The following is a 144,179-nucleotide window of genomic DNA, read 5'->3' on the forward strand; positions in this document are numbered from 1 at the left end:
TAAAATGACAAAGTGGGTCTCATTTAAAGAAAGAACAAGATCCTTAGACCCAATTCTTAAGTGAAAATTTCCTCCTTAGTCAAGAGATTTGACCAAAGAAGACCTTGAGGATAAAGGCTTAATTTAGACCTAAGTATCTAGTTGATCTAAATATATATTAGTCATAGAGTATGCTAGAAATTTATAATCCCTTATGGTGACCTAACAATGGTTTAGACTTTAGAAATAAGGGATGCAAAGACCTTATAAGGTTTAATCTAGTATTAACCTTAATCTCAACTCTTAAGGAAGCTAGAAAAGTTATAAGAAATCTTTGTAAATTCAAGCAATCTCTAAGAATTCGATATTGTTCATGGAATGGTAGAAACCTCGCATGGACCTTGCAACTGGAGGACCTGAGAGATCGGAGTTGTGACTTGATGACTATGGAAGTCTCATCGGACTTGCAATGGTTTACAAAATTATGGATACATGAGTGATGCATGACTGCTTGATCATGTTTTACTTGTTTATCCTTGTATTCATTATGAAATTGTTATTGTGGATGCTTATGAAGGTGCTGCATAGGTGCATGGTTTGCGATCAGATGTTGCCCGAGTGGCGAGTTTGGTCATGAAGATGGTTTCCCAAGACCTTGACCCATCTCGGATGGATGTGGGTCTGCTTCGAACACGGCCGGTGTGATGGGGCGGCTTTGATTGTACTAGGTAGGGTAGGTATAGAGTTCATATGGCTCCTCGTTTGGTTGGTTAGATTTCTTACCTTAAGAGTGGTATAACTATCAGAAGAAACTCTGTGGATTTTGGCATGACAGTTGGATTCAGCCTGCGAGACTTGTGGGCTCCTTTAGTCTGCATAGTGGTCTGGGAGTATTTGGGCTTAGTAGTGCATACCCTCCTAGTCTAAGGACTATGTCATCGTGTGTAGAGATATTGATGGATTTTGTAGTGATCTGCAATGTTGTACGATGATACATTCAGAGTATTTTTATGATGATGTATTGAACATGTTTGTCAGTTTAATGTTGAGATTTTCTAGTATTTTTACATTGAAAAGAAATGTTTGTTGTGGAGTGTGGATGTGAGCTCTATTTTTTGCTTAGTGTGTGTGCATAATAAAAAAGAAAATTTTAATTATGGGTGTGTGAGTTCACACACCGGCTCCATAAGCCAATGGAGGGCGACAGGCTAATGCATGGGCTTGGATGGGGTTAGGCTGCGTCTATGGAATTGGTCAAAGTTGATAAAGGATTTAAACACTCGAAAATGGATGTTGGGTGGACCCAAATTTTTGGTTCTTTCTAAACCTAAAGACCAAACCTGATTGTAAACTTAGAAACTTGGAAAAATTTGGGAATTAGATTTAGATCGTAGAGTATTTAGTGGAATTAAGGTAAAATTATTCCCTTCACAATCAAGGAACAAGACATCGTGTTGTGAGCCCAAACAAGGTCTCTTGTTAAGTTCAAAGTGCTTCCATCCGTTTTGTGGCTTTAATCTTAGCAGTTAAAGTTTGGAGTGCTAGGGCATGGTTTTTATTACTTATCTCCCTTTACTTTCATAAGCTCTTCTTTCATCCAATGTATCAAAGTGGTCATAGACATGGTGGTAGAATCTTTTGGATCTACCCTTTGTTTTAAGATTGGTTCTTGTGATTCTACCATCTTCTCTTTTCCCTCAAGTGAGCAAGCTTTCAAAGATGGCTTTCAAAGATATTACCTATTTTACTCCAGTGATTAGTGCTCCTAGGACCATTGGTATTGAGAGGCTTGCGAGGAACAACAACAAAACATCGACATTTCTCATATCCTTCACAAATTCAATAGTATCATTAAACATAGTGAGCCACGTCGGCCTAGTTCAAGAACCTTGCAAGCAAAGACTTCTCATGCACAGTGTCTTCCTCCTATAATTCCTAATTGTGCTTCTTTCAAGACAATTATGAATTCATCTTCTTGCATAATCCACCAACTGTCCCATCGTAAGGCCCTTACCTTCATTCTTTTTCTTCAATGCGAGGAAAAAACCGTCTTTTAGTGTAATTTTCACAACTCAAATTGAGAAAAACTGGTTGTAATCTTGCCTAGCCTTAAATTTAAAGATTGGAAATTCAAATTGTTGAAGTTTGTTATAAAACCAATTGATCTATGTCAAGATAAAAACCGGCTAGGCTTGAAGGTGCCCAATTCGTCCACATTCTTTTCCAACTTGGAAAGCTTTAGCATCTTCAACAATTGGGATTGCTCGTCACATGGGACATGCGAGAAGAGTTTGAGATCCTTGTAGCACCTCTGCAACCAAATGGAATGAAGCAACAACTGTGTAAACCAGTGAAAAAAGGGACGAGTGGATAAAGCAATGAGAGTAGTACCCTAGTCCAAGGTTGCACAAGGATAATATTTCTAGCCATGCATGTGGGGAGGAATCTTCAACACCAATAGAGGTGTTTGGTGGAGTCTTCCATGTCCTTACTAGTTCCTTTTGCAACAACTGTGGCACCACACAAGGACATGTCAACTGATACAAGTTTCTTAGACACTAGTAAGCCAATGGCTTGAGTTTCTTCTTCGGTGTATCGCAAATTTTTTCCCTTGTGTTCCACCACAAGGTGTCCATCGAGAGAATCGAGCATCAAAGCCCAGATGGCATTGGTGGATGTTTGCATGTGCATACATGGCCAAGATAATATAAGCAGATACAACTTTGTGCCATGTCTGTTTTGATTCTTACATCCATAGGAGAGCTTTGGACTTGGCAAAGACAAGTTCAGTGATCCACCTGCACAAGTGCAGTAATGGGTGATGTTTTTGGGGGCTGTGATTTCTCAAGTGAACTCTATCAGGAGCATGATTCTCATCAAGAGAACCATTAGCATGGACTTCATCAAGAGGTGCTGTCTTGACGAGATGAGGACACAATGCTAGCTCATAATAGACACAAAGTGATCTTCCACTGCTCCGTACCTCTATCGCATGGTCACACTAAGCGTTGATAGCCAGTCTGACAGGCCACGACCAACAAGCCGATCATCCACATGGCAAGGTCGTGGCAGGATAGAAAGCAAAAAAGCAAGTTGAGCGGGTCGAAGTAGTCACACAACTGCAAGCTGACCCTTTATGAGACTAATGGCACTATAAATAGGCATGCACTCCTCCCTGCCTTATCTGAAAGGACCGAGTGTGCATCTTAAGGCAAGCATCAACAGCTGGCAATCAACGATTGAGCAACAGCAGAGTCCTCCATCAACTTGGGCTTATCTTCCTACGAGCTGAACAGTTTTATATCTGAAACAGCGTTGCACATATTTTATAGTATAATTAAACAGCGTTGCACATAATTAAGCTTGGGCGTTTTACAACAGAATTAGACTAGATACTTTTGTGTGGTTTTGTTTGTGTGAGTCTTCCATTGTTCAATCTTCTCTATAAAACACCTTCACAGCACTAGTAGTGTTACAAGTGGAAACATCTAAATGATTGCAACAATGGAGATGAAAACATCAAAAATTTGCAAGAGAAGAAACCATGAAGTGTATTGCAGGGAAAAGCCATGATGCATCTCTCAAGGTATGCTGACTTGAGTTCATACACGACCTTTCTACCTAACGAGTAAATTGAAAACATCCACACTTAAAACAAAGCAATTTATTATTAGCAACTGAATGTCACTCCCTAGATTACATAAGGTTTGGCATCTGCATGCAAAACTCCATCAGCCTCTTGTAGAGTAAGAGTGTACCAGGAAACTCAAATAAAAGAGAGAAACTGCTTACTGCTGATTTGCCAACATGCAAACACTTCAACAAATTAAAAAGAGAGTTCAGATAATCTCCAAAAAGATCGCAGGCATCAATTACACTACAAAAACATTACATGTGGTTTCTGCAAAACATTGTGTGTGGAAAGCTTGTCCATAAACCTGCTCTGACCTTACAACTGCAAGGAAATTTTACATACATTAGAGCTCCAAGGCTGCTCATAAAAATCAAAGGTTTCTAGGCCAGAATACATGTGAGACCAATAATTTTGCGCAATGTCACCATGGCAGGAATCCTTTTATTGCTTACCAATTCAAGCAAGCACATCATTGTCAAATCAGATCATTCGTAGCTCATATTCACCAGCTGTTGTGATATATCGTACCCATGGTAGTGCCTGGTAACCACTCTTCTCAATAATTTTTAGATATCGAACCTGCACCATTGGCATAATTGTTCAGCTTGATGTAACACCTCTTAAATCGGCTGAATGCCTTCTATTGCTAACTTGACACATTAATTGCACATCTAACCATGTCTAGGCCTTGGGATTAGGGGAACCTTTGGCTAATAGTTAACGAAGGTTATTACAAGGTGGAGCTCGTGTTTTGATTGAGCAGATAATTAATCAAGGGTCGCTACAAGTATAAGGGATGAAGGGAATCTAAATCTTTCTAAATTGAATAGGTAAAATCACTCTAGAAAGCTATGTGAAGCCAAGGGGTAAGGCACTGCTAAGAATAACCTAGAGTCACAAATACCGCCTCTTACCCCTGTGGTTACCCTTTGCCATAGTTGCATGAAACGAAAATAGAAATTGAAACTAGGAAACAACAGTTCTTCATTAATATATAGAATAAAAGACTCAGACAGAATATCTCGCTAGCCATAATCTTGATAAGGCTAGGAGTTATTCATTATGTCCAACTCTATAATCATTCACCCCGGAATTTTAGAATTTCTTGCCAAATTTTGAGACTTCTTAGCTGCTTTATTCCTAGGAGAAGAATTACAGCACCATTATCAATAATAAATCGTGTATATCATAGCATGTCTCCATCGCAGTATCGCCTTTTTATGCCTACGCGATTGAGACAGTGAATTTTGGAGCCGAGATGCTGTATGTATATATCAAAAACTTTTGATAATAAATGATGTTTTGCAAAAGATTCCAAATTGTTTTCATGGTTGTGAATACTGGTTAACAGTAAAATTATAAAATCGAAAGAAATGAGGAAAAAAGTTGAGATAAATCAAAGGAAAACATAGGGTTGATCATAATTTGGAGATCATGGGAAAATTTGGGAAAAACCAAAACTTAAAAAGGAAAAATTTGTGGGCCAAATCTTGAGAGAAAATTAAGAAATGGAAACAAAAATTTGCAGAAACGGTGTTCCATATTTTTGGCTAAGAAAGGCCATTTCTTGTTATTATGGACTCAGCATCACTACCCACCAGACTATCACCTGCTGGAGGATCATTGCCTGGGCCATGGAGCTAGGTCCGGCACTCCTTTATGAGGAGAATGGCGGGAATATAGCACTTCAGCTCACCCGATTCCGGCCACCCCTGCCTCCTCCACCCCAGTGACCCCCTGGACCCCAAAGACTTGTGCAGACTAGAGAAGGGATGTTCGTCCCAAGGCTAATCAGGGTTAAGACCTTCAAGTTAGGTTAACCATAACCTAAGATTAGGCATCTTAAGTGGGGGTTAGTAGCTTTTATGAGACGTGTAATATATTTGCCTCCTAGTTTATAGGAAGCCCATATAAGTTGAGTCAGTTTGAGAGAGAGCTCCTCAGATCTTGACTCAAGGCCTTGAGACTACTCCGTGCTTACATCCGATGGGTGTGTCTAGTGCTATGGGATCCCAAGGACTTTGCACTGGAGCCATGTCGGATGTTACTTCCCCCATGCTTTCAGGTGAGCCTGAACGGCTCTATGGTTGGGTCTTAATTGCAAGGTCAATCAACCCTGGGGACTTTACATTGATATCAGAGCCAGACCTGCTGGTATTAAGCTAGGAACACTTTGTGGATCTTCTGGGTTCTAATCTATGGGCTTCTTTTTGCCTTCTAAGGCCCAGTGGTATAGGGCGGAAGACGAAGCAAAATTAGAGGTGAGAACGGAGAAGACGCTATGGTTAGGTATGCTTTGGCGTTTTTTGAAATCGTTGCATATCGATGGAAAAAGCAAGAGTTTTTTGTTATTCCGTGTGCGTTTTTGTGTGGTCTCTGACAATCCTTGTATGTCTATGAGTTGTACTTTTGCAAAAGCTGAAGATTATGATATCTACCCACTATTAGGTGACCATCTTTAACCCTTATACACTCCTTAATTCCCTGCACGTTTGCTCATTTTCTGCATCCTCTACTCCATGGTGGAACAAGAAGCAATTTTGGGGTGCATGTAGCTGCTTTTGGTGACCAGCCGACAACCTTGTCATCTATATACGAGCTTGTGAGCGATAATACCATGCAGTTTACAAAGGTACCACTCGGCATTCAAGTTCTACACCTCAAGTACCATCTCAGCATATGGGACAACCATTCATGGAGCAGTATCGGGTAATGATCCTAACTCTTCTTTTACTGCATATCCTCAGCCATATCAACGATATATCAGCTATGTGCAACCTGTTACCAGCCTTCACCTGCTCCTCAATCTCCTGCATCTCCTTTTGCGGATTCTCTTTACTCCAGTGTTCTTGATTTGCAAAGACAGTTAGCAAAGCTACGCTGCCAAGCACCCAGCAGCTAGTAATCCTCCTCTACGAGTCTCTTTCCGTCTGGAACCTTTTCCATGTGAGAAGAAAGAGAGTGAGGAGCTTTACTTGGATAGTTGGCTTGGGAAGTGGACCACATTTTTTAATCTTTATAAGTACACTGATGCTCAACATATTAGTCAGATTCAAATTATGCTTCAGCATAAGGTTGGTCGCCTCGTGAAAGGACCTCCCTGTGAAGCCAACAACATGGGCTGATTTCAGCTCGTGTTTAAGACACAATTCGTAAAACCGGTCTATGAACACATAAAGCGGTAATTCATTCACAAATAACCCGGACTTACTCAGACACACAATCACAGAATCCTCGCTCCCTCGCTCAACAACACATTGGCCCCGAAGTCCGGCGTCCCTTGCGGTATTTCTTTATTGTTAAAAAGTTGGAAAATGCAAAGCACGAGTGCAACAGAGCACTCTACTTGCACCAGCTGAGTTTTACAAATTCTCGGAGAAATTTGCCAGCATAACTGCACTAAAACTATTCCATAACATCTCAGAATGAGTCCCAATTGACACGCTCACTTCCATAGGCATCAGACTACCCAATGGAGTCCAAAACATCACAATTCAGCTTGCTGTAATTTTCTGCACAGACCGCTGTTTTCAGCTCTGTTTTCAGCCCAAATTAACCCTTGTACTGTCCTGGAGGACTTTAGCAAAGTCCTACTGCATTTTGGCATCAACCGGGCAACATAACAGCCCAAAAACAGCACCTAAACAGTGCTGAAACAACGTTGTATTGAAGAGGTTATTACCCTCTTCCGTCCCTGCTTTGGTGTAGGAACTGACTACACCGGTTCCTGTTCAAGGAGGCAACTAGCCTCTGCATATAAGCATGAAATTCACACAACTGTACCTGATTTTATCTGATGAGAGCATTACCATAGTCTGCAAGAGAGAGAAAGAGAGAGAGAGGCTGTGGGGAGCAAGCTCAACCCTCAATACATAAGTTGTAGGGCAAGGGAGTGCACCACAATAGCTCTTAACCTGCAACAATCCACCATAATGCTGCAAATGAGCCTCATTCAGCCCAAAATCCCACGCTTCCCTCTTCCCAGAGTGGAAAATGCACATAAATTTGACACTTGGCACATTTTTAAGCCTTTTCCACATGCAATCTTCCAAGCTAAAAATCTCCTTACTGGTTCACATTCTCACAACAGTCCTTTGCCAGCTTTTGGTCCCCTTGACGTTCTGCACAAACTGACGCGAACACTTTTCAATTCCGACATTGGTACATTTTTAAGCCTTTTCCACATGCAATCTTCCAAGCTAAAAATCTCCTTATTGGTTCACATTCTCACAACAGTCCTTTGCCAGCTTTTGGTCCCCTTGACGTTCTGCACAAACTGACGCGAACACTTTTCAATTCCGACATTGCCCAAAATAGCAGTTCCCTAGATTTTAGGGATGATGTCATCTACATTCCTTCTGGTCTCCTGACCATCTTTGACCACTATGGTCACTTCAGAATTTGCTTAGAATTCAAGATACATTCACATTTTGGTGGCGGCCACTTACTAGTGTAAACCGGCCTATGCCCTCATTCAGTGGCCATGTCCTGGACACTGTCATTCATCTTTCAGTGCAGTTCTCAAGCTTAGCCAACCACTAGTCCAAAGTCCCACTGGCTGACCCATTCTGACATTGCAATGGCCCAAGCCCTTCCAAGAGATCTCGGGAGAAAAGGCCAAAGAGAAAGAAAAGAAAAATATATATATTTATAAAGAAATGTAAATAAGGAAAACAACTGCAAAAAGTTTCACCTCCTGGTGACATACCCTCCTCTTGAAAGAAGCAAGCGACCTCGATTGCAAGTCCACATGCAAACGGATGACACAGGACGATCACAAGATTCCCCAGGTGATTAGTGTCATCGCATGTATCTCCTGCCAACGGATGACACGGGGCGATGATAGGAATTCCCCACTACCATTTGTGCCATCGCAGGTTCAAGCCTTTCAAATACATGTTTCCAAATGCAACACAGGGCGATAGCATATATCTTGTACTATTAGTGTCACAACATGTAAATCATTCATTTGAAGCGTAACAGATACAACTTCAAAGCACTGAAAGTTGATTCATTGATTAAGTCATTGACAACAAATGTCAAAACTGTACATTGCCAAACATATGATACAAGTATGCAGGTCATTCAAAATTCAGGTTTGAAAAGCAGAAATAACTGGGACAGACTCTCCTTTCAGTTTCACATCCAGAACGTGAGTCTTGTCCCTATGTACAATTGTGATTTTCCTGTTGAAAGCATCCAACACTGCATGTTTCCTATGACACCATGGAATTCCTAACAAGACATCACATGCTTCCAAGGGCATGATAAGAAACTCCTCTATGTTGACATAATTCTGTATATGCATGGGAAGTTTGCCAAGTATAAGAGTGACAGGAACTGAATGCCCACGGCATGCCAAATCAGCCTGTCCAATTGGTCCCATCTCTTCAGCACGAATTCCCAACTTGGCTGCCAATGTTGGTGAAATAAAGTTGGCTCGAGCACCAGGGTCAAAGAAAATCAGCACTGTAGCATCTCTGATTTTACCCCATGCTCTGCACAATTCTGTCGCATCATCACATGGCTGGTCACCAACCATGTCAGGTATCAATCCTGCACTCGGCATTGTCTTCTTCTTGGGTGGCCCTTGTTTATCCTCCGCATCTTTTGCTGGCTGTTGTGGACATTTTGCAGCCATATGCCCTTTCTGTTCACAGATGAAACATTTCCCAGCTTGCATCAATGCCTTTCTCTCTTCAAATGACTTGCCATACAATGGCCTCTTCTGTCCTTTGTCTTGAGGTTCCTTCTTCACTGTGCTCTTAAAGCCACGTGAACCTCCCTGTAGCAATGCATTAGCCATGTTTGCATTCTCAATGAGCTGAGTCATATTAGAAACATTGGTCTTAATGCAATAATCCTTGATTTCTTTGGGCAAACCACAGCAATACTTCTCTATTTGCTCTGACAATGGCACTGTCCTGTAGGAAGTTACTGGCAAGAGTGCATCCCAAAACTTCTTATTATACTCTTCCAAATTTACACAGTTGGCTGCATCAAGTTTGTGCCAATTGTCATAACATCCACTTCAAAAGTATTTGTAAGCCCGGCAAAAGAGAACTGCTGCTTAAATTGAACCCATGTAGCAGGTGCTTGTCCTTGCATCAACAGTGAGGTCCACCACTGCAATGCATTACCTTGCAAGAAAGTAGCAGCCTTCCGCACCTTAGAAGACTCTGTAAAGTTACCCCCATTGTATGTTGCATCAAACTGCTGAATAAAAGTCAGCGCTTTCAATTTGTCCTGCATCCCACTGAAAGTCTCAAACTTTACTGCTTGACCTCCTTCTTTGTAATCCTTTTGCACCTTTTCTGCATCAGTCCTTACTGCTCTTTGTCCACTAGGTTGAGAAAATTCAGCCACACTGACAGGTGCTGCGGGCCCCAAAGCTGGAATAAAATAAGTTTGAAATCCGGGTTGCACACCTATATTGGCATAAAGAGGGTTCACAGCTTCCATAGGCATCATTCCTGGTGACCCTCTTGACATCAGTCCTGGCGAAACTGTGGGCGGCCTAGCCATGGCCTGGAAAACAGACCCACCACCAAAATAGCCAGGCTAGGAAGCAATGAATGGAGGAATGGTCGAGATGACCCTTTGCACATTACTGCCCTGGCCATTAAATGCCTGTACCTGTGCCTGGGTAACATGTTGCACTAGATCAGCTAGTATCACAGGTGCGTGCTCAACATACTCTACCCTCATTTGCAACTGTTCTTGTGCCCTCTCTACTGCATGCTGGGATGCTTCAACCTGGGAATCCCTTGTACGTGATTGCAAAAATTTCTTCATTCTGGGATTCTTAACTAGCTGCTGAAAAGTTCCAAGCATGCTAAGAAGCTGTGCTTGAAACAAATCCTCCTGTTCCTGTTCTTCCTCTAACAAGGCTGGCTGTACTACTCGCTCCGTCCGAGCAGAGGCTGACACCTGGGCACCTGTCACCTCTATACGCTGTCTGCGACGAGTAGAAGAGGAACTCTCTTCGGCAGGGAGCTTGCCTTTCCCTTTGTCTGTCATACTGTCAACTGAAAGTTTAAGGGACCTGTATCCAAAGAAAGAGACCGTACTCTTTCTCACCTGTAATCAGTTGTGCCTCACTATGTGTCTCTTGTTCACCCAATCCAATCCGTGTCCAGGCTCTTGCAAAAAAGAGAACCCTGTCCCGGCAACGGAACCATAAAACCGGTCTATGAACACATAAAGCGGTAATTCATTCACAAATAACCTGGACTTACTCAAACACACAATCATAGAATCCTCGCTCCCTCGCTCAACAACACATTGGCCCCGAAGTCCGGCGTCCCTTGCGGTATTTCTTTATTGTTAAAAAGTTGGAAAATACAAAGCACGAGTGCAACAGAGCACTCTACTTGCACCAGCTGAGTTTTACAAATTCTGGGAGAAATTTGCCAACATAACTGCACTAAAACTGTTCCATAACATCTCAGAATGAGTCCCAATTGACACGCTCACTTCCATAGGCATCAGACTACCCAATGGAGTCCAAAACATCACAATTCAGCTTGCTGTAATTTTCTGCACAGACCTGTTTTCAGCTCTGTTTTCAGCCCAAATTAACCCTTGTACTGTCCTGGAGGACTTTAGCAAAGTCCTACTGCATTTTGGCATCAACCGGGCAACATAACAGCCCAAAAACAGCACCTAAACAGTGCTGAAACAGCGTTGTATTGAAGAGGTTATTACCCTCTTCCGTCCCAGCTTTGGTATAGGAACTAACTACACCGGTTCCTGTTCAAGGAGGCAACTAGCCTCTGCATATAAGCATGAAATTCACACAACTGTACCTGATTTTATTTGATGAGAGCATTACCATAGTCTGCAAGAGAGAGAAAGAGAGAGAGAGGCTGTGGGGAGCAAGCTCAACCCTCAATACATAAGTTGTAGGGCAAGGGAGTGCACCACAATAGCTCTTAACCTGCAACAATCCACCATAATGCTGCAAATGAGCCTCATTCAGCCCAAAATCCCACGCTTCCCTCTTCCCAGAGTGGAAAATGCACATAAATTTGACACTTGGCACATTTTTAAGCCTTTTCCACATGCAATCTTCCAAGCTAAAAATCTCCTGACTGGTTCACATTCTCACAAGTCCTTTGCCAGCTTTTGGTCCCCTTGATGTTCTGCACAAACTGACGCGAACACTTCTCAATTCCGACATTGCCCAAAATAGCAGTTCCCTAGATTTTAGGGATGATGTCATCTGCATTCCTTCTGGTCTCCTGACCATCTTTGACCACTAAGGTCACTTCAGAATTTGCTTAGAATTCAAGATACATTCACATTTCGGTGGCGGCCACTTACTAGTGTAAACCGGCCTATGCCCTCATTCAGTGGCCATGTCCTGGACACTGTCATTCATCTTTCAGTGCAGTTCTCAGGCTTAGCCAACCACTGGTCCAAAGTCCCACTGGCTGACCCATTCTAACATTGCAATGGCCCAAGCCCTTCCAAGAGATCTCGGGGGAAAAACAACAGCAACCAAAGAGAAAGAAAAGAAAAATATATATATTTATAAAGAAATGTAAATAAGGAAAACAACTGCAAAAAGTTTCACCTCCTGGTGACAATTCGTCTCTATTAACAAGAAAGACAACTTTTGAAGGTTGTTTAAGTTGGAGATAGGAAAGAGGAGCCGAGACAACTATTCCCAAGAATTCAAAGACCTGGTGAACCATTGTAAAGCCCTTGAGGAGCCTCATGTGTTGAGACCTGTTCAAGTTTCCGCCGGATTATCACAATGAGAATCTCCAAAACAACATTCATTCACTGGATTACATCTACAAATACGCCAAGAATTTTGATGATACCCTTGCAATCAAAAGGGGTGGTGAGCCTATAGGTGATTCCTCACACAAGAGCTGAAAATCCTCTAAAGACAAGAAGTGAGGGCATGTTGCAGCGTCCCAAGAGGATCAATCGTCACAGTGCAATTTCAAGAAGCGATCCAGAGGCAAGCAAAGGTTTGCGCCGCTTACCGAGCGCCACTTTACAGAGGAACAGGTGGCAAAGCGCTCCGGAGGCAAGCGAAGGTCTGCGCCACAGGTACTCGTGCACAAGGATGAAGGCAAATACTCGTGCACAAGGATGAAGGCAGATACTTGTGCACACGGATGTAGCAGCAGATACTCTCGTGCACAAGGAAGTGTACCCCCGCTTATGCAAAGGCAACCCACCTTGCAATCGTGCATCAGTGCACAATCATGGGTAAAGGAAAGCAAGAAGGTTGCAGAGATGGCGATAGCACGCACTCTCATTGAGTGCAATATCTCCTTTAATGTATTGCGCACTGACCAATGAAAGAGAATGGTTAGGGCTATAGCACAAGTTTGCTATACTGATACATGGACAGGCCCTGACTATACCAAGATGCGCAATATAGTCTGGGATGATCAGAAGGCTATAATAAATAGGGCCCTGGCACCCGTGAGAGATGGGTAGAAGCAGTTTGGCTGCACTATCATCTCCGACAATTGGAGTGTCTATCCGCAAACAACACATCATCAATATCCTTGTGTCATCTGTCCTTGGCACATACTTCTTACGTGCAGTTGATGCTAGGAAGGCAAGAGCAAGTTCATCTTCACACACATTCGACAGGCAATCATTGAGATGGGTGTGGATAATGTGGTACAGATTGTCACGGACAATGCATCTAACTGCAAGGCAATGGGAGAGATGGTGGAGGCTAAGTTCCCCCACATTATTTGGGCCCCCCCTGCACAGCCCATTGCTTAGACTTACTTATGGAGGGCATAGGGAAGCTCCTATGGGTACAGACTGTGGGGTTGCCGATGCTACACGGATCACTGCATTCTTTCGCAAGAAGCATCAGGCACTAGCTATTTTCCGGAGCCATAGCCCTTTGGACATGGTTAGTCCCTCGAATACACGATTTGCATACATGTACATCGTGCTGCAAAGGCTGTTCAAGCTTCGAGATCCTCTTTCGTAAACAGTGGTGGATCCTACGTGGAGGTCGATGCATCATGCTCAGTCTGAGCCCACACGGTATATACACAGGAAAGTGCTTGATGAGCAGTTCTAGACATAGGTATAGAACATCACAGTGGCTCTCAAGCCATTGTTTGTCCTCCTACGCATGATTGACATGGAGGGGTCAACTTTGGGGCTTGTCTACCATTTTTTCATGGGAATGAAGGCCCATGTCAGATCTTGTTCATCGCTTACACAGCAATGGTATTTTATCTACCTATAACCTTACATTGTTTAATTGTTACAATCAAGACATGTATTATTACAACCCTAAACCCTAAATTGGATTTTGGAAACTTGGGTGGGTTTCTCTGACTATCTCATTCTTGAATCTTAATTTATTCGCAAACGGGATGACATTATAGCCATCGTTGACTGTAGATGGACGTATATGAGTCGTCCCATCCATGGAATGGCTGCATTGCTCCATCCTTCATACAAGACACCTAAGTTATTTCGACAAGCTACCTTGTTGACTATGCGAGATGCATGCGTTGACAAGATATATTCAGAAGACGAGCAGATTGAGTTACGCAGTTGGTGAGAGATGAGCAAGAAGAGTTGCTTCATCAACTGCATAGGGAGCTTGAGAGCATGGATCGGCGAGTCACGAGAGCACGTGCCCGAGCTTACAACATACAGTTCCAGGAGCAGGACCCAAATCTGGAGGCTACACGGAGAGAGAGCATCAGAAGAGGAAAGCTACCAGTTCGCACTCCTCACAGTCGTGCGAACGTAGCCATTCCTCTCATTGATACAGACATTGCAACGAGAGATGATGATGATGCGGTGCCAGCCGCTGCTACGGTCACCTACCATTGCAAATCCAGAGTATGATAGCGAAGGAAACATGTTCACAGATGGGGATCTTGAATCTTTATCTTCTTCATCATCTGATGGTAATGAAGTGGATTGATCATTGACTGCTCTGCAATGTGTAGTGATAGTAACACTAGAGACTAGAACTATTATTTTTTGGCTTCTCTAAATAGTAAGCTGTCTTTTAACTTTTAAATTTTGATTGATTGCTTCTAGTATGTAACCCGTGGCATTTGAGTCATGGGTCGTGAATGTTTAAGTGATTCCATTTTGTGAAACCTATTTATGCTTTAGTTCACCGATAGCTCTCATTTTGGTCATTGTGTTGTTCAGAAATGAATTGTTTTTCAAATTTAAAGTTTGCAGTTTTTCATTCATTTTTTTGTGTGTATATACACTATAGAGTATATTTTTTATGTTTTTACGTACCTTACGTATTTAACGTACCTCAAAATCTCAACCCATACCTAAATGTGTACCTTACATACCTGATTCGTACCGTACCTTACGTACCTTTCCACCTTGGCACCACTTTAAACAGGCGGCAAAGGCTTGGAAGGATAACCTATGCTTCGAGTGCAATCAGCCTGGTCATCACAATAAGGATTGTCTTAAGAAGAAGTTTTCGAGACGACCTCCATACATGTTACAAAAATACAAGGTGACTTTTTGATCTCTTCTGTTGAAATTCATCATCTGGATAGTAGTAGTTGCCAAGGGTGTCAAATTAGTGAGTCTAACTTTGGTCCGCATGATCTCCTCCGAGCCGAGGGATCTATAGGCAACAATCGGGTGCAGATCCTGTTTGACAATGGCTCTACTCACAATTTTATTTCTTCACATTTGGTGCAAACACTCTGGTTACCCAGGGTGGCAAGTGATCACTGTTATATACTCAATCTTGTTAGGAATACAGACATGGAAGTGTGGCATCAAACGGTTCCTATCTTGGAGGTCCAAATTCAGGACAACCGAGAGGCTTAGGACTTCCATATCATGAACCATGACAGGGTGGACGTGATGTCATGGTTTTTTAATAAAAGCGTGACGATAATGTTAGATTATCGGTCTCATAGGCTCGCTTTTGTTCATGACCGTGACCTATATGTAATCTGGGGTGATGTCCCCATGAATTTTTGGATGTGAACTCGACTCAGGCTTTGGCCCGAGGATATATATGAAACTTATTTTGATCCATATTCTGAGTCATTTTGTTGTTTTGATGGTCTTTCCAATTCTGAAATTTTGCAAAGATCATCTATTTGTAAGTGTATTTCAATCTTAGGTAATGAAATTTCTAAGGAACAACAAATTTTGGAGAGTTTCGTGATGTATTCCGGGCAAGCTACAAGATGGTCTACCACCTAAGAGGAGCATTAATCATAGGATTGAGCTATTACCTAGTAGCCCAACAACCTTATCACTTTATGTTGGAATTCACAGTCGTATGTGTGCATGTCCATCTCCTGTGTCCACCAATGTGTAAGTATGTTTGTGTATGTGAACACTCACTTATGTGAGTGAGTTAGTACATGTGAACCACCTCTTGTAGCCACCACCTAAGTGTTTGTATGTGTAAGCAATGATGTCTGCTATGGCTGCCCTCACCCTAAATCCGCCATAGCCCTGGGCAACAATTGGTATCAGAGCTTGACGCCATAGTCACATGGGTCGAGGGACGGGAACATGGTCGAGGAACGGGTTTGGGGATGGGGAACACCTAGAGGCAGGGAACAGGATCAGGGGGTGGGATGGTACACAAACAAATGCATCAATATGTCCATCGAATGTTGGGTATTTATATTACATTTGAGTACTATGAAAGAAAGCACACAAAATGACACAATTCATGATTCATATCAAGCATAGTCTATTGTCTCTAGAATGCAGATACTAAGAATGCAGATACTAGAAAATAAACCATGTCTACATAAATATAGCTAGTAGTGGGCCCTAAAGGCTGAGCTCCACATGTGACATCCAAGGTTGAAGCCTGATCAATCAAAATCCATACTAAAGGAAACACTGGTCTCATTGTGATGAGCATCAGTCTCTGTGACCTCAACCTGCTCATTCTCCTTCTCTTGTTGCTGCTCACTCTAAAAAAGGATCAGCTTTTGCAATCACCCCCTTGCCCAACATACGCAAGTTGGCACTTACAGAAACCAAATCACAGGCTTTTTCTACACCAAGGCGGTTTCTCTTCTTTGATGCAATGTAACTATAGAAGCTCCACAGTTGCTCCAAACAAGAGGAGGTCACAGCCTGGCTGAGAATGCAAATAGCCAGCTACTGTATTTCTGGTCAATCTAATACAAAATCCTCCCACAGCTACCCCAACACGAGTCTGATCCTCTTGTGCATCGGGGCAACCATACATGCCACGAAAAGATCTATACTCTGCAAGTGAGTCTTATTTTGCGCCTTGCACTAGGCTCTGGCACCAATCTCTCTAAGATAATCCACCAACCAATATTCACCTCTCAATCATTTTCTTGACCCTTGCCTTGAAACTCAAGGTCCAAAATGTATGTCGCTGCATGCAAAGGAGAATGGCCTGCATTTCATCTTTTGACACAAAGATCCTGAACCATCTCATACTTGCTCTTGAGAGTGTCCTCCCTATCTTCGTCATCCTGATCACTTTGCTCTTGCTCTTTCAATTGCTCAATCATCCTGTCCATGGTCTCATACACTTTCCCAATGCATGGCTTCATGCCATCCACAAGCCTCAACAAATGCATTATGGGCTCCACCATTGCATCAATGCGACGTAGATGCTCCCAAAACTCAAGATCTTCATGATCATCTTTGCATTTCCACCCTCCAGTAGTAGAGGCTAATGGAGATGTAGTGAACTCATCACTAATGAAAACCTGCCTCAATGTGGCACTACATGTACTCAGCTGGCCCAATATCAGAAAGTTACACGTAAACCGTGTCTCCGAGTACTTTAAGAGCTACTTGCTTGATTTCTTATTAAACTCATGTAGTAAGAATTGATGATTCAACACAAAAGTGACCATGTGGCTTGCCCTCTCAATGATGGACGCAATCCAAGGCAACTTCCCTATATCCTTCAACAAATTATTGAGGCAATGTGCCATGCAAAATGACACTGCCACATGTGGATACATCCCTTCAACAATGGCACATGCTCACTTGTTGGCAGCCTCGCCATCCACAACAAGGTCACTACCAACAAACTCTATTGCCTCTGTCCACTCTGATGCAAGCACATCAGCACTCTTCCCAGTCCCTGATGCATCATGCGACGAAATGAAATACATCTCTCCTCGAGAATAGGCCACTACCCCATGGATAGACCTCTTTCGTGGCTCCATCCATCAGCGATGAGAGATGCTCCATTCTTTTTCCACATAAGCTTTGTGTTCTCTACAGCTTGCTCTACAACACGCGTCTCTTTCTCAAGAAGAGCGGTACGCAAGGTATTTGAGGATGGGGGAGTGTAAGATGGACCATACTTGCCAATCTTCCTCACCATAATCTTGAAGTACTCAGATCTGGCAGCACGGAAGGCAATATGATCATGAAAAAAGAAGCGACCCACTGCCGTATCAACATCCTCCTTTCTCTTGGGATCCCATTTCTAATCAAGGGTACTCTGTCGACGTACAGGAACTGTGGATGGCATGCTAAAGGATGCCTGTGATGTGGATGATGTATGGCTAGCTGATACTGACGCAGAAGCTTTAGAGCCTCTACAACATGCCTACGATACAGGTGGCCTGACAAATGTTGCGGGGTCAACTACTACAGGACGTGCCGCCCTCCTTGCTGTAAAGAGAGACGCTTGTGCTGCAGCCCCCTCTAAGAGCTCCGTCCTCTTCTCTTGGCTTATATTTGGGCAAAACTGCACCTCATGCCCAGACTCATGGAGAACGTGAGCTCTCACCTTGTTTGCCCCACTTGTTCGTGTGTATGGGCATAACCTGCAGTGCCATTGACGTGAACCTCCCCCGCTTCCCGGTCTCTAGGCATTCACCTCTTCCCACCAAGACCAATTTGAACCCTTGCCCCCAACACGGGCTGCTGGTGCTGGCGAGGAAGAGGCCATTGAAGTTTTGAACTTTGAAGGCTGGCCGTTGATGGCACTGGGGAGCGTAGATGGAGCTGTGGGCTTGTGGTGCACTCAAGGCTCAAGCTTCAAGAACCTGTGCAGTCACTGCACACTGCAGAGCAGAGATGGAGGAGCAGAGACGGAGGAGAGCAATGATCACGCCAGGCTTTTTTTTTTAACATAAAAACATAAACAAGGCGAAGCCTTCCAAATAGAAAATATCCCATTTTTTTGTTCTTCACGTCCCCAAACAGAGCTGCCTGTCACAGGGGACGCCCGTCCCGAAGGCCTGGGATGGGCGTCCCCTGTGACTATGCTTGACACCTATACACATGCACCGACTGGAACTAATCTGTGCACCACCACTTCACACAGGTGATGCTAGCGCCGCTGCCTCTATGCAACTGAAGCAGTTGTGCACTCAGCATTACCAGCACCGGCCAGCAGCTCTGCCAAACGCCGCTTATGCTCCAACTAACGGACTGAGCTGCCACCTTCTTTGCTGGCGCTGTCACTTTCTCTGCTGACATCATCACTACTCCCGTCTGATCGCCCACTGCTGTTCCACTGCTCCCACCTATTCTCTGCCCTGCCCCAACTGCTGCTACTACTGCTCCTATTGCCACTGCAGCAGCTGTCCTCTCCTGACCGAGTCACCTAAACACTCTCAGAGCTGCTATACCCAAGTTCCCTACTGCCAACTCCATAATTGAGCTACTCGTCTTTGCGATGTTTCCCCCTGAGTCTCACCATCCATAACCACGCATCTTCCTAGATCAGCAACCACATTGGAGAAGTTCTCTAGCAACAATTTCCCAGCATGGCAGACAAAAGCCAGACTCCTAGGAGCTCATGAGAGATGGAGTCTGGAGTGTTGTCAATGGCACTAAAGAGAAGCCTCAAGGTGCAGCTACAACACCTGCAGTGAGAGCTTGGGCAGAGAAGAATGACCGAGCACTAGCACACATCGGTCTAGGGCTTGTCGACAACCTCATTCATCATGTCAACTTTGACAAGACTGCCAAACCGATATGGAAAAATCTTGAAAATTTGTTCAGAAACAAGATTAACAATTTAAAGGTGTTTCTAAAGCAAAAGCATTATGGTCTAAAAATGAAAGAACATCACACATTGCAAGAGTACCTAGCACCATAGGTTCCCTCCTCCAACAACTAGCTGGTTTAGGGGCCAAAGCAGTACTCTTTCGTGGAAGACATGGAAAAGTACAAAGAGGTGATAACTTCACTTCGGGTATCCAGAGAGATGTCATATGACGAGATGGTGGCTATCCTCATTGATGAGGATCGTTGACTTCGAGAGCACGCTTCTATCAGTCATGACATAGAGAGAGGCTACTTTTCCAAAATGAAAGGTAAACCCAAGGGAAAAGCAATCAAGTGAACATTCTACAAGAAGCTGGGACACACCGAAGAGAGATGCTACAAGTGATATCAGTGCCCAGCGCAAAGACGAGGAAGACCGCACGTCGACTGAGTATCCACCAATCCAAAGCTCTACTGAAGACTCTTTGGGCCACTGATGCAAGTCCAAATAGCTTTAGGACTGCACATATGCTGGCTGAATGTTGAAGAGGATCTTCTTGGATAGCCTGTAGATGATTGGATAATTTGTTCCTGCTTGTACTTGCTGAATACCTGAATGAATGAATGATGACTAAAGCGATTGCTTTTATATGCCCCTATGCTGCTGGTCGGCTAGCAGAAGCTGTCGGCCAGTAGCAAAATGGAAAAAATTAGCATTAAATGCTTGCACATGGGAAAAAGCTGCTTATGTTGTCCTGCACGACTGCAGCACCTGGCCGAGTGGAACCCGACCAGCATAGAGCTGTCGGCCTGCTGTAAATGCTAGACGACTGGCATATTAATGCCTCAATACATGGTCAGCAGGTCCATGCTGCTGTCCAGGGCTGTGATTAGCCCTTGGACAGGCCAATAAAGCTAAGGGCTGGCCCATAGACAATGCCATGCATTAAACTAAATGCTACTAATGCATACCTGTTTCTAGGGCTGACTCTACATGCACTATCTGATAAATTCTCCAAGTTGGTTAAGAGGACTGACTCTCGACTGAGCTCTAAGGCTCGGAGACTGACCTATGTAGCTTGTGTCGGACTGTCCCTGGATTTAGGGCTCACAATGGGGTCACGGCATACAACAAATATTCATATAAAAAGGTACTACTTCTGTTCACATGTTTCAATGATGATCATGCCAATGTGTCACTTTGTACCCCAGTGCAGGGTGCACGTGACATTGAGTAATTAACAATAGTTGATACTGCACTCTCTTTCTCTCTCTCTCTCTCTCTCTCTCTCTCTCTCTCTCTCTCTCTCTCTCTCATGCCGAGAGATGTCTCTGAGTGGACACTTTCATCCCCTCTTCGTAGCTTCCCAGGTTTCCCATGTTACTCTTGATCTCTAGATCTATAGATATTTAGATCTTTTCTCACTTTTTTCTGTTCACACCACTGACATTTGTACTTCATCTGACCAGATTATTGTAACTTTTGGCCTCACAGCTCATAGGTCATTTTGGCCTTTCGAAGACATTAATACAGATTTCATTTTCTCAATTTTTGCCATGGCTGTCCTCCACCTGCATCTGCCATAGCCTTGGTCAACAGATACTCAATGGTAGCACCACTCCTCAGTTCTCAATGATTCAATGATGACTGACTGATCAATAAATGAATATGGCTAAGGCCTAGTCTCCTATCTATAGTATCTAATGTTGATGAGTTGGCTACCAACTCTACCAACCCTAATAATAATGTCCAACTAAGTGTGTTCAAACAATAATCCAATAACTTTGTTTACATTGGGCTACTCATTGGGCACCTGGACAATATTACAATGATATAGCACAATAGTCCTTACAAAAACATGAAACTAGCCATGTGCTCGACCATTGAGCTCGCCAATTGGTAGAAGCATGTCCACGTCACACTCCGGAGAGAGTGCACATGACAATCTATCTCTCAAAGGAAGTTGCCAACATGATTCCCATTTTGGTTGAATCCGGCAATTGGTCTAGGCCGGTTGCAACCCACAAGATCCGAGTGTTCCGAACACGCCGATGAGTGTTGCTGAGAGAAAGATTTAAGAAAAGCATTACATTAGAGGTAGATTATTGTTCAAGCATGGCAAGGTTTGTGTGCCCAATGATCTAGATGTCCAAGCTTTGATATTGCATGAGTGCCATGTCAAACCTAGTGCACGGCACCCAAGCATACAAAGAACCTTGGACTTGGTTGGCTAGCATTTTGACCGCGCATGAGATCCTTTCTTGAGGATTATGTGTAGAAGTGTTCCCACTGCCAGCTTAATAAGATGAAGGGCTTAGAGCTAAAGGATTATTGTAGCCTTCACAAATTACTAAGAACAAATGGCAAAGTGTCTCGATGGATTTTGTAGTTGGATTACCACGGACTAGTAGGGGCTGTGACTCAATCTAGGTCGTAGTAGACCAATTGACAAAGACGGCAAAGTGTCTCGATTTTGTAGTTGGATTACCATGGACTAGATAGAAGGGGCCATGACTCAATCTAGGTTGTAGTGGACCGATTGACAAAGACGGCTAGATTTATCCCTACTAAGCCGATGGTAAGGAGTCATGACTTGGCTCAGCTCTTTGTGAAGCAGGTTGTATAAGCTCTATGGACTGCCTCAAGAGATTGTCAATGATGGGATCCCAAATTCACTATACAATTCTCGCAATCTATATTCTCCAAGTTGAAAACACACTTGAGCATGTCATCTTCGGATCATCTCGAGTAGGATGGTCAGAGGAAGAGGATGAACCAAACCATGGAGGATATTGTAAGATCTCCACAAACCAAACCCAAGGATTATCTGACCTAGAACCAAACCCGTAACGAGGTTTCATAGACCCGGTATCATGGTATGCATCGCATGACTGCAATGGATTGGGGCTAGCAACTCACCACTCAACTGTAGGTTTGGTGCTTCGAACCACCCCCGAGCCGCAAGCCTAATTGGTACTGATGGTCCTAACCTAGCGTCCCATACCACTAGGCCGAACCACCCACCTTGCACCTCCATAGCCACGAGATCATGTACACTTCCTTCGTAACCCCGGGCCAACACATGACTACTTGACCTCTTGTGTCTAATAAGTGAACCTACTTATATAGTAACAACCTAGCTATTATTGACTTGCTTTGTTTATTAGCTTTCCTCCTTTATTTAAAAGCTTTTGGCCATTATTAGCCCTAGGCTATTAATTTTAAGCTTTTAGTCACTCTAGACCTCTTTTTGGTAGCACCCTTAGCGCATGTGTGACCCTCCAAATCCCCACATCCCAATTAAGCCTTAGTCCTAATCTTGGATTAACTCTAATCTTGGGTTAGCCCTAACCCTAATCTTGGGTTAGCCCTAACCCTAATCTTGGGTTAGTACAATCCCCTAGCCCTAATCCTAGACTTGTCAGTGTCCAAACAGGAAGATCCCACCCACCCATAATTTCAATGCCTCGAACCACCCCCGAGGAGCCTCTTGGTACCCATGGCCCCAACCTAGCATTCCATACCACTAGGCCAAACCACCCACCTTGCAGCTCCATGGCCATGAGATCCTGCATGCTTCCTTTGTAGCCCCAAACTTGACCTCTTATGTTAAATAAGTGAAGCCACTTATATAGTAATAACCCGTCTATTATTGGCCCTTGCTATATTTATTAGCTTTTCTACTTTATTCCAATCCTCACCTAGGACTGAAAGGAGATTGTGTTTTCACACATAACCAATAGATATTCATGTCTACTTTTACGGCAAGCATAAAACTCCCCATCAATTTATCCATATGTCCCATATGTCCTCGAACAGCCTAAAGACAGCATACAGCTTATAGCCACTTTCACCCCACCAAATTGGGATGAACCAAAGGTCCACGCAATCCCATTAACAGAGATCCCGAAGGACAATGGTTAGAACATATTCCACCCTTAACATGTCCACGGATTACACCCTTTCATACAAGTCGAAGCCCATATGACTCCAAAGTCCTAGAATCAAAATAACCCCATGGGACACCATCCACTCAAGGGTATCAAATAGTCAAACCATCAACTGGTCTAGACATTCAGTCTAAGACCAAGAAGTTCCAAACTTCTCATCTCTCTCATGAATAATTTCAAGGTTTCCTCATGCATCAATATCATCTGATCATCACGAGAGTGTGATGAATCATAAAACTTGTCACCCTACGAGTGACATGCCAATGCTCAGACAACCAAGAAAGTCCCTTATCTTGTTGTCACACACAGACTGGCACTACTACTCATAGTTACTAGAGGTTAACTACGCGAAATCATAGAGTGTCCTAGACAAGAAACCCATGCAGCCCGAGGAGATCTTACATGAGAATACACTCTGGTGTCCCATACCACTAGAGAACAACCCACAAAAAACCCCGTTAAGCATGATCATAGGTGGAATGGGCATCTTTCCCCCCTACAATCCATCCTTGAAGCTGTGCACCCTGACCACACCGCCCAACCAGCCATGCCCCTCAGCCCACTGCCGGCCTGCTGTGCACCTTGCACAAGCTGCCCACACCGTATACAGACCAACCACGGCCAGCTTTGAGCTTTGAAAGCACATGATAGCCTAGCCACCACCCTCAAGCTTACTTCTGCCCTTCTCATGGTTAAACTTGCAAAACCTAGGCTATCAATTATAAGCTTTTAGCCAATCTAGACCTCTTTTTGCTAGTGCCCTTAGCTTGTGTGAACCCTCTAGGTCCCCATGCCCTAGCTAAGCCTTAATCCTAATCTTGGGTTAACCCTAACCCTAATCCTAGGCCTGTCGGGACGTAACAGATATGTTGAGGGCATATGTCTCCAAGAGACAATATGATTGGGAAAGATATCTTCCTCAGATTGAGTTTGGGCTACTAGTTTTGGCCCATTTATGCTTATGTATGGTTTTCAGCCGAAGTCATCCATTGCCGTAGTTCTACGGTGAGTCAAGCTGCAACCAACATTGGATTTCTTGCAGGATATACAACATATGCAGAAAATTGCAAGAGAAGGGTAAAAAGTACTTAGAATTGCGCTCAGTTTTACGCTAACCAATGACGAACCCCAAGAGTTTTATGAGAGGCCATGTGGGTCTATCTTAAAGTCCTAAAGGACTCTAAGACGATGAGGGCTAGCAAAGCATTACTAATTATCTTCTCGATGTTGTGGTCCTTATCATGTCAAAAAGAAGATTAGTGATGTGGCTTACCGGTTAACACTATCTCCCGGAATCAAGATTCACCCTATGTTTCACGTCAGTCATTTGAAAGAACGTCTGGGGGTGGAGGTGATGAGATTGTGCCAATGGAGGAGATCCCTGGGTATATTCTTATGGAGCCCGAGTTGGTTCTCGTTCTGGATCAAGGTACTAGACAGTCTCAGCATACCATCTATTATGAGTTCTTGATCAAATGGAAGGGGTTGAGGCTACATGGGAGTCAGTGCGTAGTCTAAAGAGTTGCTTCCCCGGATTCATTACTAAGGACATCAATGGTTCCTAAGGGGGGAAGTATGTTACGTCCCAAGGCTAATCAAGGTTAAGACGACCATGTTAGGTTAACCATAGCTTGGGGTTAGGCATCTTAAGTGAGGGTTAGTAGCTTTTATGAGACGTGCTATATTTGGCTCCTGGATTATAGGAGTGACTTTATGAGGCAGTTTGAGAGAGAGCTCCTCAGACCTCAACTCGAGGCCTTGAGACTACTCCGTGCTTACATTCAATGGGTGTGTACTAGTGGCATGGGACACCACCGACTTTGCACGTGGAGTCATGTCTCGAATGCTACTTTCCCACTGTGCTCAAGAGTGAGCCTGAATGACTCTAGGGTTGGGCAGTGAGCTAGATACCAGTGTGTGTGTTTTCATGTTTTCTTAACTGCAGGGTCTATTAGCCTGAGGGCTTTACGAGGGAGTTATAAGTACGCAAAATGACGTACAGATCACGAGGTTGAGTATGAGTACAAAATGCAACTATGACCCACCCCACCCCACAGATGTAGCCTCCCTCCTCCAAGAGTGGCCAGTCTACTAATAGGAGCTACTGTTGTTTTGGGGGGAAGGGAAGTTTGCTTTTCATTTAATCAGATTAGTATTAACAAAAGGAAAAAAGCTGATTACCTGGATGCCAGACACAGTAAAATAAGGGATCTCAAATTTCACTCGAATAGGTGGATGCTTTTCTGGTATAGACTCCTCAGCAGTAATGCTAGGAAGGCCAAATTGAGCCCTTAGCATATAATCCTGCAGTTACAATCACTCCAAGAGCTCTTAAAGCACAATTTCAAGTAATTTATGCCTGTTTTATGTACATTTGTTCATTTGCAAGGACCTATCTCTATTCATATACCTACCTTTCCTCCTGGAAAAGACTTAATCTTCCACAATAATGCTTCTCTTTCGGGCGCATACACAGCTGAACCCATTGATGTCCGTACAGACGGAGTTGTCGCATCTGAAGAGACTGGAAGTTCGATCTCCACATTAGTAGCTGTACTGGAAAACAAAAGAACTGACCATCAGGGCAAAACTTTTGATGCAATCATACCAAAACTTGATATTGCAATGATTACAAGGCTATTGTCACAGATATATACAAGTGGATTAGATCCTTTTAACCGACTCAAAATGCCTGCTCACGACTGTATGAGTGCCTATGGGAATGCAACTAACCCCACCGCAAGGCACAACGGCACGGCGTTGGCCTCCATTTTACTGACATTTTCATTCCATTGGGATGTTTTGACAACTATGTTATGGAATCATCAGTTTGCGTTCACAACCCTAATACAAAGAAAAACATTGTTTTTGCTAAATACATACAGGTGTTATCATCAGAAACTCACCTGCGCTCTTTAAACTGACTGCGAGCCTTCACTGTATACTCCACACGACTCCTTGAGTGCCGTTCGACTTGGGCCTCCACCCAAATAAGTGGCTTTACCTGTCATCCGACACGAATTAAATTTGTTTAGATTACGCCCCTTAGCAGTCTCCTATGGGGTTTATTCCTCAAAAGTCTCTTTTAAGCTTTTATACATGGGTAGCTTCAACAATTTATTTTGCATTACAAGCTCACCTGTGTGCTCAAACGATACGTCATTAGATCAAAAGCTCCATCAGGGGGAATAAACGAGATTGTTCGATCGTTCTCAAAACGAGCAAGCCGCACACACCTGCCAAAGGACATAAAGATTGTATGGCTTTAATTATCAACATTAGAAAAACCTTAAGACCTTACAATCCAAAGCCAAGAAACCCCTTTTTCTTGCTACTTACTGATGAAACTTGATGTCATCAAGGTCAATTGCTTTTCCTTTTGTAGCTCGGCCTTGAGCCTCCAGCAGCACTCTATCATTGAGACCGAGCTTGCATTCTGGCATTCCACTGAAAAAAAAGACACCAAAGAAGGCTTTGAATGAGCTCTGAAACTACGCACAACGAGCAGACCACATGAAATTCTTAGTAGTATTTGAATCATTTCCCTCTTTGCTAGTAGAAGGTTTCAGCAAGTAATCATATTACCTAAGGTAAGCTCGCATCCTCAATGCCCCAACTACATCAGATCGGACAACTTGACCATTGCTATTGACCAGTATATTTACACTCTCCACCACATCTAGGAAAACCTGAATAAAAGCAACCAGCAGGACCACTGGGAAACTTTTTTTATACAAACATGGAGACGACAGAGCCACTTCAAAGACTACTGTCATACCTCATTCTTCTTATATCGAATCCCCTCACTTCTCCAAGAGACGGCATTTGTAACAGCCATAGGAGGGCGCTGGGTAACTTCCATCTTGTAGGCATCTGTCTTGATAAACTCACTCAGAATTTTTGCCTCGGTGTATTGAGGATACCCGAAATCCATTATTTCATCCAACAGTTCGTACTATGGAAAGAAAAAGGGGAAAAATTCAACTCGTTTTCTTTCTAGAAAAGTCAAAGCACACAGGCTTTGGTTGAGTGAAAAAATATTAATGTCAAATTATTTTCATAGGAAAGGAACATTTTCTCAAGAAACCCGACAAATAATGCAAGCTTACCACAACCACAAAGTTGTCACGCAAAGACTCTTCTTCAAGTTCCTCAAAATAATGCTTAAAAACCTGCAAACTCCATAGATATGCTAAGTCTTTTGACTTAAATTACTATAGAGACTATCAAAACATCTCCTAATGGCATGTTTACTTACATCAACAACCCGATGCAGAAACAGTAAAAGGCTTGCAGCATTGCAGTTCTGCCTTGCTGCTGTCATCACATAAACATTGTTGTACTGGATAAACATATAAGTGACACCATCATCAAAGACGACTGGGTCATTGGAAGCTGGATCACCCTGGTGACAAATTCTTGCTCTTAGAAACATTGCACACCGACACGACATAAAAAAGAATTTTTAGATTTCACAAGGATGTAACGTAAGGTGTTGTTAAACCGTCACACTAATCGGGTAGGCATCCATGTGAAGCAGTGCCAACTAAAACCAGGTAAACCATAGGTCTCAGTCCCACAAGGAGCATGTTCTTTGTTGAACTTTGTGCCTAAAGTTTAAACAAGCATTCTGTAGACATGGAATAATTACTTCCAAATTCCATAAATTTTCATGTCTTTATACCCAAAAAAATACCTACGCTTATGAATTTAGTAGATATATAATTATTAATGATGTAAGAAGGAACAAAAATATCCACTTGAGTGAGAATGAGCTCAAGCCTCACGGGGATAAATGCCTTCCCAAACTAAGTGAATTCTTTGTATATGAACTCCTGAAAATTCCAAAAGTTGGGGACATCCAAATACTATTTCACATTTTTTTTCCCCAAAGAAAGATCCTTCCATTAGCGGAAAAGAGATCATCTGCCTGGAAGTAGATTACAACCATCCAACAAGATAGTAACAGTTAGACAGGGTTGAAGAAAGAGGAGGAGGAGCTCCCCACATGGCTGACCACTCTCAGAGGGAGACTTCATCCATAGGAAAGGAGGGAAAAGCACACTCAGGGCCTATCATGCCAGAATATACCACCGTTGCCCGCAGCCGAGGTGAGAAAGGGACCTGGGCTCTAAGTGCGCGAAGGCTGCATGTTGCTGCTGCACAACTCTAAAATGCCCTGCAAGCATGTCATGTGCATTCATTAATCACGATGCTCATAGACATATATATTCTCATTCGCAAATATATGGGCAGATTTAGAGCGGATTTCGTAGCCCTACAGGCTCTTGGAAGTGCCCAAGACATAGCCCAATGGTTGGGACACCTTTTGGGCATAGTTTGGACACAAAATCTGACTTTTTGGACAATGTTTTTTGGGAAAAATAGGCAAAACCGACTTGATTACGAATTCATACCTCTTTCCCTATAAATAGGATCATTAGGCATTCATTAGAAGCATCATTCAAAGATCAAGAGGATCCATTCGTCATAGTCTGGAAGGCAACAAGGACACAGTGGTGGATCAACAGGAGCTTCGCTTGTCCGATTGCAAGTAGAGGGCTGCAAGGATCTTTGGTATGCATCATGAAGTTGTGAATCAGCAAGATCATTGTATATATAGCATGTTTTGGCAGTATATAGTAGATTAGCTCTATCTCTCCTTCTCTTCTGTGTCTTTGCTAAGAATAGGATTAACGTTAATCTTCTTTGCTTAGCGTTAATCATGAACACGCTTCCGCAATGCACGTTACATTGGTCATCCTAGGACATCTCTTAGCTTACATTTTGTGCATGTTGAATTAGGGTTACTAAAATTAGGGTTTGTAGGCAAAATTAGGGTTTGCATTTTTGCGTTAAATCTATGTTTTTGCATCAGCTTTTTGCTCATTTTCAGCATAGTATAGTGCTAGAAAGTCTAGATTTCAACCTAGCATGATCCTAGGGAGTTTAGAAAGCATGTAGAACTCTAGGGTTAGGGTTTTTGGGCTGATTACAACAACAAAAATGGCAAAACAATATCATGAATTCAGAGGCAATGGACGACGACTTTCTCAAGACTATATCCAACGAAGAGTTACGGCATGAGTATAAGACTATGCAAAGTCGTCGGAGACATGAAGATGAAGAACGATACAAAAGGGAACAAGAACGCCAAGCCCAGTACGAACAAATCCTCACCGAGTTTAGGCAACAACTCATAGAAGAGTGCCGTCGGCAACGCGAGAAAGAAGCACATCAAGTAAAGCAGGGCTCATAACCCCCATCTGTACTTCCAAGCAAATCCTCTTCATGGGTGATACCCTGTTGTAAAGAGAGGCCAAATGCTGCCATATACCTCTGGCCAACGTCATATGCTTTACATGATTGATTACTTGCGGTGTGCAGTTGAGAAAGATAAACGAACGGACCCTGGCGTTGACACGATCCCACATCTGTGTCTGAGCCTCCCGGTCCTTTCGGATCGATAATTGAAGGCAATGAAGTGTTAGGGTTAGGGTTTACAGAAGCTCAAGCAAGCGTGGAAAACCAACAGAGAGAGAACACGACTTTAGTCTATTGCTTGATAATCAAAAGTGAAGTACAATAGCCACATAATAGTGACCCTAAAGATAAGTGTTCACATGTCCGGCCATAAAATGTGCCGAGTGGACCAAAACACTTATAAACTGCATATAAGTGAAACTGAACTAAACTGGGGAAAAAACCTCCACTAACTGAAGTAAAAAGTGCCCCAGTAATCTACTGATGATCACTAGCACTCCGCTGGGTGCATACACAGCATAAAACCCAACAAACCCCCCTGGAGTGATATGTGATCACTGTATATCATCCACCAAAAGGAAACAAATTCAAAGCATTGCGGAATGCTTCAAATTTCGGACGTGGTAATGCCTTGGTGAAGATGTCTGCTACATTCTGATCTGTAGGACAGTAGATCAGACTGATATCTCCTGCCTGGAGTCTCTCCCGAACAAAATGATAGTGAATCTCAATGTGTTTCGTGCGAGCATGAAACACAGGATTCCTGGCCACAGCAATGGCACTCTGACTATCAGTATAGATAGATGTAGGCTCCTCCACTGAAATATCCCAGTCATGAGACGACGCAGCCAAACACACTCAACAGTAGTAGTGTAGGCTGCTCTGTACTCTGCCTCACAAGACGAAGTGGCCACTGTGGTCTGTTTCTTGCTTAGCCAAGAAATGCATGAAGAGCCAAGAAAGAAACAATTTCCACTAGTGGAATGTCTGGTATCAAAATCACCAGCCCAATCTGAATCACTGTAAGCGTATAACTGCATGTCACCCCCCTCAGGATAAAGCAATCCAAGAGACAAGGTACCCAGCAAATAACGGAATACACGCTTCACAGCTTGCCAATGTGACAACCGCGGGCTGTGCATGAATCTGCTCAACTGAGAGACTGCATACTGAATATCTGGCCTTGTATTACACAAGTAAATAAGGCACCCAACAGCCTGAGCATATGTAGTGGCATCAAAGGAAACACTGTCATCTTGTAGTGACAGTTTCATCCTAGGCTCCATAGGAGTACTAATAGGCTTGCAATCCTGAAATTTAAACTTCTCCAGAAGTTTAGCAACATAGCATGATTGCATCAACCCAATGCCTCTGTTATCCTGCACAAACTGTATGCCCAAATAGTAATGTACAAGGCCCAAGTCAGACATGTCAAATGTCTGTTGCAGTATCTCCTTAAAAGCTGCAATTTTGTCATCATTTGATCCCATGAGCAAGAGATCATCCACATAAAGACTGATGACCAGCAGATCTCTCTTCTTTCTTTGCATACAGAGTGGCCTCTGATGGACTGTTCACAAATCCCTGAGTGAGTAGAAAAGCATCTATTTTTGCATACCAAGCTCGTGGAGCTTGTTTCAAACCATACAAGGCCTTTTTCAGCCTGCAAACTTTCCCCTCATGACCATGTTCTGCAAAACCCATGGGCTGAAATACATAAACTTCCTCCTCGAGGTCCCCATGTAGAAATGCAGTCTTTATGTCCAACTGGTGAACAACCCAACCACGATGTGCAGCCAATGCAATGACACACCTAAGTGTCGACATACGGGATGTAGGAGCAAATGTCTCCTCATAATCAATGCCTTCTTCTGTGCATAGCCCTTTGCAACTAGACGGGCTTTGTACCTGTCAATGGATCCATCTGCATGTCTTTTCAACTTATAGACCCATTTAGTACCAATTGCTTTCTTGCCTTTGGGCAGATCAACCAAATCCCATGTTTGATTCTTTTTAATAGAATCAAGCTCATCCTGCATGGCTTTGTTCCAATGCACATTATCTCGTGCATCCACAAATGAATCAGGCTCATCATCATCCTGTAAACTGGCTGCCATAACCAGATTCAAATCCATGATGTGTGCATGCTCATTGGTCCTTGTTTCCCTACGAGTAGGACCAGCAAGAGGACCCTCTAAATGGCTGTCCTGTAATGTCCTCAAATACCATCTAGGTATATGTCTGACCTGTGGTGCCTGCTGCGCCATATTTGGTTCAGCTTCTGGCTCATTTGGCTGCTGAATTTCTGCACCACCTACATCATTTGCTGGCTGTCCTGTACCCTCATGAGTTGGATCACCAACTGTGGAATGAAACTCTTCCTTTCTGCAACCCCATTCTGCTGTGGAGTGTAAGGAGTAGTATACTGATGTTTTATACCTCTACTCCCAAGAAAGGAATTCAACATATGTGACATATATTCCCCCCCTCGGTCAGAACGGAGAGTCTTCACCTTGCATCCTGACTCTGTCTCAGCAAGTGCTACAAAGGCCAAAAATGCATCATATACCTGTGATTTCTGTGTCAAAGGATAGACCCAGCATATACGAGAGAAGTCATCAATAAATGTTGCAAAATAAAAGCAACCACCTAATGACTTCGTCTGCATGGGACCACAAAGATCACTGTGTATACGTTGCAACTTTGCAGTTGCTCTTAGAGCCTGATCACGTGGGAAGGAAAACCTGTGCATTTTTCCCAAAATACACCCTTCACAAATGTGATCTGGAGGCTTCTCCATGAGAGGTAGATCTGTAAACATGTTATGTCGCTGCATAAGCATAAGACTACCAAAATTTACATGCCCCATGCGAGCATGCCATAACTCCGCATCAACCATAGCTGGAGTAAGAGTGAATGCATGATAAGCAGACTGATCCACTGGCTGAAATGCATCCAACTGATAAAGTCCATGACATAATATACCAGTAAGCATCAAGGTCAAGGCATTAGCTTTGTCTCTGACCATGCATTTATCATCATCAAAGTGGACTTGCATTCCACAATGTGCTAAAGAAGAAATGGACAACAAATTCTTCTTTATCCCTAGTACATATAAGGCATCTGTAAGGCGGAGAATGGAGCCATCAATGGCTGTGAGCTGAATCTCCCCAATGCCACGAACTGGATATGAAGCATTGTTGGCACACTGAACAGTTTTGCCAACAGGGGCAGGGCCAACATGACTAAACAAATCCCTGCGAAATGTGATATGCTTTGAGGCACCACTATCAAAATACCAAGTACATGCATGCTCTGTCAAATTGAGTGCCTGTGAAGACCAAGAGGCATCATAGCTGCATGTATAAAAACAGTAATCCCGGTCCTCAACAAAAGAAGCAGTCTCTGGAGGAGCTTTAGAAACATCATTAACAGACATCCCAGCTTCCTTTGCCTTCTCTTTGGCAATCCTCTTCCTACATTCCGTGATGTAGTGACCTGGCTTCTTACAGTAATGACATTTGCCCTTCTTCTTGGGCTGTCCATCACCTTTCTTGGTATCCTATGAAGAACCACCATCACCTGAATTTTGATTTGCACTCTTTGGCTGAGTTTTTCCTTTCCCTTTTTGACCTGTAGTAAATGCTTGTTCAGCATTTGTGTTCATATTCATATTCTTCCTCATTTGCTCCTCTTGTAGTAAGAGAGCAACAAGTTCCTGATACTTGAGGGGTTCAACAGCATTCCTCATGCTGAGGTTCAAAGAGGTATGAAAAGCCAAGTAAGATCTTGGCAAAGAGTGCAAGATGGTGGACACAAGCTGTGTCTCAGGAATAATCTCATCCACATTGATGAGTTGTTCCCTCAAATCCTGCAGCTTGTTTAAGTGGCTAGACATATCATCTCCTTCATTCATTTTTTGATTTTCCAGCTCTCTTTTCAAAAATGAGATCCTAGCCTCATTACGAGCAGCATACATCTGCTCCAAAGTCACCCATGCATTCTGTGAAGAGCCAGCTGAACGAATATGAGGTATAATGGACCTCTGTACTGACAATGCAATGAGTGACAAAGCTTGTGCATCCCTGGCATCCCATGTCTTTTGAGCATTTGTTCTTTGAACAGGCAATGGCTGTCCTGGAGCCTGTACCTGTTGTCCTCGTCCACAAGCACCCCCTTGGGGAGGAGTCTCTGGAGCCAATGGACCTGGACGTGGTTCATCACCACTAACAAAATCCCAAAGACCTTTTGCCACAAGCACATTTTTCAGCATAAAACTCCACAAGGAGTAGTTCGTGCCATCCAATTTGTCTTCCTTAGATAAATATGTGAATACATCACTTTGCTGTTGATTTGCCATTATGCTTACGCACAATGTTGTACCTGTTTATCAAAAAACCCAATAGCAGAAACCCTGAAAATAACTGTACTCCACTGAATACAGTTCACCCAAATATGCCTGCACTCTCAATCCTCTGAATGTGCAGCTCAATGCACCAATGACTGAGTAGAGCAGCAAATGGCGTACACAATGCCAAAATGCCCAAATTTGCTACACCCAAACTGTGCAAAAAAACCTGTATAGTTCTTTGCTAGAAAATCTGCCTGTTGTGCCTGTATATTTTCACAGAGAAAATAAAAATGCCCAATGTTCAAAACTTGCAATGCTTACCACAGTGTGATGTCAGCAGGTACAATCCACCAAAGAGCAAGTACAGTTTACTGTACTATGCTTGTACAGTCTACTGGTTCTGTACGAAAGCTCTGATAGGTGCAGTTGTATCACAGCAGGTACTATCAAAAGTACAGAAGGTGCAGTCGTATCACTATCACAGCAGGTACAGTCGAAAGTACAGAAGCAGGTACGCAGCATTGAATGCTGCACGGCTCTCTGCGCAGGTTTGTACGGAGGACTAGCAAGACGACCAGATGCTGAAGGCGGCGATGACAGATGTACGGGGCAGGTACTGTAGCTGAAGGCGGCGCAGACTGGGTATACGGGACTGGTACACGTGCGCTGACAGGAACAGAATGCAGTACGGCGCTGTCAGGTACGGAATGCTGTACGGCGCACAGGTGTACGGCGCTCAGAAGTACCGGCAGCAACACTGGCAGTGTACGGGCAGGGCAGGGCAAGCTTCAATGCTCTGATACCAATTGAAGGCAATGAAGTGTTAGGGTTAGGGTTTACAGAAGCTCAAGCAGGCGTGGAAAACCAACAGAGAGAGAACACGACTTTAGTCTATTGCTTGATAATCAAAAGTGAAGTACAATAGCCACATAATAGTGACCCTAAAGATAAGTGTTCACATGTCCGGCCATAAAATGTGCCGGGTGGACCAAAACACTTATAAACTGCATATAAGTGAAACTGAACTAAACTGGGGGAAAAAACCTCCACTAACTGAAGTAAAAAGTGCCCCAGTAATCTACTGATGATCACTAGCACTCCTCTGGGTGCATACACAGCATAAAACCCAACAACAATAACTCCCCTTCCTCTACTTCCGGCTGTGGAACCCCAACAATGACGAAATCAGCGAGGTCGTAAGACTCCAGAACAGATTCCATCATAACCTTCCATATGCCGTAGTTGTTCCCATCCAATTGACAGTCCACTGGGAACGTGGGGAGTGTCGGGATCTTCACATGCTTCTCAGCCATCTCTAACAAATCTGCCATCGCGGGGATGTAACTGAAAAAGGGTGGGTGGGTGGGAAAAAAAAACTCTAAACCTGCAAGTGGTTATCCAGCACTTTAGCCCGCCTTCCTCTTGCAACTTCTCTTCCCGAACAGTCCAAACAGTCCACCAATCAGCAACGTAACTATCCCCCTCTTGCTCAGAAAACTCCCAAGATCTATCAAGAGCCTAGGGCTCTGATACCATGTCAAAATATGCGGCGGAAATGATAACCAAATGTGAGACCACAAGAGCAAGTAGAGTGCAGAAAATAGACAGCACAAGAGAAGGAGAGAGATAGGTGTATTACTCTTCTCTATACACAAGATTCCGAGGAAAAACTGAATGAGTACAATGTGGGGCAATGGGGCCTATTTATATGGCCCCATCATGCAGTCGGCCAACACTAGTGGCCCTCACGACTGGGCACATCCAGTCGGCCAGCAGAGAAAAATACCACGACCCCTCTTGATGAAGTCGGCCAGCTCTTGGTACACATGAGTGCAGTCGGCTAGCATCAGAGGCTCCTGCCAACCTTTGGCAGCCACCACATCATGAAAAAATAAGGAAAAAATACGGGGAGTGAGGAAAAATGATAAAACACCTATACAGGGCAGGCACACCCACAACAGAGGCCCTGGTGTCTAATAAAGACTGGAGATGACTTCTAACACATATATGGCAGTTATAGATTCTCCCCCTACCTCTCCACATGATACTTTCCTCGTGATCACAGATATAACTTCTTCCACAGAGGTTAGTGACACAACAATAGAGGTTGAGTGGGTCAGTGACAGCGGTGCTTCTGCCCATATGACCAAACATTCACATGTTTTGGAGGATTACCAACAGCTTTCTTCTTCGGTTCGCATCGGAGATGACTCTTCCTTACCGGTTCTTGGTATTGGTAATGTTTCTCTTGGTTCCTTTGCTACTCTCCATGAAGTTTTACATGTGCCTCGGCTTTCAAAGAACTTGTTTTTAGTTCACATGGCTGCTCGTAAGGGACTTGCTGTTAGAAGTCATCTCCTGTCTAGTTTTATACACCAGGGCCTTTGTTGTGGGTGTGCCCGCCCTTATGAGGTGTTTTATCATTTTTCCCCACTCTCCGCATTTTTCCCTTATTTTTTCCATTTTTTCTATGGCTTGGGTGGCCTCCGTATGGTGACAGGGGGGCATTTATGCTGGCCGACTGAATCTGTAGATGGCCGACTCACTGTAGCTGGCCGACTGGCTTTTTTACTGGTCGTGGAGATTCAGGACCAATCGGCTACCTGTAGCACAGGCCGACTGGTCTATGGGGCCATATAAATAGGCCCCCAGCCCCCCATTCCATTGTGTATCATATTCGGGATCTTCTTGTGTATATAGAGCAGAGTTGCACGCCTACATCTCTCTCTCTCTTGTGCTGTTTTTCTGCCTGCGTTTTTGCTCTTGTGTTCCCAGATCTGGTCCTCATCTCCGCTGTGTATTCTGACATGGTATCAGAGCCCTAGGCTCTAGATAGGTCTTGAGATTTGTGTGAGCAAGAGGGGGACTGGTGGCTGACTGGTGGACTGTTTTGGACTGTTCGGGAAGAGGAGAAGCAAGAGGAAGGCGGGCTGATTTGCTGGACAGCCACTTGCAGGTTTTAGTTCTTCTTTGTTCCCACCCACCCACCCTTTTCAGAGTACATCCCCGCTATGGCAGATCTGTTTGAGATGGCTGAGAGACATGTGAAGATCCCGACACTCCCCACGTTCCCGGTGGACCGTCAGCTGGACGGGAGCAACTACGGCATATGGAAGGTGATGATGGAATCTGTTCTGGAGTCTTACGACCTCGCTGATTTCGTCGTTGTTGGTGTTCCACGGCCGGAAGTAGAGGAAGGGGAGTTACCGTCAACCCGAAAGGACCGGGAGGCCCAGACACAGATGTGGGATCGTGTCAACGCCAGGGTCCGTTCGTTTATTTTCCTCAACTGCACACCGCAGGTAATCAATCATGTAAAGCATATGACGCTGGCCAGAGATATATGGCAGTATTTGGCCTCACTTTACAACAGGGTATCGCCCATGAAGAGGATTTCCTTGGAAGTACAGATACGGGTTATGAGCCCTGCCTATCACGGATTGATCGCTTTTATGTGGGCGACTGGTTAGGGGAGCGAGGGGGCTCCATCGGCATTCTCGCTGGCACCTCATTTTCAGATCATGCGCCACTTATCTTGACATTGGAGGAGAGGACACGGGAGCCCAGCTTGCAGTTGAGGATCCCAAAGAGGGTACTTACAGATCCCAGTGCTCTGACCAAGATGCAGCATGCCAGTGTGCCCAGGGACTCATCGAGCTTAGCTCTTTTCTGCACGCTGCAGCTTTGACACGGCTGGGAGAGATTCGCGAGCGGGAGCATCGGCTGAGACGCAGCCTTGCTTCGCTACAGCGCCTTCAGGAGCAGCAGCCTGCATGTGAGTGGGTGGCGTCACAGCTGAGCCAGGCACGCCAGGAGGTTAGAGAGGCAGAGGAGCAGAGACATGAGTTTTACTATCGTCGTCAGGCCTCTCAGTGGACGCAGCTTGGTGATAGAGTGACTGGGGAGTTTTTTGAGATCACTGGACCCCGCCATGCTCGAGCAGGAGTCCGTCAGCTTGGTAGACCGGATGGATCGGTAGCTACTGAGCCCGGGGAGATCAGAGCCATTGCCACTGCATTCTATAGAGACCTGCTTTCAGCGGAGCCAGCCACTGAGGATCGAGATGCTTGCAGACAGACTGTGTGGGCCCATGTGCAGAGAAGGATCACAGATCGTATGCGTACAATTCTTGGTGCGCCTCTTTCAGAGATTGAGCTTGCCGAGGCCTTGAGGGTCCTGCCGCGACATAGTTGCCCAGGGGAGGACGAACTGATGCCCGCCCTTTTTATGAGCTATTGGGACCTTTTGGGGCCAGGCCTCTGCAGGGGCTTTCAATATGTTTTGGACACTGGGGCGATGCCACAGAGCTTTTCAGAGGGCTTGATCTTTCTTATCCCCAAGGGGGAGGGAGTATCAGATGATATTCGGCATTGGAGGCCTATTACGATCCTCAATACTGTCTACAAGGTCTTAGCAAAGGCCTTGAGTTTGAGGATCCAGCCCTTCCTGGGGGAGTTGATTCATGCTACCCAGACAGGATTCGTCAAGGAGCACAGTATCCTTGACAACATCTTTACTTTCTGGGAGGCGACGGCCCGAGCTAGATTTCTTGGCGAGGCCTTGGTCGTGATGCTTCTCGATTTTGAGAAGGCATACGATGGAGTTGATTGGGGTTTCTTAGAGGGCACTATGCTTCGCCTGGGCTTTGAGCCAGGATGGATCAAAGGGGTGGCGGCTCTGTATTCCACAGCTCGTAGCCAGGTGTTGATTGCAGGAGGACGGGGGCCGAGTTTTGAGCTGACCAGATCAGTCCGTCAGGGGTGTCCCCTCGCCCCTTTTCTTTTTCTCTTCTTTGCGGAGGCTATGAGCATGTATTTGACAACAGAGAGGTTGGTTTGAGAGGACTCCAGCTCCCAGTTCGGGGGGAGGACCTGCTCGATGCTGAGTTTGCAGACGACACGGGCTTATTTTTGCATGGCCAAGAGGCCAATCTTCTTCGGGCAGAGCAATCGCTCCAGGTTTTTGGTGCAGCTTCGGGAGCATTGATCAATTGGCGCAAGACAGTGGCCTTTTGGATCAGTAGTGCTCCCACTCCGGCATGGAGCCCGGACCCCGGTTTTAGATGGATTCCTCCTGGCACAGCAGTGCGGTATTTGGGATGCCAAATTGGACTAGATTTGTCACCTGAGCAGCAGATTGCCCCGCTTCTTCTGAGCATTCGGAAGAAGCTTTTGTATTGGAGTACAGCTCGACTATCCTTGGCTGGGAGGGTGGTGGTGGCAACTCAGGTGCTGTTAGCGACCATGTGGTACATTACGTCTTGCTGGATCTTCTCGAGCTCTTGCATCAGCCAGGTACAGAGGCTGATCAGGAACTTTCTTTGGTCTGGGCGGGACGGTCAGCCAGCCCGGGCAAAGGTTGCATGGGCAGTTATTACACTTCCACTGGCTCAGGGAGGCTTGGGCATTATAGATCCAGTCGATCAGAGTAGAGCCTTATTGGGGAAGCTTATTGTTCGGGGGCTGGTTCCAGGCGCTGAGCCTTGGAAAGAGCTTCTCTTGCAGCGGCTGCAGGCTCGGGCTCCCCCAGCAGGGGGCACTTGGGCACCAGAGATTTGCTGGATCTTCATAGAGATGAGGAGGACAAGCCTCAGTAGAGGATGGGAGGACAGATTTGCTTTGAGCATCCTGAGAGCTTGGGAGCTGCTGAGACCGGGGCTCTCTCAGCGACCTTCTTGTGTTGAGGAGCGGGCCAGACAGCCGCTCATCTGGAGCCCAGCGGTTCGCACAGAGCAGGGTCATATGCTGGGTTCTCGGCCTCGTCTAGCCTAGGGACCTTTAGCGGCAGGCCCAGCACGTAGTTTTGGAGACTGGCAGGCCTTCTGCAGTCTCCAAGAGGAGATCCAGGTGGAGAGGCTGAGTCACTTCAGAGGGGGGTTGATTATGAGGGATGATATTCAAGAGGCACTCACAGAGGAGTGGTTCACGCCTTTTGAGCTAGTGGCCCCACGGTGGATGGGAGCCTTTACACAGTTGGAGATCCTGATTGCTGTCAGAGCTTGCACTGAGGATGGCAGATGCCTCTACTACAAGATTCAGGATGAGGGCAGACTTCAGAGAGTGGAGGTGGAGTCGCCTTTGGTTGCAGAGTGCACCTTTCAGAGGATACGGGTTGTGGCCGCCGCTTCTCGGAAGTGGCATATTGACCCCGACCCTACTGATGTGCTCCCGGATTGGCGCATATGGGCATATGCAGCGCGCCCCTTGGCCCGGCTACAGTGGGACCCTGGGGAGTACGAGTGGCATGATCCTTATGCATCCCTTGAGGCCACAGAGATCACCTTTTTCCAGTGTACTATTCGGCTGGGCGGCATATTTTGACGGCGAGGAGGATGGTCTCTCCAGCTGCTGCAGCGGGGTATTGGCGGCTACAGGGACTCTCACAGGAGTTCCTGGAGGATTTTTGGGCTCGGCTCTGGGCTAGTCGACAAGCCCGCAAGATCTCGACTTTCCAGTGGCTGGTCGCCCACAGGGGCTCAGCAGTTGGCACCTGGCTTGTTTACAACGGTCTTCCGACAGCCTGCGTCCGATGCGGCCACCCTATGGAGACACAGAGACATTGCCTTTGGGATTGCCCTCAGGCGCAGCAAATTTGGCTGCGGATGCTGCGTATTCTGGCCCCCCTCTCTCCAGAGGGTATGTTTACGTGGGGTGCCGCCGCTTGGTCGACTTCGTCAGGGCCTGCTATGGGCTATGAGATGGAGCAGGACAGTCAGGCCATCAGATTCATTAGGGGCCAGCCTCGCCTGGTTCCGGCACCGGATTTCTCATCCGCCAGCTGGACACAGGAGAGGGATTTGCAATGGGAGCTCCTCAGCAGCCTCACCATCTGGTTCACCTGGAGGGCCCGGTGTTTCACGGCCTTTGAGGGGAGACTGGAGCCACCAGCAGAGACTGTACGGGGGATTTGGCAGGAGTTGATCCACACCCTGCAAGGACAGTATGACCGCATCCGGGGCGACTCGGACGAGGCGATCTTGCGGCGCCAGGCTTTTCACACCACCTGGCACAGAGGCCCCTTCTACACCTTACACACGGGATCCCCCCGTTGGCATAACAGGCCACCTATTTGGCTTCCCCCCCCCCCCCCTATTGTATGATTTAGCCCCTCAGTCCTTTGTACTGATGCTTGTATTTTGCAGCACCTAGGGAGAGTCTCCCGGGTTGCCTTGCTGTATTCACTGCTCTATTTCTCTTATAAGCAGGAGAGATCTTTTGTAGCCCTACGGGCGTTTTTATATAACTAATGAAAGGATCTTTTCTCGGAAAAAAAAAGATTGTATGATCCAGACAGGAACGAGATTGTTGTCAGCCGGGATGTGGTCTTTGATGAGCATGTTCCAGTATCCACTGTCGAGGAGCCGCCACTTCTTGGAGATCCAGAAGAGTCTGATGATGATTCCCAGACCATTGCTCCAGTTGATCAACCTCAGTCAACACAAGAGGTTGAGCCCGCAGCTGGAGTAGAGCCCCCGCAACGGCCGGAGGCTCCTCGATCTGTTCGAGTACCCAGGTGGTTGTTCGACACCCTTCGGGAGAGTCAAGTGTCACGGAGTTACCCTTCGAGTGGACCACAGAGGACAGGCCCTCGAAGATCACACAGAGTCCGAGACAAAAGCAATACAGCAGAGCTTCTTCAGGTAAACTATGCTCTGATGTCTCGTATTATGCGGGATAAGGAGCCCACTTCCGTAAAGGAAGCCCTCTCACAGGATACTTGGAGGAAAGCCATGCAGGTGGAACTTGATGCCATCGAGAAGAACAACACATGGGAGTTGGTACCGAGGCCGTCGAAACGGTCAGTCATTGGTGTCAAATGGGTCTTTAAGACCAAATATGCGTCAAATGGGTCGGTGGACAAACACAAAGCCAGACCTGTGGCTAAAGGTTATGCTCAGCGGGCCAGGCATCGACTACGAGGATACCTTTGCACCGACAGCACGGATGACCACGATTCGGACCATTCTTGCCCTTGCTTCTTCTCAGAGGTGGCCCGTGTATCAAATGGATGTAAAATCTGCGTTCCTTAATGGTGACCTGCAGGAGGAGGTGTATGTTGAGCAACCTCCAGGCTTTGTTGTTCCAGGATCAGAAGGGATGGTTTACAGGTTACACAAGGCCTTGTATGGTCTTAAGCAGGCTCCCAGGGCTTGGAATCAGAAGATTGATTCCTTCTTTGTTCGGACTCGATTTCAGAGATCGGTTGTAGATCCTAACCTGTATCTCTTTCGGGAACGCGGCATGGTTACGATTATCATCCTTTATGTGGATGATCTCATTCTCACCGGCGGTCATGTAGAGCACATTGGCGTGACAAAGGCTGCCTTGTCAAAGGAGTTTGAGATGACCGACTTAGGCTTACTCCACTTCTTTTTGGGATTGGAGATCTAGCAGACCCATAGGGGGTTCTTTGTCTCTCAGCAGCGATATGTTCATGAGTTGCTTGAGGCCTTTGGGATGGAGAACTGCAAGCCTATTACTTCGCCGATGGACCCAAACACAAAGTTAACCGTTAATGATCCTTGTGAGCCAGTTGATGCCTCGCAGTATCGGAAGTTGGTTGGTTCATTGATCTGGTTGCTGAACACCAGATTGGACTTGAGCTTCTCCGTGGGGCTGTTAAGCTCTTTTATGCAGACGCCATTGAAGTCTCATTGGGATGCAGGATTGCCGATCTTGTGGTATCTGCGCAGAGTACGAAGGATCTAGGACTCTTTTACACAGGGGGGGATGGAGTCAGACTCCAAGGTTGGAGTGACTCAGATTGGGGAGGAGCCAGATACTAGGAGATCTACTTCAAGCTACACTTTTACCCTCTGCTCAGGAGCAGTTTCTTGGAGCAGTAAGAGGCAGCCAACTATTGCCCTATCTTCGACAGAGGTAGAGTACCGGACTGCTTGTGGTGCTGCTTGCGAGGTTGTGTGGTTGCGGAGGCTGCTAGGCGAGATTGGGCTTCCACAAAAGGAGCCCACCGTCATCCAGTGTGATAACCAGAGTTGTATAGCTATTGCTCGGAACCCGGTCTTCCATGCCCGGACCAAGCACATAGAGATACAATATCACTTTGTACGTGAGAAGATCTTGACTGGTGACATCTTGCTACTTTATTGTTTGACAGAGGACAATGCGGTGGACCTCTTCACGAAGTCTCTACCTCAAGCTACACTCAGGCGGCACTCCAGCTCCCTAGGGTAAGAGGGAGTGTTAGAAGTCATCTCCTGTCTTTATCAGACACCAGGGCCTCTGTTGTGGGTGTGCCCGCCCTATATAGGTGTTTTCTCATTTTTCCTCACTCCCCGTATTTTTCCCCCATTTTTTCCATGGTGTGGGTGGCTGCCACAGGTTGGCAAGAGCATCTGTAGAGCTGGTCGACTGCACTTTGTTGCACATGGAGCTGGCCAACCTGCTCAGTAGGGGCCGTGGAGGTTTTTTCTGCTGGCCGACTGGAAATGCCCAGTCGTGTGGGCTGGCGGCGCATCCTAGCGCTGGCCGACTGCAGTATGGGGCCATATAAATAGGCCCCATTGCCCCCACATTGTATTCATTCAATTTTTCCTCGGGATCTTGTGTAAAGAGAAGAGTTACACGGCTATCTCTCTCCTTCTCTTGTGCTGTCTATTTTCTGCACTCTACTTGCTCTTGTGGTCTCACATTTGGTTATCATTTCCGCTGCGTATTTTGACATCATCAACCAAAGGATCCCCCGAACCAAACTTCGGCTACTTTTGGAGTTCTTTCTTCAACGTGCTAGTATTGGACTCATGGTTGTCACGGTACGAAAATACGATACCGTACGGAAATTTTTGGTACGATATGAAATTTTCGGATACCGTACGATAAAATACGGTTTTTATTTTTTAAAATTACAACCTATGGAGCTTCAAGCTTGAATGTGAGGCAAGGTTGGGAGGGGAGGAGTCTACAGTGCTTGAGGAACCAGAACATGGATATGTGTCTCTCCCGGTTGGATCTCCCGATTGTCTCCAAAAAAGAACCTGGATGGGTAATGCAATACCAAAGGTCTCCCAGTGTAGCGTTTATGACTAAGGGACCGTCCTTGCACAAATACGAGGAGTGCATCTAGGGTGATAAGTTTAGGGACTCCTCTCTAGATCAAAATGGCCATGTCCAAATCTTCTCCCTCGTACATAACATGAGAATCTAATTGTCTAGCCTACCTGTACCAGGGATCCCCAAGTGATGTAGCAAGATTCTCTCATCCTACCAATCAAGTGTACACTACCAGTCTACCTCGCCAGATTTTTTAGGTCTCTCAACCATAACAGCCAGGTACGGGACTTTACGTATAATACGGCAAAGTATAATACGCGTATTATACGTCTTTTTCGCGGGGCCAAAATAAAAAACACCGTTTTTTTTATTTTTAAAAAACACTAGTTTAATTACATTTGGTCGAGACATGTCACATACATGTTTAAAGTTGAAACTTGAAGTGTTGAACTTTAAAAGACCAAAGAGTCAAGACTCAAGACTGGAGTTATAACTTATGAACTTATGAACGTTTAAACTTTAAACTTTAATTTTGAAAGACAAGGAGAGACTTGAGTTATGAATCATTATCATGCTTAAAGAGATTAGAGAATACAAGATAATCATGAAATGTACTGAGTACTCATGAATCTAAAATCACAAAATGGGAATCTTGAATCCTAACATAAATAAGGACGAAGCCGCAACATAATAACAATGAACATATGTCATACATAAAAATGAGCCACTAGTCTGTAGATACTGGAATGTGGCATACAAAATGTGACTCATGAGTCATTCATCAGAGTCAAGACTCGGACTCTGAGCTAGAATCATCCCCACCATGGTCACGGTCATGCTCATCCTCCTCACTAACACTCCAATCACTAATGCTGGCCTCTCCCTCTGGCTCGGGCTCTGCCTCTACCTCTGCCTCTGCCTCTGCCCCTGCCTCTGTCTCAAGGCCCCTTGCCCTGGCTCTGCCCCTGGCCCTGCCCCTGCCTCTGCCTCTATCCCTGCCTATGGTGCCGGTCCTCGTGCGAGTCTAATGTGCAAAAGAGGCTCTCTCTGCTGCAAGGAAAGCCCACACTTCATCTTCTTCGTCACGAGGGTGCACTAGCTCCTCCATGCGAATCTCAACCTTGAAAGTGTCGGGATTGATCTCATTGATTGCTTTCATTTTTTCCCTCTTTCGAAGAAGCTTCAGATTGGAATTGACAAAGACAAGACGCTTTAATTGTGCAGGCAACAAGCAATTTCTTTTCTTTGTGTGTATGGCCGCAAACAAGCTCCAATTTCTCTCACAAGTGCCGGAGGAGCAATCTTGTGAGAGAACCCTCATAGCAATGCACTGTAGCTCGGCACAGTCACCACCATACTTCTCCCACCAACTGACAGGTTTAAGCTGGGCATCTCGAAGACTAGCTCGTGGTGAGCCAAAATCAACATCATGCATGTCACGAAACCGAAGAAGCTGGGTCTCGAGAAGATCTTGCGTTACTGGGTCTCTCTCCACTTTGGTGGTGTACTCTCTCCATCCCACATTTAGCTCGCGATCATGTCTCTGAGCATCTTGTCTCCAAAGTGGATGCAAGATGTGGCTAACAGCATGAATTGGACGATGAAACCAATCCCATCGTGTTTGCCATATCTCCTTGATTTCATCCATCCTATTGACATAGAAGTTTAGAACAAAAGACAATAAATTAGAATCTAGAATACATTATAAGAAAAAAGACTCAAGAGTCAAAAGCAAAGAACGACTTACGTCCTACAACTTGCAAGTAGCATACCTATCATCATCAAAGAGGTTGCTTGCATTGAAGGCCGCGCCCACCTTCTCCATGAACTCATAGATGAGGCCCATGGCGCATCCCTCCGAGTCGCTAAGGCGTAGTGCTGCGATCAATGGCTCCATGAATGCTACAATGCACTCCGCATCATGCCAAAAGACTGCCTCATAGATGAGATCCTCAAATCTTTTGCCCTTTTCGGTGCGGCTACCATCCCATGAAATCCATCTGTCATCCGTAATCATACGCCGCAAACCACGTCGACATTTTACCAATTTTTGGAGGACAATGAAGAGGTAGGCAAAGCAGGTACTTGAAGGCTTTGCGAGCTCCGTCTCACAATTTGCCTGATAGATACCAAGAGCTCATTGCTTTCTTGTCACATAGTTTACCATAAACTCTGCCTTCTTCACCACATCCGCCACCCATGGTATGGCTCCCACATCTTCAATTAGAAGATCAATCGAATGCGAAGCACAAACTGAATTGTGGATAGTCTCTCTCCACTAGTGCACCGGCAGCCTTGCAATTGGATGCATTATCTGTGACTACCGCAACCACATTCTCGCTTCCCACTTGTTCTATTGCTGCCTTTAGATGCCCATAGGTAAATTCAGCTATATGTGTCTCCCCAGAGCCATCTATGGTAGTCAAGAACAATGTGCTGAGACAACAAGAGACAAGGATATTTAAGAGAGGGCGGCATTTGGTGTCCGACCACCCGTCACACATAATAGTACACCCATACCTTGCCCATGCCGCCCGTATTGGTGCTAGCTCCATTTCAATGTCCATGACCTCTGCCTTCAATTCTTTGGTGAGAAGAATCTCATATGATGGAGGCTTGAATGCGGGCCCTGCATCTGCCACCGCACTAAGCATGTGTAGAAAAGCCGGCTTCCGAGCATGGTCAAAGGACACATTGCACTCGAAGAAGTATTGCCGAACTCTTCGTCTTGCATTCTCATGCTTGATTTTGGCCCAACTTTGTTGAAGAGACTTCTTTGGCACATTTGGAGGTGGAGGGCTTGTGTGGTGAAAGATGGATGTGCACCACCGCTATGTGGATGAGAAGAGGCTGGAGCTCGAGAAGAACCGGCAACTGATGATGCGGGAACATCCCGTTGTGGTGAAGTCTGGGAGGAATCTATGATGGAAGGTGCCGTACCTTGAACCTGAACTCAGGCTCTCTTTCTGGCACGAACAACACTTGGATCTTCACCCAATTTCCGAATGACATCGTCGGGAATGTCGTTGGGACACACATCAATTCCCTGGCCAGTAATGTGGAGAAGGTGAGCTCTAACACGCGGTGCACTGCCAGTGTAGACAATGTTGCAATGCTTGCACCGCCAATTTTTGTCAGCCTTGTTCTCGATCACTTCATCCCATACCGCTAATTTCTTTCTCCCCATGTTGCGTCTCACACGAGTGCCGCCGCCTGCGTAGCCTGTAGGTAGTAATAAGTATGCGTGTGTGAGTGTGTGTAGATAGTATGTAATATGTATTGAGACAAGAGAGAGAGAGAGAGAGAGAGAGAGAGAGAGAGAGAGAGTATGTAAGAGTCAAGATTCAAGACAGAGAGAATCTTCAATCGAGAGAAAGAAGAAAGAAAGAAAGATATATTAACGTCTACGAGAGGCCAAAGTCGGCCTATGAGACAAAAAAATAATACAACTGTGTTCTTCTGGTCATCAGAAGAAAAGAAAGAAAAGAAAAAGTGTGCATGTGTCTAGATACAGCTGTGAATCATCATGGATCGGTGGAGCCCATATACAAACAATATAAGGGGGGTGGGGATGTGGATGGAGTGCTAAGGCAAGATGCATCTCTATATGCTGAAGGGGTAGTACAAGCATGCTATGCAAATCTCTGTCTAACTCCATCCAGTGCCATAAGAGGGATATAAGATATCATACATCGCCGATGCTGAGGCTGTGAATGGCATGAACATGTACCCTGAGTCTGAATGAAAGCGAGCTAGCCTCTCCTGTGTCTCCATCTGGTGTCTCATTCGAATAGCTGCTATCTCTCGGTGACGGAGTCGGGGTGCTCTATGTCCAATCTGTCTAGGTCTCCTCCTGGCTCTCAATTCCTCTGCTCTCTGTGCGGTCACCCCATGTGGTACATCAGCTGGCACTGGCATAGCTCTCCGGAAGAAATCTGAGAGTTGGGACTGTCCCCCACCCCTAGTGGGAGCGGGTGTCTGGAGGATTCTCTCTCGAGAACTATGAAGCTCTAGTAGTAGTCTGCCAAGCTTCGCTGGTCCGAGGCCTCCATCAACTGATGTAGTGAAGAGTGCTACTCAAACAATCCTGCATATCTATCTCTGACCCCCTGGTGGGCTCTACATCTACATACAAAGTGATCCTCAGTCTCCACCTCCTTGCGGCACAATCTGCATATCCGCTCAGCTCTGGGAACCCGTGCCGCTCTCCCAGCCTCTATCTCTAGCTGATGTGATGAGACTCGTAGCTATCCAATAGCAATGCGAGAGCTGTGTGGCATGTATACATCCATGTACCGCGGTCGATGTATAAACCCATCCCCCGAGATGCTCATAAAGTGGTCTCTGTAATACAGCATCTTCAGTGGTAGTGGGCTCTCTGGTGCTGTCCATGTCTCCTGTATGTAGTGCTGCCATATGTCCTGTCTCATCACTCTGTTCCTCTCATTGAGAGAGAGGTAACCCCGTGGAGCAGACTGATCATACTGAAAAGGTGGCAACCGCTCAATGTCTATCCCATGATGTGAGAACCACTGTAGCATCAATATATGGCCAATCATGATGGTCCTGTAGTTCCCGAGGTCTAGTACATCTCCCGCTTTATGGATCGGCACAATAGTGTGCATCGTCCACTCAGTCGGAAACCCCTCTAACAGAGCTCTGTTGAAGAGATGAGCAAGAAATGGTGCCAATGTATCAATAGCATAGATGAGATGCTCTCCCTGTAATCCTGTATGATCTGTCGCCCGTCCATGTTGGAGTCGGCATATGGCCCTCCTAACCATAGGTGGGGTGAAGAAGGTGGAGACGGTGGAGCATGGCTCTGTGGGCTGTGGTATAGGGGGCTGTGCAGGCACATCATAAAGTCTCTCTGCATATGTCTACCAGGTCTGAGGATCGGCAATAGGTGTGGGAGGACGGGGCTCTCTGAGTCTCCTCCAAGCAGCAGCAGCATCTCTGTTCATGAGCATGTGATGTGTGTCCCAATACTGAGCCTCCTCATAAGCTCGCCGCTTACGGCAGGTGAGAGTATGCATCCTCCTGCCTGCCTGCCTCTGGGTGATCTCCCCGCGAGCCCTCTGCACTCGGAGACTGCGGTAGAGGTTTCTGCACTCATCATCATACCATCGGTTCTGGGGCATTCTCCCAAATGTAGGTGGCTGTCCTGTCTGTATGTGGTATGGGAAACTCCTCGCAGCTCCGAAGTGCAGTACATGTGAGAGCTGGGAGGTGAGCATGGCCATGGGTGCCGATGGATCTAAGGCAAATAGCTGATCATGAACATGATAATCGTACACCTCGGCTAGGTCCTGAGTGAAGTGAAAAATAGTGCGTGGTGGCTGTATGATGGATGGGTGGGTCTCCAGTAAGCTCCTAAAAGTGAGGGATAGGTATGTATGATCCGCCCCAATGGGGCATGGTGGTACGGTGAAGTGAGACACCATATCTGCTGCCTCTCGGGATCCCATCACATAATCCACTGTACTACTGCCGCCTCCCACTGGAAAGCAAGTCAACCCACCTGAATCTGGCCACTGAGTCATCCCGTTATAAATAACGAGATGGTTTAGGCCCCAAGCTCCAGCAAATGTTGCCCATATCCAGTGCTGTCAGCTCCTCCATCAGCGGAGATCCGAGTGGTCCCTGTATCCTCTGTAGCTAGCGGCTCTAGTCTCAAGGGATCCTCAAAGTCATAGATCTCGCACTATCTGCTCTGAGTCCGTGCATTGAAGTCCCCCATCAAGAAGACTTCTCCGTGTGTCGAATAGTGTAAGATCTCCTCAGATAAGACAGAGTATGGAGACTCACTAGCCTCTCCACCCGGCTCCTCGGTGGTGGCAAACCGCGACCCCTTCGGAGGAAAGTGGCAAAGGGCGATATAAATCCATCTGGTCTCCAAGAGGCGTAAGCTAATCCACATGTATCTCGCCTCCGAGTCTCGTGCTACGACTCGAACATGCTCATGTAACCCATGTCTGAAAAGCACTGCAATACCTCTTGAACCTCGGGAGGTGGCCTATCTCATCCCCTGTCGGTGAGCTGACTCCCACTGATAACCCTCAACCCGTGGTAAGCCCCTCTCCGGGCTCTCATGTGTCTCTATCATCAAGATGATATCCCGGCCCTCCATCACCTCCTCAAGTCTCCCTGGATGTGTCCATAGGACTCCATTACAGTTCCCGATTGCGATGTGTATCTCTTTGTCTTCATGTTGTTTCCTCCGTGTCTCATAGCCCAGATGGCGCTATTCGACCCTCTTCCCATCAATGTAGATGTGACCATCCCTATAATGTGCCTTCTTCCCTTCTTTGCGTGCCGCCTTGATCTTCGGCATGCATAATCTTTTGTGCTCCAGTTGCATCCATGTGAGGTCATCATCGAAGTAGATGGGGTCCCCTGGCAAGCTCCTCAAGATAGCCCGTCTTCTCATAAAGCTCATCCTACTCTCCTCGTCCGGGAACTGTAGCACTAAGGCCTTGCCTTTGGTGGAGTCCTTTGGGGTTGTCCTCCATATTCTAGTGAATGGGAGCGGCTCATCCTCCTTTAGTCCTAGCTTGGTACATAGGTTCCGCCCATCAATCTCGGGCGTGGAGGTAGTGCTCTCTGGTATCCCTGTGACTCGGATCCGTCGCATCTTCTCTTCATCAAGAGTAGACTGCATCATGTGTACATCTTCTTGTACCTCCTTCTTGATGTTCTTCTTCATCACTTGTACATCTTCTTGCACCTCCTTTTTGATGTTCTTCTTCATCACTTCTACCCATCCTTCGCGGGCCGCCTCCATTTTCCCCTCGATTGTGTGGGTGAGGGTTTTGGTGATCTCTTCTTTGATTGCCTCTTTGTCCACCTCGAGTCTCTCCTTCCTCCCGTGGACGATCGCGTAAGGATGCCACTTCGCCCTTCAAAAGGTTGATTTCCTCCAGCATGGCGAGCTTTTCCTTCTCCCACTCCTCTTGCATGGTGAGCTTCTCTTCCTTCCATATTTCCGCTTCGGCCTCCAGCTTCCCCATGCGCGTCAATAAGTCCTTCTTGATGGCGGTGATGGTGCTGTCCAATGTCTTCTTCTGGTCCTTGATAAGATCCCTAAGGATATGATCAAGCTGGCTGATTTTGTCATCTACAGACCCTCCCATTGTAGAGGGAGGGAATGTTTGAAAGGAGCAGGTAAATATGTGGGAGAGAAAGAGAAGAAATGGGTGAAATGGATGAAATAGAGTGGGGGGTTCAAGTCCCCATTATGTTGCTGCCTTGGGGGCCTGAGCAAGGGTGGGTGGGGAAAGGGGCACGAAGCAAATCAGTGACAGAGAGGCCTGACGAGAGAGACAGGCTACACACAGAGGGGGTGAATGCAGGCGAACAGGTGCGATGGAGAGAGAGAGAGAGATGGAGGGGACAAAGGGCCGCGCACAGGCGGGGAGGAGGGGAGGGAGAGATGCGCAGGAGAGAGAGACGGGGGGAGGGTTAAGAGAGAGCGAAGGGCAGGCAACGTGAGGGGGGGGGGGCGGGGGGGGGGCGCAGGCAGGCAGCAGGAGGGGGGGGCGAAGGGCACGCAGCGGGAGAGAGAGCGAAGGGGGGGGGCGCAGGCAGGCAACGGAGAGAGAGCGAAGGGGGGCGCAAACAGGCAGCGGGCAGGCACGGGAGGGGGGGGGCGCAGCGCGGCAGTGGGGCAGAGAGAGAGAGAGAGAGAGAGAGAGAGAGAGAGAGAGAGAGAGAGTATGTACTATGTAACTTGTAAGACAGAGAGAGAGAGAGAGAGCTTCGCGAGAAACATGTACACGAGAGAGAGAGAAAGAAAGAAAGAAAGAAAGATATATTAACGTCTACGAGAGGCCAAAGTCGGCCTATGAGACAAAAAATAATACAACTGTGTTCTTCCGGTCATCGCAAGAAAAGAAACAAAAGAAAAAGTGTGCATGTGTCTGGATACAACTTTGAATCATCATGGATCGGTGGAGCCCATATACAAACAATATAAGGGGGGTGGGGATGTGGATGGAGTGCTAAGGCAAGATGCATCTCTATATGCTGAAGGGGTAGTACAAGCATGCTATGTAGATCTATGTCTAACTCCATCCAGTGCCATAAGAGGGATATAAGATATCATACATCGCCGATGCTGAGGCTGTGAATGGCATGAACATGTACCCTGAGTCTGAATGAAAGCGAGCTAGCCTCTCCTGTGTCTCCATCTGGTGTCTCATTCGGATAGCTGCTATCTCTCGGTGACGGAGTCGGGGTGCTCTATGTCCAGTCTGTCTAGGTATCCTCCTAGCTCTCAATTTCTCTGCTCTCTGTGCGGTCACCCCACGTGGTACATCAGCTGGCACTGGCATAGCTCTCTGGAAGAAATCTGTGAGCTGGGACTGCCTCCCACCCCTAGTGGGAGCGGGTGTCTGGAGGAGTCTCGAGAGAGAGAGGGTGGAGGGGAGAGAGAAGAGATGAGAGAGGAGATGAGAGAGGAGATGAGAGAGAGAGAGTATATAAGAGAGAGAGAGAGCTTCGCGAGAAATGTGTGCACGAGAGAGAGAGAGAGAGAGAGAGAGAGAGAGAGAGAGAGGGAGAAGGGGGGAGAGAGGAGATAGAGAGAGGGGGTGAAGGAGAGAGAGAGTACCGTGTGAGGTTGGGCGTGCAGGTTCGAGAAGCAACAGAGCGCACGCAGATCCCAAAAAAGCCCAGGCGTAACGTTAAACGTTAGCCTGGCAAATTTTTTAATTAAAAAAAAACCTCACGTTTTTTTTCAAAAGGACGTTTTTTATCCAAAAAAAACGTCCCGTCGAGTATTTTTTATAAAACACGCGTTTTATAGCTGCTATGCTCTCAAGTGGACACGAAAGTTGCGAAGTATTGCAAGCATTTGGGATCTTCGTAAAGCAGGGTTTCTATATTTTTTTTAGCATTTGGAAAAAAAAAATTCAAGAAAAAAATTTTTTGAGAAAAAAAACTTGTACCGTACGATATCGTACCATACGAACTGTATGGTACAAACCCATTCGTACCAGTACGAGAAACAACTATGATTGGACCGAGAAACAACTATGATCGGACTGACCCTCTGGCGCTGAAGAGGAGGTGTTGGAATATATCATCTCCAGATGGTCTACATCACAATTTTCAAGCTTGTACTAACCATTTATGAGGCCGTACATATGCATATTTATTTAGGCATTTTTTCCCCATTTTTTATGCCTTTTATAGCATTTTTATGCTATTATGGTGTTGTTGGCCTGCCACAGCTAGCCGACCAGCTCTCATGAGGAGTATGTAAGGGTTGTCCCCCTTTCCCCTCATTTTATCTCATTTTTTCAACATCCTCTTGAGGTCATTAGTAACTGCTTCTGCTTCTTATCATTGTATAGCACCTACAGGCTTCCCTCGTGCTCAGTTTTCAGCAATAAACATCAGCTTCCAGCATTTACAGGTCTTGTATCGGGGCCTACATCTGTGTTTTCTATTTGCTTCCCTTTCTTTCAGATCCTAGAGCAGTTCTAGGCTCTGCTACCATGTGAGAAATCTATGCTACTTCTATAAATCTGAAAACAAAGAATAAATAGCATATATGTGTAGACAGTAGACTGCAAATGATCAAGGTACAGCAGGAGGGAGGCCGTGAGTACTGGTACGTATAAGTTAGGCCTGAAATCATAGATGAAATGATGTGGGAATGAGGCACCTATTTATATAGGTCCTCATGAGCTGGTCGGCCAGGTCCTACATGCCAACCTGGACAGAAATCCATAAAATGCTGAAAAATGCTTAAAAACGCACCTAAAAATGGTGCAAAAGTAGCAAATAAAATATGCGGTGCAGGGCCTCATAAATGGGCTAGATACAAGCATGCTGGGAGTCCATCTCGGAATGAACAATATTTCCAACATATCTTGTGTACGGCAGTAAGATAAACTGATCTCCCCTACATGTTCTCTCTCTCACACATAATGATAATGGATCTCAATGTGCTTGGTAAGTTGGTACGTGCATGATTTCATACCACGGCCATAGAACTTTCGCTATCAGTGAGAATAGTAGTGGATGTCTATTTTGACACTCAGCAGTGTATGACAATTGTGGACAGATTCAATGAGTTCTACATGCTCATTCCATGCAAGCAGACAGCCACACAGCAAAGAATATAGCTCGCTTGTTCGTTCGATTTTGGTATCCCATCGGTGGTTTTCCATGGACAATCACATCAAACAGAGATTCTAAATTCACGTCCCATTTTTGGAGAGCATTGTTTGATAATTTCGGGACAAGTTGCAGCTATCCAGTGCATTCCATCCACAAACAAATAGCCAAACAGAAATATACAATCAATTGGCCTTTGACGTTCTCAAATTAGTCTTCCATGACCAGCAGTCAAAATGGGAACAATACCTTCCATTGGTTCTGGCAATCCTAAATGATACTCACTCATCGAGTATTGGCCAGATGCCGTATGAGGTAGCATTTGGTCGTCGGTTCTCCTCTCTTTTGACGAGACAAGTATCACCATCTCTAGAGGTCAATAAGACAACCGAAACATTTTCGGAAATCATTGAGTCAGTTAAGGAGTGCCTTGCCAAAGCTCAGGAAACTTATACTCGACAAGCCAACAAATCCAGGCAAGATGTCAAGTTTAAGGAAGGGGATTGGGTATATCTCCGCCTCATGAAGCAACGGCTAAAGCAAGTGGGCAAGCATTGTCCCAAGCTTTCATTCCGAAGTTTCGGCCCGTTTCCCGTCATTCAGAAGTTAAGTGATGTCTCTTTAAAGTTAAAGTTGCCGGAAAGTTGGACTATACACAATGTCTTTCATGTTTTTTGGTTGAAGCCATATGTAGGTCCAGCATTGCAAGATGTATTTGAAGAGCAACAACCAGAAATGATTGACCAAGAAGAAGTCATAAGAGCCTGAACAAATTCTCCTCCACAAATGGAAGCACGGTTCCGATCGAAGAATACGACAGTTTTATATGAAGTTCAGGGACCAAGGAACCCATGAAGCAGTATGGCTAGATGAAGAGTTCTTTCAAGAGTACCCCCAATTATTGGCGGACTACTTGGAAGCCTTGAACCTGCTGCCAAGTTAAGCAGGAGGGAATGCCACGTGCACCTTGCACTAGGGTACACAATGACACACTAGCATGATCATCATTGCAACAATTGTCCAGAAGTAATACCTTTTGTAGGAATATTTGTCGTACGCTGAGACCACATTGTAAGCCCTTAGTCCAGGGACAGTCAGGCGGCACGAGCTACGTAGGTCACTCTCCGAGCCATAGAGGCTAGTCAAGAGTCGGTCCTCTTAACCCACTTGGAGAATTCATTAGATAGTACATGTAGAAGTCAGCCTTAGCAGTAGGTTTTGCATCACAAGCATGTAGTAGTCATGTAGGGGCTAAGTCGCATGAAAAGCATGCCTGTGGGCCAGCCCATGGCTATAAGCCTTAGTTGGCAGCTTTGTGGGGGCTGTTTACAGCCCTGGACCACAGAAGGGACTAGCCAACAGCAGTATAGCCCCTTTGGTAGTAGGCGGCCAGCATCTGCAAGACAGCAGCAGGTCGGGTATGAGACTGCAGTCGGCCAGCAGCAAATGTCACAGCAGATACTAAGCACAGCATTTGATGCTGCAGGAAATGCAATTTTTGTCCAATCAGAGCAGGCCGCCAGCAGCCCTACTGGCCAACCAGCAACATCTGTCCATATATAAGAGGCGCCTAAATCCAACATTTAATCATTCAGTATTTAGTAGAAGTCCTCAGCAGTTCAAGCATCAATTAAGCATCCTATCATCTCCACACAATCATTGAAGCTCCTCTTCAGCATTCAGCCAACATATGTGCAGTCCTACAGCTATCTACAGCTATTTGGATTTGCATAAGCGGCCCTGAGAGTCTTCTCTAGTGCCTTGGATTGGTGGATACTCAGCCGACGCATGGTCTTCCTCACCCTTGCATTGGGCAATCATATCGCTTGTTCTCAAGCATTGTACAGCAGTTCCAAAGAATTAATATAAGCAAATACTCCTGCTTGCCAGAGGGGGGGGGGAGGGAGGGGGGGGCTTCAATGGGTAATTGGGACCCAATACTGTGTCATCTACTTCACTACTATTCTCTTCTCTCTCACTACTCTGTGAATTGGATGCTAAAGATCTCGCCACATAAAGGTATAAAAAAGGCCCTGTTGTGTTTTACCACGATCAACCTCAATGCATGTAACACCCTGTCTAGCCTACTTGGATTTGTCTGTCTGTTGAATGGTCCCATGCTGCCCAGTAACTGTGTTTGGGCATGTGGGTCCTACAACTTGTTCACACTTTTGTTTGGTGTCCGTCTCTTGGCCTCATAAGCTGTCGGGGCACATGTACAACTTACAATCCATGTGGGTTACATTTGTGCACGGGTCAACACATTCACTGTTTGTCCTCAAACCTAAACCTGATGGCAACTGGCAACTTGTCCCTAGACTAGGCTCACAAAATGCTTAGTGCTCATTACCCAAAAGGTAATTGTGCCCTTCCATATAAGTATGGATACTTGGCACTCTAGTGGACCAGGTGTACACGGTAAAATATGTGGGAGAGTGTAGCCTCTTAATGAGGCAGAAAATCTTTCGAAGAGCTTGCAAAATGAAAACTTTGAATGATGACCAGCATGCTTTTGTGAGACAGCCTCCTCTGGTGCAACAGGCAGTTGAGACAACAAAGGTCCCCTAATAATCACCCTACCCACTATGAAAGACGTATGATTGGATATTTGGCTAATAAAGTACCCTTAGAATGCCTTTCAATGCTCCCACTCATGGTTATCAATGCTCCCACTCATGGACCTTGCCAACCTCAAGTTTTGACAACTATAGTCAACCATAATCCACTTCCCCATGCCATGAATGCCTTCTTATCTAAGGCTCTTAATGAGCTTCCCTTAGGCACTAAACCTTCGGTTAAATAGCTGTATTATGTCTCCATTAGACTGTCAAACGTGATACTTCTAATTATGTGGAGGTGTACCATGTCACATCCAAAGCATTGTCCAAGCAAGCACCCAACACCATGACGAGTAACATCAGGGCAAAAGTGATGATCTACCTCTCTTTCGATAAGTTTGGAGAAAAACTTCTCCACCTGAGCAGCAGACACATCTCCTCTATAATCTCTCCATATCAAAACCCGTCCTTTCATATCTAGAAGAAACAAAGCTGACGCTGCTCCCGCCATTGTGACTGGCTATTTCTTTGCTCACTATATTGTGATTGATTTCATGAAATGAGTACCTGACAAGGACAAAAACACTTAGAAACCAATTTGTATCCAAGTACATGCCTATTAATACAACTCGATAATATAGAGCTATGATTCAAAGCATGCCAAAAATGCGAAGTTTTAGAAAATCTTACAATGGACATCATCCATGTTCCTGTGATAACAAGACGTATGCCAATGTCTCATTGTATAACATAATGTATCATGATGTATGCCCTTGACTCACTAGATAACACGGAACAACAAATTTCTGACATAATTTACCCAAAAAAAACCAATCACTCAAAAGCCGGTGCAGACAAGGATTAAGGGTCTGCGTTACAGGCTTAATTAAGATCTAGATTGCAAATCTTTCTATACAGGGAAAACCCAACGACAGATCCGAAGCAAAATGTGGGGTTCTTGTGGGTATAGATTTTTGATTTGCTCTGGAATCTGGATTGCTAATTTGGCAAATTCACTAACAAATGCGCAGCACATCATATTGGCTATGTTCAAACAAATGAATCCTGAAAACTCTGATTATATCGTTCTAATGATGATAATATATCAAATGAACTGTGGGCACTTGGAAAACTTGATATTTTTCCTTGATTCCTGAGAGAGATTAGCGAGGATTACCATCGGATCGCCACATGTCGGAATCAGTTACTGGGCGGGGAGAGATCGCACAAATGAGGCTTCGTAGAGCCCTTCTTTCTGTAGTGTCTAGTGTGTCTGTAGTTTCTGTTAGGCAGAGCGCCGACTCTTCAAGGATAAGAACACAGGTGACCTTTGTAAAAATTGAATGCAAGGCAACCTTTTGGGTCTCCTTTGCAAAAACAGCCTTCAATTGCTGGTTATAAGGGACTTTTCACACTTGATGCTTATGGGCGGGCTAATTGTTGATGGTGGTGCAAAATCACCTTGCTCTGAGACCTTCTAGAGGTCACTATTGTCACAACATGTAATCCAAGACGGGTGGAGAAGATGTAGCGTGCAATCTCTAAGTAGATGATATTGGCTAAAATAGTGTCATGGAAAAACACTGTTGTCACAACATCTATATATACTAAGGCATGCCAGATATATAATGGTGCTTAAAATTTGTGGTGGAGAGGATATAGCACACAATCTCTAGATGATACAGTCGTGTTGTGGACACATAAAATTTGTGTGATAGTGTATAATACAAGTGCATGATTGTTCCTTATAGAATGGGTAAAGAAAGCGCATCATTTTGGCAAATCCCTTCTAATGTGATGGACTAATTGGCCCCACATGCCCAAATCAGAGTGGCATGTCATGTAGCTCATGAAAGAGTGGCATGCCATGTAGCTCATTTTGCAACAAACTTTCAATTCCATGTTGTGTCCACATGCAAATAGTGAGCATTGTTTTAGCATCACACCACACAAGTTGCCTATATTATTGCAAGGTTCAAACAGAAACATTTGGATGAATCGTGAGACTTAATCTCGATGACAATCGAGAGTGTCATTGAGATTGGCATGTCATGTAGCTCATTGCAACAAACTTTCACTTCCATGCCGTACAATGACAATGGAGCAACATTCTTGGATAACAACAGAGCTAGAACGTTTGTAAGTCTCTTTATAAGTCTCCAACACAAGAAGGTAGAAAGCATGACCACTTTCACTCATTCAAGCTAACTCTTTTACTTAAGAGCTCTCCAAGTAGACATTAACCCAAAGTGGGCCATTTAATAAGGTGAGAATACTCACATAGTCCCCTTGCTCTCACTAAGAAAAGATGACAAACTCATAGTAAGATGACAACCTAGCTAAAATCACATCACTTAGAAATTCTAGAGATAGTGGATGTTCCATGCTAAGCTCCTTACTTTGTTAGCCTTTGGATTTGGCTTGAAAACTATTATTATGTCATGATTTATCTTCTAAGTCATGTGATTTAGAGAAAATCACATCATGATTTATCTTCTAAGTGATGTGATTTATTTTCTAAGTGATGTGATTTATTTTCTAAGTGATGTGATTTAGCAAAAATCACGTCACTTAGAAGTTCTAGACATGGTGGATGTTTCATGCCAAGCTCCTTACTTTGTGAGCCTTTGGCTTGAAAACTACTATTATATAATTATTTATCTTGAACTCAATCATCAATGCCCAAAGTGAGATGGATTATATTGCAAAGAAGCAAGCTCTCCCTTCCTCCCCCCCCCCCCCTCTCTCTCTCTCTCTCTCTCTCTCTCTCTCTCTCTCTCTACGTTGGGTTATTTCTCTATGCCATCTCTCTCTCTCAAGCATCGCTTCTGGCTCTCTCTCTCAAGCATTGCCTCTGGCTCTACACACCTCTGAATCAGGCACTTTTCTATACAGCACACTGCTATTCACAGTACCTACAAGAGCAAATGCCAAGTGCTGCCAAGTGCAGAGTGCATGGTGGACAAGTGTATGCAAAGTGTGTAGATATTGGTTGGAAGTGTTGTGTGCGTAGGTACAAAGTGTGTAGGCATGCAAAACTAAAAGCGAAAAGTGTGTAGGTTCAAGCCGTGAGCTTTTATGTATACATAGTGTTGGGTTTGGTCCTGAGAGCAAACTATTGCAGCATTTAAGAGGTTCTATTCTAGTGATTCCAGCTGAATGCATGTATGCATCGTGTGGGCTTCTGAGAAATGGATACTTCGTGCAATGTTGATGACCAGGGTGTCTGCCAAACACCGCCTAAAGCACAGCTCATTTTTTGTAGAAGAATGAGGGAAAGTACACCTTCCCCGCGCTCATCTAGGGTGGGGAAAATGTATAGAACCAAAGACAATTCTATGTATGAAAAAGTACAGATTATGATCAAGGCGGAATTGAACAACATGCGACTAGATTTGGAAAAGGAAATGTATGAGGCTATGGAAGCTTGGAAGAACGACATGTATGCATGCATGAGGAAGGAGTTGCATAAGGAAATACTAACGAAATTGTGGGCTGAGATGTATACGGCACTGAAAGGGGAAATGCAGGCCCTCTTGAGAACAGAGGTGAATGTAATGGAAATTGCGGTGTATAAAAAAGTTAGTGATGCAATGGCTGAGGTCGAATCCTGGAAAACTAAGATGGAGAAACGCATAACAGATAAAGATGTCTTGATCAAGGAACTCCAAGGATAACTTTTGGCATGCAACAAACAACTAGAAGGGCAAAAGGGGTCGGTAACACCCCAACTTGCTGATGAAATTAAGGAGTTGAAAACACACATTGAGAAAGAGATCAGATCCTTTGCTGAGGTGACAAAGCAAACAAAAGCACATGTTGAAGAGAATACCAAATGGATTGATGTAGTGAAGAAACACAAGGGTGCGTCAGTTGATAAAGTCGAGGTAATGAATGCCACTCTGGAGGAGGAGGCTAAGAGACGTGCTAGGGCCTTACATGTGCGAGTTACTGGATGGAATGAGAAAAGCTCCCCCAAAGAGGATGCAAAAGATCTTGGCACTAAAATGGGAGTATCTGAGCTCCCCATAGTCGATGCTTGGAGAGTGGGCAAGGATGCCACAATGGCACGGGCATTGATCTTGAAGTTCCCATACATGGGATCGAAGAGGGTCTTCTTATAAAAAAGGATGGCTCTCAAGGGAGAGAAGATTTATCTGGATGAGGATCTAACACCAACACAAGTAGCACACAAAAAAGAGCATATGCCTCGGGTATATGAAGCACGGAAGGAAGGGAAGTGGGCAATGTACAGGGACGGTAGGGTGATTATTACAGAGCACCGATCCACATGACGGTGCACGGCCCATGGGACCCTAAAGATGACAGTATGGAATTGTAATGGATCTCTATGTCTAGATGTAGGATACTTTGAAGACACATTCAGAGATAGAGACATTGTCTTCTATACAGAGACCCATCAGTGTGTGCAGGTAGTCGTCTCGCGATAGTGCGCGGATATACATGGGAGTCGGTTTATCGCCCCCACCCATGTACACCACGTAGTACTAGTGGATTAGAGTCCGCACAGACAGGCTACAGGACATATACATTAACGTATGCTATTTTCCTCCTGCCTACACTCGAGATATGCATAGCATGGTGAGTCACCTTATTTGCCATTGTATGAGGACATCATACGCTTTGCTAACTTGGGAGACATTCTTTTGGTGGGAGACTTCAATGCTCATACGAGCAATGAGCAATCAACACTTTATGACACAGAGGAGCCTTTATATAGAGAGCTTGAAGCAAATGAAGTGGGCATAGAGGACATCATAGGATATGGGTGAGTTCACAGAGTATGGGTTGCTCATGAGCAATCAACACTTTATGACACAGAGGAGCCTTTATATAGAGAGCTTGAAGCAGATGAAGTGGGCATAGAGGACATCATAGGATATGGGTGAGTTCACAGAGTATGGGACACATCTCTTGGCTTTGGGGAGTGCTCATGGGTTGCTTATTTATAATGGTTGGTCACGATGGCCCGGTTCGGGTACTTTTACATGCTGGAATAACAAGAAGGGTGCTAGTATAGTGGACTATTTGATGGGATCCCCTAATTTGATGCCAGATATCCAGAGTTTCTATATTTGACAGGCCGATTGGGATGGCGACAGATCATACATACTTATGCTTCACAGTGGTATGCAGGAACCAAAGACGGTTATCGCCACCTCGCCACCCTAGATACCATTTTACACGAGATTGGCTTTTGGGAGTGCTCATGGGTTGCTTATTTATAATGGTTTTTTACATGCTTGAATAACAAGAAGGGCGCTAGTACAGTGGACTACTTGATGGGATCCCCTACTTTGATGCCAGATATCCAGAGTTTCTATATTTATGATAGGCCGATTAGGATGGCGGCAGATCATACATACTGCTTCATAGTGGTATGCAGGAACCAAAGACGGTTATCGCCATTACCTCTCTCTCGTCTCGTATCGCCATTACCTCTCTCTCGTCTCGCCACCCTAGATACCATTTTACACAAGAGACTGCTGGAGTTTATTGCAGTGCAGTATACGATGGCCTTTTCACTCTTGACCCCCAGATAGCCCTTTAGAGGAGCTTACGAGAGGCTTTACAGAGGTACTACATACCTCGGCAGCATATGCTTTCTCATATACTATAGCTGCCTCTAAGCCCTTGAGCAGTACTATTCCGCAGAATAGCTGGTATGATGAAGAATGCCGAGAGACATGAGCTCAGTATACAGAGATAGGTCACCCTTGGGGCACGTACACACAGACAGGCCAGGACGCTCTTCTGACGCTTTGTGCGAAAGAAGAAGCGAGACTACCTGGCAAAGCTTGAGGCAGAGTTGTACCAATTATTCTTGAGTCAGGATAGTAAGAGGGCTTGGAAAATGTTCCAGGAGAGGCAGCCACCTACCAATCAAGGCACCTAAGACTTGGCACGAGTATACGATGTCCCTATATGATGTACCTAGATAGCCTCCCATTTCGCGCCCGCCATCACCTCGACTGGATCATTGCCTTTTCTTCACTTTGCGGGATGGTGCTAGATGCGATTGATAGACTACACATAGGGAGGGTGCAAGATCATGAAGGTCTAGCAGAGCTGAACATTTCTCATATGCACGGGATACTCTGGCACCGATCCTTGTACACATGTTTAATAGAGCTACATGTGAAGTTTTCCTAGCTAGTTAGACAGATAACACTATTGTGCCGTTGCTTAAGAGCAGGGATCCCATGATGCCTAATAACTATCATACAATCATGATTGGCCATTATCTAGCTAAGATATACGGATCCATCTTGGAGCATGAGATGAGCCAGTGGGTAGAGAGGCAGGGACATAGAGCAACTAGACAGGCTGGTTTTAGGAGGGGATACACCACACTAGATCATATACTCACCCTCAGAGCTCTTATTGAGAGGAGGAACGAGCACGAGGACGAAGGATATATTGTTGTTTTGTGGACTTCCGCAAAGCATTTGATACGGTACCACGTGCCAGGCTTATGAGGAGACTACAGGATATTGGTGTCCCTGAAAGGAGATACAGTTGGGAGTATACACTTTGTATGAGTCAGTGATAGTAGGTAGAGTATGTGCCCCACGGGGCTTGTCACATGCAGTGAATAGTACTATTGGGGTGAAGCAGGGCTGCCTGCTTTCAACCACACTCTTTGGGCTATACATTAATGAGGTCTCAGACTATGTGAATAGATTGGGTGGCCCAGGGGGCACCCAGGGGGGGCAAGCCTAGCTGGGGTGTTGATACCCATCCTACTATATGTAGATGACATTGTGCTTATCTCAGACACTCCTGAGGACTACAGAGATACTTGGATGCATTGTAGTCTTTTTGTGTGGACAAAGATCTCACAATGAACCTTGGTAAAACTAAGGTTATGACATTTAATACCACACAAGCATGGGTGACTAGAACATAGACGCAATTTACGTTTAGAGGAGAGCCAGTTGAGTATGTCAGATCCTATGTGTACCTGGGGGTGACCTTCAGAGGGCCGCGGTTTTCTATGAGGGAGGCAACAGAGGCTAGACTAGCACGAGGAATTGCAGCTTTGGGGGCACTTGAGAGACATTGCGTAGACATACAGTTTCAGGAGCCACGCACAAAATTATGGCTATTTGACACTCTGGTTACACCAACACTTCTCTATGGGAGCGGAGATATGGGGGCCTAGTCTTTTCCATAAGAGGAGGGAGCCATTGGCAGGACAGGATGGACGAGAGAGAGACTATTACAATGGATGGCAACATATGGAGAGGCCATTAGTAGTGATGATGATTGCACGCATGATTCGGAGCAAGTCATCCGTACCACATGAGATCGTCAGGGCGGCAGAGATGGGGGTTGCCCCAGTGGTTACTGAGGCTTTGTTCCATGCAGTTACTTTTCTCCATAGAATATGGGAGCTCCCTCAGCAAAAATACCCTCGCCTAGCACTCACTTCCTCCAAACAACTTGCAGATGAGGGAGACACCCATTGTTGGTATGCCCAGATGCGCACATGGCTGGCCTTGCATGGCATGAGTATTGATGCACTCCCGCCTTTTGCTTACAGCTTGGACTGCCCGTTCTTAGATCTCAGCCATTCAGAGCTGAATTGGGTGATCGGGATGGACATTGTGAGACTAGATGCAAATAGGGCATGGGTCAGGCCCCCGCAGCCATTGGGCACGAAAATGGCACACTACCATAGTCATTTTCTACACCTCTCTTCGGACGGGTTTATTATACGCCATGCTTACATGGACACACACCTCTCACATGGTATTCGGAGTGCTATTGGATAGATTCGCACCTCTTCACACCGGCTAAGGATAGAGACAGGTCGATATGAGGATATATCACTAGAGGACCGCATATGCCAGCTTTGCCATATCAGGAGGTGGAGTCAGAGGAACACTATATATGTCATTGTACTATCTACTATGAGATCCGAGGGAGGTACCACTGCCTCTTAAGTGAAGGCTTTGGACCTTTGCATCGGATCATGGACTTTGAGGACCAAAGGGGCTCTTCATACTTGAGCTTAGACGCCACAGAGAGAGCCTATTGAGGGACAGGAGGGCAGTGGGACTAGAGCTGCGTAGACAGAGAGCCCTCACAGATTTTTTCAGAGCTAGCACTGTAACCCCACCAGCCTCTACTCCCCCATCTACAGGCCTACCTGGAAGACCATCCTCCAGAGGAGTCACCCTGGACAGAGCCATTGCCATCTATAGAGCGAAATGCCCACGACCACGAGGATCGCATCCACGACTCCCTCACCATCGGTAGATTCGAGCCATCATTGCCCGCCATCGGAGGAGTTTACTGTGACAATTCAGCGGTTCAGCTTTTAGCTCTTAGCTCTCTTAGGATGTTACTATTTTCATTCTTTCTTTCAGATTTGTTATTATGATGAGACATCATCATCATTAGTTGTACCTTGTTTTGGTTTCATGGGTCATTTTGGCGTTTAGGAGACGTTAATATATATTTCTCTCTCTCTCTCTCTCTCTCTCTCTCTCTCTCTCTCTCTCTCTCTCTCTCTCTCTCTCTCTTGTTGAGATATCGAGCTCGTCTAGTGAGGCGGTGGACACTGATGACCCGCCTGGGGGATAGGCCCCACACTTACACCACTAGCATGGTTGGTGAGATCTTGGGTGATATGCGGCCAGTGGGATGACAGGCTGTGTGACAGCCATTCTAGAGACTGGTATAGCTATAGCGCCAGCTCATTTAGTTGTGTTCACACTATAGAGAACCCTTATATGTATTTGGTTGAGTACCTTTCATATTGTGTGTACTCTTATCTTGTATATGGTGTGTTAAGTATTGAGTGAAGAAGAAGAAGATTTTCAGCCTCTCACCTTGTGTGTTCTCTATTAGGGTTTTGTGAGTGTGTGTGTGCTTGTTGCAAGAGCTCAAGCTCTCTTTCCCCCCTGCATCTTTTCATGGTATTAGAGCAGCCTGGTTCATGCTAAGGGCTGAGCTGCAAGCAAGAGAACCATAGGAAGCGGTACGAGGGTAAGAGCTTCAACTACTCTTCCCTATTTGTGTTGGTGTGACTACACTCTTTGTCGGGAGCTCTATGGGAGGCACCGGCAAACGATCTTTGATTGAGGAGCTTTCTTCGCGGGAGTAAAGCTATAAGATAGAATTTTTCGGGCCGGAAACGCATTTCGAGTGCGTCTGGACCTCCGTTTTTTAGAAAGCAACCGATTTCAAGCAACCGATTTCAAGCACTGCGGGTAAGTCATCGATTCTCTGCAGAACTCTGCAGGAAGACAGATTGACTGTGCAGACACTGTGAGTGTTGCAAAGAGGTCAACAGTTGCCATTGGGTGTATGTATGCACATTGAAGTCACTGGTTGTGACATTTGAGAGTACTACAGTACCGCTGTGCAATAATACAGCAGTTTGTGTAGGACAAACCAGAGTGCTGTTTCTGGTAAAATTGTGTGTTTGGCAAGATGTCAAATGATGGGATAACCCAGATTGTAGCTGAGAAGCTTGATAAGAATAACTTCCATGCTTGGAGGTTCAGGTTGATGAATTTCCTGATGGGAAAGGGCTATTGGGACTACATAGAAGGTGAGCATGAAGAGGCACCGGAGATACCGGACATACGACTGTTGCAGATGTGAAAGAGTTTAAAGACTGGAACCAAGGAGCCAGGAAAGTTATGTATTGGCTCTCCATTAGTATACAGGACACCATGATTGGGCACATTCAGGATGCCAAGTCCCCCAAGGAGGCATGGGACACCTTGGTAAAACTCTATGAAACAAATACCAAGGCACGTAAGATACAATTGAAGAATGAAGTTGAAGAATGAACTTCATACTGTGGAGAAAAAGAGCATGTCTGTGAATGACTATGCATTGAAGATAAAGGGTATTGTGGAATCCCTTGCATCTATTGGTGTGTCAGTAGATGATGATGATAAGGTGGAAGTCTGTCTACGTGGTCTCGGGGCACAATACAAGGCGTTTAAGACGTCTATTCAGACTCGGGAAAATATTCCCAACTTTACAGATTTGGTGTCTATGCTGATTATAGAAGAGAAGAGATTGGGTGAAGATCAACAGTCTTCACAAAACAAAAACAGTTCAGAGCAACAAGCCTTCTACACAAGTTCAGGAAGAGGACAAGGTAGGGGAGGCCTTCTACACAAGTTCAAGAAGGTGGCCGAACAGGTAATCAGAATTATGGCCAATAGCAGCAACAACAACAGTCCCAGAATACACAACAACAACAATAACACACGTAGGTGGAAGAGGCAAATTCAGAGGCAGGGGGAGTCAAAGAGGCCGTGGAAATTGGCAAAGGTAGTATAATGATGCACGTGAATGCTATTATTGTGGTAAGCTTGGACATGTGCAGGCAGAATGTTATAAGAAGCAGGCTGACATGCAAAATGGAAAAGTGAAGTACCTTGCAGATGTACTTCACGTTCTGAACATAACAAAGAATCTGGTTTCAGTTGGCCAAATGATTGAGCAGGGTTTGTAGGTTTCGGTTTAACCCTGATGGTTGTTCTGTTGAAGACTTTAAAGACAAGTGCAGGTTGGTTGCAAAAGGCAACAGAGTGGGCAGAATGTTTACATTGAATGTAGACATGCCTGAAATGAGTGCTGCGATGTTTGCAAATGGTTCAGGAATTGTTGCAGACACAGACATTTGGCATAAAAGGATTGGACATGTCAATGTGCAGAGATTGAAGTCTATGCAGACTAAAGGAATTGTGGTGACAGGGCTGCCAAAGTTTAAAGTGGAAGGTATGCAGAGAATATGTGAAGCATGCCAATTTGGAAAACAAACAAAGCATGTATTTCCACGTAATAGATATGTGAGCAGAAATGCACCAGATGTTGTGCATTCAGATGTATGGGGTCCTATGAAGACCATGTCTATGGGAGGCTGCAGGTATTATGTGACATTCATTGATGACCACACAAGGAAAGTGTGGGTATATTTCATGAAGGAGAAGAGTGAGGTGTTCACTCACTTTCAAAATTTCAGAGTTTTGGTTGAAAAGCAAACAGGAAAATATGTAAAGTGCCTAAGGTCAGATGGAGGGGGAGAGTACTTCTCCAATGAGTTCTCTGAATTTTTTAAGAAGAATGGTATTCGGAGACAGTTCACATGTAGATACACTCCGCAGCAAAATGGAGTTGCTGAGTGAAAAAACAGGCACATTGCTGAGATTGCACGAGCATTGATGGAAGAGAAAAATATGCCGCATAGCTATTGGGCTGAGGCTGTTTCTACAGCAGTATACATCATGAACAGGACTCCAATTGCAGCCATACATGATGTAACTCCAAAGGAGAGGTTTACTGGCAGAAAACCAGATTTGTCTCATCTGAAAGTCTTTGGATGCATTGCATATGTGCATGTGCCAGATGAGCTGAGAACTAAGCTGGATCCGAAAGCTGAAAAATGTGTGTTTATTGGATATTCCCTTGAGCAAAAGGGATACAGGTGTTATAACCCTGCTACACGTGAGTTAAGGGTAAGCATGGATGTTGTATTTGATGAGATGAGCAGCTGGTATGCTGGTGAAAAAGAAGCTGTTAGGGCTGATGTGAGTGGAAGTGTGGTTGCACAGAATGCAGGTCAGCAATCACAGTCTTTGAGTGGACCAGGAGAGTCCTCATCTAGTGGGTCTGTTGATAGACCATGGAGTGGCAGGCTGCATCATAATACCGGTCCTGCAAATGTGATTAGTACATCATGTAAAGGAAAAGAGAAAGTGGTGGAGCCCCTTGGTATGCCTGACATTTCTGCAGGGCATTCTCATGTTGATGGAGAGTCTAGTGGCTCAGATATGAGCCTTGATGAGGAGCTTGGGATCCCAGCTATGAGAACACCTGGTGTAAAGAAGGCTATGGAAGCCATGAATGAAAAGCTGCGAAGATCTAGGAGAGTGAAAAATCATGTGCAGAGATTTACCTATGATGGTTATGTGGCACATCACTATGCATATATGGCAAAGGTTGTGCAGGTTGTTGAGCCCACATGCATTGATGAGGCTATTGGAAATGTGTGTTGGGAGAAAGCTATGGATGAGGAGATGAATGCACTATATGGAAATGAAACTTGGGATTTAGTGCAATTGCCTAAAGTCAAGAAAGCCATTGGATGCAAGTGGGTGTACAAAGTAAAACATAACAGTGATGGAAGCATAAACAGGTATAAGGCTAGATTGGTAGCTAAAGGATATGTGCAGACATATGGCATTGATTATGAGGAAACTTTCAGCGCAGTTGCCAAGATGGCAATAGTGAGAGTTGTGATAGTAGTGGCTGCGTCAAAGCAATGGTCTTTACATCAGATGGATGTAAAGAATGCATTCTTACATGGGGATTTGCAAGAAGAGGTGTATATGTTGCAGCCACCTGGTTATAAGAATGTGGGTCACCCCGAGCATGTTTGCAGGTTGAAGAAAGCCTTGTATGGATTAAAACAAGCACCAAGAGCATGGTCTAACAAGATTTTTGAATATCTTGTCACTATTGGCTTTCATGTAGCCAATGCAGATTTCTCGTTGCATGTGAGACATGGTGATAGAGGGGTTGTGCTTGTTGTCATCTATGTAGATGACTTGATCATTACGGGGGACCATGATGCAGAGATCTTTGATGTAAAGATCTTGCTTAGATAGAAGTTTGAGATGAAGGATCTGGGGGAGCTCAGATATTTCTTGGGCATTGAGGTGATTAGGTCACCACATGGTATTGGATTACTACAGAGACAGTATGGCTTGGACATGTTGTCCAAGTATGGTATGACAGGCTGTAAGCCTATTTCTGTGTCATTGGATCAGAATGGCAAGTTGAGTGCAGATTCAGGAGAGATCTTGGAGGATCCTACTATGTATAGGCGCATAGTAGGAAGCTTGATATACATGATGATTACCAGGCCAAATTTGAGCTATGTTGTTGGGTTGGTGAGTCAGTTTATGGAGGTTCCACGAAAACCGCATTTGGATGCATTGAGACGCATACTGAGGTATGTGAGGTCTACTTTGCATTGTGGACTATTCTATGAGATTGGGACAAAGATATGTGTACATGGGTACACATATGCTGATTGGGCTGGTAGTATCTCAGATAGAAGATCTACCAGTGGATTCATGTTTTCTTTGGGGAGTGCTGCTGTGACTTGGAGCAGCAAGAAGCAGCCTACGGTTGCTCTATCCAGTACAGAGGCCGAGTACAGAGGAGCTGCTATGGAAGCATGTGAGGTAGCTTGGTTGAGAAAGCTACTTGCAGATTTGAGTCTATCAGTGGATAGACAAGTTGTCATTTTTTGTGACAACATTAGCAATATACAGTTGGCCAAGAACCTAGTTTTTCATGCTCGCACGAAGCATATAGAGGTCCACTACCACTTCGTCAGAGAGAAGGTCTTGGCAGGAGAACTTGACCTTGTTTATGTCAGCACAGAGGATCAGGTAGCTGACATCTTCACCAAAGCATTGGATACAGAGAAGCTCTGCAGATTCAGAGCTTCACTTGGTGTACATGAGATGGAGTTGAGCTCGAGGGGGAGTGTTGAGATATCGAGCTCGTCTAGTGAGGCGGTGGACACTGACGACCCGCCTGGGGGATAGGCCCCACACTTACACCACTAGCATGGTTGGCGAGATCTTGGGTGATATGCGACGAGTGGGATGACAGGCTATGTGACAGCCATTCTACAGACTGGCATAGCTATAGCGCCAGCTCATTTAGTTGTGTTCACACTATAGAGAACCCTTGTATGTATTTGGTTGAGTACCTTTCATATTGTGTGTACTCTTATCTTGTATATGGTGTGTTGAGTGTTGAGTGAAGAAGAAGAAGATTTTCAGCCTCTCACCTTGTGTGTTCTCTATTAGGGTTTTGTGAGTGTGTGTGTGCTTGCAAGAGCTCAAGCTCTCTTTCCCCCCTGCATCTTTTCATCTCTCTGTCTCATTACAACGTGTTCTTCAACACAAACTGTAAGATCGTTAAAGGGAAACTAAGATTACAATTGATGGCACTTCTCCAGTTAAAAAGCTTTAGAAAGACACATGGAGGTTGTATGCACTATGAAAGAAGGGTGCACATGTAGTGAAGGTATAACTCAAAGTGGTGATTTAAATATGATGGAAGCTACCAAATCTCAAAGTGGTGATTTAAATATGATGGAAGCTGCCAACTGTCAAAGTGGGGATTTGAATATGATGGAAGCTACCAACTGTGCCTATATATACCAGTTAAAGAGCTTTGGAAAGACACAAAGATGGAGGTTATATGCACAATGAAAGAAGGGTGCACATGCAGTGAAGGTACATCTTAAAGTGGTGATTTAAATATGATGGAAGAAGCTGCCAGATCTCAAAGTGGTGATTTGAACATGATGAAGGCTACCAAATGTGCCTATGTATACCAGATGTATCTATATATACCACCCAAGGGGTTGTCATATAATAGGCCATGCCACCCCTACATTGGGTCCAACTAGACCCAACCGACCCTATCACCTGTCTTGGGTAAAAATAGACCTAGCATTAGACCTGTGACCTACGTGTAGCTTCCATACCCATTCAAGGTCATTTGGCACATGTTCATCCCATAACCCAAGGACCACATGTCTTCCCTCCTTTAGTGCGGTCCAATATGGGTATATCATCTCGTACTTACATGTATCCTATGTAGTGTGTTACCAAAACAATCTAAGTTGTCTCAACCATCTAGCCATATGTGGAACATCCTATGTAGTGTGTTACCAAACCAATCTAAGCTGTCTCTTAGCCATCTAGCCATATGTGGACCATCCTCGATGTGAAAACCAAGATATGCTAGGCTACTTATACACAAAGCACCTTCTCTTCATAAAGGGGGATTTACAATAGACCTACAAGATGATGAGGGTGGAGCATTGATTTTTAACATCTATCTTTTTGGACCAACATCGAGTTAATGAAGATTTTGTTCTAAACATTTCTCTCATGCACCTTAACCTCTCCATCCATGTGAGCCGCTTGCATACAAAGTGATAGTAAATCTCAATGCACTTTGTGTGAGCATAGAACACATCATTCTTTGCAATCACCATGTAACTGTGGTTGTCGCACTAGAACTTCGTTTAGCTATTCCTTGTTAGCTTATCTTGAACGGCCCCCATGTTTCCCAAAATTCTCCTCAACCAAGTTGCTTTACATGAAGCAAAGCAACGTGCTTTGGACTTAGCTTTTGTAGAAGAAAAAGCTTATATACCTATTTCTTACTAATCCACGAGATAACTCCAAATCCAAGAGAGTAATAGTAACACGTCACTAACCTTGTACTATATACTCTATTTCTTACTAACCCACAAGACAACTCCAGATCCAAGAGAGTAATAGCAACATGTCACTAACCTCGTGCTATCACAATCCCTATTCAGAGTCACAAAATACAGCTAAAGTTTTGCCACAAGCGAAGGAAATAGCATACTCTTGTCATGTACCTCTAACGTATTTCACCACCCACATTTGTTGAAGAAATAAAAAGCTCAAGATAAACAAGGATTTCAAGGCGAATCCAACAGATCAAACAACATAAAAAAATGAGCCGTACAATAAGAGTTATAAAGGGTTTTTTGTATAAGCATGTGAAAAAGCTATAGGAGCTTTAACAAAATTAAGAAAATAGACAAAATTTTAAAAAATAAAAATAGCTTTTTAGAAAGCATAAAAAAGAAAATTAGCTTTTTTTTAAAAAGAATTATAGAAAAGGGGTATCCCCTCCCATTGTAATATGCCTCTAAGAACAATAATAGGACTCCTTATAGAAAGCTTCTCCACTCCCCCATCTTTGATTTTTTACATGGGTATCACAACAACCAGATTATGTGCAAAGAGGAAATCGTGTTTGTGAACTCGTGAAAAAAGAAAGCACAATGCATCAAGCATAAGTCCAAGGCATTAAGTATAAAACGGCTACATAGAGGAAAGTTAGAGCATAAGAAGCATGTCACCGTAAGCAGAGTAGTAGTCAACACAGGCAAGAAGCATGCAGGCACACGTGTTCTCATGAGCATAGTAAGAGCACTAACAACAATGTAGTAGGGGCCATTGGAGTGACCTTCAAAGGAGGCCAATTTGGAGTGACCTTCAAAGGAGGCCATTGGAGTGACCTTCAAAGGAGGCCAATTTGAAAAAAGAAAGTCGAGAAGAAGTGGCCAGGCTCAACATCATGGGTGGAGAGAAAGCACTTAACCATAAGAGTTTCTAAAAAATAATGTCATGCAAGCATTAAAGCCTTTACAAAGGCTTAAGAAAAACCTTACATAAGGCTAGCATAGAAGCCATCGTAGAATCGGCATAATAGTCCCATCAACGAGGTGATAGAGTGGAGGTACATAGAGAAGAGAAGAGTGTAGTAGTGAGCAACACATGGCAAGCACCAGCATACATAGGACATAGTGTTGAAGGAGAAGGAGGAGTTGTTAGAGAGCAAGTGGACACCGGCGAGATCAAAACCTTTACAAATGCTAGAGGAGAAAAGCCCTGAAGGGTTTTTCTTTCTTACATGACAGCCTTGTGAGAAAGAAAAAGCAAAATTCCCAATTGGAGAACCAAAATCAAACCTTATCGAGCCCCTCTCATCCACTCCACAATGTTTTTCTCTTAGCTTGATAAAATCAACTTCAACACATGGAAGTTTAAGATGAAGCTGTTCTTAGAATCGATCGACCTATGGGGACTCATAATTGGTTCAAAGCAAATTTTAAAGGTCATGGTGAAGACGAAGGCCAGCACACAAGGAAAACTTGAAGGCATGGAGGCAAAAAGATAAGAGAGTCATGAGCATCATCTTAGAGATAGTGAACCACACTATGGTACCACACATTGAGCACTTTGAGACTGCTCAAGCAAGCATGTTTGAAAATGTGTCCAAAGGTTGAAAGACATAACTCCAGGGCGAGTTGAGTAATATAAAAAAGAAGGATTTTTCAGTATTTGAATATGTGGCCAAGATCAAATTCATATTTGTTTAGCTGCTATTGGTCATCAAGTTGGTGATATAGTGAGATGGCAAAAAATTCCTACGAGGGTCTTCAACTCTGAAACTCAACGTTAACGTTGACCATATCTCCTTGTCAACTATTTCCATATTCTATGCATGTTTAAAAACTTTTATCCTTGACCATTGTCAAGCGTCAAACACCTCATGTATTTATGAGTTTCTTTCTCCACATACGCTTTCCATTCTTGGAATTTCTCTAAGGCTTCTTCCTTGTTTTTCAACACGTAAATCTTTTTGTAGTCATCAACAACAAGTATTATAAAGTATTTGCATCCACTCACAATAGATGTTCCTTCGGTCCATGATATATATACAAGATCATGAAATCCTTTGCTTTCTCAACCATATCTTAGTAATGGTAGACTAGCTTTTTTTTGAACTAGCAAGTTGAACATGTGTGTGATGATATATCATCACTAAGCTCAGGAAATCCTTTGTTTGACAAATCCCTTTCTCTACATGTCTTTCAACTTGTGAAAGTCTATATGGCAAATCTTTTTATGCCACAAATCAATGACACTTCTTTGGAACCTCTAGTTCCTTCCACATATGTCATATGAAAGGTATGTTCCTTCATAACATCATCTTTGATGTCATTGGGATTCCCTTGTTGGAATCTTTCTTCAACATGTCTTTTCTTTCCATTGCAAATGCAAGGCTCTAAGGATTGTGCATTTTTTTTAATGTTGAAGTGGGCTCTCAAAAGAAATGCAGACAAATACAGCTGCTTGTGGAGTGTTGAGGGTAGGCAATACTAGGATGATGCTATTGGTTGGCAGGTTGTGACATGATGTTGCTGGTCGGCGAGCTGACATGCAATGCAGTTAGGCTTTAAGAAACAAAATGTACTGCTTATAAAAACGCTTAAAAATGCAAAGATGACTAGCAACTACAACGAATGGAGATAATGTGGCCTAATATGCTCTGATACCATATTTGCAACAAGGTGCCAAGGCGAGGAGCTATGGAGGCTCAAACACCTTGATGGTGATGTGTGGTAGAGAGAGATGATGAAGCTTGAAGGTGGAGATAGGGAGAGAGAGGCTTTGAAACCATGTTTGCAACAAGGTGCTAAGAAGCTGTGGAGGCTCAAACACCTTGATGGTGATGTGTGATGATAGAGAGAGATGATGACACTTGAAGGTGGGGAGACAAGGAGAGAGAGGGAGATGGTAACACACAAAAAGGAGAGAGAGTTGCCCGCTGCCAAACAAGAATGATTATATTAGATGATCAATACTCCCACCATGTATAATTCATTTATAGATACCAAGACCTTATCTTCTGACCCTTACTAAGAGGTGGTTCACACCTAGAGTGTAACTTTTTCACATGATTGAGACTCTGGCTTTTCTAACACTTTGCTCTAGTTCCCAAAGTCTCGCTATTTTGGACTTTTTGAGTTGTAAAGCCTTGATGCTATAAAAGGCAAAGCCAAATCCCTATCCCACTTAGGAGTTGGGGAAGGCGGGTGACTAAGCATTAATCTCGATCTCAACTTTGGTCATAAAATGATTGAGGGAATAGCATGGAATAGGAGGTGCACATGGCTAGGTCTCCTCTCTCCAATGATGTGGTGCAGTTGGAGGTCGGGTGCTTCTTTTACATTCAGGTCTCACCATCGTCTCTTCCTGTGGGGGGAGTGTTAGAATAGTCGAAGTCTCAGTGGGGGTGAAAGGTCATTTAAGTCTTTTGGTGTGAAAGGCTATTTAGGTCTTTTGGTGTGAACACATTGGTGTGAAAGTATTAGTGGTGTGAAAGGCCATTTAAGTATTTTGGTGTGAAAGGCTATTTAGGTCTTTTGGTGTGAACACATTGGTGTGAAAGTATTAGTGGTGTGAAAGGCCATTTAAGTCTTTTGGTGTGAACACACTGGTATGAAAGGCTATTTAGGTCTTTTGGTGTGAAAGTCTATTTAGGTCCTTGGTGTGAACCACCTCTTAAGGGACAAATCCCTAGTTCTTATAAAAGCATGTGCTTAGGTTGTATTTCATTATAATCATAAGGAATGATGAGTATCACTTGAGTCATGAAATCCTCTCTCTCTCTCTCTCTCTCTCTCCATCCATGTCTATACTCCCACACACCATGGCTTGATCTCTCTATCTCTTCTTCCACTCTCACTCCTCTTGGGCTTGGCACCATGTTTTCCTCAATAGGTGTAAAAATAATAAAATCTAAAAATAAAAGTAATGGAAAAGCTAAGAGTTAGAGTCTCTCAATCTTCGACACCATAAAGCTGGTTGATGAAATTAAGAAAATAAAAAAAAGGGGGAAATAGATTTTTAGAAAGCATGAAAAAAGAAAATTATCTTTTTTTAAAAGAAGTATATAGAAAGGGGTATCCCCTCCCATTATAATATGTCACAAGAAGATGGGATTACCCATAAACATTATGTATTGTTCTATATTTACCAATGGAGAAGCATCTTCTAAAGATAGCATCTCTTCAGCCTCCATGGAAGTGTTAATTGATTTGCTTTCAGTAATTCCAACAAATGCCCATTAGAGGCCACAACAACTATTGAGACAACCTTAGGGTCAAAAGATTCAGTGCCATTGGGTGCCTAAAAAACTACTTAAAGCTTAAAAGTTCTATGAGGGTGACAACCAATTGTGGCTCCTTAAAATAATCATCAAATAACCTCGTCCCCAACAAGCCACCAAGAAGTCAAAGAGAAACGAGGAAGGCTAAGAAACCTCACCCAACAAAGAACTTGTGTCATGCACTAACAATGGTTATTCAATAATTTCTTAGAAGCTCAAGGAATCTATAATGGAAGCACTATCGTCTCAATTCCCAAGAGAAAAAGGCCCCAAATCCATCACCATCAACACAAGCATTATAGAAATTAAATTTATCAAATGGTATGGTAGCCTAAGAAGTGCAAGCAAACCATAAGAACCTCTCCTCTCGTAAGAACTTGCTTCTGAAATGCAAGATAGGCACAAACAACAATTAGATCTACCCTCTACTCCTAAAAGTTGAGTGTCTTTCTTACATAAACCCTCACTATCCAATTTGTGAGTGAAACCATAAGAACTTGCATCTAAAAAGATGCAGTACCACAAGAACTCATCTTGCAATAGGGAAATGCTTTAGCCTATCCCAGAACCTCACCATCAAAAGCCCGATGCGTATAACTTCCCAAGTCTCAATTCACCACCATCAAGCTTGCTAACCCTACAACTTCCCAAGTGGCAATAAGTATATCAAAAGATTGTTGGAAGAGCTCCTCTACTTTATCTCATCATTAAATAGAGGACATCACAACGCACATCGATGTAGTGGCCATCAACATTAGAGAGATAGGTACAATCACATCACCAAGCATCATAACAAGTCAAATATGGTAGGCTTGTTGTCATTTTTGCTCAAATAGTTTGCTTCAATGTAACTAAGGTGTCTGCACTTCAAGGAAAAAATTTAAGGAAACTAAAGCATGAAGAAAGCGGAGAAAAGAAGAAAGCACGAGTTAAAGATTAAGTATAATAATTGAGTTGGAGGTTTAGTCCCACTACTTGCTTTGAAGGAGAACCCATACTCTCTACCCAATCATCTCAGAACCCAAGTAGCCCTCACATAAACTAATAGCTAATTCACAACATCGACCAAGGTGTTAACCAAATAGCAACATCACTGTATGGTGGCCTTTTCCATATTGCCACCTTCACCCTCAACATGTTGAAAAAGAGGTAGTATGGTTGAAAAAGTAGTAGTATGGTCTACCACATTAGCTGACTTGTTAATTCATCATCATCTCATGTTAGTGCATTTAATCTTAAGCATAAATCCTCATGAAGGGTGACATAGATCCTCGTGAAGGGTGACATGTCCTTCGTTCAACTTACTCCCACATGACAAAAAGATGTGTGCACTTTTTTACCATTTAAATCAAAGGTTGATTGCAATATAATATATTGCAAAGTCAACGTCAGCTATGAGCTCACACCCTCAATGGCCTTTCTAACCCGCTTCCTATTGTTAGTTTCATCGCTGCAACCTTGTCAACATCCCTTCTCAAGAAAAGGGTCGCAACCTTGTTTGACCTTTATGGTTAGAATGAGACACACAAGCTACCATGACAAAAGAAGTATGCATGTATGTATATATAACCAGTTGTACATCAAAAATAAGAAAAGCCCAAAAAGGGAGAGGGAGGACCACACTAGAAATCTAAACAACCTCAACTCACAAAGAACTGAAGATACCATTTATTAGTATCTTAAACAACAATGATGCAATAGCCACCCACGATCCATGTCTTCATCTTTGGGAATCTATGCAGCATTTAAGGAAACATGCCATTCACTTTATTGGTTATGTCATTGTTCCTCCACATCCTTCTTACTAAAAATTATTTAATTAACTCCACATCTTTACCATTGGATATTGGTAGTTAAGTTTATTATTTAATTAACTCCACATCTTTATAATTGGATAGTGGTAATTAAATCTTTTGGTGATTAAGTGTTTCATTCTAGTCTATTATACTCAAAATCCTCAAAAGAGCATAAAAGGAAATGAAAAGAAAAATAAAGGATATCATATCTGAGTACAATAAAGGCCACAAATAAAAGAGAATAATCTCAATAGATATTTACAACTATTAGTCCACTAACCTCTTTCCATCGTCTACCCCCCCCCACCACTCTCCCCCTAGAGGAACAATGGACCAATCCCCAAAACATCTCAGCATTCTCCACTTCATATGCACCAACCTCCCAACTTCCCTTTGCCAAGTTCTTCAACCAATCACAAGGGCTTGATTGATATTAGGAAGGGGAGTATAATCACTTTTGGTTCATATGGTTCTTCACCGACAACATCTGCACATAGTGTATCAAGCATCTTTACTTATATTATAATTCCCTTTATTTGACACTTTAAGCACTCTTAAGGTGCTCCCAAGTCTTATAAATTAAGGCAATAACATGAAGAGCCTAGCAAGAAATGCTAAAGACTTTTATAAGTCTTATAATCAGTCATGGGCACCTCAAGTCATTTACTCCCATGTGGCCCAGTGACTATGAAGTATCATGTTTGTAACTCATTATCCCCATTCACGCAATGGACTTTAGCGTTCTCTCTACTCTCTCTTGCAACTCTCATATATAACACGTGTGGATTTGTTTCAGATTAGGGTCTAGGTATATGCTACTCTAATTGGCGTGTCTCCTCCTGCCTCTTCTCCTTCTCCTCTCTTCCCCTCTCTTGAGTGGTTAAGCATAGCATAGAAATTGGTTCTGAGCTTCTTGGTGAGAGTGCTTGTACCACCCATTAGAGAAATATTTTCATCATGGTGACAACAACAAGTGTGAGAAAAGTTAGGCATCGAGTAGCTCTCCACACATGAAGTTCCCTGCACGACCCTTACTCTACAAGGATTAACAATGCCTCTGATAAAGAGGGGGCTATCACCATGAAAGTAAGTTGCGAGACACACAATCATGATCCAAATCAAGAAGCTACTCCACATAGGGGTAGATGTGTTCATCTATATAATTAAAGGCATCTCTTAGATTAGATGCATGCCATAAAATCATCTATCTAAAATCAACTTCTTGATGAGGTCTTCTCTATCTTTGAACTCTATCCTAGAAAAAAGTCCTCTCTATATTTGAACTCTATCCAAGAAAAAAACTATGTAAATCAACCATAGGAGGTGCTCTCCATGATTTTTTAGGGGGCAAAGAGAGTAGATATGGTGGTGAAACGGTGGTGTGATGAGTAAAGAAAGGTAGTGAGGCCATACTTGTGTATATTAAACATTTAAATTGATTTATGGAGCTTAGAGACCTTTTATAGTAAAAGTTAAGTGCACTTTCATGTGCAGGTACTTTAAAAATAACTTTTTTAAAATAAGTGCACTTTCATGTGCAGGTACTTTAAAAATAACTTTTTTAAAATAAGGTTTGAAAATAAACCAAATAACAAGAAACTTTGATTCACACGTATCTAAAAACGGTTCATAAACATAAAAAGTTAATATATAACTATGAAAACTCCAAAACACATAGGTACTATCCTAGAAAGCCCAAATGCATTTTCTCATACAATCCAAAACACCTCCTAAACATGCACTCACCGCATAACAACTGTGCACCAAGAAACCATACAGATGCAACCCCTTTATCCTCCTTGCAATGAATTTTAATTGATACGAGGAAAAGCACAATGCTGAAATTAGCTTATATATATTACCTCTCCATGCTCTCATGTATTTCTTACCAAATGGAAAATTGATATAAGGAAACGTGAAGTACAACACTAAAATTGGCAAATATCCATTATCTAAATACGATCTTGTATATTTCTTATCAAATACAAAATTGGCACATTGACTATTGCAAACCATTATTGAATTTTCATACATTGGAGGAGTGTGCTTGTGTGTTTGTTACTTTCTTTTTCCCAAAAAGAGATCATTCTATTAGTGCCTCTAGAAGGCACAATACATTGCTAACACTAAGTGAAACATAACATGAAGGAGTGCTTCCTTCAGTCACTCTTAGAGAAAGTTTATATTGCTAATACAAGGGTAGAAAGCCATACTAGGGGCCCACACTGAGTGTTAGCATCAGCCTCCTAACCTCCAAAGATAGGGGCTAGTGTCCAACTCAAGAAAGGACCCTTTGGCATGATCCTCTAACATTTCAAGGATCCTTAAGGGTTGGAAATAGTGTCATCTTGAGGGCGAAGCCTCTCTACTAAACTATGACAAAATAAGTCAATGGTGAACCCATGGAGCTCTCCCCCCCCTCCCCCTCCTCTTTGTTGAAACCTCCATGTGCTCCTTATGTGCCAGACCAATTGGGGTAACAGGTGCCTGTGAGGTTGGGTTGTTGAGTGCTTTGCACAAGCTTTAAGCTTGTTTGGAGGGAGTTCTATCTCCTCTTACAGGTAGCCAGACTTGCAACTAGAGTACATGATCTAGAGCTATATGAGGGGAGCATTTGAGAGATGCTCAAATGAGTTTATTGTGGAAACCTCAAGCTTGAGTGCCTCACCCACAATTGAGGTCTCAGTGACTACATATGTCCAGGTGAAGCCTTTGGCAATGGTCCTGTCTCTCCGACACCTAGTTGCGGGGATGACTAAAAGGAAACACTAGGTGGAACTCTCTTATCTCTAGTTGGTGGCATTTGATTGTTGCAATTACGTACAAAGGATGATGGGGAGTGGTGGGAGGTGGTTGATGGAAAGGTAATCCTGATTACGTACAAAGGATGATGGGGAGTGGTGGGAGGTGGTTGATGGAAAGGTAATCCTGATTACGTACAAAGGATGATGGGGAGTAGTGGGAGGTGGTTGATGGAAAGGTAATCCTGATTACATTTTTAACTTTCACGGGATTTTGTATCACAGATTTTCATTCCTACATAATATAGATTATGAAGAGTTCATGTAATAAACTATGGAAGGCTTGAATGGGCTACTAAACCTGCCACATGATGGATTGGAAGGGGTAGTGAGCACAAGTGCACCACTATGGGAGCAAGAGCAACGAGTATGGCATTGCCATCTCCTCACTACACATATGCTTCATGATCGTAATGTTGCACATTGGAAGCAAATTCAAGAGTCCAACACATAAGTACAAACCTTAAAAGAACACTTGACAACAACAGAGGCCACGCATTGAGATGTGATCATGAAGAGTTTAAAGGCCAGTGTGAGGAGCAAGAGGCCAGGTACAAAGCATTGGAAAACAATAATTTAGTTCTAAGCCAAACTATTGTTCAGAGAATTAAAGAGAATATGGATCTTAAGGCAAAGCTAGAACATGCTAAGGAGAAACCCCAGACGGAGGTTACCTACAACTACAAGCTAATAGCCATTCATGCCCAGTAGGTACAAGAGCTCCAGCATATGTCCATGGCTACAGAAGAGGAGCTACAAAGCCAGATCCAATAGTTATCCTTAAGTTTGAAGGAAGCAAAAAGTAGGGCTACTCACTTGCAACAAGAAAGGGAATAGACAAACAAGGCACATGCAGAGAAGGTGAGAGCCCTTAGTGATACCATTAGTGACAATCAAGTTGAAATAAAAAGAATGGAGATAGCACACCGAGAGGCAATGGCACAAGTCACCCAATAGTTACAAGAGAGTCAAAAATTGGTTGCCGACAGACTTCAGAGAATCATAGAGGCTCAAGAAAGAGAGGCTACTGCCAAACGTACCTAGGACGCAACGAGGTGCTTCGAGGAGTTGGATGCTGCACGGATGGTCTGCGAAATAGCCATATCAAACCTCCTCAGCACCAATGACTCCTATCTACAAGAATTGGAATGCCAATTGGCCATATAGGACCGAAGTCAAAGACAAGAGCCTACGGATGAAATGCGCCTACTCCTTGAGCGAGCCTTAGAGATAGGTCAGGCCAGTAACCCCTCGGGACTCTCCTCAAACTCTTACTCTATTTTTGTCTACACTAACCCTCTCCTTGCTTCAATATGGTATAAACATGTCTGAGGACCTAGGCCTAGGTGAACTCACCCTCATTAAGAAAAATACTGAGCGTGATGCTGACCCCACTATCATAATGGGAATTTTGCGAGGAGATATAGTATTAACTAATCCATAGGATATCTACTTTTATCCATTACACCCTATTGTGTTAAACCTTTGTAGTTGGTGTCGGGTACTACAAAACTATGAAATCTTGGATAAAAGTGTCGAAAAATTAGACCTATTTGTTCTAGATGATATTCCCGAAACACCAGCCAACTACGAGGTGGTAGCACAAAGTTATCAATGGATTATAAGCCATGGGTGGCTAGAAGTCTACAATACTCACTAGCACTTAAACTTATGTGAGTCTTCTTTATATCACCCTTTTGGTATTCTAAAACTATACTATAATATCTACAAACATTTAGAATCCATGTTAACCAGTGTACTTTGCACTTTTGATGCCACCCATATTGAATATCCTAACATAAATCCTAAGGATATCCCTGAACTTCAAGATTTTATGAAATCTCACAAACCTAGCCACCCACCCCCACCTTAGGTCATTAGGAAGAGACACCATCTTCATCTTCCATCTCCACTTACCCAGTATATTCTAATGTTGCTAGTAAACTACTTAATCCATATCCTAATTCCCCACCTACTAACAAGTCTTAAGCCAACTACATCTTTTCTACTCTCATTACTCAACATATAGATTTTCCCACTAACCCTCTCTCCCCCGAGGAGATAGTGGCACCTCACCCGTCTCCCCCACGGCAACCTCAGCAGGAGGTACACTATACTCTCCCCCAAGAAAATATTGAAGCTTTTACTATACAATTTTGGAGTCATTTTCTGGTGTAGAATATGAAGGCTTCATCGACCTGGCAATCCACTGTTAAAGCCAAAGTTAATATTCAAGGTGTTAATGTAAATAACACCATTTGAGCCAACTTGAAGGATTCTACCTGAGGCCTACTCCGAGGTCACGCCAACAAAACAACATTATATACCATACCCTCTACGAGCACCTCGCCCAAATTTAGAAGAATTACTCCCTTTGGCTAGAGAGGGTACATTGTGGTCTAACGTGGCATGACAGACAAAATTAGCCAATCTATAATTAGTCGACCTGCTGGAAATCCGAATAGTTACATTGATGATCACTTATTACTCTCACAAGTGGAGGAAAGCTCACCCAATCCACACACGAGGGGGCTATGCAACAATCATCACAGATGATGCACATCCCAAGTTAGAGGATTTTGGAATACAGCCAGCAGACTGGAGAGAAAGGAATTCTTAACAATTCAAGAATACAGCCATGTTTATATGTGTGTGCTGCCAACTCAACAAGTTGACCCATTGTACATGATGTCACTAAAGAGAAGATGGACTCCACTGGAGTTTCAGGAGGCCAAGCAGCGTGACTTGCATGTTTGTTATAACTTCCCAATCTTCATGCCAGCAACCTTTATAGACATACAAGAGCAAAGAAAACAGATGCTCACTTGGATACCAGGCATGGCGCCGTATCTCAGAGACCCAGCAATCGTGGCCAGTGTTAGATTCTTAAAACTACTCATGGTCCTGATTGATTAGCCCAAAGAGCCATATGATGGATATGAAGTTGAACAACTACAATTTGACATGAATCAAGGTCCATTTGACAGGGGAATGATGCTATACTATCATTGCCTATGATGTCTTCTTGCCTATACATGCATGTCACATTTGAGGACATGGTGGACACAGGGTTCTAGCGATCACACTCAGCATTGAGAAGAACCCTCAAAAAGCTTCAATCACGCCGAAACTTTTACCGTCATGAGTTCGATGCCCAGGTCTTTTGACCTTGATAACAATTTTTGAGGGTAGAACCTACATCAGGTAGGGGGGGATGTTAATCCCATTTTGGATTAACAAGTATGCTCCTCCAATTTAGGACATTAATAAGTGTCAAGAAAAGGCACTTTAAAAGTTGTACATTATGATATATTGGCCACCCAAGGCCTTAGTTAAGTAAGTTTTGGGCGCCCAAGTGTGAATAAGGGCCAAATGTATATAACGCATTTTCTCATAATGAAAAGACACAATCTCCCTTTGTGCTATTGAGAGCTCTTCTTTGTGTCTTGAGAGAGATTGAGAGAGAGCATTCTAGCATTTATGCCTCTTCTATGCTTGTATGTTTCATGCTTGTGTGGGAGAGTGCGAGAGAGTGATTGCCTTATGCGACAATGTGAGCGACTCTACGGTGATAGTGTGGAGGTGGAGCTTTGAGGTTTGGAGCTTAACAAGTGAGCTTGGAGGCCTCAAGGGACTCAAGTTAGAAGCATTGGTAAGCGCCCTACGACAGTTGTGTTCTATTGCTCTTCCTTTAGGTGAATGCATTGAGTTCTTTCTTGGAGGTGTGGTAGCCTATAACACACCACCTTGAAAAAGGTTAGGATGACATCCTCACCCCACTCAAGATCTATAAGTACAACAAGAATGGGTCAATCCCACCATCATGGAAATGGCTAGGATGACATGCTCACCCCCCCACATCCACCTCACTTAAGTTCTATAAGTACAAAAAGGATGGATCAACCGCCACACCTTAGCAATGGCTAGGATGACATGCTTACTCACCCAAAATCAAATTTGGCTTCCATTTTGAGGTGTGTTTCTGCTCTTGGTATCACTTGTTGGTTTATGAGCTCACTTGAAAAAATTACTCAATTCGCACTTCCAAAAACTCCAGTAAAGATTCATTTTTTAAATAAATTGGAGATAAATGGATAAGTATTATTTACTACTTTTTCATTTTTATTATCTATTAGTTTGCAATATCATTGTTTCTTCTTCTTCATATTCTTTCTCTTGTCAGTGTGAATCTACAACCTTGTACTATCCTTGAACAAATCTTGTCACTCCAAACCCAATTGAATGAAGAAAGGGAGAAGAGGAAATTGTTTCTTGTAGTAAGGGAAGAAGAGGAATCCTTAATGTAGAATAGTCAAATTTTGGAATAATATTATTCAGCTAGCCATAGAATGAGTGAATAAGAAAGCTAGTCTTAACCCAAAGATCAAGGCCGAGATGAACATGTTCCACTTGCATTCATTGTCTTCTATCATATCTCTTACTTTAAGCTGTGAAAGAAAAAAATGGTATCCCAAAGAAGTCTATACCTTCACGTGATGTGTGTTGCATAAATTTCAAAGGAATGTCTCTTCTTTGTCAAAATCTTTTGACAGGAATTAAGGTTATCATCACTCTCTAACAACAATGGAGAAACTAAAGGTGATAATTAACCTAAGAAGACATACATCTCATTGTAGAAGACAAACATCTCTACCATTATAAATAAATAAGTTGAAAACCAATGCTCGTGTTGTTCATTGCTACAAGTGCAATCAACTAGGACATATTTAACTAAATTTTCCTCAAAAGAACCAATCACAAGTAGCTCGAATGAACATGATTGATGAAACTGATGGATGTAACCATGACGAAGACTACCATGAAGAAGACTATGGTAATGGTAAGGGCAAACAATCCAACCAAGAAGGTAAGCAATCTAATGATCAACAAGCAAAGTTTAATCCTTGCAAAGTTTACTCCTCACACACTTTTGAAGGTGCAAGGTAAAGTGCATACGAAACGTATCTTTGTACATATCTTCCTCGGCCATTCTTACTTGATGATAACTATACTTGAGGTCGATCTTGCTAAAGACACTAGAACCTCTTAACTTACCTAAAAGGTCATTGAATCTAGAGATCGGGTGTACCTATTCTTTACGGTGATCTTGTTGAGGGATCTATAGTCAATAAACATACGATAAGTACCATTCTTCATTTTTTCGCCGACGAGAAGGATAGGTGCTGTGTATGGTGAACTGCTAGGTTCAATTAGATTCCTCTCTAGAAAATCTTCTATTTATCTCTGAATGTCCTATAGCATTAGTTCTATAAGGTGCTCTAAAAGGAGGCATACTACCAAGTATGATGTCAAGCCTATGGTCTTTAGATCTAGATTTAAGAAGGTAGGGTGGTAGTTCATTAAGAAAAATAATCAGAGAATTGTGAGAGGAAGGAATCATATGAGGCATCTTGGGGGAATGAGGTATGTATTTTCCCTCTTTCTCATTGTAAAAATGTGTGTCATAGTCAATATGTGGATTGTACTTATGACACCACAACACACCCAAAAGCATATCAACTCCATGTAAAGGTGCAACAAGGAACGTTCTTTCTTCATAATACAGAAGACACAAAAAATTTGTATTTCCTCAGTGTAATTATATTTCTGATTTTGGAATGCATCCTTAACGTTGTGACATGAAGGTGTAGATTTAAGATTGAGTGCACTTACTAATTATTGTGAGATGAAATTGTGTGTACTTCCATCGTATGTAAGACCACAATTTCTTTATTGTGCACTTTGGTCATTATGAGTTTTAGGTGATGTTGTTTGGGCACATCAATGCTCCAATGACCTTTAGCGGAATGATGAATAGAATCTTAAGATTTTGTTGCCTTTTTTTAAAATTATATTATGGTCTTTAGTAAGAGTGTCAATGAGCACAAAAAACATTTGGAGACTATGTTCAATCTTCTTAAGGAAAATGACCTTTCACCATCCTTGAGGAGAGTAGTTTTTTCAAGAAGGAAATTGAATACTTAGGTCATATTGTCTTTGTTGTTGATGGCATACTTAAGTCACATTATCTCTATTGTTGATAGCATCCGATTCGATAGAAACTATAGAGACCTAGCCATGACCAAAGGATATTCATGAACTTCATTCTTTTCTTGGTCTTTGTAGTCTCACTAATGCCGTTTTGCAAAAAGTTTGCTTACATTGTGCATTCACTAATTGATCTTTTGAAAAAGTCAAAGCATTACATATGGACTAACAGGAAAGAAAGAACATTCAATGCATTGAAATATGCACTCACACATACTCCTATTTTACAATTGCCTAATTTTATGAGACCTTTCTTTGCCTTAATGCTAGTGGTAATGGCATAGGTACAATAATTATGTGTGTAGGACAATCATCCTATTGCCTATAAGAGTAGAAAGATTAGACCGGCCAAAAGTAAGTATAATACCTATGATAAAGAATTGCCATCAGCAGTAGTAAATGCACTTAAAATTTGGAAGCACTATCTCATGGATACTAAATTTGTCATAAATATTGACCAACAAAGTATCATTATTATCACCATCTCTCATTTTAGATAGGCACATTAATTGGGTGGCCTTTATCTAGAGAGTTTTCAACCTGTTAATTGAATACCAACATGCTAGCAGTAGTACATGCACTTAAAATTTGGAAGCACTAAATATTGACCAACAAAGTATCATGCATTTACTATCACAACCTCTCATTTTAGATAGGCAACATTAAATGTGTGGCCTTTATCCAAAATTTTCAACCCATTATTCAATACCAAACATGGTAAAGAAAATGTGGTAGTAGTGGACACATGTATATGATATATATTGCAATAAAGAGGCCTCAACAAAAGGAAATTTTTGGTATTATAGGTTACCTAGGGGCCTTTGGTAGTTATTCCTTGGCAGGCCAACCTTTGTATGTGGGGTTAGTAGTTATTATAGTTATTCCTTGTGTGGTAGGCCAACCTCCGTAAGTGGAGGGTGCATTTGGAGGAAGTTGAGACAGAGTGGGAGCATAAACTGCACTCAAAGACCTTGGTAGGCAGTGATGGTTTGAGGAGCTTGATATGGTTTGGGACCTTGGTAAGTTGCTACTTTGGGGGTAGGTGGTGTACTGGACTACTGGCCGTATGTTGGGGGTAAGTGGTGGTAAGTGGTGTAAGGGACTAGGGTGTCTAGCCAGATACTGCACGTGCACCTCATGGTGGGTAGGGGCTGGGGCATAAGTCAAGGTTTACACTTGAGAAGAGGGAGTGGCAACATGTGAGGGGTATTGAGGCACATCCTGAGGTACCTGTATTGGGAGGGTATTGGCATAGGTGCATACTGAGCTACTTGTGGAAGAGAACATGATGAAAGAGGGGCTAGTAGGGGATTAGTGGTCAGGGGTGTAGCGGTAACTAGGAAGTCTTGGTAGGAAGGGGAAGGAAACCAAGCAGAAGGGGAAGGAATTCTCGATTGTCAACTACTAGACCAACTTGATCCCCTTCAAGTAGTAGCATTCTTTCTCCACATGGTCTCCCTTATAAAAAAAGAAACAATATTTCTTAGAAGGGAAATCACTTGGAAGATGGACCCGAGGAGTGACACACAGAACACCATGCTCTTGATTTGGGATCCTTTAGCTTCAAATCATCAATCTCCTTCCTAAGTTCTAGCACCACTGCATTCTCTTATTGGGATCTTTTAATGTCTTTGAGCTCTTGCTTAAGACTTTCTAGCTCATCCAAGGATAAGGAAGTACTTGTCAACTTATCCAAGGGATGAGGAAGCAAATGTCGAGGCCACAATAGGTGCAAGAGGCACACTAATGATGACACCAAGGTTGGGGTTGGCACCGATCATGTGCTCCTCTCTGCCATTCTGGAGGCATTCTCTACTTGGGTTACCTTCTCATGGAACTCTTGAAGGGTCCCATGGGGAGGAAAGTTCTCTCTTAACTTTAGAGAGAAGTATAAGTGGGGAGAGACCAAAGGACCCATCGCCATTGTATGTAATCTCCATGATCTTGGAGAAGCTGACCCACCAAAAATTTGGCTTGAGTGATGAGCTAAGAAATTGTTTCCTCAACTTGCATGGTAAGATTAGTAAGCTCATGCATTATTAAATCATAATAATTTCCTAGCCTAAAGATTTCCAAGAACTGTTTTTGAAGGATTTCCCGATCAAGTAAGTGATTTATTACAAAAGGGCTATACCATCATCAAAGAGAACTGTTTTTGTAGGATTTCCTAATCAAGTAAGTGATTTATTACAAAATGGCTATACCATCGACAAGAACTATTTTCGTAGGATTTCCTGATCAAGTAAGTGATTTATTACAAAATAGCTATACCATCAACAAGAACTGTTTTCAAAGGATTTCTAGATTAATTAAGTGATTTATTACAAAATGGCTATACCATCGTTAAGCTCATTTCTCAAGATTTATGGGAAAGAGAACCAACCAAGCATCATCCCTATTAAGCCACCCCCAAGAGTCCCACATCGTGAGAAACTACCTTACATGATCTTTTGCATCCTCAATGATAACAGCTTTGAAGGCTAGTAACTTCACTTGCTTTTGGGCTAAGAACAATTATTGCTAAAGGTTCTGACCCTTGAGAAGCAACCTTAATTGGGGAAGTAAAGGAGGTGTGGGAAAGAGTAAGAGAATGGGGAAGGTTTCTAGAATGAGGTGTGGGGTTAGCAAGGGTGAAGAACCTCCACAAGCTCTAGTTTTTGGGGGCATACACTACTACCACTAAGAAGATATAATGTCCTTGACCTCAGTGAGTGTCCCACCGTGATCGCCAAATTTGTAGTTAGCTATAGAGATGAAGTATTGGGACTGCTCACTCTACACCAACATAATAAATCCACACGAGGAAGAAAATAAGAGAACTTAGTGGGTGGGTTACACTTTAGGAAGTATACCCACCATCAAGGATGATCTATGGTGCACACAGTCCTTGGCTTCATTGAGCCTTCTGCTCTAGCCTCTCTCCTTATCCTAGCTACACATGAATCTGTATTGCACATAGGTCTAGGTTTGCTGAGCCTTTTTCTCTATCCTAGCTACACATGAATCTCCTATGCCTCAATTAGTCTACACACTTACACCACTTCTCTTCTCACTTCACTTAACTATGTGAAACACACAAAACAAGACACATCTCTTAGACAAACAAACAACCAAAATACAATTGCATTACACAATGGCTCATAGTCTTACAATAGCATAATGTCACATGCTACTCACACACAACCAACTTCTAGTGCATAATACGGCTCACCTTGGGAATTACTAAAATAATGATATCACAATAATACGTGCATCTGCTAAGGTGGCGATGCACAAAGAAGTGGGTGGAAGTTGGTGACAAGGAACTCGGTCATGTAGGATCTTGGCATGATGGACGATGGGGATCATGATGCTTACAGATAGAGACGCTTGATAATGATAGCAAATAGAGAAGCTCGGTACACGGTGAGACGAGGACGGAGATGATGGAGATTGGCAATGATGCATGGTGGTGGGAGTAGCGGTTTTGATAGATAGAGGAGCTCGAGATAGACATTGGAACTTGACCATGAGATGGATGGTGGAGCTCGATGGAGCGATCCACATAATCGCAGTGCCATTGGAGTAAAACACGAGGTTATCTACAGATACAGGAAGTGATCTCTTGGAAGACCCTACTATGTACAAGTGTATAGTAGGTAGTTTGATTTACATGACTATTACTGAGCCATATTTGAGCCACATTTAGATAATTAGGATGATACTCAAGTACATAAAGTCTGCAGTACATATGTAGACTTTTTTGTTAGATTGGGATATTTTTTAACATTGAACCTTAGTATATCTTTTATTTTTTTTAAAGAAAATTTATTTAAAAAAATATGTTGCTAGGTTGAGCTTTTTTTCTCCTCTTTTTCATTTTCTTCTTATGCAAAGGTTAGCCTCTTCCTTTTCTTTTCTCTTTCATTTTCTTGTGCAAAGGTGAGCTTCTTCTTTCTCCTCTTTCATTTTCTTATGCAAAGGTGAGCTAATTTCATTCTCTTATACTTCTTATGTAAAGGTGATCTTCTTCTTTCTCTTTCTATTCATTTTTTTCTTCTTCTCTTTCACTATGGTCTTCTTTGATGCAACAACAAGAAGAATAACTTCTTTCAGTTCTCCTTCTTCTTCTTCCTCTTTTTCTTCTTCTATTTCTTTTCCATCTTTAGAGTATACATTCATAGAGCTCTTATTACATACATGCTCCTTGTGTTGGATATCAATGCTCCATCCTCATATTGTATTGTCTAGGCACCAACTAGCTCATGCTTGTATCCCCCCCCCCTTGTGCTCCTTGCTAGATCCTTTGGAGCCAAAGTAGAACTCCATGTCCTCTTCTGTGGGGCCGACAAAACATCCAGGGCTCCCTTTAATGGAAAATGAAATACCTTGGCCATGTATTCAGCCATCGGTGAATATGTTAGATCTCTATGTGTCCATCTTTATCACCTTGTTATTCTACACTTTTCTTGTATATTCGGGCTGATGGTCGGAGGGTTCAATGGGGGAGGAGCAAATTGTAGGCAACCCTACCTTCTCCAACCAGGTGCAATTGAAACTGGTGTTGAGATCCAAACCTGCTGTTAACGTCTCAAATTCCACCCCATAGCTTCATGGAGAGCTTGCAACAAGTTGTGAGAGTCGTGTAAGGGGAAAAACAGAGAGCGAGAAGCTAATGAACTTTTATGGAAGCACTTAGCAATAATACACAATGTGTTTGCATAAGTGTCCTTGTCCCTTAGAAAGGCAATGACAATGGGCAAAAAAATCTACACACCGATTCATGAATCATGGATTCAAGGAGCACACAAATTGAGGCAATAGGGTGGCTAAAAGAAATAAGTTGCATCCCCTCCCAGGATGCAATATTAATGACCCAATGGCTTTGCACATTATAGACTATGTGGATTCAAACACGTGTCATCATGCAAGTGTGTGACAAAAATGGTATACACAAGCATCCATTCTAGCAATTTGCCAAAATAAGGTTTCAATCTGAACCCATCAACTATCTTCAACAATTTCACACCATCTAGCAATGTTAGTTTAAATGTGCCCATACCAAATTTTACAAATATCTAGTAAGGTTCGATCCACCTCAGCTTGAGCTTACTTGGATGCGGACCCATTCTAGAATTGAATAATAAAATTGGATCACCCACATCAAAAATCTTGAACTTTGTATTTCGGTCTACAAAGAGATTCTGACACCTCTGAATGACATCAACATTCTAGCTACTCCGAAGTCTCTTCTCTCCCAACACTAGCAACTACTTCAGATGATGCATGACTAATTCCTCCGGAGAAATTTTGTAAGTCATTGCTACCTGAAAATTGGGAATGACAAATTCCATTGGTGCACAACTACTTCCAGACCATACACTAATGAAAAAGGAGTGTGAACTATCGCCACTTTATAAGTTGTCCGAGATGCCCATAGTGCCGAATATACCTTCTAATCCCAATCGATTTTAATTAACTATCTTCTTTAAAATTTTCTGTAACACCACTTGGTTTGTGGATTCAACCTTACCATTTTCTTGTGGATAATAAATTATGGATTTCTTGTGAATTATCATATGATACTATGTGAGACTCTTGATGACCTCATTCAAGAAATGTCCACCTTGATCACTAAATCTCCTACAAGAATTTTGCTATTGATGTACCCTTGTTATCTCTAAGAGCTTTTGCTTCAACCCAATTTGTGCAGTAAATCAGCAGTCACCAGAATGTATTTATTGCTAGTTCTTTATGCTAGATGCTTGAAAGGTCCCTCAAAATCCACTCCCCATTTATGAAATGCTTCGGTTGTCCTAACCATGACCAAAGCCATAGGATTTGGCAAACTGTCAGGCATCTTTCAACACTATTCAAACCGAATCCTCTTCTTCTCTCTCAACTTTGTGTAAAGACTGCTTCACACACAAATTTCTTCAAGAACAATCTCCTAAGAGCGATGAAGTTCAAGCATTCCTTGACCTTAAAAGTTCTATACCAATCTCCATCTTACTGTTTAATGCTAGACTAAAGGCATTGGTCTTGGAAACCTCATTTTGTTCTCCTAGCACCTCACACCCTTGATCAAATACCTCAAAATGTCTCCTAGGATCACCATCTCCAAAGAATTTATGAGTTAGCTTGGCTATCTAGGTAGCCCTTCCATGGCTATGTTGACCACCATCTCTCATAAATAGGCGCTATGCTCTCTTCTATGAGCTTGGCTATCTAGGTAGCCCTTCCATGGCTATGTTGACCACCATCTCTCACAAGCACGCGCTATGCTTGTTATGGGCTACTACACCTCCAAGAGGGAACTCAATGCATTCACCTAAAGGATGAGCAATAGATCACAACCATCGTAGGTCACTTACCAATGCTTTGAACTTAATTCCCTTGAGGCCTCCAAGCTCACTTGTTAAGCTCCAAACCTCCAAGCTCCACCTCCACGTTGTCACCATAGAGTCGCTCACACCGTCGCATAAGGCAATCACTCTCTCTCACTCTCCCACACAAGCATGAATCATACAAGCATAGAAGAGGAACAATGCTAGAATTCTCTCTCTCTCAATCTCTCTTAAGACCCAAGGAAGAGCTCTCAATAGCACAAAGGGGGATTGTGTCTTTTCATTTATGAGAAAATGCCTTATATACATTTGGCCCTTATTAACACTTGGTTAGTGGGAAAATCTATTTTGCTGTGCTGAGGAGTGAAAGTAGAGAATATGCAGTCGGCCTAAAATGTGTTAGTAGGTGGGGTATTAGGATAGGGATTAAGGAGTTTACTAGTGACATTAGAATAGACGGGGTAAGTGGACATTGAAGATGAAGACGAGGTTTCTTCCTGACCACATGACCTGTGCAAGGGGGTGGGTGGCTAGGCTTGTGAGATTTCATAAATTCTTGTAGGTCAGGGATTTCCTAAGGATTTATGGTAGGATATTCAATATGGGTGGCATCAAAATTGTACTGTACATTGGTTAACATGGATTCTAAGTGTTTGTAGATATTAGAGTATAACTTTCGAATTCCAAAAGGATGATATAAGGTAGACTCACATAAGTTAAGATGTTGGTGAGTATTGTAAACTTTGAGCCACCCATGGCTTATAATCCACTGATAGCTATGTGCTACCACCTCATAGTTGGCGTCGGTGTCTCGAAAATGTCATTTGGAACAAACAGGTCTAATTTTTTGACACTGTTGTCCATAATTTTAGAATTTTGGAGTACCCAAAACCAACTACAAAGTTTTAACACAATAGGATGTAACGGGTAAAAGAAGATATCTAGTGGATTAGTTAAGACTATGTTTCCCATGCAAAATTCCCATTATTGTTGTAGGGTCAGCATTGCGTTTAGTATTATGCTTAATGAGGGTTAGTTCACCTAGGCCTAGGTTTTCAAAATTCCCATTATTGTTGTAGGGTCAGCATTGCGTTTAGTATTATGCTTAATGAGGGTTAGTTCACCTAGGCCTAGTATTATTGTTGTAGGGTCAGCATTGCGTTTAGTATTATGCTTAATGAGGGTTAGTTCACCTAGGCCTAGGTTTTCAGATAGATTTATATCGTATTGAAGTAAAGAGAGGGCTAGTTCACCTAGGCCTAGTATTATTGTTGTAGGGTCAGCATTGCGTTTAGTATTATGCTTAATGAGGGTTAGTTCACCTAGGCCTAGGTTTTCAGATAGATTTATATCGTATTGAAGTAAAGAGAGGATTAGTGTAGACAAAAATAGAGTGAGAGTTTGAGGAGGGGCCCAAGGAGTTACTAGCAAACTGACCCAACTCTGAGGCATGCTCAAGGAGTAGGTGTAGGTCATCTGTAGGCTTCGCCGTTGATTTCAGTCTTGTATCTCCAACTGGCATTCCAAATCTTACATGAGAGTCATTGTTACTGAGGAGGTTTGATATTGCAGGTTCACGAACCATCCTTGCAGCATCCAATTCACGAATATCCAGGTTGCTTCCTCTTGGGCATGCTCGGATGTTGCTTCGCTTTCTTGAGGTTCTGTGATTCTTTGGAGCCTTTCGATAGCCAGGTTCTGACTATCTTGTAATTACTACGTGATTTGTGCCATTGCTTCTTGGTGTGCTAATACCATCCTTTGCATTTTGACTTGATTGGCACTGATGGCATCGTTAAGTGCTCTTACTTTCTCTGTATGTGCCTTGTTTGACTGTTCTCTCTCTTGCTTGTAAGTGAGTGGCTTTGTCCTCTACTACTTTGAGATTGGTAGATAGTTGTTGGGGATCTGTTGTTGCATCTCCTCTTCTTTGACCATGGAATTGCGTTGGAGTTCTTGTACTTGCTGGGCATGAAGGGCTATGAGCTCATGGGTGTGGGTGACCTCCTTCTGGAGTTGCTCTTCAACTTATTCTAACTTTGCCTTGAGGTGTGTATTTTCTTTGATCCTTTGTACAATGGTTTGGCTAAGGACCACATTATTGCTCTCCAATGTTGTGTATCTAGTCTCTTGCTCCTCCGTGGCCTTCAAACTTTTCATTATGACATCCTGATGCATGGCCTCTACTGTTGCCAAGTTGTCCTTTAAGGTCCGCACTTGTGTGTTTGACTTGTTAACCGGCTTCCAAAGGGTAGTGTTACGATCATGGAGCATGTGTGTTGTGAGGAGGTGGCAACGCTAGACTTTTTGCTCCTGCTCCCATGGTGCACTTGTGCTTGCGCTTTTTTCGAGTCCAGCATGTGGCAGGTTCAACAGTTCATCCAAACCTTCCATTGTTTCCTGCATATATGAACTGTTCATAGTCGACATCTCTTGTTTGGGCTCTATCTCTGTCGATGTGTCTGCTAAAGCTGAATCCTTAAGTGGGGACAGGTTCATGAAAATTAGTTGTGCCGGGCTCGTCGGGGGAGTAACTTGCTGCTGCGGTTGCTCTTGAGTGGCCTGGCTGATTGTGGCTTCTTGCTTTGTCAATGCCTCCTGGTATTTTTTGATTTCCTGTGCCACCTCAGCCTCTAGTCTTCATAATTCTACAGCTATGTCTGGGATGATGCCCCACATTTCTTGTCTATCTTCTTCTTTCTCCCTTTCCTTATCTCTTTCATATAATGGCCTGGGTCTCCACTAGGATAGCTTGGCATTCTTGCATTTCTTCAGCTGTTAGTGGTGGTTGCTCTGTTAGCAATGCCAGTTGGTAGCTACCGATTAGGGGGGCTCTAGGAGAGGCCTTGTTGTTTGCCACATGATTTAGGACTTGGGATAGTAGGTACGAGTTGCATATTTTGGACTGGTGGGCCTTCACATAGTTCTCCATCTCTCTATGAATATAATATGCCCAATCCTCCTCCTTCTCTTCATGTACCTTAGCGATCCTGTTCAAAGGGACCCTGTTGTATCGATCCATTGGCTTGACCTGCATTATCAGTGACATAGCTCTATAGGCTTTCCCTGTAGGCTCATCCCGGATATTCTCGTACTACTCTACCCCATTGGAGTTATAAGAACTCTTCTTTAGCATTGCATCCAAAGGCATTTTGTCGAATGCGTGGCATGGACTTTGACGGACTTTGACTGTTGGTGGGAGCTGCAGAACATCACGCATGAGTTCTTCTCTGATCAGGAGCTGCTCTGTTGTGCATCGACCTTCGTGTGATGGTGCCATGTTTGGTGCCTTTGTCATAAGTCTTGATATAATGGGCATAGAGCTCTGTGTCGATGCTCCTTGGAAGTATTTGCGCCATTCTCCCTAAGCCCACTTTCTCCAGCTTCTCCTTGACCTCTGCTTCTTCCAGGATTTGGAGGCACTCTGGGGCTGTGGTAATGCAGTGCAACCTTTCCATGAGCCATAAGGGTTTCCTTGTTTTGCTGATGATGGCTCCATGGAAGCTTGGGCAATGGGCCCAAGTAATTCAGTTTGGGTACCCGCACTGGTTTCTTCTTCTGACTTGCTGGGGAGTCTATAGCGCTGGCTTGGGTGGCTGCTAGGGTCTCTACAGCTTTTGTTTCCAAGGCCGACATCTGTACATGAAAAGTACATCAGTCTCCAGACTGGTGGGGTAGGTACCATTTCTCCTTTTTTTTTGGTTAATGGTAAACTGGTTAGTTGAGATGAGAAGTGTGTTAGTGTAGGAGCAATAACAAGGTGTGTTAATTGACAGGTGAATGTTGTGGCATGAAGGTGCAGGGTCTTAGTAGTTCCATGAACTTGGAGGTCATGAGAAGTTGTCATGTGAAAGGTGGTTTTGTGAAATGAGATTCCGTGAAAAAAGGTTACGTGAAAGAGAGTTCCGTGAAACGGAATCTTGTGAGATGTGGTTTTGTGAAGGGTGGTTTCGTGAAAGGAGGTTCCGTGAAAAGTGGTTACGTGAAATGATGCTACATGAAAGGTGGTTACGTGAAAGGGAGTTATGTGAAAGGTGGTTACGTGAAAGGGAGTTATGTGAAAAGTGGTTACGTGAAATGATGTTACATGAAAGGTGGTTACGTGAAAGGGAGTTATGTGAAACAGAATCCTGTGAAATGTGGTTTTGTGAATTCAAGTTCTATGAGACTACAAAGGTTTCGTGAACTGAGGTTCCGTGAGACTATAGTGGTTTCGTGAAATTATAGGTCTTTTTAGTCTTGTGAGAGGTGGTTATGTGAAAGGGAGTTCCGTGAAACGAAATCCTGTGAAAGGGAGTTCCGTGAAACGAAATCCTATGAGAGGTGGTTTCATGAGACTACAAAGGTTTCGTGAACTGAGGTTCCGTGAGACTATAGTGGTTTCGTGAAATTATAGGTCTTTTTAGTCTCGTGAGAGAGGTGGTTATGTGAAAGGAAGTTCCGTGAAACGAAATCCTGTGAGATGTAGTTTCATGAAATTAGGTTCCATGACATGAGGTTCCGTGAGACTACAGTGGTTTCATGAAATTGCAAGTTCTATAGTCCTATGAAACTTCAATGAAGCGTGAAGGTGCAGTTTTTTATTATTGTATCGTTTTTTATGTTTTTGTTAATCAAAAGATGTGATGCGTGCAAGTGATGATACCGTAAGGAATTATTTAGAATAACCATCGGATCGGGTGGTACTTATGTACAAGATTGTTAATGAGAAGATATTGATTGAACATAAAAATCAAAATCAAATTAAAAAAGGAAAAAGAATACAAAAAGGAAACGAGAAATGGACCAAGCTCCCACCTGACTGTCAATTATGGTTGGAAAATTCGGGGAAGACGATGCAAGATGATTGGAAACGAGATCTCTAAGCGCATAGTGATGGTGGACACACGATGTGAAATGACAAAAAAGGAAAGAATTTTTTATTTTATAACATAGCCGTTAGACGGGGCGGCTGCCTTAATGAAGAAAGCCACGTTGCGTCTTTCGATTGGCCAGTGAGAAATGACCGTTTCGCGGCATGAACTTTTTTGAACAAGTTCACAGCGTGAAATTTTTAGGGTTGGCTCACGGCGTGAACCGTTTTGAACCAGTTGTTGTTGACGACGTGAACATTTTTGGATCAGTTCACAGCATGAAATTTTTTGGATTATAAATATGCAAGATTGATATCTTCTATTTTTCCCTTTATGCTCAGTCATTCAACCATGCATTCAATGAGTGAATGATACCTAGTTTACCTTATATCCATTGTGCAACAAATGGATACCTTCATTTTTTATTGCCATGAAAACCAAGGTGACACCTTGGCACTTCTAGGTAAGTGTTTCTGCAAGCGTTTTAGCTCCGTGTGGGAGTTTTTGATTCTTCCTTCCACCCAACTGAATAATGTTATTATTGGGTCATGTGGTTGGGGGATTTTATCCGTGTCCCTTTGTTGCTGAACTTGTTTGTTTCTACCTTTAGGGTCCTTGTTCAGTTCGGTGATCGTAGTGGTTATTGACATTGCTTTGGCACTTCCCAACCCATCTTGTTGATTTGTCTTCTTCCTTCACACCAATGTTGGTGTAGTTTTAGCATTGGTTGGAAGTTGATGCTGTATGCTTTTACTACTCTTTCCTTTGTTATCAGAACTGCTTGTGGGGTGGCGGTGGCCACTAAGCAGGGTTTGGGTACCCTGCTTGTGGGGTGGCGGTGGCCACTAAGCAGGGTTTGGGTACCCACACTGCCGTATTGCCTTGGCAGTATCCTTGCACTTGTAGTAAATCTTTTCGGACCCATTGCTTATGAAAGCCTTGTGGGATATTGATATGTCTGGAGTCTTGCCAATTTGCTTTGTAGGCCAAGTCTGACTTTTGATTCCTTTGTGATTTTTCCTTAATGTCCCCATATTATTCTTCTTCTCCTTCTTGTGGGGTTGGTTTTTGAGTTGAACCTTGGGCACCCACTTCTTTGTACCTTGCGACTTTGGGTATTGTTTGTGTAGGCTTTGTGGGACTGATGCTTGTTGTGTTTTATGAGTTGATGTTACTGTACTCGGTGTTGTTTTTTCATCAATCATGATTTGTTTCCCTATGTTTGTCAAGCTCCATAAGGGTATGGACATGACCTTGTTGCCCTCGTTCAACAACACTATCCTCTTCTCCCATTGGATATTACTTTTGCTAGCGCAGAGCCAAGATTGTCCTAGAATCATTTCCTCTTCCATGGAACCTGCAGGTATGACAAACACTTTCCCAACCAAGGAATTATTTCTGATGGAAATGTGAACACTTAAAAATCCCTTAGCTTTCATAGTTATCAAGTGTACACTGCGTACTTGTGCATCAGTGGGTTTAAGTGTGGTCTATTTAAGGCTTCCCATGTCTTTTGTTGTTTTAAGAGATGTTCTTGCAAGAGTATCTCTTGGGTTAATGGTCCAAAATATTTTTTTAGTTTGCTTCCATGAACATAACCCTCCATCTGTATGTCGTCAATTGTCTCAATTCTAACCAACCCCCCCTGAGGTGTGATATCAGACACCCGGAAGGGTCCTAGGCCTCTGTATTTGAGTTTCTTTTTCCTGGTGCTTCCTACACCATACATGTGGACAAAGTCCCCCATTTCCAGTTCTTTTTTGTTTCAAGTTTTTGTCAAACCAATGCTTCCTGTGTAGTTTCTCAACCATGAGTCCATGCGATGTTATTAGCCTGGTCTCATCAAGCTTCTCTAAGTCGATTAACCTTTCAGCTAATGCATTCTCCGTCAGACGTACTTGCACTACAATCCTTAAGCTTGGAACTAGGTATTCCATAGGTATTACTGCCTCAACACCATAAGCTAGACGGAAGGGAGTGTATCCCATCGCTACCTTATAAGATGTTTGATATGCCCATAGGGCTACTGTCAGCTTATGTTCCGAGTCCGTTCGACTTGCTTCCAAGGTTTTTGTCAAGATAGTACACAAAATTTTATTTGTACTATCTGCTTGACCATTAGCATGTGGATATAATAAGGTAATGATTTCCAATGGACCACTAAAAACCTGCAAGTAAATAATCAATCACCTAATTAATAAAATGTGAGCCGCGATCACTAACTAATTCTAATGGTGGGTAGCCAAACCTCGAGATAATCTGCTCATATAATAATTTTGCTGTTGTTCGTGCATCAGCTTGCTTCGAGGCTCTGGCTTCTGCCAATTTGGTGAAATAGTCCATGGCCACAATCACATATTGGGCCTGTGATAGGTGTGCCGCGGGACTAACATGTCCAACGAAATCTACTCCCCATTTTTCAAAGGGTTGTTTTACAATAATAGGGGTGAGCGGCATCTTGTCCCTTTGTTGTGGGATAGTGAAACGCTGACATTCTTCGCACCTTTTGATAAATTCTATGGCGTCTCCAAATAATGTAGGCCACCATAATCCTGCTTGAAGTACTTTGCAAGCCGTGATCTCTCCAACAAAATGCATGCCTGCTATCCATGAATGAGATTCATCCAATATCGTGAGTGACGAACTCATCTTCTCTCACACATCTTCTTAGCACATTATCTTTACCTAGCTTATATAGTTCTTCCGCAATCAATTGATAAGGTGCAACAAGCTTGATAAGCTGCCACATTTTATCTTTGTTCAAGGGTATTTTCTTACGAAAAGCTATGAGCTAGATAATCAGATATCTCCTCGCTCCATTCGCGTACCATGTCTAGATAATCAGATATCTCCTCGCTCCATTCGGGTACCATGTCTAGTTTGAACAAACAAGCATCAGCGAGATCAACTTCGACACCAGTTTACTGGTTCCCCATTTGTAATTCTTGACATATGATTGGCTAACACATGATGTGTCCCTTTTCTTACCGTAACTGTAAAGTTGAATTCCAACAATAATAGCAACCATCGTGTGATTCTTCCCATGGTGCAAGGTTTATTCACTAAGCATAATAAGGCTTGATGGTCCACAAAGAATACGAATTTGTTGGCCAATAGGTAATGTCGATACTTCTTGACAGCGTAAACCATGGCCATGTTGAAAGAACGACAGAGGGGGAGGAGACACACACACAGGAGCAAACCCTAATGTATATTGCAAACCTTAACCATAGAGGGAAGCCATCTCCTCTCTCACACAATGCATAATGCCATAATCCATAATACACACCACACTATTAGTTGTGTCCACACACATCTAACCCTAGCTAATGTCCACACACTATGACCAGCTGGACACGCGGTATGTCTCACACATGTTCCTACCTAACATGCCAGCACATAGCATAGCTGGCTCACACTGACATCAAGCTTGAATCTCAACAGCCCCTCTCAAGCTCATGATGTACTGCCGATGAAGATGTAGATGAGCTTGGGATATCAAGGCTCTCAACACTCCCCCTCAAGCTCATCCCATGTACTCCCAACATAGTACGGAAGTACTCAAGCTTCTCCCTGCTAAGTGGCTTTGTAAAGATGTCTGCCACCTGCTCATCAGTCTTCACATACTGAAGATCAACTGTACCATCCAGTACCTTCTCTCTGACAAAGTGATAATGGACCTCTATGTGTTTGGTCCTCGCATGAAATACTGGATTCTTGGCCAACTGTATACTGCTCATGTTGTCACAATGAATGACAACTTTGCCATCAATAGGCTCACATAAATCTGCTAAGAGATTCTTTAACCATACTGCCTCACAAAGTAGCAATGGCTGCACCCCTGTGTTCAGCCTCTGTACTAGATAGAGCAACTGTAGGTTGCTTCTTGCTACTCCAACTCACCACGGCACTTCCAAGTGTAAAAGCATATCCACTAGTAGACCTCCTGTCATATGAGCTACCTGCCCAATCAGCATCTATGTAGCCATGTATGTCCAAGCTTTTACCACTCTCATAAAGTAGACCATAATGTGCAGTGGTCTTAACATATCGCATGATGCGTCTCATTGCATCCAAATGAGGCTTTTTGGGGCTTTGCATAAACTGGCTGACTAGCCCCATAGCATAACTCAAATCTGGGCGTGTGATAGTCATGTAAATGAGACTACCAAAAAACAACCATCTTCCTGTACATAGATGGATCATCAAGTTCCTCGCCATAATCAGCCCGCAACTTCACATTTTGCTCCAAAGGTGTACTCATAGGCTTACACCCTGTCATGCCATACTTTGCCAACATATCCAATGCATATTGGCGCTGTTCTAACCATGTACCTGCATGATCTTTGACCACTTTAATTCCAAGAAAGTATCTCAACTCACCAAGATCTTTCATGTCAAATTGCCCACTCAAAGCTTTCTTGACATGCATCACATCTGCACCATGATCACCTGTGAGATAATCAAGTTATCCACATAGATGAGTAAAACAATCCCATGTTTTGTCTTCTTCACATAGAGTGAAGAATCTGCTGTAGAAATTTGAAAACCAAGTGAGATAAGATATCTGCTCATCTTATCACTCCAAGCACGAGGTGCTTGTTTCAAACCATATAGTGCCTTTTTCAATTTGTATACATGAGTGGGATATCGTGGGTGTACATACCCTTCTGGCTGTGCCATATACACTTCCTCTTGTAGATTTCCATTTAGAAATGCATTCTTGACATCCATTTGATGCATTTCCCAGCCATTAGCTACAGCCATAGCAATGACTGCTCTCACTGTGCCCATCTTAGCCACTGGACTAAAGGTTTCATCATAGTCCAAACCTTGGGTTTGTGCATAACCCTTTGCTACCAATCTTGCTTTATGTCTCTCAATAGAACCATCAGATTTGCACTTCACTTTGTAAACCCATTTACATCCAATAACATTCTTGTCCTTTGGTAATGCAACCAAGTCCCATGTGTCATTATGGACCAATGCGTCTATCTCAACATCCATTGCTTTCTCCCATACATGCTCTCCAATAGCCTCTGTATAGCATGTAGGTTCCACATGCTTCACCATAGATGTCATATATGCATAGTGCATAGCAAAATCTCGATATGTCAATCTGTCAACTGGATATCTGACTCTCTGGGATCTCTGCAATGCCTGCGGATCACTCTGTACACCTGTAACTCTAGCATGTGGTGGCACATATCTATCCTGCCTAGCACCAGCAGGTGTGCGTAAAACACGTATGCCAAGCTCCTCGTCCAAACTCTCTGAACTCGATGACTCATAACCTGTGATTCCAATTCCTTCGACCTTCTTCTTTCCTTTATCCATAGCACTACTCCCAGTGCTCACACTCTCATGCCTCAAACGTCCTGACCATGGACGTACACTGCTACTCTCAGCCTCTGCTCTGCTGGCCCAGACATAGAAGTAGAACTAGAACTTGCTTGTGGCAAGTTCACAGGCACATCAACCTCAAGTGACTCAATGACACCCTCATCTTTTGCTTTGTACCAACTAGCAAGCTCATCAAACACCACATCTCGTGAGATGACCACTTGTCTAGTTTGTGGGTTGTAACATTTGTATGCCTTTCGATCCTGTGCATATCCAACAAATACACATTTCTGTGCCTTAGGATCCAACTTCCTTCTTCTTTCATCAAGCACATGTACATAAGCTATGCATCCAAAAACTTTGAGGTGTCCAATGTCTGGCCTATAACCTATAAGCCACATCTCTGGCGTGCTTCCATGAATGGCTGCTGTAGGTGTTTTGTTTAATATATACACTGCAGTAGCACATGCTTCTGCCCAATAGTAATTTGGCATGCTCTTTTCATTGAGCATCGCCCTAGCCACTTCACATATGACTCTATTCTTTCTCTCAGCCACACCATTCTGCTGAGGTGTATACCTGCAAGTCAACTGTCTTCTTATTCCATGCTTCCTCAAGAAATGCTCAAAAGCCTTTGAGGTGTATTCACCACCTCCATTTGTCCTCAAACATTTAATCCAACAGCCATATTGCTTTTCTGCAAAAGCTTTGAAATCCATGAACTTTTCCAATACTTCACTTTTCTCTCTAAGAAAGTATATCCATGTCATCCTGTTGAAATCATCTATGAATGTCACATAGTATAAACCGCCTTTGATAGATGGGTTTTGTGCAGGACCCCATACATCACTATGTACTATCTCAAGTGGCCTGCTACTCATGTTTCCTTCTCTAGGAAACCTCAACCTTGCCTGTTTTCCAAACTGACAGGCTTCACAAACATGCATATTTCCATCATATTTGAATCTAGGCAATCCACTGACAATGCCTCTTGTTTGCATGTTCTTTAATCTCTGTACATTGACATGTCCAATCTCCGAACCGAGATGGATGTATTAAAAGATTTATATTCCTTGCCAAGACCACGCAAGGTAATATCCACCAAATCATCATCAGGCATGGGGGCATTTATTGTGGCCAATGCATCTGCAAACTTCTTGATTTCTTGCACATAATCATGTATGCTCCTTTTATTCCTTTTCACATTATGTATCTGCTGTCGCAACAACTGAGACTTGCGAGCACTCGTGTCTGTATCAAACATTTTTACCAAAGTATCCCATGCATCTTTGGGATTCTCAGCATCCTGTATGTGTATGAGCATAGCATCATAAATACATATAGACAGATAATGCAGCACTTCGAATGCTCTCTTTTGACCATTGCTTATGAGCAATAAGCTACTGCTGTGTAGGTTATCGAGGTAGCTCAGGCTCTGGCTTAGCACCTGTAATGAGATTCCAAAATCCTTTTCCTTTCAAGAAACTTTTTATCCTGTACTTCCATGCCTGGAAGTTCTTCCTATCCAGCTTTTCACCAACAATCTATACTGGATTATCCGACATGTTTCCTTAATGTGCACCTTTCGCACTCGTCCAAATCTGTAACCAAGCCTTCCTCAGCTAAAACACACTCCAATGAGTGTTCCAGATACTCCAAAGTAACCACAAATCTTCAAATTTGATGTAGAAAATCAACCTGTATGCATCCAAGATGAACTGACTCACGTAGTCCGAGATACCCTGTTTTGATGTGCCTTCCAAGGCTCCAAATCACAATGTAGTGGTGCAATCAAGTATGGGAAACTTGCATTAACACCTAAACAACCTCAATGTAGAGTATCAACACCATCTGACATGTGTACATTATTTTTGAAAACCCCTTTCTCTGTTTTGGGAAAAACCAGAAAAACCAGTAGTAAAATGGCTCTAATTTCTTCAATATTTGTCAAAATTGAGCAACCAAGCATTCAATAGCTTAGCAATGATGTCCACCAACTCCATGTAAGAGGAATTTATCCAATTGTTTAAGACCAAAGATTAATTGCTCAATTAAAATTGCTCTATTTCTCTGCAACCAAGACAGCCTGTTTAATCAGCTCATTCCCAACTCAATTAAGCATAATTCATCAAACCAACCATGTAGCCCTCTTCTCAACTTTGTGTAGCAACCAATTGCTAAAGCAATTGTGAAAGAAATCAACCAACCAACCAAGTATTAATTGGCCTCCTCGCTCCAAAAAGATCAAATTCTGCTCTGTTTTCTCTGTGCTGGCTGCGCTACCTGCATTTGAGGGATTTGGGAAGGTTTGAAGTGACAATTGATGAGGTATACAACTCCCCAACACACTTAGGTATGTGTGCAATCCATCAATGCTTTGATTTTTACCAAAACCACGCTCTAAATGCTTCAATTTTTGACTCCTTTTTCTCTGTTTTGTGAGAGCTCAAAAACCAGAAATTTCCATACATGCATCCAAATTGCTCCAAAATGAGTTTAGGGCTTGCATAGGAGTTGCCAATACATTCCTCTTTGTCAAATACATGTGTCTTTTGCCAGAATCACTTCTATTTCACCATACATCAGTGTTTCCAAGCTTTAATGGAAAGCTTCCAAAAACCAAAAATTTTCTTTGCCTTGATTTGCTCTAATTTGCTTTGTCTTTGCCTGTATCACTTGCAATCCGCTCAAGGATGTTTAGAAGACCTTACCCGGTAGGCCAAGCTCTCAGATCTGATAGTAGTTGGTGTGCTCCAAGCTTCACAGCTCCAATGGCAAGCTTCACAGCTTCTTCTCCCTCTTCACTCACTCACTCATAAACCCTAATAAACAGCACAAGGCTCTGATACCATGTTGAAAGAACGATAGAGGGGGAGGAGACACACACACAGGAGAAAACCCTAATGTATATTGCAAACCCTAACCATAGAGGGAAGCCATCTCCTCTCTCACATAATGCATAATGCCATAATCCATAATACACACACCACTATGAGTTGTGTCCACACACGTCTAACCCTAGCTAATGTCCACACACTATGACCAGCTGGACACGCGGTCATTTATGTCTCACACATGTTCCTACCTAACATGCCAGCACATAGCATAGCTGGCTCACACTGACATCGAGCTTGAATCTCAACAAGCCAATCCTTCTCTTTGCGTGTGGTGTGGTGTAGTTCACCTCTGCATCATTTAATTGACGACTAGCGAAGCAGACTGGATAGTCCCATTTGAACTCATCGGGATGGGCTAGTACGCATCCAATAGCAAAGTTTGATGCATCAATATGCATATGAAATATGACGTCCCAATTGGGGGTTCGTAGAATTGGTGCACTAGCCAATGCCTGCTTTAGTCGATCATATGCTTCTTGGCAATTCTCAGTTTATTCAAAGACAATGAATAGCTTGTACAATGGCTTGGCGATTTCAGCATAGAAAGTTATGAAGCGGCGGTAATACCCCACCTAGCCCATAAAACTTTGCACACCTTTTTAATTAGTGGGTGGTGGGTAGCTCCACTATCAACTTGACCTTGCTATCATCCGTGGATATACCATTCTTTGAGACAATGTGTCCCAATATCACACCATGTTTGACCCAAAATTGGCACTTTAAAGGGTTCAGGGATATACGATATAATTAACATCGCTCGAACATCTTCCTTAAGCAAGCCAGATGGTCCACCCATCGAGAGTGTGCACACAGATCATCAATGAATACTCCAACCACTTCTGCAAGTAGTCTTTGAAGGCAGTGCACATCAATGGTTGGAATGTTGCTAGGGAATTGATGAGACCCAAGGGCATAACCTTGTATGCAAATGTCCCCCACGTTGTATTGAAAGCTGTCTTATGCTAGTCTTCTGGTGCTATGGACACCTAATTGTAACCAGAGAATCCATCGAAGAAGTTATAAGCTTCTTCACCAGCCACTCTCTCCAAAAGATGTTCCATATATAGGGTAATGGATAATGGTCTTTCCTAGTAGCTGCATTGACTTTTTTAAGATTGACACATACCCTAAGTTTTCCATTCTTTTTTGGCACTATTACGATTTGTGACAACCAATCCGTATGTTCTATATCATAGATGAACTCCGCAGCAAATGAGCTTGTCTATTTCCTCCTTTACAATTACCGCATACTTAGGATTCATATGGTATGGTTTCTGCCTGGTTGGTCTTGATCCTTCCATGATTGGAATCATATGCTACACTGCCTTAGGTGGTATGCCCTTCATCTCCTTGTAATTCCAAGCAAAACAGTCTTTAAATTCCTTAAGGAGGGCAACAAGCTTATCTTCTTCAGCCGAAGTCAAAGTCCTTATTAGCAATGTATATGGGTCTGGCTTCCTCCCTTGGTTCCACAATATCAACTTCCTTGACTTCCACACTGGGCCATCATATAATGTGGATAGCCCATCCTCCTTAACCCTTGTTGCCTGTCAGTCGGACCACTTTTCGTTCATCAACAGTGTGGGTTTTGAAGTGGTCTGTCATCACACGGAGAGCAAGTCTCGTTTATCCTCATTCTCACTTTTTGTTTTAGCCATGACTTTTCTAGTCTCACGTTCAACTTTTGCCAAAGCTTTATTCCGTTTTTGACGCCCAACTTTTGTAAAGCTTAGGTGTTTCTGGCTCTTGAAGGGTGACTGTCTCCATGTGTCTTCCTTCCAGTGATATCTTACTCAACTCCTCACCCCAATCCCTAAAAAACTCATCGTGTACCTTAGTGGCTTCGAGGTATCTCAGCCACACTGGGCATCCATGGGTTTTCTTTGTAATAGGGCATTTCGGCGGGGCGATATATCGTTTCTGTTTTCACCATCCTCTAAGGCCTTGAGTGTTGGTATGGCCTTGTGTTACGGTCTCTTCTATGCTAGAGGCTTCCTCTTCTAATTCTTCATCAATGGTTTGCCACTTAACCATACAGACAAAGGTCATAGGGACATTTCCAGATTCCACATACTGGGTTCCCCTGGGTTGCATCACATCTATGGTAGCTAGCACATGCATCTAGTTTTCACTAAAGTTTGAAGGAGGAGGAAGTGACGTATACATTTTTGTTTCCTCTTCTTCCTTGGAATTTTCCACTATGGTTTGGCATATTTGTACAGATGCGGCATGCTCTATTGTGACCGAATCATTACCGAACAATTGTCCTTCCATGGGATGTGCTTTCCATGTTCTCAGATCTATCTTTAAAATTTGCAAATCCCTATGCACATACACATGATCTAATGCCCAATCATGCACCAATTGGGATTCTCTCATGAAGGGTCTCCCCAATATTATGTCATATGAGTTAGGTTGGCGTAGGAAGTCTATTACCACAAATGTATGATGGTAGCCAAACGTAAAGAGTTTGAGTTTCACATTCTCCAAAAGTCCAATGGGCCTTGAAGATGTTCCATCAACTATTTTAACGATTAGATCTGCCCTTTTTAGATTGCCTTTTTCCAAGTTCTCCCAACAACGATTTGTGATGATGCTAACCCCCGCCCCACCATCCAAGATAGCCAGTGCTTCCAGGTATCCACTATGATGAATCGAGATTGCAACATTTGTGTCATCGGTTTCCTAATATAACGTCCCAATTAATTAACTGGTATCTTTGATGACTCGGGTTTTCCTTGTGTGTCTTAAGGTTCTTTCTACCCAGAGGTGGCAGAACCTTCTCTATAGTATCGGTCCATTCCTTTATGTCTGTCCATAGGGTTGGTGAACTGCGTTAACACTTTTCCTAATGGCATTTGTACAGGCGTGGATAGTACAGTCGTGAGACTTCCGATATCTCTGGGTTCTCTGGTGATTGAGGGTTCCCCCCTAGGTGTGTGTCTCGTATTCATCCATAGGGAAGAAATGAATGGACTCACCTAGCGCATCTTCCTCAAACATTTTGGACATCGTGTTTGCTTGAGATCCCTCTTCTGTTACTTCTGGAATAGGAGTATGTACGTCCAATTCCTTTCCCTTGTTAGCTCATTTCATGGATACATTGTATCCCTGACCCGGTTAGCCCTTATTAGCATCTTCGAGCTTCCTTATCTCCTCATCGGCATTGGGGTACTCTCACAGACTCCTTTTGGAGTTGAGGGTCGCTCCCTTTCCGGATCTTTGTGGTTGATCCTTTGATCCCCTTCTTCTCTCGAATGGGTGGGTTTGGTGTCGATCGTATCTTCTTTGGATCCATCTTGGATTGTTTTTGTCACCCTTACCCACTTTTTTCACTCTTCTCCTGCAGGCCAGTTCTAGAAATGGTCGTATCTACCGGTTCTTTCCCTTGTCTCCCAATTGGGCTTGGGCTCGTGTCAGGACATTGAGTGGTGTGATATTTCTAGGCTGCACACTAATGTTTCAGATGGTGGTTTGATTAGCAGTGGTGTTAAACATTGAGATGTACTATGTTTTACGTCATGTAATTAATTTAAATATTCTAAGTCATGGGCTGGGCTTGTCAGCACCATATGTAAAGGACAAAGGGATTGGGTGATCGCCGATGAGAGGCGCACCTTGAATATCAGCAGGATAAGGGTTAGGATCGGCCGGCCATGTATGGGTGCCCATGTGTGAACGGCCAAGTCACCTATAAGAGTCAAATGTAACCCTAAAACTCTCATTCTCATGTGTTGAATACAGAAGTGCTCTTGCCTTATCTTCTTGGTTTCCTTCTCCTGCGTGTGTGTGTGAGAGAGAGAGAGAGAGCGATCGAGCACTGTGTGGCAGCACGGCGGCAGCAAGGCGGTAGAGCGGCGACGGCGGCTCCTTCTTCACTGCGATGCGAGAATCCTTCACGACGGCGGTTTGAGCGGTGAGTGACATCTTTGCATTCTGTTTAAGCTTGCTTTCCTGGTTGTATGCTTGCAGCCATTCGTGGCTCACATACGGTGTTCGGCAAGTCCCCACTACGACTCGTGTGGCAAAAGCGTAATTTTTGGCACCGCTACCGCCGCGGGGAGATGCCCTGCACCAAGCTCCAGTTTGCAGCTTGGGCTGCTGCGTGAATTTACACTGTAGGAAAGGCGACTGTGTGTTTGTTGTTGAGGGTTTTTTTGTGTTCTGTAATCTGTTTCTGCAATTTGTCTTCTGTAATTCTGTTCCCTTTGTTATTTTCCCGCTCCGCGTGTGGGTGCGTGATCTATTTGCTAGTTTTTTTACGTTCGAGAGGGATTTCTGAACACGCAGGGCTGCGCTGTGTGCGAACAGCGCCTCAGCCAAGTCCAAACCCCAGAAAGAAACCCTAGAAATCTTTTCTCCTAAAAAAAAAATAGAAAAAAAAAACAAACAAACGTGTGGAGAGGAAGGAGATTTTTTATTTGGAGAAAAAAATTTTGAAAAAAAAACCCTAATTGACCCTAACCCCGGCCTTGATCTTTTGATATATATATATATAGGAGAGTGAGCCTTCATAGCTTTCTTTCAAGTGAGAGCTTAAGGGAAGTGGAGCTCTATATGTAGCCCACCCCCCACCAAGGAGTGAAGTGAGCATGTGGGATAAAGCCTTCACCCTTTCCTCCACAAGCAAATAGGCCTTCACCCCTTCCCCCACAAGCAAACAAACTGTTTTGAGAACCACAGGAGCTCTGGATAGGCGAACACTGTGTTGTAAAGCACGCTAGGACCCTTTAAACGACACGCTCGTCTCGAGCTTCTATCACATGCCCTAGTTCAGGTTCGACCATAAGTAAGGGGGTTAGAAACGAGTTAAAAACAATACAAAAATAAGTAAAAACGGGGTGCAAAACACCTAAGAAACCACTTGTGTGGGCTTCAAAGGTAGTCACCAACGCCCGTAGGGTACCCACGTCACATGCATCTACGCTTTGGTCGGGTACTAGAGCCTGAGCCACTAGAAAGCGTTTCAGTTTACGCAGGCTCACACCATCCCTCCACGTTGGCATCTTGGCCTTCAGTTGGAACCCAGGGAAGTGCAACCAAGATCCACGAATAGCGGATAGTGACTCGTCCTCTGACTTAGAAGCCATGGAGGGGCACCCTACCAAGAACCCTGAGGAAACAAGCCAAAACATGCCAGTTTGGGCCCCACAACCCGGATCTAGCATGTTTAGTCGTCTAATAGAGACCTTTAGTAGAGCTACACGCTCTGAACATGCGACAAACGAAGTAAATGAAGGAGGGGTAGTAGATTCGCCATTCACATCTTATGTAGATCCTACCCTCCCAAAGAGTGTCCATGTGGATATTCTACCCACTTCGTTTCATGAGGGCCCTACTGAGCTACAACCTTCCGATGCGCTTCCTAAAGTAGAGGTCCCTAGAAGTCAATCCATAAAAAGTGACATTGCGTCGACTTCACCATTTGGCACTCCAAGTCTAAATGGGATATTTCTCAATGAAAATTGGCAATATGATCTACACACAGAGACTCTAACTGACCTATACACGGGTTACACATACCATGTAGGTTGGTTAGAAGTCATACGATCTACATCTAGTGCCACTAATCTAGAGGAGCAACAACAAATGATATGTGAGGTTATTCATAGAATTATCCAATTTGAGAGGCAAAATAGTGGAGTGAACCTAGTTTCCACTGGCCCTATGAGGTTTTTGGATATGGGTAAGGCCAAACAACCAACCCTATCACAATTGGAGACTCCCTCGGTGAGTCCCATAGACCCTTCGTATGTTGTTTCGCCTGGAGTCTCAATGTAGGTTAAGCCCACGAGCAGTAACTTTAGCTTTTCAACCTTGGCTCAACTTTCCATTAAGGAATCCACAATGCCTACCCTAATGATGAGCATGGCGGAAAGTGCACCTGTTATCGCACTGTAGTTAGTATACGACGCCGCTACCTAGTGGAACAGTACCTACAACAGTGCGTGCCAGTGCCTATCGACCATATGTGCCTATCGCTACTCATGCTCATGTAGCTCCTACGCCTCTTAGTATGCCAATGGCGTATGCTCCACGACCGCCTTATCACAACCCTTATCCAAGAGGAGCTAGGCCTAGTCACATATCATATCCTATGTCAGCTACCTACATACCCAGACCAACACCAACTCCTATCAACCAGGCTATCCCAGAAGTGCCTCCACCAGCTACGCCTACTCACCTAGGTGATCTTGCAGCGTTTGCTCAGACGATTGGACGATCTATTGCAGAAAACATGCGGGGCATGCCTGAGAGGGAACCTAGAAGCAAGGCAGTACAAGTTGCCAAGCTCACTCAGAACTTCAGTGTGGTAACGAAGATGTTAGGAAGCACATTGAAGTCTTTGAACACCTGTGTGATTCCTTGGAAGAGCACAATGAGCTACATAAGTGTAAAGCCTTAGGCTTAACCTTGAGTGGAAAAACCGGAGATTGGTATCGAACCTTAAGGGTTGACGAGCGTACTCACTATCCCACTCTCAAGAGATTATTCTTGAAAGAATACATACGTGAGCGTGTGCTTTGGGGAGTAGCATCTCAACTCCAAAAAGCTGAACACGAGGAAGGGGAGTCAGTGAGAGACTTTATTAGTCGATTGAAGCATCTAAATTCTCGCTGCACTCTCGATAATAACCAACTACTCGATAGATTCATCCGAGGTTGCGCCACGAGGACATATACAATGGCCTAGTCATTAGAGGTCTTACAACGTGGGAAGCAGTCACTGCCAATGCAATCCAGTTAGAAGACAACTTGATGATTGCAGGTAAAAAGGTGTCTTCGGAAACAAAATCCGTTAGTTCGTAAGTATCTGGGCACGAGCCAATGATGACGGTAAAACCTATTGCCAACAAGGAGCCCAAGATATCCAAAATGTCTGTGACCGACCTTACTAAGGCTCTCCAAGAATACTTTAGGGGTAGCCGAGCTCCTCAAAATAGCCATATGTACCCAAGAAGAGAGCAACAATGGTGTTCGGTTTGCTTAGGACCACATAGCACGAGTGAATGTCCCACATTCAGAGTCAAATTCAATGGAAATTGCAATGCATGTGGTAAGTATAGCCATCAATCTAAGGATTGCCTAGTACTTAAGCGAATGTTGGCAAATCAGGCACCACTAGCCTGGTCAAACACACCTCAAGTACCCGCACTGAGGCCTGCACAACCTGTCGAGCAACTGTCACAGCACATAGTTCCAAGGAACCCGAATGTAGTCCAGTCTATGCCGTTGCCACCGCCAGTGCTAGGACCACAACCTCCACATCCAAGGATTACCCCAATAAACCAGATGGGTTGTGAGTCACATAGTACGTGTGGGGATTATAAAGAAGAGATAGACCCCACTACTCCATATGGGATTGATATGTTTGAAATGACTCCCCAGTACTACATGGAGGATCATTTTGGGCAAGTCAAGCCTATATATCAAGCGGCTGCTCTCGCCACAAGAGGGCAAAACCTTAACACCTTGGCAAGGAGACCACCTCTTCAATGCTACGATTGTGGTGGACCACATCGTGTAGCGGAGTGCCCTAATAGGCTACAGAAGATCACTACTCAGATGCAACCAAATCAAGGGAGCACATCGGGAATACCGGTACTTACATGTAATCGTTGTGGCATAGATCATTTGATTGCTCAATGTCCACATAATCCTAATGCACCCAAGATTACGCCATTGAATTTGGTTGAGGTCACCAACCAGGCACGAGGAACCACACCCGTTGTACCCACGAATGTAGTTACACGGTCAATGCTTCAAAATCAAAACTACATTTTTGAAGAGAGAGATACTGCATCAATTGCTCGAGCAAAGAAAAAGAAAACGCGGCGGAAGAGATCGCTTAACGCCATGAGCTCCAAGCCTAGTTCAAAGACTAACATAGGAACAGGAGACGACCCCGTGCATATGAATGATCCTGAAGATGATTCTAATTCAATAGAAACCATGGGGACCAAAGCCACTACCTTAAGGGAGGAACCCACTCGGGAGCTCAATGAAGGAGAATCAAGCGAATACATAAATCAGGGAAAACAGAAGGAAACTTCCTCGGCCCCACAACCAAGTCAGCTAAGGCCCTCTCGGACACCCAAACTGACTGAGACTTCCCAAGACAAGCCCCGTGCGTCAAAAAACCTCAAGAAAAAGATTGAAACTTACCCAAACCCGGTTGAGGAGATTGAACAAGTGCAACACTTAAGGGGTTTGGTGGAAGAAACACAAAGAGAACTGGAGCCAAACCCGAGAAGAATCAAAATTCCAGACAGAGTGTTTCCTATACAAGTTCAGCCTCACAGGAGCCATAAACCGTTAGTTATACCTAGTATCATTCAGGAAGAAAGTGAGGATAGGACATCAGGAAGTGGGCAAACACCCTTCTTGCTAGAAAGAATGTTTAGTGAGGGAATGCCTCACCCCATCGAAGAGGAAGTGATTCCATCTTCACCAGTCCCTAGTCAAGGGGCGATATCTCGAAAAGTATCATTGAATGTGTCCAAGCTAATGGATTTCATGTCCTCTGAAATCAGAACCACAATCATATCCAAGTTATACGGAGATCCTGAGCTATTCTTAGCTCTTCGGGCATTTCTCAATGGAGAACTGAAGGCAGGGTTACCACAATTTGCAAATATGGATAGACCCGATACGCTTCAAGATGAAGGGGAACATTGGGATCTACAATCCAACCTAGATGAAGACTCGGTCATTGAAATACCTATTAACAAGTTGGGACAGTACTTTGAAGGTGACGAATCTAATGCAACTCTCCCCATTACTACCAAGGGATTAAATCTAAAAAAAGGAATCCTTGATGGTGGTGCTGGAGTGAGCATTGTGACTAAAAACTGTTGGGAATCTATGGGAAGACCTCACCTTGAAGTCATAAACATAGTGGTTAAGATGGCAAACGGAACTATTGCTAAACCTATTGGAATGTTAAGGGACCTTAAGATCAAGGTCTTGGGATACAAGATAAAACATATCTTCATTGTTATGGATTCCTCCAAGCATCCTATGTCATATCAAATGATCTTAGGACGTCCTTTCATGAGGGAAGCACAAATGGTGCATGACTGGTCGAAAAACCATGTCTACCTACAATTCTAAGACTCTGTCATTCGAGTTGATCTTGAGAATGGTCATGCGCATTCTTTAGGAAGCAAGGTTATCATCGATAATCGATCGGATACCATTATTCACTCAGCCCCATTAAGGTATTGCTATACATGCAAAAAAGAGATTGATGAAAAAGATTCTCCTTATATGGATGAAAAAAGAGACTGATGAAAAAGATTCTCCTTATATGGATGTCGCGCGCATCCTTTAGGAAGCAAGGTTATCATCGATAAAATCGATCGGATACCACTATTCACTCAGCCCTATTAAGGTATTGCTATACATGCAAAAAAGAGACCGATGAAAAAGATTCTCCTTATATGGATGTCCTACTGGGTATGATTGAGTCGGATAACGTGGATTGGGTACACCTAGCGGCAACCATAGACACATGGGGAAATAGAGGGACAAGTTGGGTAACACCTCTGAGGGGCAAGATATGCCACCGTTAGTGCCAATAAACATGATAGGTGTTATGCACTTGACTCCTGATGGTGAGAAAGCGCCAAACTCCACTGACACTGAAAGTAGCGAAGACTCTGACCAATGTAACTCTGAGTATGAATCTCAAGAAGAAACTGACTCTGAGCCTGATGGGGGGGATGAATCAAATATTCACCCAAATGTGGAAGCAAGGTGCTCAAGGCCTAGGACAGTGACCTCCTACAGTTCATCCGTCGAGAGTGAGGGGGACACAAGTGAAGATCGACCAAGTGAGTTCGAATCTGATAGAAACAAAAATCAAAAACTTGGTAAGAAGAAAACGAGACATAAGCACCAACGCTATCGAGCTAATGTGCGAACCACAATAAACAAAGAGCGATCCACTGCAGAATGGCTTAGTTATGTAGGAGCTATTGACGCGCTCATCGGAAGATAGCGGATAATTGGGGACAATATCTCCAAAGTGTCATGTGGTGTATTCCGCAACCTCATGACGTCGCCCAATTAGAAATCAAAGAGAAGCCAAAACTAAGTTGTACTACAAGAAGGCGACTGCAAGAAGGTGGCAAAACCAAGAGTTAGCTCAGCAACAAAAGGAGGCGGAATTAAAAGAAAAAAACCGGGCACAAGAACCAGTAGACTTACACCCCACACCCGAGCATTTCAAATCATTTACCACAGGGGAACGTAAAATGGTCTACACAAAAGCTCAACGAATGCCTACCAATGGGAGTAGCGGTGTCTACGATGGCCCTGCGATAGTTAAGGAGATAGACTTAGTAGATCCGGGTGAGGAGTCTAAACCAGTTTTTATTGCTCAAGACCTCACCAAGACAGAAGAAGCTGCACTTAAGAAGCTTCTTAAGGAATTCAAAGATATATTTGCTTGGACATATCATGATATGAAGGGTGTTCCACCCTCGATGTGGTGCAACACACGATTCCAATGATAAGCACTGCTAAACCAGTCTAGCAATGTCCCTACCCAATGAATCCTAAGTATGCAAATATTGTATAAGAGGAAATTGAAAAGCTTGTAAAATGTGGATTCATATACCCTATTGAGATGAACACTCAGAATGGGTTTCTCCGATAGTCATCGTACCAAAGAAGAATGGGAAACTCAGAGTGTGCGTTGATCTCAAAAAGGTTAATGCAGCCACCAAAAGGGATCATTACCCCTTGCCGTATTCTGAACATGTGCTTGAAAGAGTAGCAGGTAAAGAGGCATATAGCTTTTTAGATGGGTACTCGGGTTACAATCAGATCACAATTGCAGTTGAGAACCAAGCTAAAACAGCATTTATCACGGAGTTTGGAGTGTTTGCCTTTCGCGTCACGGCTTTTGGCTTGACCAATGCACCTGCAACATTCCAACGATTGATAAACACGGCCTTTAAGGAATATCTAAGGGACTTCTGTGAAGCTTTCTTAGATGATCTTTGTGTTCATTCCTCGGGATGAGCACTTGATGTGTTTACGAAAAATATTTGAAAGGTGTAGATTATATCGCATCTCATTGAATCCTTTCGTAAACACATCAAGTGCTCATCCCGAGGAATGAACACAAAGATCATCTAAGAAAGGTGTAGATTATATCGCATCTCATTGAATCCTTTCAAATGCCAATTCTGGGTTAAACACGGAGTTATCTTAGGGCATATAATGTCCAAAAATGGGATTTCCACTGACGAGAGTAAAATCAAGGTCATTCTGGGATTGCCCCCACCCACCAACTATAAGGGAGTCCAACGCTTTATTGGCCATGTTGGTTATTATCGAAGGTTTATTCTATTCTTCGCGGAGATAGATCGACCGTTGTATAAGCTTCTCATCGAGTTTATTTGGACTGAAGATTGTGACCGTGCCTATGAGCTATTAAAGAAGGCCTTGGCGAGTGCTCCAATATTGAGAATGCCTAACTAGGATTTACTCTTCCATGTGCATATTGATGCATCAAACTTTGCTATTGGGTGTGTGTTAACTCAACTTGGAGAACACAAACTAGACTACCCCATTAGCTTTGCCAGTCGTCGCCAGTTGAACGATGCTGAGATGAACTACACCACTACGGTGCGAGAAGGGTTGGCAATGATATATGCAGTAAGGAAATTTTGTTATTACCTCCTTGCCACCAAGTTTGTTTTCTATGTGGATCATCAAACATTATCTGGTAAACAAACCATGCTCCACAGGAAGAATCACACGATGGCTGTTGATTCTTCTTGAGTTTGATTTCACTGTTGTTGTGAGACCTGGCAAAAAACATGTTATGGCTGTGATCATTTGTCTCACATACCTAATGGTGAGGCTCCTACAGGAGTTGATGATGACTTACCTGATACTTCCCTATTCATGGGGTGAAGACAATGCCTGAATGGAGTGAGAAGATTATTAACTTTTTGGTTAATGGCTTTCCACCCAAGGAGCTTCATAAGGATCTAGCTCAAAAGTTGATCAAGGAATGCGAACCTTATTGCCTGATAGACGGGACTCTTTATAAAAGAGGAAAGGATGACGTTCTTAGGCGTTGTGCCCGAGAGGATGAGTATCTATACATTTTGCAAGAGGCACATATGGGCGTAGCCAGTGGTCACTTCTCAGGAGACTTAACTGCACGAAAGATCTTACAATCGGGGTATTGGTGGCCCACTATGTTCCAAGATGCATCACTTTTTGTAAAGGGTTGCGATGAATGCCAACGATACAAGAAACCCCATAGGAAAGATCAGATGCCCCTACATCCAATCAAAGTAAACCAACCATTTGAAAAGTGGGGTTTAGACTTTGTAGGTCCAATTAGCCCAGCGGCCCGCAACACACAATCTCGCTATATTATTGTGGCCACTGACTATATGACCAAATGGGTTGAAGCGAAAGCGACACGTAAGGCAGATGCAAGGACAACAGCCAAGTTCCTCTTTGAAAATATAATCACACGCTTCGGTTGTCCTTTTGAACTTGTGAGCGACAATGGTACGCATTTTATAAATGACGTGATTAAGGAGCTCACAACAAATTTCATGATATCCCATCATAAATCTACTCCTTATTATCCGCAAGCGAATGGCCAAGCCGAGAGTACCAACAAGACCTTAATCTCTGTTTTGACAAAAACAGTTGAAGCTCATCGCACGGATTGGGATCTAAAGCTTACGACAGCTTTATGGGCCTATCGTACTGCGTACACAATGGTGGCTATTAATTGCACACCATTCAAAATGGTATATGGCCAAGAAGCAGTCATGCCGTGGGAATTTGTCATTCCTAGTCTTCGTGTTGCTACTCAAGAGGGTTGGGATGGTAATCCCTTAATAGAGCGTTTATATATCCTTGAGCGGCTAAACAAAGAAAGACAATTGGCTGTGTACAATGGCTGTGTACAATGCCCTTGTGGAGAAGGATAGAAGGAAAAAATGGCTGTGTACAATGGTTGTGTACAATTGGCTGTGTACATTGGTTGTGTACAATGCCCTTGTGGAGAAGGATAGAAGGAAAAAATGGTTTGATCGCCACACCTGAAAGACAAGGACATCAAGGTTGGGGATAAAGTCCTTATGTATGGAGTGCGTAACGAAAAGAAGAAGCTCAAATATGCTGGTAAGGGACCGTATAGAGTATGTGAAATCACCCCGCAAGGTACCATCCGAGTGTGGAGACTCTGACGGAGTTGAAACTATTGGATTCCTTAATGGGAGTAAATTCAAAAGATACTATGACCCCCTGAGCCAAGAGGAGTTACATGCAATCCATCAAAAGAAGGCAGCTAAAGAACAAGCTGAGCTTAAGAAGATACAAGCAAGAGTTGAAGCCAAAGAATGTCAACAGCATGCTAGGCGCCAACGAGAAGCCAACTTGGGAATTACGGAAGTATTTTTCGAGGAGACAGAGGAGGATTCACTGGAATCTGACCCACCTCTAAGATACCCAATTGAGTTATAGAGTCCTTATTACAGCAGGGAGGTGCTGTATAATGCATTATTGGATACAGGAGCTCAATACAATTTGCTATGATATGGTGTGTGGTGTCAACTTGGAAAACCACCTTTATCCAAGAGTGCTATCCAAGTTAAAGGAATTAACAAGAAGAAAACCTCTGTCTCAGGAATTCTGCACACTCTGGTTGCTTATGACAAGGGGACCGTAATCCAAAGCCTTTTGGTTATGCCTGCTGGTACCATGGAAGGGACTGTAAACTTGGGGTGCAAATGGATGTTGGCCACCAAGTGCAATATCAATTGGGCAACCAGATGAGTCACAACGCAAGAACCAACACTCAGTCTGACCGCTCAAAATCCCGCTCCTAAGCCATCAACTCTGGACAAAATGCTAGATAATGAAAAATCACAAAGTCCAGTGGCAAAACCATCTTTTATTGTTTGCCACCCCTCTAACGCTTCAACGCCAAGAGTGGAAACATGCAGGGTGGTCTCTAAAGCTCCCCTTACTATGCCAAACAATACATACAAATGGGTCCCAAAAGCTTCGTTAACAGCTACTTCCCCTGCTCAATCTCGTTCAGACAAGAAGCCTCGTAGGAGGAAAGCAACTACCCACCCGAGAAAGGGCAATGTAACATCACGATGGATCCCTAAAAAATTATTAGTAGCCCAAGGGTACTACGAGGGGAATGACTAGATTTGGGTCCCTAAAAATAAGCTGAATCCCTCTACATCACCTATAAAACCTTGCAAACCAAATGTTGCCATCCCAACGACAATTCAAGACCGTGGTAAGGGAAAGGTAACAGAGTGCTCCGCACCACTTCTTCTAGAGTTAGTTTGGATTCCCAAACGACATCGATCAATACCACCTAGCTCAGGAATGGGGGGAGCCACATGAAGCTTCTAGCTCCTCATGCCAGGCACACGTTGATATAGAAGTTTCTTCATGCTCTACACCTACTCTTGTCGACACCCAACAAGAGACCAATGAGTCTATGTCTCCCTTTGTAAAAGTATCGTCGGAAACCATTTCCTCCATTCGTCAATGGGAGCATACACTACCATCTCTGCAATTTGATGTGGCCACACAAGGGTCATAAAAAGCTATCTGCCCACATCACCACCTATAACCTGCTGGACAAATTGGTTCCAAGAGGCTGCAACATCATTGCAGAAAATATGATCTATCCAGGGAAAGGGGGAGCATGTACTCACGCTCGACATTCTATTGCTTCCTCCCTAACCTTCTCCCCTGACCATGTAATTGCCAAATTCAAGGAGATGTATATATATAGCTTCATACACATAAAAAAGAAAAGAAAAGAAAAACAAAAAATAGTAAAAAGAGCAAGAGCACATTAAGAGCAGAAATATCCGTATACAATCAGGAACTAGATTGACCTATCATAAACCTACTGATGCTATATCTGTGTTTGTAGATATGGCAGATGCACGATCGTCACAAACTTCATCCACTCCCACCTTTAATGAGAGGTATCATCTGTACCTTTCTCAGATATTTCACATGTACTATCCTGTAATTGAAACTGAATGGGATCATATAGATGTACTAGCTAGAGAGGAAAATGTTGAGGAATTAGAATGGCCAATTCACCTATTAACCATGACTGACCCCTACTCCGTAGAGGACATATCCTCGATAGCCCAATGCCTTCCTTTTCCACAAGATGACTATCCTCGCATGGTTACATTCTTGATGAGTTTATGTGGATGGAAAAACGAAAAGGAAATATCTGATAATGATGAATGGACGGATGAAACTCATGGCACTACCGAGATTGACTATATTTATTTGGATGATGCAGATAGAGGCTTAGCCTTAGGGTTAGAGCCAGGACTCTACAACATCCTCTTACCATATCCTCAGTAGTAGTGTGGTGACTGGTAGGTAGGTTAGTGTTTTCAAGTTTTTTCTAGTTTGGATTCCTTAAACAAGTCTTTAATTTTTTACACTGATGTACCTCTCGAGGTATAGTGCTTGTTAGTTGGTTGTACAGGTTGAAAAGTTTGAGGTGGGTTCGCTTTCAAGTCCTAAGATAGCCGCAACGCTAAGTCATAAATATCTCATCAAATTGCGGGCATTTCTCTCATCGAATCAAGGAGATCTCCAAAATACAGGTGTAATTCTTCCATACCCACTCTCTTTCGTTTTTACTGTTCAATTAATTGCATGAACTGAAGACATGACCACATGGAACTTGTCAAAGTACTACTTAGTTTTGAAGTTGTCTGATGTGCTAGTGTAAATCATTAATGAGCTTAACCTTATTGGCTATATTCTTGAGAATACATGAAGTCTTTAGTTAACTTGGAATATGGTTGTCTTAAGTCTAAGATTATAACCATCTTAATGTTTGAACAAACTGGCTGTGTGTGTGTTGACCTCCTCTAGGACATAGCTTTTACCCCTTGGTCGAAAGGATGCAAGAACACATTATAGTTCAGGAGCGAAGATCAAAAGAAATAAATTTAAAAAGAAAGAAAGAAAGAAAAAAGGCCTACAATAAATGGCAATGCAAGTCTATTATGTGCTCTAATGTTGGCCTATCGCCTTATTGACACTTGGTAGGTGAGGAGTATTCTATTCCAGACCGATGCCTTGGTTGGTAGGGGGTAGCCTTGCCTAAGGTAAACTAATAGATTCCTGGATAATGCTTTGTGTTAAACATGGTACCAGGATCGATGTTAGTTTTGCCTTAGGAAGGTCGCCATTGTGTGTAAAAATTATCACGTGCATAAAGAAATAAAGGCAAAAGGCTCTTGTAACTCTAATGTTTCTTGTGTCCCTAGGCTCGTGATATTAACTTGTTCTTAGAGTAGACACATTGTGGTCATCTGTTTATTTATTACGCTTGGTTATTTTCCTTGACTTAGGCAAGTTATAAACCTTGATTAACCTTTGATAATAATTTTAAACTCCTGTTAATTGGCTACACTAGCTCGTTCATGTAACCCCTTAAACTAAGTTTTCATAGCAACATCCATTGTGGTCTAACATGCTTGAATTTATTACACTTTATATCTTTTGAATCCCAGCATACTTTCACTCTACTTCCCTGTTTTGCAGACGGTCTACAACAACAAACCCTATCGAGCTTACCATACCATAGCTTCCGAGGATGGAATCTACATTAGGAAGGGGGGCATGTTAACCTATGACAGACATTGAGACGTACTATGTTTTACGTCATGTAATTAATTTAAATATTCTGAGTCATGGGCCAGACTTGTCGACACCATATGCACCATATGTAAAGGACAAAGGGATTGGGTGATCGCCGATGAGAGGCGCACCTTGAATGTCAGCAGGATAAGGGTTAGGATTGGCTGGCCATGTATGGGCGCCCATGTGTGAACAGCCAAGTCACCTATAAGAGTCAAATGTAACCCTAAAACTCTCATTCTGGGTTAAGATTCCTCCCCAGCCTCTCAAGATGTCCAACATCTTCCCCTGTAATCAAATCCCTCTTCAGAAATATAAAAGATCTTGTTTCTACCAGTTTTGGCCTAGAGAGAGAAAATATTCTAGAAAGAGAATATTTAGATTTTACATATTTTTGGATAAAAAAATATCTCATCTTATTAAAATAAGTTCCCTTGAAACAGAAGTTCAAAAAGATTTTCACAAGGTGCATTAGAAATTAAGTATAATCTGTTCAAGAGGCATTATCCTGGGGGTGAAGATTTTTTTGAAATTTTAAATTAAGGTTCCTATGGACCAATAAGATTCATCCAAATGTAGGAAGGAGATAAATGAAGAAATAAAAGAAAAATCCCCCAAAAATGAGTAAATACTCACATAACATGAAGAGTTGACTAAGGACAAGGTTAATAGTTAAAAAAGAGAGATATTTAGGTGAAATGATGCATTTTTGACACCTCTGCATGGGGGAATTTCCCTCATGAAGGAGGCACCTATTTCACATGCTTGAATGAGTTTTAAACTTCCAAATAATGGGATATTTTTATCTCTCCTGTTTCAACTAGATCCAAATTGTGAGCAAAATTGACCTAAAAATGGTCAAAAATTGACCAAACTGATTTGGAAAATTCTAGAATCAATTGGCTTGGTTAGAAGCTCACTTTTTCCTATAAATAGAAGCTCTCCCCTTTGTTGAAACTCAATAGTGTTTTGCACTATTACCCTGTCTCTCCCAAGTGCCAAAAACAGTGAATTTTACTCATAATTCACTAGTTTTTGACCTTCCCTCTTTCAAAAGATTGGTGGCCACTCTTTTCTCAAACAAGAGTTGAACCCTCAAACCATCAAGCCAAAGGAAAGCTCTCAAATTAGTAAGTTGGAGATTCTTCTCTTTTCCATTCATTTCATGTTTTTATGGTTTTCTTATGACTTTTGTCTTCTCTAAATTGTAAATAATGTTATGCCTCATTACAAAAAGGCATTCCTCTCTCTTCTCTAGTAAATCCAACCATTCTTTATCCTAGGTGAATAATTAATGTATAAAATTAAGTTTTTCATAATGTTTCTCTTAAATAAGTAGAAAAATGTTACTTTAGAATAATTTAAATACTCTTGATGCATTTCTAATTAATTTTAAAGAATCAAAATTGAAAAATGGTCAGCCATACAAAGGAGGTTATGGGGTGAAATTTTTTAAAAATTTAGAAATAAGTATTTTATTTTTATTATTTGTATAAAAGAAATTTAGTTTTATTATAAAAGTATTACTTTCATTATTATAAAAGTATTATTGATTTTTATGCATAAAAGTATGCAAAAAAGGTTATTTTTTAATTATAAAAGTGTTATTTTTATCATATTTGATTTTCATGCATAGAAGTATGCATAAAAGATTATTTTTTTATTATAAAAGTGTTACTTTTATCATATTTGATTTTCATGCATAAAAGTATGCATAAAAGATTATTTTTTTATTATAAAAGTGTTACTTTTATCATATTTGATTTTTATGCATAAAAGATTTTTTTTATTATAAAAGTGTTACATTTATCATATTTGATTTTCATGCATAGAAGTATGCATAAAATATTATTTCTTTATTATAAAAGTGTTACTTTTATCATATTTGATTTTCATGCATAGAAGTATGCATAAAAGATGTATTTTTTTATTATAAAAGTGTTACTTTTATCATATTTGATTTTCATGCATAGAAGTATGCATAAAAGATTATTTTTTTATTATAAAAGTGTTACTTTTATCATATTTGATTTTCATGCATAGAAGTATGCATAAAAGATTATTTTTTTATTTTATAAAAGTGTTACTTTTATCATATTTGATTTTCATGCATAGAAGTATGCATAAAAGATTATTTTTTATTATAAAAGTGTTACTTTTATCATATTTGATTTTTATGCATAAAAGATTATTTTTTTATTATAAAAGTGTTACTTTCATCATCATAAATGATTTTTATGCATAAATGGTTACATAAAAGAATTTTGTTTTATATTAAAAGAGTGATTTTCATCATAAGTAGTTTTTATGCATAAATGGGTGCATAAAAGATATATTTTTTATATTAAAAGTGTGATTTTCATCATAAAGGGCTTTTATGCATAAATGGGTGCATAAAAGATATTTTTTTATATTAAAAGTGTGATTTTCATCATAAAGGGTTTTTATGCATAAATGGGTGCATAAAAGATTTTTTTTTATTAAAAGAGTGATTTTCATCTCATAAATGATTTTTTTAAATGATAAAAGTGTGACTTTCATCAGAATCGGATTTTAGGCATAATTAGATGTATATAGAATCTTTATAATTAAATAAGGATTCTCCTTAATCCTCTATTTAATTTTCACAAAAATTGAAAAAATGAATAAGTAGATAATCTGTGAGAAGAAATGCTACCGTTTCATATTCACTAAGATGGTAATGAGAAAATTCAATTAAACTATCGAAGTCGGAGATTGAGATAAATGATTATTTTATTCCTCATAAGAAATTCATGTTTTAGAAATCTATAAGCAAATATTCGTCGAATGAAATGTAGAAAAAGAGAAATTGAAATAGTACCTTTCGAGAAAGATAGTTTAGGAAGAACCTTTCCAGACCCAAACTTTGATTCTGACTATTGACCAAGACCTAATTCCTTCATCAATGACGATGTGCTCAGTTCAGAAAAAATATACTCAAAACACCCACCGAATCTGAAACTAAGTTAAGACTTTTGATTTTGATCTGAGGATCAAGTTGACAGAATTCGAGGAATTGTGTTTGGAATTCAGACCTGGATGTAGAAGTATTGAGATATGGATTTAAGATTATTCATGGTTTTCAAACAAAAATCAAAACTGAGAACTTGCATAGAAACCCTATTTTCTTAAAGGAATGTCTTACGCTAGAATGCTGTGGAGGGAGCATTTGGCATATATGTTTATCTAAGGAAAGTTCGGTTGCAAGAGCTGGCAGGGAGTGTTCGAGGGGGGACAGCTCACGCGGCAAAGCCTGTCGAGGTCTTGACCAGCCTCGGTATGGTTAAAATGGTGCGCTTCCGATACGATGGGCGAGGACCGACGAAGCGGTCCCTGAGTGAAGTGCCAGGACACCTAAGGAGGATCCTGGAGGGTTCTCACCAGGCGATGCACGGGCTCGCGGTGCCGAGGACACCCATGCGTATGTCGAGGAAGATATTGTATGACAGACACTGGATCACGTTGTTGACTCGCTGATCTCAATGGAGAGTCCAGAACACCATATTGGGGAATATGGGAATTTCCCACAAGTTTGGGACACGTGGTCAAAAGTTTGGATTAACCATAACTTGAACACCACTAATCCAAAATGAGCGCTTTATAGCTCTTTAGATTCCATTTTTCAAGCGCTTTCCAACGATAGGTCATATGATAGGGTTTTGAGAAACTTACAAACATGTTATCCATGTCCCCTTTTTTAGGTATTCAAAAATGGGAATTGGAAAATTCCCAAATTCACTAATATGGTGTTCCAGAATGATACTGTTTTGTGAGAAACAAAGACTCAATGGAAATTTTGAAGTATGACGTGTAACCAGTAAATTGTTTGTCAATGGATTGTTTTTATTAAAGTTTTAAAGAGGAGTGTGTGCGTATCTGTTTTCTAAAGCTAAAGTTAAGAAAGGCATTTCAATTATGGGTGGGTGAGTACTTATTTGGTTCCACTGATTCCAGTGGGTAGGGTGGTGGCTAACCCATGGGCCAGATGGGGTTAGGCTGGAATCATGGAGATTTTAATAATCAAACTGAAAAATCTTAGGATTACGCTAGGATTCGAGTAGATAGTTAATTCCCTGATAAAATTCTCGATTGAGTGGATCAACGGTTGTGCCTAATCTTGATTAGAAAAAAAGCATTGAATTGCTCAGATGATCAATTTATATCAGTGATAGTTTCCTTCTATCTGGTTTAATTCAGGTGGAGGATAGTTTAGATTTTGATCTCGTTAGAAAACTCGTTAAGAAAAAATCAAAAAGGTGGAATCGTCCCCGCTTTTCGGGCATGGGAATTTTTCCCGGTTTCGGTTTTCGGAGTGACCACCAGCCTAGTCTCGTGCCCGGACATTCGAGGGTGAGGCCCCAAGTGAGAAACCCTGCCCCGCGCATGAGGGGGCTGCTTCCGCTGTCAGCTACTACCGGGAGTCCGCCGGTGTGTGGAGGGGACAGAGGGATCTCATAGTTGGTATCAGAGCTTTGCTGAAAGCTAATAAAGATAAATAAATTCTTATCAGAAATTAATAATAAGAACTCAGAAAAAGCATTTTCATAATGTGTTTTCATTCCGTAAGCTTCTTTAATGAAGAATTTTTAATCAAAGAAATTATTTTTATAGATGGAAGTTCCCTATTTATCTGGTATTCCCGACCTCACCCAGTCTCAAGATATGACTGCGTTCTCCTTCGAGCATCTCATCTCTTCCGCTTCAACTTAAACAAGCCGAGCAACACTCGCACGCCATTTCGAGGATTTATATTTTCCTAACCTAGTGGAGAGACTATAGCATAAGTGGTTTGCAGGGCAATATGTCCACGCCTCTTGCGACCACCGTGCAATGCTGTGGCAGAACCTCTCATTGGCTATGATCCTATTAAAGCTGAAAATGGTGCATGGCATCATTCTATATCATTCGACGCCTCAGAATTTCAGACTTTCATGCCAAGTCTATAGACTCCTTAGTTGCTTTATTCCTAAATGGAAGATAATAGCTCCCTTGTCAGTAAGTGGACGTTTGTATCAGGGCATGGTTATGGCCCAGTATCGTCGTCATATGCGTCTCCTGAGGAGATTTTGAATTCTGGAGCCAAGCTGCTCTATGTACATATTACAACTTTTATATAAATATAAAAATGTTTTCTTAAGAAAAATTTCCTATTGTATAAGTGATTGTTTACGGACGATATGATAAAGAAAAATCTGTTTTATCGGACATATGTCATAGATCTCCAATAAGATCATTGTCTTGTTTAAGAAATTATTTTCCGAACCTCTTAAGTGTTAGGATCTCATGGATAATATCAAAATAAAAATTCAATAATATATAAATTTTTGGCAGAATCATGAGACGAGGAAATCGTGGCCGTCAGCCAGACCCTGTCTCTGAAGATGACGAGCTTGACCCTAATGTTAGCAAGGCTCTTCATAGGACTCAGCTATAGGACCCTTCAAAGGAGAAGGGGAGAACCTGGGCGAGGTTGTGGAGAAATGGGTGGAAGCCATGGAAGAGTATTTTGACGTCACACAGGGTACAATGAGCGGAGCAAAATGGCTCTTGCCCGGCTGAAAATAGTGGAAACAGCCAAGGTAGCATGGAGGAACCACGGTGACACCAACCGTTTAATCAGAAATACTTAGTCCTGGAACGACCTAAAAACCTATCTAAGAAAGAGATTTTGTCCCCCTGGATTTTTGGTGAAAACCAAAATGAACGAATTTTTAAAGCTAAAGCAGGAGAGCAAAACCATCGAGGAATATCACCAGGCCTTTGCTCTTCTACTCAAATATTCACCACCTCTAGATGAAGAGCAACTCATGGGGCGAGGTTCATTTGGGGAATGAACGAACCCTTGGACACACTGGTCAAAAATGCCAAGCTAGTGTCCATGGCTGAAGCAGTAAGAATGGCAAAGGATTTTGCCAAAGCCTTTGTAGTAAAGGTCCTGCCAAAGCCTGCACCCTCTAACTTTAAAAGATTCCAAGCCCAGGGAAGTACTTCGAACTTTCCACCCCTGAAGAGGCAGCAAGGCCCGGATCAAAATCTGGATGCAGGAAGGTTCCGAAGTGAAGAAAGACCCTTCCCCCAGAATACTTTCTCAGGAGCCCCACCTCTTTCAAAAAATTAGAGGGATGAGCTCAGAACTAAAAACCGATGTTTTGGATGCCAGGGTTTTGGTCACCAACTGAAAGACTGCCCGACTCCTACATTGATTGTGTGGAGCAGGTGTTGCTAGCAATTCTTCATAAGTTAGATCTACTTAAATTACCAGGATTCCAATTGGTTTATATACCATGATTCCCTCTAAGCTTAAATCCTGGTAGGTGTCATCCAACCATCACGTGCCAATCGTTAGAGCATCCATTGGATGGCATTGGCAATGATGGTTGTCGATGTAGGGTAGAGGCAGAGGTCGTCTCGGGGGCGAATAGCTCGTCAAGGGGACAGGGAAGTCAAGGACCCCGAGTTCAGAGACCAACCCCTTCATACCAGTCTAATCAGGGTTCGGCGTCTCGCCCAAGCCAGGGAAACCCCAAAAGAACTCCAGCTCAGCCATCTGCCTGTGTTCAGAGTAACCTTAGAACTCCTTCCCAGAACTGGGGCAACCAAAGAGAAAGAGTTCCACCTCAGACTGCAGTAGCCAGAGTAGTCACAATTTCAGATGTAGTAGAAGAGGAAAGAGGGCAGATCTATGCTACAATTGAAAATCAAGGGCCTAACCAGCAGTTCTCAGTCATCCATACTCTAACAGAGTATCAGGGTTAGCCTTTTAAGCTTTTAATTGATTCAGGCAGTTCTCATTCATTCATTTCCCCTGGATGCTTGCATAAGCTAGTCTTAGAACAGAAATCAGGGAAACCTATGCAAGTTGAATTGGCTAGTGGGAAGACTCTTTTCACTCACCACCATGAGATAGATCTTATCCACAATCTAGATGGTAATGTAACCGACTGTCACTTTAAAGTCTTACCTCTGGGAATTTTTGACGGGATCCTTGGAATGGATTGGCTCCACAAAAATCAAGCTGACATACACTGTCACAATGAAACCATTTCCTTCCATGACCTTCACAGGAACAAAGTTCAAGGAACTGGAGTTTTCGGATCCCCAGACCTTCAGTTAGTAAAAGCTTCCAAGTTATTGAAAAGACTTAGGAAGAACCAGCAAATTTATGTTGTCAAAATGAACCCAGTAGACTCAAAGCTTAAGGCTAAAGAACCAGAATGGTTAAGTGAATTTGATGATCTATTCCCAGAGCAGAGCTAACAGAGATGCCTCCAATTCAGGAAGTAGATCATGTGATAGAATTAACCCCCGGAGCTCAACTAGTAGCCCTACGCACGTACAAAATGCCAGTTCTTGAAGCCATTGAACTCAAGGAACAAATTAGACAGCTGTTAGAACAAGGGTTTGTAAGACCCAGTGTTTCACCTTGGGGTGCGCCAGTTCTCTTTCAGAAAAAGAAAGATGGAACGCTTAGACTCTGTGTGGACTACAGAGGTCTAAATCAGCTGTTAAGAATAAGTATCCTATCCCAAGAATTGATAAGCTTTTGGACAGGCTAAATGGAGCCCAGATCTTCACAAAGATAGATCTCAAATTCGGGTATTACCAGATCAGGATCAATGATCAAGATATACCAAGATATACCAAAAACAGGGCATTATGAATTTACTGTCATACCATTCGGATTAACTAATGCCCCAGCTACATTCAATCGCATAATGCAGGACATCCTCAGAGAATACTTGGATGATTTTATTCTAGTTTTCTCTGATGACATTCTGATTTACTCAAAGAATGCAGCTGACCATGAGACTCATGTCCGAAAAGTTCTTGAGATTATAAGGAAGCACCAACTCTTTGCAAAAAAAGAGCAAATGCACTTTCTCTGCCGACCACGTTGAATACTTGGGCTTTCTGGTATCCAAAGATGGAATTTCTCCAGATTTTGCTAAAGTCCAGGCAGTTCATAGATTGGCCTGAACCAAAGACAGTGAAAGAAGTCAGAAGATTCTTGGGATTAACTGGTTGGTATAGAATTTTTATACCAAAGTATGCTCTCATAGCTTCCCCCCTGACTAACCTTCTCAAAAAGAATACCCCATTTCAATGGTCTGCTAAGTGCCAAAGTGCTTTTGATAAGCTGAAGAGCGCCTTGGTAACCAGTCCCGTTCTGAAGCTGCCAGATTTCTCTCTACCCTTTGAGGTAGTATAACTAATGCAAGTGGTTTTGCTAAGTGCCAAAGTGCTTTTGATAAGCTGAAGAGCGCCTTGGTAACCAGTCCCATTCTGAAGCTGCCAGATTTCTCTCTACCCTTTGAGGTAGTATAACTGATGCAAGTGGTTTTGCCCTAGGAGGTGCACTCATGCAAGAAGGTCATGCAGTGGCCTATGAATCCCGAAAGCTCAGAACACATGAGAGGAATTATGTTGTCCACGACCTGGAATTGCTTTCAGTAGTCTATGCCCTAAAGTTGTGGAGACATTACCTACTGGGAAAAAGATTCACTTTGATGACAGATCATCAGAGCTTAAAGTGGATCTTTACTCAGAAGGACCTCAACATGCACCAAAGAAGGTGGATGCAGACCCTGCAAGAATTTGATTTTGAAATCAAGTATCGCCCAGGCAAAGAAAATGTGGTAGCAGATGCCCTTAGCAGAAAAGCCTCCTTGCTTGCAATTACTGTAATATCAAATCCTTTGATTATGCAAGCAAGTGAGAAGATCATGCAGGATAGATTCTTTGGCCCTATTGCTACCCTACTTATGCAGGAAAGCAAAACTCCATAGGAGTTGAACAGAGTTCAAGGGTACAGCCTGGATGATGGCATTATGTATTATAATCGTAGGCTATGCATTCCCAATGATGAGGAAACCAAGGGACAAATTCTGAATGAAGCCCATGATAGCCTTATAGCAGGACATCCAGGTTTCATCAAAACCTACATGTCTGTAAAGAAAAGCTTCTTTTGGCCTGGTCTGAAAAAGGATGTACTGAATCATGTACGTCAATGTCTGATATGCCAAAAAGTCAAAGCTGAAAGAGTAAAAATGCCTGGGAAGTTACATCCATTGGACATCCCCCAGATGAAGTGGGAATGTATCAGTATGGATTTTATTACTCGGTTACCTTCAGTGCAATCAGGTTACAACTCTATTTTTTTGGTAGTTGATAGACTAACCAAAGTTGCCCATCTGATCCCAGTAAAAGAAACCTACACTGGAGTGGATGTGGCCAGAGTGTTCCTCAAAGAAATCTTCAGATTGCATGGCCTACCCAGGAGAATAGTAAGTGATCGAGATCCCAAATTTACTTCAAGGTTCTGGACTGCATTTTTCGAAACAGTGGGAACTTTCTTGGATAACAGCATAGCTTATCACCCTCCTGAGACCGATGGTCAAACTGAAAGGGTAAACCAAGTAATCGAAGATATACTTCGGTCATGTTGTGGCAGGGAACCCAAGAAGTGGCTAAGCTATCTGCACCTAGTCGAGTTCGCCTACAATGCTTCTTATCACCGAAGTATCGGGATAAGTCCTTTTAAAGCTCTGTATGGACAAGATTGCTTAACTCCATTAACTTGGTCCAACCCATTGATTAGGGTCGAGATGTCCAGACAGATGCTTGACAACATGGAGCAGCAAATGTAGGCAATTCGTAAAGATATAAAAGCTGCCCAAGATCGACAGAAGCAATATGCAGATAAGAAGAGGATAGACAGAGAATTCAAAGGAGCAGATATGGTCTTTATTCGAGTACGGCCCAAAAGAAGTTCTTTATCTCTTGGAAAGTACAAGAAGTTATTTCCCAGATATTGTGGGCCATATCTGATTACAAAGAAAGTAGGTGACTTAGCCTACGAGCTTCTTCTGCCTCCTCATCTCAAAGTTCATAATGTATTTCATGTAAGCCTTCTAAAGAAATATGTGCCAAGCCCAAATCATGTGCTTGATGATAAAATCCTAACCTCTTCAACCCAAGGGCAAAGGAACTTCAACCTAAAGAAATTCTTGATGTTCGAGAAAAGATTCTCAGAAACATGATTCTCAGAGAATTATTGGTAAAATTGAAGTTCTATCCTTTTGAAGATGCCACCTAGGAGAATGAAGTCGATCTATTGCGGGATTATCCCCAGTTTGCGAAATGAGGACATCTCACGTTTTTCAAGTGGGAGAGAATGTAAGATTCCTCACCAGTCTCTCAAGATGTCCAGCATCTTCCCCTGTAATCAAATCCCTCTCAGAAATATAAAAGATCTTGTTTCTACCAGTTTTGGCCTAGAGAGAGAAAATATTCTAGAAAGAGAATATTCAAATTTTAAATATTTCTGGATAGAAAAATATCTCATCTTATTAAAATAAGTTTCCCTAAAATAGAAGTTCAAAAAGATTTTCAAAAGGTGCATTAGAAATTAAGTATAATTTGTTCAAGAGGCATTATCTTGGGAGTGAAGATTTTTTCAAAATTTTAAATTAAGGTTCCTATGGACCAATAAGATTCATCCAAATGTAGGGAGGAGATAAATGAAGAAATAAAAGAAAAATCTCCCAAAAATGAGTAAATACTCACATAACATGAAGAGTTGATTAAGGACAAGGTTAATAGTTAAAAAAGAGAGATATTTAGGTGAAATGATGCATTTTTGACACCTCTGCATGGGGGAATTCCCCTCATGAAGGAGGTGCCTATTTCACATGCTTGAATGAGTTAAAAAAGAAAGATATTTAGGTGAAATGATGCATTTTTGACACCTCTGCATGGGGGAATTCCCCTCATGAAGGAGGTGCCTATTTCACATGCTTGAATGAGTTTTAAACTCCCACAAATAATGGGATATTTTTATCTCTCCTCTCTCCTGTTTCAACTAGATCTAAAAAGTGAGCCAAAAAGTGAGCAAAACTGACCTAAAAATGGTCAAAAATTGACCAAACTGATCTGGAAAATTCTAGAATCAATTGGCTTGGTTAGAAGCTCACTTTTTCCTATAAATAGAAGCTCTCTCCTTTTTTGAAACTCAATAGTGTTTTGCACTGTTACCTTGTCTCTCCCAAGTTCCAAAAACAATGAATTTTAATTCACTAGTTTTTGACCTTCCCTCTTCCAAAAGATTGGTGGCCACTCTTTTCTCAAACAAGAGTTAAACCCTCAAACCATCAAGCCAAAGGAAAGCTCTCAAATCCATTAGTAAGTTGGAGATTCTTCTCTTTTCCATTCATTTCATGGTTTTTATGGTTTTTTTATGATTTTTGTCTTCTCTAAATTGTAAATAATGTTATGCCTCATTACAAAAAGGTATTCCTCTCTCTTCTCTAGTAAATCCAACCATTCTTTATCCTAGGTGAATAATTAATGAATAAAATTAAGTTTTTCATAATGTTTCTCTTAAATAAGTAGAAAAATGTTACTTTAGAATGATTTAAATACTCTTGATGCATTTCTAATTAATTTTAGAGACTCAAAATTGAAAAATGGTCAGCCATACAAAGGAGGTTATGGTAAATTTTTTCAAAAATTTAGAAATAAGTATTATCTTTCATTATTCTAAAAGAGTAATCCTTATGATTTTTATATTCTAAAGTGTAATTTTCATGCATAGAAGATGCATTTTTATTATTTGTATAAATGAAATTTAGTTTTATTATAAAAGTATTACTTTCATTATTATTGATTTTTTTGCATAAAAGTATGCATAAAAGGTTATTTTTTTATTATAAAAGTGTTACTTTTATCATATTTGATTTTTATGCATAAAAGTATATTTTTTATTATTATAAAAGTGTTACTTTTATCATATTTGATTTTCATGCATAGAAGTATGCATAAAAGATTATTTTTTTATTATAAAAGTGTTACTTTTATCATATTTGATTTTTATGCATAAAAGTATGCATAAAAGATTTTTTTATTATAAAAGTGTTACTTTTATCATATTTGATTTTCATGCATAAAAGTATGCATAAAAGATAATTTTTTTATTATAAAAGTGTTACTTTTATCATATTTGATTTTTATGCATAAAAGATTATTTTTTTATTATAACAGTGTTACTTTTATCATATTTGATTTTCATGCATAAAAATATGCATAAAAGATTATATCTTTATTATAAAAGTGTTACTTTTATCATATTTGATTTTCATGCATAGAAGTATGCATAAAAGATTTATTTTTTTAATTATAAAAATGTTACTTTTATCATATTTGATTTTTATGCATAAAAGATTATTTTATTATTATAAAAGTGTTACTTTTATCATATTTGATTTTCATGCATAGAAGTATGCATAAAAGATTATTTTTTTATTATAAAAGTGTTACTTTTATCATATTTGATTTTCATGCATAGAAGTATGCATAAAAGATTAATTTTTTGATTATAAAAGTGTTACTTTCATCATAAATGATTTTTATGCATAAATGGTTGCATAAAAGAATTTTTTTTAATATTAAAAGAGTGATTTTCATCATAAGTGGTTTTTATGCATAAATGGGTGCATAAAAGATATATATTTTTATATTAAAAGTGTGATTTTCATCATAAATGGTTTTTATGCATAAATGGGTGCATAAAAGATATTTTTTTATATTAAAAGTGTGATTTTTATCATAAAGGGCTTTTATGCATAAATGGGTGCATAAAAGATATTTTTTATTAAAAGAGTGATTTTCATTATAAATGATTTTTTTATAATAAAAGTGTGACTTTCATCATAATCGAATTTTAGGCATAATTAGATGCATATAGAGTCTTTATAATTAAATAAGGGTTCTCCTTAATCCTCTATTTAATTTTCACAAAAATTTGAAAAATGAATAAGTAGATAATCTGTTAGAAGAAATGCTACCGTTTCATATTCACTAAGATGGTAATGAGAAAATTCAATTAAACTATCGAAGTCGGAGATTGAGATAAATGATTATTTTATTCCTCACATAAGAAATTCATGTTTTAGAAATCTGTAAGCAAATATTCGTCGAACGAAATGTAGAAAAAGAGAAATTGAAATAGTACCTTTCGAGAAAGATAGTTTAGAAAGAATCTTTCCAGACCCAAACTTTGATTCTGACTATTGACCAAGACCTAATTCCTTTGTCAATGACGATGTGCTCAGTTCAGGAAAAATGTACTCAAAACACCCACCGAATCTGAAACTAAGTTAAGACTTTTGATTTTGATCTGAGGATCAAGTTGACAGAATTCGAGGAATTGTGTTTGGAATTCAGACCTGGATCTAGAAGTATTGAGATACGGATTTAAGATTATTCATGGTTTTCAAACAAAAATCAAAACTGAAAACTTGCATAGAAACCCTATTTTCTTAAAGGACTGTCTTACGCCAGAATGCGCTGGAGGGAGCATTTGGCATATATGTTTATCTAAGGCAAGTTCGGTTGCAACAGCTGGCAGGGAGTGTTCGAGGGACAGCTCACGCGGCAAAGCCTACCAAGGTCTTGACCAGCCTCGGTATGGTTAAAATGGTGCGCTGCCGGTACGATGGACGAGGGCCGACGAAGCGGTCCCTGAGTGAAGTGCCAGGACACCTAAAGAAGGATCCTGGAGGGTTCTGACCAGGCGATGCACGGGCTCGCGAGATGTCGAGGACACCCATGCGTATGTCGAGGAAGATATTGTATGACAGACCAATGTTATTGTAATCTATCACTGGATCTCGTTGTTGACTCGCTGGTCTCAAAACGGAGAGTCCAGAATAATATTGTTTTGTGAGAAACAAAGACTCAATAGAAATTTTGAAGTATGACATGTGTAACCAGTAAATTATTTGTCAATGGATTGTTTTTATTAAAGTTTTAAAGAGGAGTGTGTGCGTATCTATTTTCTAAAGCTAAAGTTAAGAAAGGCATTTCAATTATGGGTGGGTGAGTACTTGTTTGGTTCCACCGATTAGGGTGGTGGCTAACCCATGGGCCGGATGGGGTTAGGCTAGAATCATGGAGTTTTTAATAATAAAACTGAAAAATCTTAGGATTACGCTAGGATTCGAGTAGATAGTTAATTCCCTAATAAAATTCTCGATTGAGTGGATCAACAGCTGTTCCTAATCTTGATTAGGAAAAAAGCGTTGAATTGCTCAGATGATCAATTTATATCAGTGATAGTTTCCTTCTATTTGGTTTAATTCAGGTGGAGGATAGTTTAGATTTTGATCTCGTTAGAAAACTCGTTAAGAAAAATTCAAAAAGGTGGAATCATCCCCGCTTTTCGGGCATGGGAATTTTTCCCGGTTTCGGTTTTCGGAGAGTGACCACCAACCTAGTCTCGTGCCCGGACATTCGAGGGCAAGGCCCCGAGTGAGAAACCCTGCCCCGCGCATGAGGGGGCTGCTTCTGCTGTCAGCTATACCGGGAGCCCCGGTGCGCGGAGGGGGCAAAGGGATCTCACAAGCGGGGGTAAAGATGGTTATGCCCATGGCCAGATGCTTCTCTTCCCTCCTTTATCTTGAATTTCTCTAGTATTGTGTTACTGAGCTCTTCCATAGTCATGTTTCCGACTTGCTTGCTCCGAGTTCCAATTTATTGGTGACTCGAGACACGAGAAGTCGTAGTTGAAGATATTCTGACATCTTCCGGTTGTGGCAATTCCAACATATTATCTTCATTTTCAATTGCCAATTTGCAACATGCATCTAGAGTGGTTGGTCGGGCTAGTACTAGATAATCATGCATCTTGTGGTCTCTAACCCTCTCCAGAAGCAAGGTAATAACTGATCATCAGTTAACCTCTCACGTAGCTTGCACCTTGAATTTAAGTGCTTAAGTCGAGACACATAGTCTCTCATTGGACTCCATTTCCTTTTGTTTGATATTGTGCAGTTGTGCCACGAGGCTCCATCTGTCACCACTTCTAGCAAAGCTGGGTTTGTACAAACACATTCTTGAGTCGTGTGAAGTTAACCTTATCCTCAGGTTTGAGGGTTCGGAACCATTGATGTGTTTTCCCTTCCAGGGTCAATGAAAAAGCATGAATCATTGTCACATCACTGACAAGTCCACAGGTTTCACATTGGATTCAAAAATCTCTACATGTTGGATAGGGTCTCCATCCGCAAAGACGAGTTTGGAAATGATATGTGGCTTCATTTGGGAGGGTCGGGATTCTAGAGAGCAGTGCCTAGTTCCCTGACCATTCCTCGGCCCATCTCTCTAGCCATATTCAAACAAATCCGTCCTTGGAGCTGTATTAAGGTCAATGGGTGGATCCACCCTTGGTCTTTGAGGAATTGATCCCCCCTACCTAGACCTCGTCCTCTTCCTGTGTTGGCTCTTCTAGGTATCTCCGGTCCATGGGATGGTCCTACCCCACTGTACCTTGGAGTGGCTCATCATTACTTTCCTCTGTACGCCTTTGAGGAATTAAAAGTTCCATGTCCTATAGGAACATAGGATGATTGATCATCTGCTCAATATCTTTTTTGGTGTACAGACGGTCCTCCACTTCACCCGCCGCTCTTCTTGCTAGATTATCCTCTTCTTCTAGGGTTACAAACCCCTCCTCAGCTCAGAACTCTTCATTTATGGATTCCAAGTTTGAAATATCTCCCTCACTTCTTCCCATGACTAATTTCGGCTTCTTACCCCATGATTGGAGTAAGTTTAAACATCCCATCTCCTTTAGTTCAGCTCTCGTCCTTCGAGTGTCGAGCTCTTGTTTCCTTAAGCTCAACTCTCGTAAAAACTGTCATTCCACCTCGATCCTTATTAGATCTAACTCTAATTCCTCTAAGGTGGGGAAGAATACTTGACCCGTCTTGGTCGCACTTTCCATGTCCCGTCTCATTCGGGAGGTGCCAGTGTTTGATAGCCTTGAATTTAACATTTGGATGGGCACTTCTTGTCTTAGACAAAGTCCAGCGCTGGTTGACGGACCCATGCCTGCAGATTGCGCTTCTTCATCCATCATGACTGGTTTGGAGACCAAAAAATCCTCGAGCAATATCAATGATACCACTGGATCTGGTTGGGGAGGGTGGTTTCTCCTGTTCCCCAAACCGAGAGTACCTTAGCCCTTCTTCCATGGATGCTTGACAACTGGTTTCAAGTGTGGTCAGGTTCCTTAAGACACTCAAGTGAGTGCTTACTAAGTGACCTGAACCCATACTTTTTTGATAAGAAGATCCTGGGTGATTCGATGCACTATTATCAAGTGTAAGATCATCTCTGATGAGCTTTCCAGATCTTAAGTGCATGTATGTATGATTTGATAAGCTACTTTGATGACCCAATTTAGTTTTGATCAGATTTCGTCGATTTGTTTCTGAGGCCATGAGAGTGCAAAGAATAGTTCACAGCGTGAAGTGTCAGAAAATAGTTCACATCGTAAACGTTTTTCTACACTTTCACGTGTTCAAATTTTTTGCTCTGGGGCCAGAATTCCTCATCTCCTTGTTGTAAGTCACTCCTTTCCAAACCTTTATAGCCTTAACCTAACTATACCAAACTCGTGCGTTGGATTGGACTAAACCATGAGTTTACAGGAAAAAGTTCACGTCCTGAAAAATAATGGGTTCACGCCATGAAAGTCTTCCAAAACGGTTCACACCATGAACAAAAAATGGTTCACACTGTGAGGAGTTCTGAAATAGTTCACAGCCTGAACGAATTTCAGCACCTTCAATTCTTGATTTTGTCAGACCTCGTGGCATTAGAGGTGTCAGGATAAGGTTCCCTTTTTTTGCAAGGTAATCCCATGATTTGTGGCATTAATCATGACACTAATGTCGGGAGTGGTTTGCGGCGTGAAGTCGTAGAAAAAGATTCACGGCGTGAACATTTTCTTGCAATTTTACGTGGAAACTTTCCACGTCGACTATTATGATTTTGGGTGCAAAAATACTTATCCAACTATTCCCAGAATGATTGTGCCACATCTAAGGAGTGGAATACAAGTTCAAGACACAATCAATGGCTCCTTATTTTTTGGATTTTTGTGGATTTTTGGAAAAGAAGAAAAATAGAACACCAACCTGCTCATTCACATTGATGCTTCAAATGATGCAAATATCAAAATTAACTAGAAAAAATAGTGAAGCTCTATTTCCAAGACCACTCCACCACACATATACACAACAACACGAATTTTTTACTTCCACACAATTCCTATCCATTCATTTTCTACACAATGCACTATGAGAATGCAAAGGCGATCATGAATCTTATGCAATGGGAGCTGAAACTCCAAGAGGAAGGAAGAAACAAAGGTGTTTCCCCGACAACGACGCCAAAAATGTTATGGGCTACCACACCTCCAAGAGGGAGCAATAGATTACAACCGTCATAGGGCACTTACTAATGCTTCGAACTTAAGTCCCTTGAGGCCTCCAAGCTCACTTGTTAAGCTCCAAACCTCCAAGCTCCACCTCCAAGCTGTCACCATAGAGTCGCTCACACCGTCGCATATATAAGGTAATCACTCTCTCTCACTCTCCAACACAAGCATGAATCATACAAGCATAGAAGAGGCACAATGCTAGAATGCTCTCTCTCTCTCTCTCAATCTCTCTCAAGACACAAGGAAGAGCTCTCAATAGCACAAAGGGGGATTATGTCTTTTCGTTAGAAAATGCCTTATATACATTTGGCCCTTATTCACACTTGGGCGCCCAAAACTTACTTAACTAGGCCTTGGGTGGCCAATATCTCATAATGTACAACTTTTATAGTGCTATTTCATGACACATATTAATGTGCTCAATTAGAGGAGGTTGGTTGTCTATCCAAAATGGGATTAACAATGCTCTCTTCTACCCAAGTGTAGATGCAACACGTGCCACTGCATGAGGATGCATTGGTCTAAATCTAGGTGGGGTGGGATGTAAAACATAAGGCATGTGTCCAATTGCCCCCCTAATAGGTCCTTCAATCATGTGGGCATTAAGTGTAGTCGGTCTCGCAGCAGAGAAGGAGTTGGTAGCACACTCACTCTAGAGAAGGGATGTGTCATGGGGGTAGCACACTCACTCAAGCATAGGGGGGTCTATGTGTAAAGTGGTTGTGGCTACCATGGTAACTATGGGCATGTGGCCCAAGGGTAATAATGATGCATTAGTCATAGGTGCCGTAGTTGGCGGTGTGGCGCTTACCACACTGGATGAGGCAATGTACTAGTAGTGTCCTAGGTGGGGAGAGCTCTAGGATCTAAGAATGTGATGTTCATGGCCTTGTGGGCTAGAAGATGTGGGCTGGGCCATGGTATAGCCAGGTGATACCATTTCACTCATTGTGAGCATTCTTGCTTGGATGTCCGGACTTATGCCATGGGTCTTTGGATCCTTTCATATTCAATGATCCTATGTATGCAATCACAGATTCCTTGCAATCGTTTCTCCTCTGTTGTGGCCCTATATATTGATTGGAAAATCCCCTCTCTTAACTAACACCATATGCTTGTCTTGTACTGAAATCCACAAGAGTTTTATTGATGCGTCATACTCCCAATCATTTACGAGAAGACAATGATCCAAGATTTGCAAGCCTAGCTCTTTCCTTGAGGTAGACGCAATGTTATTGCGTCTACCTTAACACAAGCAATGTTATTGCTTGTGTTGAGACTGTCGGTGGGCACTACTTGTGTAGTTTTGGCTTGGGACTCATTTTGGGCATACTGAGCTATTTGGGTTGCTAATTGTTGTGCCAATTGCAAAGTCTCTTCTTCCTTTACTCTAGTAACCTAGATTTGTGCCTCTGCTACGTGCACTTCTTCTAATGTTTTGTCGTTAGGCATAAGCACTTGCGCAAGGAGTGGGTTGATAGTAGTCATAGTTGTGCAAGGTGTAACAAGAGCTGTATATGGATAGAGATATTGACATAGATGCTCCTTGCCTGCAAATGAGGTTACAATGGGGGGTTCCCTTGAGTTTACCTTAACTCCTCTATCATTAGGCTGGTATGCACTACTGTGGGCGTGTCTTGGTTGATGTTGAGAATTTTTTATAATTTTTAGATTTTTTAATTTGTAATATATTTTTTATTTATTTGGGATAATTTTTGGATTTTTTTGTTTGGTTGCACCCAAGTTGTTCAAAAACTCATTTTAGGTGTTTCTGAACCTGTCTAGCACAAGAAATAGTGCTGAGTTTTCGGCACGTGAAGGCGCTACATATGTTCTCATAGTTACGGGCTCCTTCTATGAAAAAATGATAATTTTTTGGGTCACACATAAGTTGTGTCAAAACGATCACAACATTCTAAAATGAGTAAACAACATGATTGTGCATACGCTTTTCAAAAAATCTCCATACTAGTGCAGTATGGTCCCCTTTCCCTTTCACAAAATTTTTTCCTTTTTTTTATTTTTTATTTTTTTGGGGTTTTTTGGCAATGTGGCATGCGGGTCGGTTTGAATTTTCATCATCGCTTCACCCACCGCCTGCGCTGATAGATTCGAAGTTGTCTTCTCTAATGAAAATGCTCAGTTTTCACCCACTAATTAGCTTCTCCTAGTATAGATTAATGACACATAATTATTACTAATCAAAATTAGTGCTAATCATTTCTATAGATTTATGAAGAAGTACCTGCCGTGATTATTTATCTCACTAGTTTTGTGTTTATTTACCCCAAATTAGTCATGCAATATATCAAATCAGGGGTTTTCGAGGTTGCTAAACTTGTTTATGCAAGTGGTTTCACTGAATTTAAATCAATCAAAGCCCAATTTATTGATTTTTTAATTTACAAAATTGAAAATATAAGCATAATAGAAAGCTTAATTTTTTTTTAATTTTTTTAATTTTTTAATTTAAAAAATAAAAATATAAGCATAACAAAAAGCTTAAAAATGCATGAAATTTAAGATTTAGGGTGTCAAAAGAAGTGGAAATTAAGGGGTTTTAAAAGGTACCAAGAGGGGAAAATCGAAATGCAAGTAAAATCAAAAAAATAATAAGAATAACACAATAAAACCGGTGATTTTTGAAGTTTTCTTCTTCTCTAATTAAACAAAAATAAGAAATTTGAATCAAATGCAAGCATTCAATCACTATGGGGCTAAGCAGTGGGGCCTTTTCCCAGTACCAGTGCCACTTATCAAGGCTCCTAGTGCACGTATGCTACACTCACAATCTCATGGAGACTTTGCTCCTCCATCGTTGAGAGCACACACAAGCTCGAATCAACAACTATTCTGCTATAGCTAGCTCACATAGACGGGGTTGTGGTGTGTCACTAATCTTGGATTGCTTGCATTCAAGATTCTCACAGGAAGCTCCGCCCCGTGAAGAGCACTTGGGAGCTTGATCCGTCATCCTTGCCTCCACGTGCTCCTTGTTGTAACTCGATCCTCTCACTCACTTACACAACAATATGCGAGCATACAAGAGCTCTAGCACAAGAGGCTAGGATGCAATAGAGTAGCGAATAGCACACTAGATAACACATAAGAGAATGAGTGGTTTCTAATTACATTTTTGGTTTTGTAGGTGACCTCTAGCGTTCACACTCTTGGGTAAAGTCTGGTCCTTAGGCTCATTTGGCCACTCTAACTAGTGTAAACACCTATTCTAAGGCTAGCACTCTGAACCTAGGATCCTATGGCATCCCTTTATAGACAAGTGGTGATTGCACATGCAAAATAATACATTACAAGATTCTTTTAAGTGAAAACTGGCATTTTTTATGACATCGACCAAATTGGCTGAAAATTGTAGGATGGCTTACATCAACTATGTAGAAGTCTCTGGTAGTAGTGCTTAACAGCATAGTGCTAGCTCATAAATATGATTTTAGATAATGTATAATGTGTTTAAGGCCCAAAGGATGATTATATCATTATTTTAGCTAGGACACTATCATATCTTGGATTCCTCTTCGATGAAGCAAAAGCACGATGTATAATGTGTTTAAGGTCCAAAGGACGACTATATCATTATTTTGGCCATCCGAAGTCATTTTGGACTCCGTTTTTAGCCATGTAAGGTTTTTGCCGCGCAGACACTTTGTAGAAGTGTCAATAGTGACATTTTTTTAGCTAT

At 42.7% G+C, this 144,179-nt stretch overlaps 2 protein-coding genes and 2 pseudogenes across 3 annotated transcripts; 2 read left to right on the top strand and 2 right to left on the bottom strand.

Annotated features, from left to right (window-relative positions):
- Nucleotides 1-3,823: 3,823 nt before the first annotated feature.
- On the bottom strand, nucleotides 3,824-58,286 carry LOC147606050 (AP-1 complex subunit mu-2). Of its 2 annotated transcripts, XM_086792342.1 has the most exons (13): nucleotides 58,010-58,285; nucleotides 57,215-57,399; nucleotides 27,783-27,929; nucleotides 27,634-27,696; nucleotides 27,303-27,479; nucleotides 27,110-27,213; nucleotides 26,864-26,971; nucleotides 26,664-26,760; nucleotides 26,431-26,528; nucleotides 25,939-26,080; nucleotides 25,706-25,828; nucleotides 4,066-4,192; nucleotides 3,824-3,934 (listed from the first exon to the last, which is right to left on the bottom strand). In XM_086792342.1, exons 2-12 carry the CDS (start codon nucleotides 57,341-57,343, stop codon nucleotides 4,094-4,096), a joined length of 1,287 nt encoding a protein of 428 aa, XP_086648468.1. In that variant the 5' UTR covers nucleotides 57,344-57,399; nucleotides 58,010-58,285; the 3' UTR covers nucleotides 3,824-3,934; nucleotides 4,066-4,093. The 2 variants fall into 2 exon arrangements, with proteins under 2 accessions (XP_086648468.1, XP_086648467.1); XM_086792341.1 differs by having other exon boundaries at nucleotides 3,824-4,192; nucleotides 58,010-58,286.
- On the bottom strand, nucleotides 45,174-46,803 carry LOC147606051 (uncharacterized). The gene is made up of 4 exons (XM_086792546.1): nucleotides 46,670-46,803; nucleotides 46,474-46,585; nucleotides 45,922-46,268; nucleotides 45,174-45,798 (listed from the first exon to the last, which is right to left on the bottom strand). The coding sequence occupies exons 1-4, from the start codon at nucleotides 46,801-46,803 to the stop codon at nucleotides 45,174-45,176; spliced, it is 1,218 nt and encodes a 405-aa protein (XP_086648672.1).
- A 1,737-nt stretch (nucleotides 58,287-60,023) lies between the features above and the next one.
- Nucleotides 60,024-65,118, top strand: LOC147606052 (uncharacterized; annotated as a pseudogene).
- A 48,927-nt stretch (nucleotides 65,119-114,045) lies between these two features.
- LOC147606053 (uncharacterized) overlaps nucleotides 114,046-144,179 on the top strand; it is a 45,821-nt pseudogene continuing 15,687 nt past the window's right edge.

Source organism: Cibotium barometz, chromosome 58 (assembly GCF_041138505.1).
Source record: "Cibotium barometz isolate CiBa-2024 chromosome 58, ASM4113850v1, whole genome shotgun sequence".
Lineage (NCBI taxonomy): Eukaryota > Viridiplantae > Streptophyta > Polypodiopsida > Cyatheales > Cibotiaceae > Cibotium > Cibotium barometz.

Coding starts and splice junctions, on each gene's coding strand:
- LOC147606051 (XM_086792546.1), bottom strand. CDS start 46,803: ATGCTTAGTGCGGTGGCAGATGCAGGGCCCGCATTCAAGCCTCCATCA. Junction 46,586..46,669: donor ATACGGGCGGCATGGGCAAG/GTATGGGTGTAC, acceptor TTGTTGTCTCAG/CACATTGTTCTTGACTACCA. Junction 45,799..45,921: donor AACCTCTTTGATGATGATAG/GTATGCTACTTG, acceptor CTATGTCAATAG/GATGGATGAAATCAAGGAGA.
- LOC147606050 (XM_086792341.1), bottom strand. CDS start 57,343: ATGGCGGGAGCAGCGTCAGCTTTGTTTCTTCTAGATATGAAAGGACGG. Junction 26,972..27,109: donor AGGATGCGAGCTTACCTTAG/GTAATATGATTA, acceptor CTTTTTTTTCAG/TGGAATGCCAGAATGCAAGC. Junction 26,529..26,663: donor CGTATCGTTTGAGCACACAG/GTGAGCTTGTAA, acceptor GTCGGATGACAG/GTAAAGCCACTTATTTGGGT.